The 144179-nt window shown below is 45.1% G+C and overlaps 2 protein-coding genes across 3 annotated transcripts in view; one reads left to right on the top strand and one right to left on the bottom strand.

The window, feature by feature from the left end:
- The window catches only part of DPY19L1 (dpy-19 like C-mannosyltransferase 1), a 55556-nt gene extending 10778 nt beyond the window's left edge, over positions 1-44778 (top strand). The window contains exons 2-22 of the mRNA XM_070424774.1: positions 3989-4013; positions 4600-4687; positions 7048-7185; positions 10084-10204; positions 10806-10899; positions 14850-14907; positions 18214-18305; positions 19747-19846; positions 21551-21628; positions 22123-22209; positions 24220-24279; positions 24807-24887; positions 28902-29003; positions 30601-30672; positions 32480-32529; positions 35804-35828; positions 36671-36790; positions 36948-37122; positions 38043-38142; positions 39122-39247; positions 44320-44778. Of these exons, the coding sequence (XP_070280875.1) occupies positions 3989-4013; positions 4600-4687; positions 7048-7185; positions 10084-10204; positions 10806-10899; positions 14850-14907; positions 18214-18305; positions 19747-19846; positions 21551-21628; positions 22123-22209; positions 24220-24279; positions 24807-24887; positions 28902-29003; positions 30601-30672; positions 32480-32529; positions 35804-35828; positions 36671-36790; positions 36948-37122; positions 38043-38142; positions 39122-39247; positions 44320-44476 (1949 nt within the window). The 3' untranslated portion in view covers positions 44477-44778. The remainder of the gene's footprint in view (positions 1-3988; positions 4014-4599; positions 4688-7047; positions 7186-10083; positions 10205-10805; positions 10900-14849; positions 14908-18213; positions 18306-19746; positions 19847-21550; positions 21629-22122; positions 22210-24219; positions 24280-24806; positions 24888-28901; positions 29004-30600; positions 30673-32479; positions 32530-35803; positions 35829-36670; positions 36791-36947; positions 37123-38042; positions 38143-39121; positions 39248-44319) is intronic.
- Positions 44779-67901: 23123 nt separating this feature from the next.
- On the bottom strand, positions 67902-130747 carry NPSR1 (neuropeptide S receptor 1). Of its 2 annotated transcripts, XM_070425213.1 has the most exons (9): positions 130604-130747; positions 119429-119561; positions 94742-94845; positions 84801-84894; positions 83006-83207; positions 75030-75106; positions 71185-71271; positions 68723-68903; positions 67902-67992 (listed from the first exon to the last, which is right to left on the bottom strand). In XM_070425213.1, the coding sequence occupies exons 1-9, from the start codon at positions 130745-130747 to the stop codon at positions 67902-67904; spliced, it is 1113 nt and encodes a 370-aa protein (XP_070281314.1). The 2 variants fall into 2 exon arrangements, with proteins under 2 accessions (XP_070281314.1, XP_070281316.1); XM_070425215.1 differs by lacking the exons at positions 84801-84894; positions 94742-94845.
- Between the last annotated feature and the right edge of the window lie 13432 nt (positions 130748-144179).

Raw genomic sequence — 144179 nt, 5'->3', positions numbered from 1 at the left:
AAGAAAACAAAGACAATTTGCTGTACTTACCTCAGTACCTTGGAATGACAAGATATAGCATATGTATTCAAATGGGAAAAATGGATTATCAATTTTGTGACACTTCCAAAAAGAGTATAAACTGCTTTGATAATCACTAGAATAAATTTAGAGAAAATCAATTTTAATCTCTTTTGTAGGCAAGAAGGTAAGAAAGGTTCTTTAGGAGGCCTTCAGAAGTTTTTATCACTTTATGTGTTGATGCTTAAATTACATGCTCACAAGGCCGTATCTACTTGTGCTTTCATCTTGAAATGACATACCTATAATTTATTTCAATTTTTAATAAATGAAAGCATAGCTCTACATTTTTATATAAAAACCAGTGGCCCAGTGCACGAATTCATGCACATTGGAAGGAAATTAATTAGAAGAAATATTTTAATATCACTATTTGCCCTTTCTCTATAATAGAAGTGTCAACCAAATTCACGATCGACAATGACAGATTGAAACACACGTATGCGATTGGCACCAGGAGAGCTTTATATGTATCACGTATGTGCAAATCAACTTAGCCTTCTATAGATATAGAATAAACTTGCTTAATTAGACCTGCTTTCTGATTTAGCTCAACTTTTTCCAGCCCAGTGAAGCACCCCAACTTCTCTTTCAGGTAATTGTCAGCAACACAGCAGTACATATCAACACAAAGCAGATTATTATTGTAGATCACGCAGGGAGAACAAAGGGTAAAATATTTAACTGCAGCAGTGTTTGACTATATTCTGTGCAGTGAAAAAACCTAAAGTCATTTTCAAGGTCCACCATTTCTTCTTTTCAGTCAGGTCAAATTTCTAAGCTTTCTAAATCTCCATTTTCCAGCTAATGAAAAGAAAATAGGATTCCACTGAGCCTCCTATCTACCTACTCCAGGACTTCTGTGAGGATCAAATCTCTGAGGCACAGGAAAACGCTTCACAGACATTTGGTTAAAGTGTAAAATGTTTCCACCTGGCTATAAAGTAAGTTGTGTTCCTGGGCTGAAGAAACTTCAAGGAGGCTAGCCGCTAGGGAGAGGAAACTGGGCGTTGCTTCGTGATATCATTAACCTGGTGCCCATAGCCACCATTTATGGGCTGGGCTGAGTTGTGAGCCTCATATTGCGCCGTGGGGTCTCGGCAACGTTGGCTGTGATTCTGCGATTTGGTGGGCTGTCTCTCTGGGGTGGTGGCGGGGCCTGTGTACCACTTGGGGGAAGCTGAGTGTTGCTTTGTGAGCGCCAGGCCCGAGGTGCCATTTCTCTATAAATGACCAGTGCGCCTCATGGTAGCTCTTGTATCGAGCATCTGCCCCCTGGTGGTCAGTGCACATCATAACAACTGGTGGGACTGTTGGACACTTAGCATATTAGCCTTTTATATATATATATATAGATAGCTTCTATAAAACATACTGCCTATATCTACAGGTGAACTGTAGCTTTTCCCGTTTTATCTTTAATATAAAAAAAAGATAGGGGGGCATGGCTATGAGGTCACAGTCCCTGCCTGCAACTTCTCTTTCTCTGTTTACTTGCTTTCTTTCCTTGGGCAAGTTACTCAGGTTTTCTGGGCCTCAATTTTTCATCTGTAAACTGGGGCAACATTTGTCCCTACCACATAGGATAGCTGTGAGGATTTATTGAGGTAGTTCGAGTAAAGCACTAAAAGTTTCTGGCCTGTAATAAGAATACAAATATTAGCTACTTTATCATGCTTACTACTACATGAAAATGAACAAAGGATTCAAAATGTTGAGCACATTATTAATTGACCCAGAGACTGTGAAAGAGTGCCATTCAGATGCCAAAAACTCCAAGAATTGTTTACTCCACTGCTGTAGGAATTGAATGAAAGGTATTACAGAAGGTACCAAAGGCCACTTTGTACCTTCCACCCTTCTCCTGAGAAAGTAGAGGGATGATGGCCTTGAGAAATCCTGTTCATCACCCGGGAATTGTGGAGGTCAAGGCCAACTTAAAGGTATAGCATGAAATCAATGCTGCTAGTCAGCAAAACACAGGATGCACTCTTTTAGAGAATCGCTTAGTATTCTACAAGTTTATTATTGTCAAATGGGAAGAAGAAACTAACAGTTAAAATATAAAATAGGAGCAACATTATTATTTTCAAATAATATTGTTTAAAATGGAGAATTGAAGATGACAAACCAAAAAATCTCTACGAATTAATTGTTTAGTAAAAAATCCACAAATACATGTATTACAAAATAAATACACTTGAAAAATAAATACATTAACAATATCTAGTATATATAATGAAAACATGATTTTGTGGATATTAGCAGAAAAAAACATTAAATTCCCAGGAAGACTTAATAAGAAATATGAATTGACTGTATTAAATATGTATTAACTCCACTGATAGGATTTTTGTCAAGGGCACTTGAAAAGCAAGATGAATAATGGAGGGTATATATCATGTGTATGGATGTGAACATATGGAATTATACTGTAAACGTGTGGATTCTTCCCAAATTAATTTATAAATGGAATCCCAATTATATTCTCAAGGGGATTATCAAAGTATGACAAGTCTTCAGTACGATAAAGGTGGCTTTACATTCTGTGAGAGAAGAGTGATTTATTCAGAACATTATGGTTAGATCATTGAGAACGTAAAGCCCACATTGTATTATGGTGGGGTGAAGTCTTGAATGAAAAGGAAGCGGATGGTGTTTATCCACAAGAAAAAAGATAAAAATTTCCAAGGGTCTAAGTATCATATACAAACAAATGTCAAGTGACAAGCTTTGTTCAATATTTGCAGGTTCATTGATCTAGAGAGTAACCCTTCGCCTATCTCCTAGGCAAAGTGTATTATTTTAAAGATATAAACACTTCTTTAAGAATAAGGCAAAGACCTGAGCTATTTTCATTGTCCGGTTCCTTCGTAATTATTTAATCAGAAATCTGCAGTTAGGTGAACCTTGAGATATAAAAGAACTGAATGGTATTTTCTAGATTCATCTTAATAGGTTCTTTGTACTTGGACAGAAAGCAAACTATTGATTCTGTTAAACAACAACAATTCAAATGGGTAAATTTTGAAGATCTAATCGGCTTTATTGAATGATTCATGAATTGGGCAGCCTCCCATCCAGCAAGTAGAAAGGAGCTCGGCTGGGCTGTGGAGAGGAAAGGTTTTTAAAGGCAGGGGTGGGATGTGGGGTGGTGGCGTTATTAGCCAAGAGTGCATTGTTTCAGCCAGGGTTGCCCTCCTGAGGGGTTGGGGAAGGGCCTTCCTGCAGCGGTGATTCCAGGTTGACTGGTTACAGGCTGCATTCCTGCACAAGCCGACCTGCAGCTACGTTTGGCATTAAGTCATGGTTTGCTGCTGCGGGCTCAGCTCCACTTTGGTCTGTTTGTTCACAATTCTCATATACTGATTTTAGTATTGGCCTGTGTTCTCGCTCTTACCTTTTCTTTACTCCCTTTCCCTCTCCATCTCTCCTTTCTTTATTTCATTTTAAGTTTGTTTAAAAATAGTAACATGTATCATAAAAATTCAGGTATTACAGCAATATGTAAAAGTTCCAGCTCCCTGTTTTTAGCCGCCCCCCGCCCCCTTCCTGAAGTCAGCATCTTTCTTTCTTCCAGGTCACCCCTCGCCATTGGCTGTTCCTCTCACGGTGCTGTTTGTGGGTGTTTCCCTCAGAGGCCACCTTGTATAGTTTGGGCAAATAATAGGCCTTCATATATTTTGTCGAAAGAGCGAGTGAAAATTGTAGACATATGCTTACTTTGCTTTAATTCCTTTGCAATTCAACCAACTGGTATTTTAAGCAGAGTCCTGGGGCTTCTTTTGAAGAGACAATATTCTTCTCCCAGCCCCTCCAATTCCAACACTTATGCATCCCTACCCGTGCATATCTTTGTAATGGTTTCCGTTAAGTTGAAAACATTTCTTTATGTTAACATAATAATCTAATATTTTTTCCCTTCCAGCTGCCGTTGCCGCTGTGCTGCACTGGTAAGATTGTTTTTCTCCTGTGGTCCTCTTTATGCAGATCGTTATAACTTACCTTCGCTATCTTCCTTCGATAAAAGGGGATCATTTCAGTATGATCAAGGTGAATATATATAATCACATGCAACACAGGAATCTGAAAAAGTAGTTTAATTGATAAATCAGGTCAGAGTAATAGAATTTTTTAATAAAGAGATTCATTATTAAAGAGGTTATATTTGAGATTCTATTTCGCTTAACATTAGTATAGTGTTCATGTTGTGAAGATTAATTTTTTTAATCTTCTGGATAGAGAGAAATATGAATTTCATTAATCAGACATTTCTGAAATGGTAATTCAGTGACATTTATAGTCTAAAAATTTTATTGTACTTGGCTTAAAGTATTTTCTGTTTCATTTTAACTTTAAAATCTAACTTGAATGTGTTTTCTTATAGAGAGAAATTTTAGTACAGACGTAAGACATACTGAGCAGAAAAACAAATATGGGTCCCATTGTATTTGCATGTTGTTATGAAATTATCTGCCGATTGTTAGATAATTATTAGTAAGTTTCAGCATTGTTGCTCTGTCGCTCTTGTTTTTGCAGGAGCCACATAACACACCTCTTTGAAAATGATCGTCATTTTTCTCACCTCTCAACATTGGAAAGGGAGATGGCTTTTCGCACTGAAATGGTTAGTTTTCATGTGGTATTTGATTGTAGTATTTTAGAAATCTAAAAATGTTAAGCTTTTTCTTACGGAGATTTTCAGCGATGTTCCAGAGTAGAAAGAGTGGACACCTTCCATCTCATCCCCCAGGTTAACGCCCAGGACACAGCCATTTCTCGTTTCATCCACACCTCCCACACCCCTCTCCTCAAAGCAAACGTCAGCCTTACATCATGTCATCTGTAAACACTCTCATATGTATCTTTTGGGAAGGACTTTTTTGTTGACGACAGTCCTTTTATCACATTTGAAAACAATAAACAGCAATTTTTAATAACATCGAGTGTCAATCCCTGTTTAGATATCCCGATTGACTTTTTTTTTTTTTTTTTTTTTTTTTACAGTTAATGTATTGGTATGTTTGAATCAGGATCCAAACATTGCATTTAGTTGATGTGTCTCTTATTTCTCTCTTAAGCCTTTCAATCTATAAGTTCCTCTTTCATTTTTGTTTTCCTTGCTATTTATGTTTTGAAGAAGCCTGGTCATTTGTCCTATAGAATTACCCTCAGTAATTCATGTATTTAATATGTTCCACTGTCCCAAATGTCCTGGAAATTGATAGATAAGAGTCTCGATAGCTGAAGGTTTGATTTTTTGGGGGGAGGGGCAGGGATACTTCAGAAGTGGGGCTATGCACTGGCTGTACCATGTGAAGAGGCATGCGTAACTGGGTGTCTCACTTTCTGTGATGTTGAGATGGATCAGTGGCTTTAGGTATTGTCGTAGCTGGCCCTCACCCTAGATCAGTTATTTCATTAGGATTTCCAGATGATGACTATCTATTCTATTACCTTTTCTGCATTATTGACTGTAACTCTTCTATAAAGGACTTTCCCATAATACTTATTTGATATCTCTGGGGTGTACCTCATACAGGTAAGGCGGGATCCTTCTTGATTCTTTCTAGATACCACTTTTCGGAAAAATTAGTAGGTTCTCTGGCATCTTCTCATTATGATCTGATGGGTTGAACGTTGTATAAACTTACCCGTCTGTAGGTGCTGAGAGCCTTGCAGTTGGCTCTCTGTCCCCTTGAAAGGACCTCACCAGTGTCCTGTAGCTTCCTTACTTTCTGGTCCTGTAGACATTTTATCTCCTGACCTGGAGTTGTCCAGTTTTTTAAGGAGCCCTGATTCCTTTCAGTGGCAAATGGTATTTAGAGACCACAGTTTTGGTGCTAGATATGCTCATTGCTGCTATTTTATGTTAGATTGGCCTTTTAAATAAATTAGAATTAGGAAACAGTCTTTTTAAGAGAAAATAAATCGTGAATTTTTCTTCATATTTTTAAATTCAAATTTAGTATTTCATGGTTTTTACTTATTTTATATTAAATTTGTATCTTTTCTGTTAGCCTGAGAATCTTGGTTTGAAATTACTTACTTTTGAAGAATAATAGTGCCAAAGGTATTGTTAAAAATGTGATTAAAATATGATAACTGAAAACAAGTTAGGACTTTCTTGCATTTCAATATGACTTAAAGATACATAGTAGGGATGCACAGTAAAATTGCTATATCTTAAAGTTATTGGAAATCATCTCCCAACTTGATAGTTAATTTCTTTCTTTTTTTTTTTTTAAATATATTTTATTGATTTTTTACAGAGAGGAAGGGAGAGAGATAGAGAGTTGGAAACATCGATGAGAGAGAAACATCGACCAGCTGCCTCCTGCACATCTCCCACTGGGGATGTGCCCGCAACCCAGGTACATGCCCTTGACCGGAATCGAACCCGGGACCCTTCAGTCCGCAGGCCGACGCTCTATCCACTGAGCCAAACCGGTTTCGGCGTTAATTTCTTTCTTTAAAATTTTTTTGACATGTAGGTATTTAAATTTGTAATTTTATGATTAGTAAGATATTTACATGATTCCAAAATCAAACTTACAGAACAAGAATTCAAATAAGCTGTTAGGAGAAACATTTTTGGCCAGGTAAGAATTTGTGGCTCATGGTAAATTTTAAGTTCCATAGCAAACCACTCACCCTATTCATAAGATAGCCTCCTCCAACACTTACATTATATGGGTTTTCTTAAATGAGGTATGCTGAGCTATATTATTATTTTTTTAATGTAGAAACTATTTTTGAAGCTCTTTTGAACCCATTTGTTTTAGTTAAGACAGTTATACTAAAATCTGTAGGTTTTTGCAACCTAAGAATTTATCAGTGGTTAGAAAACTGTGAAGTTGATTGTAGCTATTACTTACTTGATTGCTTTGTTTTTGAAACACAGTGTACTTTACGCTTTTTTAAAGCTAATAAGAGGTACAGTAATTATGTGCTTTTTATTATAACTGTAATATGTGCTTATTTCAGGGATTGTATTATTCCTACTTCAAGACTATTGTGGAAGCACCCTCGTTTTTGAACGGAGTGTGGATGATTATGAATGATAAGCTGACTGAATACCCCCTTGTTATTAATACATTAAAAAGGTTCAATCTTTACCCTGAGGTAAGTTAGTTTTTTCATTGTGATTGTCTTACTTTAAAAAAGAGTGTTATTTGTATTAAATGCTAATTCTAAATCACAGATATGATTCAAAATAAAATTTATTCTATTTTTAAAAAGAATGTATCTCTTCTTGGAAAGGAATGTGAAGAGCATCATTAGTTTGAAGGGCGTTAACAGATGCAGTGGGGACTGTTCTGACTGCGTGGCTTAGGAAATGTGCAGATTGTCTGGGAGGTGTGCTTGAGCGGGGTGTAACAGGGCAGCACCATTCATGTCACATGTCACTGGCCACAGTGCTTCTTCCTTCTCTGGGATGCTTCCTTTAACTGGAGGTATATTCTTCCGGTGGCCCACCCTCCAGGCGAGGGAGGAAGGCAGTGACATCAGTAACTGGTTTTGGCCTCCCCTTTACCATCCCTGCTTCCAGGTGACACATCCCTGAGCTCCTCCAGGGCCCAGCGGAGCCGTGCCTTCCTCAGTGCCGGCCAGTGACCTGATGGGTGGTGCTCCAGTTGTGCCCACTTCCCCTGGGTCCCTTTTTAGCACACCTGCTGCCAGCAGCATGGGCGCTGGCATGGGCCTGATGCCAGCGCCGGAGGCCTCGGTCTCTGCAGGGCCCCGAGCCCTGGCTGGCTCAGTACCAGTACCGAGCGGGGCTCCCGCTCGTCTCCAGTGAGTGAGAGGAGTTGAACTTGCCGGTCAGTGAGTTAGCCCGGCTGATGGATGGGCAGACAGGCTGGTAAACTGCCCCCGGCTCAGTGCTCTCCTGCTTCCTGAGGCCTTTCTATAACCATATGCACATTTGCTTCTGCAGAAGGAGGATCCAAGAAAGATGGGATCACATGGCGCATGTTTTTAAAATAAATGCCTTTTGTCTTTTAAGACTATTTATAACCATTTCCCATGTCATCTTCTCTTCCATAGCATCCTTTTTAATGGCTGTGTGCACAATGTACCATTGTTTATTTAGTTCATCTTTTATGAAAATTCTGCTTGTTTTCAACTGTTTAAAATACCCTAACACTGCAGTAAGCATTTTGAACTCAGTCTTTGCACATATCCTTATTTTTTACACTGTAACCTGTTGATGTGGAGCTGTTGAGTTTAACAGAATACATATTTGAATGGTTGTACATGTCGCCAAAGTGCTTGCCAGCTAGGTTACAGCAGCTGAAATTCCCCTGGCAGTGTTTTTGAGAATTCTTGTTTACTGAGTCCTTGCTACTGTGAGTAATCCTTTGCTCTCTCTCTGTGTGTGTATGAATTTACAGGAAAAAAAATGCATTTACACCTTAAAAAGTGCATTTTCATGCCCTTTGTCTAAATTGCCATTGGAATTTTATAAGAGCTCATTCATTATGTGGAGAACGTTAATACTATGTTATATGGATACAACATTTTCTCCAGCTTTTTGTTAGCCTTTTAGCTTTGTGCATGATGTGTATGTATTATATCTGTGAATTGTTTTAATTATTATTTTCTTTTATTCATATATTTAAAAAATCTTTTTAATTGTGACAATTATGTTTTTAAGATTTACATTTTTAGTTTATCTGGGGTTTGTTTCAGTGTCGTGTGGGGTAGAGTCTAATATTTTTTTCACAGTGGTCGTCTGTGTGACCTACCACCTAGATGTGTGCTCCGTCTTCTCCCCACATTCATTATACACATTGTTGTACATTTATGCTTCTGTTTTTGTTTTTATTTTTTACATATATCTTTATTGGTTTCAGAGAGGAAGGGAGAGGGAAAGAGAGAGAGAAACATCAATGATGAGAGAGAATCATTGGTCGGCTTCCTCCTGCACGCCCTCTACTAGGGATCGAGCCTGCAACCCAGGCATATGCCCTTGACCAGAATCGAACCCGGGACCCTTCAGTCCGCAGGCTGATGCTCTATCCACTGAGTCAAACCAGCTAGGGCACTTGCTTCTGTTTTGGACTTTGTATTTAATATGGCCTTCGGTTGAGGTCCTGAGGCAGACTTTGAGATTGAGATTTCCTGCAGGACGTGTGTGGAAGGGATGCCCTTAGGGTCAGTGCCAGGAGGTGGAAGAAGGAAGCAGGATTAGGCAGGATTAGGAGTTGGGCTGTGATGCAGTCGCTATAAAGACAGCAGCCAATCCCATGGGAGCCCTGGAGCTGGGAGGGCTCTGCACAATTGTCCTACCTGGAGGCAAGGGCTCTGGGACTAGTCAGTCAAAGGATGTAGTTGTCCTTGGGCAGTGAGGGTGACCTTTAGTGAATTTACGCATTAGCAGAGGGTAGTTCTCAGAGAGGGACTCAGCTGAGAGCTGCCAGCTATCATCCTCCCAGCTGCTGGGGCGGGAGGGCCACAGGCCTGGAGGTCTGGGTGGCAGTCCACCCACCCACATGGGGTGCTTTGATCTGTTGGCTATTCTTGTGCCAGGATCACACTATTTTAATTGTAAGAAATACTTTTATGTGTGTTAGGACAGTCTCTTCAGTTCTCTCCTTTTTGTAATTCTTCTAGATTAAAGTTCCTGACAGATACTTGAAATTTGTTTAGTATTGTTTTATGTGTATGAATTAATTTGAGGGAGAATTCACATCTCAAAAAATTAGATCTATTCAGGAAGACATCTCTCTGATTGTTCAACTCTTCTATATTCCTCAGTAGTTCTATAGCTCTTGACCATATAAATCTTGCATGTTTCTGGTTATATTTTATTCTTGCCAGTGGTGAATGTTGAGGACTGACTAGCGAGGAGTCTGTGTTGGGGAGTGTCAGACTCATCTTAGTAGACTTCAGAGATGCCCAGTAGATGGTACCGGAAGGGAAAATTGGACAATGATCAAGTATCTTAAAACTATTCCAGTAATGAAACTTTAGAGGCTAATATCTTTCCTCATAATGTCTCTATTTTTTAAAAATTAGGTCATCTTAGCCAGCTGGTACCGAATTTATACCAAAATAATGGACTTCATTGGCATTCAGACCAAGATCTGCTGGACGGTCACCAGAGGGGAAGGACTCAGTCCCATCGAGAGCTGTGAAGGCAAGTTTCTCTCTACGACCTTGTCCAGTAGGTTGTTGCAGCCCAATAGACTTACCCAAACGTACGGTCTGAACAACCACCATTTTATTCTGCTTACGGATGTGAGGAGTCAGGATGTGGCTGGGGGTGCAGGGCTGGTCCGTTTCCCTGATGTGAGAGGCCTCGGCTAGTCCCCAATGGCTGGGAAGACTGGTGTCACCTGGGGGCTGCTACACTTTCCTTCTGGCTCCTGGGCCGCGGTGACTGCGAGGCTGGGCTCAGCTGGGGCGCCGGCATGTTCCCTTGCCAGGCAGCTGGGCTTTTGTATAGCGTGCACCTCAGGGTGGCCACTTGGGACCTTGCCTCAGCAGTCACATAGTGTGGCTTCTGCGTTCTCTGTTGAAGTAGTCACAAGCCCAGGCAGAGCCGAAAGCTGGGGGGAGACCCCGTACTCCCACACGAGGAGTGTCTGTCCACGGCTGTTCCCCTTCCATCTGAGCTCCGCAGTAATGGTGTGTGTATGGATGGAAACCAAGGCAACCATTTTCAAAATAAGCATGTTTACTATAAACTGCCAGATGCATGAAGTAATTTCTAGAGCATATGTTTTGTTCATTTAAAGGATTGGGAGATCCGGCTTGCTTTTATGTTGCTGTCATTTTTCTTTTAAATGGACTGATGATGGCATTATTCTTCATTTATGGCACATACTTAAGGTAAGACTGTTCATTGGGAATATTTTAGTTTGTGTTTTAATAATGTTTACTAGAATAATCTAAACAGTGAGAGTAGCATTAAAATGTGGTTCAGTTTTATAAAAATGCCATTTCTGATATATCTGCTTATAGATATAAAATTACTTCCCATTTGGATGATTTCACCATTGTCATGGCCAGCCAAACTGAAAATCATTAGAGGTTTAAATACAACCTGGTGGGCTTATGCGATACATTTTAGGTATTCGTAAGCATTTGAGCATAAGCAATATGTGTTATTTACATAAAATGTAATGGGAAGGACCACTCATTACCAGGTGATGTCAGTGGCTCTTCCTTTTCTAATGTTAAACTAGGAATATATTCTGTGCAGGTATTTACCATCCGACCTGATTTACTAGTAATTGAGCAGCATTCCTGCCCTAACCAGTTTGGCTCAGTGGATAGAGCATCGGCCTGCGGACTCAAGGGTCCCAGGTTCGATTCCAGTCAAGGGCATGTACCTTGGTTGCGGGCACATACCCAGTAGGGAGTGTGCAGGAGGCAGCTGATCGATGTTTCTAACTCTCTATCCCTCTCCCTTCTTCTCTGTAAAAAATCATTAAAATATATATTTTTTAAAATTGAGCAGCATTCCTAAAACTGAAAGATTGAGCATTTTCTAAGAGTTTTTCTATTTATCGCTCTCTTTTTTGACCAATCTCCACGCTATTTACTTATTGAACTATTTTACCATGAGAGTATCCTTAGAACATTCTTTTTTCCTGCTTGCTGATTCTTCGTATGACAGAAGTATGAGCATAGTATACGTGTGCTTTTCAGTTTGAGTTCATGGGTTTGAATCCGCTATTCTCCCATTGTCTGCTTTACTTTGCAAGTGTGGCTTTTCATGTTAGTGCCTCTGTTGAGTTCTTAGCTCAGTGTTTGAGGATACAGCAGCTACTCAAAAATTTTTATCAAATGCGGTAGCAGGTAGATCAGTTGAGAATATATTTGCATATAGATTGAAGATACTTTGATGCTAAGATTTCTGACTTAAGTCTCAGAACGTCTTTTTAATGATTTAATTGGGAGAGACTGAAATGAAAATACATGATTTAAATGTGTGAAAAATTTTGTTTTTGAAACGAGACAACTTAACCCAGAGTTAAGTTGACCAGGAGAGCAGGCTGACTTGCGGGGAGCAAAGCCAGCATGCCGTGTGTCCTGGGAGCAAGGAGGGGAGGCTGGGCGTTTGGTGCTCTTGCCGAGCACTGCCCATCTGTCTTACGGATGGCTTTATTACATTTGGGAGATTAGATTTTAAGTAAGAGAAGTTAAAATATGGAAATGACATTATTGCTGAGTCGCTAATCTATAGCCATGCTCTTTTTTCATTGCAAGAAGGATTTCTGTGCATTTATTAAAGTCATCATTCAGTATAATTTCCTTAAGTGCCTGTTATAACCGTTGCTTCAAAGGCTGAAGGTACAGTACCCACTGCAGAGTGTCCTTAGCTGTCCATTGTCCTAGGCTGTTGTGATTAAGGCTGGAGGGCAGCTTTATGGAAGCTCTGAGTCAGGTGGAACCTGTTAACATTGAGTTTTTATGTGATTTGAGTAAATGATGTGGGAAGCAAGAGTTACTGCCAGTTCTTTGGTTTGCCTTTACATTATTATCTATATCTATATCTATATCTATATCTATATCTATATCTATATCTATATCTATATCTATATCTATAGCAACAAGGTCTTTCAGGGCTGTACTGTGGGGGTGAAGTGTTTTATCAGCTTAACTGAAGTGGAAGTTATATATAGAAGAATGTTTCAGAAGGGATTGGGTAGGAAGGAGACCTAGTGAGTTAGAAGACACCGTCTTCTATGTGAGAATAGAACAAGGTAATGTTTGCAAGACACTAGAAGAATGCCTGCCCTCAGAACACATTTTTTAATTGAATGAAGTGAATTAATAAACTGAGCTCAGGGTTGCCATATATCAAAGGCACAATAAGAATATATATCTATCACATAAACTTCATTGGCATTCTAGTTCCGGAAATATTTTTTCAATAGACTCACCTGAAGCTTTCCCTCTGTAGATTCCACTCTTTCCTTAGAGCTAGGTGTTTATTGAAGAAATGCACATATAGCACTTGTGTACCCAGCTCTAGCCGAAGCTCTTCACTGTCATAAACTCATTCATCCTCAGGGTTAGCCTGTGAGGTCGGTTAACCATTTTATAGGTGAGGAAACTGGGGCACAAGGACATTAAGTAACTCTCCGAGGTCACGTAGCTGGTCAGGTGCAGATGGATTGCTTTGGATCCATGCCACCGAAATGTGCAGGAAAAAAGAAAATTATCAAGTTATTAAGCGTCAGAACTGAAGCATCTACATTCTTACCCCCTCATTTTATATCTAATGCACTCAAGGCTCAGAAGGTGAGTGAGACGTGTGAGCAAAAGTGGTAGATGTTTAGCAAGCTTAGAGTGCTTTACAATTTGCACCACAGCAGCTTTTGCATTTTCTGACAGTTGGTGGTCATATTGCAAAAGAAACTTTTTTAACCACTAGGGAATGCTGAAATATCAACTGATCAACTGTAATGGGGGAAAATCAGTTTTAAGTGTTCTGGTTAGACATCTTTCCTATGTAGCAAAATAAAAGGACCCCTGTGGTATGCTCTAAGGATGGAGGGGAGAGAGGAGGTGCTGGGGCACGTTGTGGAATGATTGGGAGTCACGTCGTGTCATGGTGCTGGTAACGCAGCATTTCGTGTAGATAGGCAGGGCGAAAAGTGCACCCGGAAACCCGCCTCCCTGGCCAGCGAAGCAGAGCTGTCTGCACCCATGGGAGGTGCTGCACCATAACCTGCATTATGGTGGAACACTAAAGGATTTCGAGGTGGGGAAGACAGGATGCAGAAGAATTATAGGAAAATATTGACATCTCACTACACAAAATGAACTACATAAAATTCAGGTTTCTGGTAGAATACACCATAAATTATACCAAGAGACTGTCACAGAAATGATAATAAAAGAAAATGATTTCCCTAATCTTTAATGAGGGAAGCAGACCATCCAATAGAAAAAGGACAAGAATGTGAACAGGCATCTTACAGAAGAGAAAATGCACCTTGTCAAGCAAAACCAAACAAAACCAGCCCCACTGCGATGAAGCTGTGTGATAGGCAGGAAGCACAGCTCACAGCACCAGCGAGGAGCGCTCCCACCGTGTGATGGCAAAGTGGGGCAGGCCGGGCCCATCAGCCTGTGTTACAGAGAAGGGGGTGTGGATGGTATGGCGTTTTCTGGAAGTTCACATTCTTTGACTTGGCCGCCTCACAGTTAGGTCTATCCTTTAGAACAGTGGTTCTCAACCTTGGCTGCACATTAGAATCACCTGGGAATCTTTTTAAGATCCTGATTTCTGGGCCTCATCCTCTGGAAATTCTGTTTCTTTGTTATGGGGTGGGGCCACAACATTAGTAACAAAGAAACAGAATTTCTGGAGGATGAGACCCAGAAATCAGGATTTTAAAAAGATTCCCAGGTGATTCTAATGTGCAGCCAAGGTTGAGAACCACTGCTATAGAATGAAAGCACCAGCATTTACGTATAAGGGTGTTTATTTGAACTTTTTAAAATTATTTCAGCAAGGAATTGAAAAATATCTATCTGTCCAGTAACAAAAGGGCGGGACAAGTTGCATTCATATATACTGTGTGATAGTTGTCATCTGTTCAGAAGAGTGCCTTGGGTTACATGTATTGATTAGGAATGATCTTCATGATAAATTAATTAGGAAAGGAGCCAATTCCAGAGGCATGTTAATAGTATGGTCACGTTAAACTACATTGGTAATGGGTCAGAGAAGGATCTGGAAGGAGGGACGCACACATGTGATTGCAGGGTGGGCTGGGCCCGGCCTGGGTTCGGTGACCTGAGCCCGTCTTCTCCTCTTGCAGCGGCAGCCGGTTGGGAGGCCTGGTCACGGTGCTGTGCTTCTTCTTCAATCACGGAGAGGTAGGCCGTCTCCAGGATTATTTTCAAAATCCTTGGGGCATTTTACTTCCAGAAATACAAAGTTTATTCTATGATAGTCAAATATTTTTAAAATTTTAGGAAATTTTACTTATTGAAATGCAGGTTTCTTTTTAAAATTTAATGTCTTTACAATTTATAATAGCATTCTTTAAATGTTCGACCTTATTTTGATTCAAATTTTAAACACTAGCATTTATTGTAAGTTAGCTTTTCATCATCCTGGTAGCTTTTATGTGGTACATCTCTTAGTGGTGAAGAAATCATGGGTCTCTATCGATGCTTTATATAACTTCAAACTGAAAGCTCACGGTGTGAGCCAGCCGTGGACATAGTTAACTTCCTGGTGTGGGGATAACTTATAGGAGCTATATCACACACTTCTGTTTTAATGTATTTATAATAAGCTTTGATAGACTTTAAGTATCCTTTGTATTTTATCTTAGTTATAAATTTTCACGTGCCCAAGGGCTTTCTTAGGAGACAGCTTTGTAGAAAGCATGGACTCTGGATCCTGCCCACTGGTGTTCAGATCCTGGCTCTGCCATTTGGTGGCTGTAGCCTGGACAAGTCATATCCTCTCACTTGCCTGCGTTTCCTCTTCGTACCTGGGCATAATGGTGTTCCCCATTCATGGGATTATTGGGGGCATTAAATGAATTCATATGTGTACAGTGCCTACGACCATCTTTGACACATAGGTAGCTGCTCTATAATTGTTAGTCTATATTATTATTAGTAACTTAGTTTAGATTAAAGTGTAACGTAAATTCAGGGTACCAGTGAAATCCTTTCACTAACTCAGTTGTAATTGAATTCCTAGTAATGTACCTCTGACCAGTTTTCTTTCATGTTAAGTTTTGTGGGAAGGAAAGAGAGAGGTCAGCTTGCTTTTTGAGTTTATACACTAAGTGGCTGCAGTCTTTGAAAATGCATGTTCGAAAACTCAACCAGGAGTCACTCTGAACTTCACAGTGCTGTCAAGGTTGAACTTGTAAAATAGTGGGTGGGTTACTTATGGATATTGAATTAACCCATGGTTAGTATTTAGAATCACAGAGATTTAAAGCTGGAGTGATCTTATGGGGTAGAGCATTTGACTGATGATTACAATACAAACATCCATTAATTGGTTTGGTCTGCGTTTTGAGCAAAAACCAGGAATTATTTGGTTCTTTTTGACGGTGGATGCTGCTCAGTGTCATAGGATGGGCCATGGAACATAAAGCACAGCTTCTGTGCGAATGACCAGGAAACAGGAAGTGACTGCCAGCCACGGGAGCACCGAGAGTTCACGTAGATGCTGCAGGCAGGGATCACGGAAACCCATACAATGTTATTAACAGTGTCACCCAAGAGATTCAATACAATGGGAACATGCGAAACCAAGTTTTGAAGAGTGCTGCCCGTCAGGCTGAAAGGCCTGCTGGTCACCTCAGTGTTAGGGGTTAATTCCGGACCTTCTGTTCTTCATATAATTTTGATACTCGAGACCATGAGCATCATTCCTTACAAGGTCTTCTGGTTTTTAACGATGCAATCCGACTGTTCAGTTCATCTTTCAGGTGGATAGATTTTTCATTTTTCAGCTACTTGCTATATTTATTTAGCTATGCTTAGCTATCACTTTCTTCTTAGGAAAAGGTGACTCAATGTGATTAGAATTGTGGTTTTACTAAAATGGTCAAGGAAATCATTGTACTCACACCAGTAAGTGTAGCTTAGAGTAGAAAAGGACCATTTTGAGTAATGACATATATTAAAATTGAGAGCGTACATTGAAGTTTTGGGTAAAATAATGGTGAGAACTCAAGGAACTGAGGACTATTTTATTATAATTTTATTTTTCAGGTTGTGAGATTTCTCAGACCCTTTTTTTTCTGACTTCTAAATACTTTGCCTAAATTGTAGGATTGCTGTATGGGGAGGGGTGTCAACTCCAGCCGTGCCTGTCCCTGCAGTTAGTGAACTTCCCACAGGGTCACGTGCTCTGCTCCCTGCGATTGCTGGGGGCCTGCTAATTGGTGCCCTTCTTTTTTAGCAGAGCTATTTTAATCATGGAAGCGAGTGGTTTATGTGCCAGAAAATAGTTGTGAATTGTTACTGGCTTTTAAGTTCTATTTCCATTATTTAGTTTGCTTTGAACTTGAGTCTAAGATAGTATATGACATACTTTTAAAAATAATCTTTCTCTCAGATGGTTTTTACAAGGGAAAATTTTTGCCTGCAGAAAAGAACTAGAAAATGTATAATGTGAAAGGATTAACCCAATTATTTAAAACAAATTTAAATCCGAAACATGAAAACTCAATAAAGGATCATTGCTGAGAGTAATGATCGATAATATTGAAGTTATACATTTCATAATAAAATTACGCAGATGACTTCTAGGTTTTTCCAGTGTTGATCCTGTCCCTGTTCAGAGCTATTGCTAAGATGCAAGCTCCCACCTGCTTTAGATGCTTCCTCATGTGCGATACGCTTATGCGGCATGCTTGACCCTTAGCATGATGCGCTTGAACAGCATTGAGATCAGTGTATAAAAAATGAATAAATATTTTTGCCCAATTTTGACTGTTAGGAATTTATTACATGTGAAATAGGTTTGTTTTGTTTTTTTCGTGATGAGATTTAAAAACTTACTCTCAATCGTGACGGATGTTGTTTTATATAAACCATGCTCACAGATGTAAAGATATGCATACATGAAAAGGAAAATCTTTTAAACCAAAGTAATTCAAAGTATATAAAGGGATTACTTTAGAGGCATAGCTAATTACTTTTTTTGTTACCTGTAACATTTTTCTGACCTGCATTAGTTTCTTAAATATTTTTAACTGAACTGAGATGAAAATATTAATATAGATGTACTATTTCTGATTACTTACTGACATAGTTATGTTATTTATATAAGATTTGGAAAGAAATTCTCAGAACACTTTGAAAATAGTCTCATAGTCCTTAGAATATTCTTGTATGGCAGATAAGCAGTAAATGATAACATTCCGATGTACATTAAAATGGAAGCACTGAAAGGTGAAGTGTTCGGCTCTTTGTTGTTGACACTTCACGATGTTAATATTTCACGGGATCTGTGCTGTGTGTCTCCTGCTCACTAACATTTCCCACTTCCCAGTTTTGCTGTTGGTGGAAAGTTGGTAGCGTGTCTGACAACACACTATTTAAATTACGTGTGAACAAACCTCTCTGTGCGTAGAAACAGCAGCTCTCCCCCGGGATGTCTCCACAAGTGTAGCCAGCACGCCTCACGCTGTGCATTCTCTCTAGTGCACCCGCGTGATGTGGACGCCGCCGCTCCGAGAGAGCTTCTCCTACCCGTTCCTCGTGCTTCAGATGTTGCTCGTGACTCACATTCTCAGGTAACTGACTTTCTTTCTTCTGCACTGAGTAACTGCAGCTAGAATTTTTAATCTTTCATAATAAAAACAACCAATATAATAACATAACTAAGAGGATGCCGATGCTAGGTGGAGTTCAGAGGTAGTGGGAAAATGCTTTCATCTTCTGATTATTCTCTACAAACAGAAGAACCACATGGCACCTTGTAACCTGCTACACCCAGACATGAGTGAACACAGACAACGCAAACCAGTTTCATGGAATGGAACCCTTGTTATGTAGGATGCAATCACATCTATTCTTTCCCCTCTACTCCATTATTGCTGGTTCTTACCTAAGTCAATTTGGTAACTCAGGAGTGGCCACCTGGATCCTTCAGTGCTTGTGTGGGGGCAGGCTGGAAAGAAAGAGTTGGACAGCAGAGCACAGAGGCAGGTCCTCTGGGTTAGGGGTGCTTGGGGCATAAGAAAGATGGGCAGGGCACCTCCTGTCCTAAGGGTTCCTCACTCTGTCAGGGGCACACCTTGTGGCCTCAGGATGCTAACATGGACACTTCACTTTGTGAGGATGTTAGGTGTGTTGGAGCTTTGCATTGGCTCACCGTTTCAGGAGGAAAGTGGTTCTTAAAACTAACCTACAAGATAAAAATACTTCACGCTACTAAAAATCCTAAATTACAAGTAGGACCAAAGTGAGGCGTGGACAGGTGGCTTCTGAGCGACCCCGCCTTTGGGTCCTCTTCTCTTGTCCGTGTCCTACCTGAGCAGGGCCTGTTTTTCTCCCACGTCCTCCCCAGTGTCTCCCCCTCCCCACCGCCAGCTGCTCAGCCTGAGTCCCTGCAGGACTTGCCTGCAGACTCCCGAGCACTGAATGTGCTGCTCCTGTGCTCTTTCAGGGCCCTCGGTCTCTCCGAATGGGTCTACTGAGAGCATTACACGTCTTTGATTAAGAATTTGCCAAACATTGCCCTAATCGGTTTGGCTCAGTGGATAGAGCATCAGCCTGCAGACTCAAGAGTCCCAGGTTCGATTCCGGTCAAGGGCATGTACCTTGGTTGCGGGCACATCCCCAGTAGGGGGTGTGCAAGAGGCAGCTGATCGATGTTTCTCTCTCATCGATGTTTCTAACTCTCTATCCCTCTCCCTTCCTCTCTGTAAAAAATCAATAAAAATATATTTTAAAAAAAAAAAGAATTTGCCAAACATAGTTAGGAAAAGTTCAGTGGTTATGCCGACCCAGCTGCCTCCCTCTCCGGCCGGCTTTGTTTTTATAGTAATAATGGGTATTTACTTCTCAAAGGTTGTTGTAATTGAGTGTCAGGAGGCATAATTTCTAACCCATTGGCTCACTTTGCCCACTTTATGCTAGAACCAGATCATGTTTAGAGATTCTAATTTGCAGCAGTTGGGAGCCACGCTTGAATGCTTGTTAAACTCACTGATCCTTATTCATCCTCTCAAGGGCCACGAAACTCTATCGAGGAAGCTTGATTGCTCTGTGCATCTCCAATGTGTTCTTCATGCTCCCGTGGCAGTTCGCTCAGTTCGTACTTCTGACTCAGGTAAGTGCTTAGTTCTCTAAACTGACTTAAGAGTGGCGCGTTTAATCATGCACACTCATTGTATACAATTGTAGAACTGAGACTTATACGATTCTAAGTCTAGGATGATTTTTGTTAATCCTTTTAAACCAAGTTCAGAGTAGGGGACTACATAAGATTTACTAATAATTGGTGTTAATTATTTATCTACTAGTGGAATGCATTGATTGAACTCACATTTGTAGGAATGCGTATCAGTATTATTTATTATTTGTTAGTGTTTAAAAGAGGACAGGGGCTCTAACTTTAGGTATTTCTCTTAGGTGAATGCATTTCTTTATGAATAGTTGTGCATTCTTACACCTGGGGTTGATACACATAGGATAACATAGGATGGGTAGCTGAACAGTTTGTGCTTTATGGAACTCCCCTTCGACCTGTGATCTGTGTATCATCTGTCTTTCCATGTGCTCGTCTCCCTTTCCTTCAAACAGAGGTCTGTACAAGGTCAGGTTCGCTTGTAGAGCGGGTCCCCCACCCACCCACCCCCTCTTCTCCACTGTCACTGGGTCATGTGAGTCACTCAGACAGCACAGTGTTCCAGGGGACAAACCTGGTGAAGGGAACCTTGGTTTTCTTGCTAATAGGCAATTGGTTGTAGATTCTTTGGAGATAAACCACTTGATGAATGGAACTTACGTCATGTGTTTAAGTATTTGGCTGTTTGCAGTCTTTTACCCTGTTTACCTAGTGGGCGGAGCATGGAATTCTATTTGAATTCCTTTCTCCATGAAGGAGGGTGGAGAGGCATCATTTGAATAATAGCTGTACTTTCCTGGAGGTGCTCTTTCCCCCACTCAGTCAGTTCCTCGAAATACCCCAGTACTCTTAGAGTACTTGGTAACTACATACCGTTTTCCTCAAAACTATAAAGAAAGTTAAAATACCTTTGTAGTGAAAGTACTTCTTGCCGAACCAGTTTGGCTCAGTGGATAGAGCATCGGCCTGCGGACTCAAGGGTCCCGGGTTCGATTCCGGTCAAGGGCATGTGCCCTGGTTGCGGGCACATCCCCAGTGGGGGGCGTGCAGGAGGCAGCTGATCGATCTCTCTCATTGATGTTTCTAACTCTCTGTCCCTCTCCCTTCTTCTCTGTAAAAAATCAATAAAATATATTAAAAAAAAAAAAAGTACTTCTTATTTGAAATTTGATAAATTTGATAACTAACACTTGAATATTTATGAAAGAAAACATTAATAGAGATATTTGTAAAGCATGACTAACAAGCAGAACTTAATGTGTTATACACACATGCATTACATAATTATTTTTTGAGTTTAATGTAACTTCTTTAATTATGTACTAATCATAGTGTTTTAATTAAATTTTAATATTTTTTGATTGGGCAAGGCACTTTGTAATTTTACCTGTTGATAATAGAGTAACTCTGACATCAGAGTATTGTTTTGGTTAACCCACAGAGTAGATAATGTAAATGGTTAATTGAGAAAGCTGTGTATGGAAAAGAAAAATCAACCAATGTTTGCTATATTAATATATTCACCATATTCAATAATAAATTGATAGGTAAGAGGGAAAGTAAAGAACTTGCTTTCAAAATAAATAAAAATCAATTTGAAACAATAAAAATGATCCTTTTTTATTCTTACAGCTATTCATTGTATATATAATTTTTATTTTTAACTTAATTTTTATTCAATTTCAGATTGCATCATTATTCACAGTATATGTTGTGGGATACATTGATATATGCAAATTACGGAAGATCATTTATATACATATGGTAATGGTTTTTAAATTTGTTTTTTTCCCCTTGAGTTTGACCTCAAAACAAACTCCTGATTAGTATTTGATTTGTTTATGTTAAAACTGGTCGTTCCATGATTCCATAACTAAAACAAGTGTCCTTCAGAAACTGTGACATAATTAACAGGCCTGTTTTAAATAGGCCACCCAGCAGTTTTAAGTTAGGTCATATTTTCTGATTTGAGGCTGTGCCTGACTTGCATGTTATCTGTAAGAGGGATAATTCATGAAAGAGAAACACAGAACGTCATTATCCGGGGCCTTCTGTTGAAATGACGAAGAGTGTGCATTTGCTGAGCTCTGCCTGTCCGGTGACCTTTCTGGTTTCGAGGTGTGGCCTAGGGCCTGGGCTGTGTTCTCTTTTGAGCAGTTTGAATTTTGTCTATCGTGGGCATGTGCAATTTCCAGGATAATAATAAAACTTTATTTTGTTCTTTGTGCATTAATTATATTTTTCTTGGATTTTTCCAGATTTCTCTTGCACTTTGTTTTGTTTTGATGTTTGGAAACTCAATGTTATTAACTTCTTATTATGCTTCCTCTTTGGTGATTATTTGGGTAAGTGTTCTTTAAGTACATGGCTGTTTTGAAATGAATGGTTTATCCATTTCTTTATCACCGGCTTGGGATTTGTGAGGGATTTTCTGTAAGAAGCATCTCAGTGAAGCACCTAGTGCATAGAACGCCCACGTATTCACTTCCCAGACAGGAGAGAAGCACAGCAGAGGTTGCCATTGGAAAGCATGGCACTTGCCTCATTGTCTAATGTGCCCTTTCTCCTTCCTCATCTCTTCTGTCACCTAAGCGTTGGTCCCAGGGTGAATTTCTTCTTTATCTTGTCGTCCTCTCCCCTTTTTGGTTTTTATCTGATTCTTGCTTCCCTCTCTGACCCCCTTTCCTGCCTGTGGCTTCTCCCAGCAGTCTCTCCTCCTTGCTCCACGGGATCAGAGGCTCGACGCCTTGGGTGTTAGGGTTTTCCCCGTATTGATTTGCATGAAATAGTCAGGTAGTTTAAGTCAGTGGTAATTCAGTTAGAGTTGCTAGATCACCACAGGGTTAGATGATCAGGACACCATGGTAAGGAATTGGAGCAAACAGGGAAAGGCCACCTACCTCCTCTGCCACTTTGGTCAGATGGCTTTCTAAATATAAATTTTCCTGAATTCGAGGACTTCAGAGGGGGTTATGCCTTTTTTTATCAATGGGTTTCCCCATACAAAGTTTTGTAACCCTAAGAAGGAAGAAATTGTTCCTCTGTTTAGTCTAGGTAGGTTTCTGGAAGACCAGCACATATTGTCCTGTCTTAAATGAAACGTGTTCTACTTCTTGAATAATCATTTAAGGTGCAGGGCATTCTGGCTTTCTGGATTTCTAGGACCCATTAGCACATTGGAACCTCCTATCTCTTTGTCCCATTTTACAAGTAACATTTATTTAAGATCTTATTCCCCAAGGTCTGCTTCCCTCCAATCTGGACCAACACCCTTTCAGGTTGTGTGGCCTGAGGATACGTAGTCACAGAAAGTAGCACTTAGCTTGAGGTGATGCTGTGTTTCCAACAAGGACAAAAAACCTCATTAGCTGAGTTTGCTGAGATTAATGATAGTTCTTATGGTTAGTGAATTGTGTTTGTAATTGGGAAATGTGAAAACGTGCTCAGTTCTCTATTTTACATGTGTGCATGGGCAAGTCCTGCTGTCACTGAGGCTAAAGTACATGACTCTTGGCACTTGTGCCCAGGGAAGCAGTTGAACGGAAGATGCATGCCAGTCCCATCTCACCTGAGCACAAGTGCAGGGAACTTCTCTTCGTTCAGTTGAGCACTGCAGTGTGTTGGGTCTCCTACTGGGTGCTCGACATTGAGGGGTGTCGTAGGTATGAATGATGCGTATTTATGTATAGATGTTTCACATTTTTGTTGTATAAAAACACGTAATGCTAACAGTTACAGAATATAGCATGTTTTTGCATATTTAACCATAAACAAACATTTGCCTATTTTTATTTATAGTTATCACTTTGAAACGTGAATCTTAACACATTTTGTGTTTGCAGATATTCTGAAACTTGTTTGCAGATATTCTGAAACTTCTGAAAAGATTTAATTTGGGTTCATGTGTTTATGTTTTGATCTCTAACCATATTTTTGCCAAGTTTGAAGTAGATTTGGATCACGATAGGGTATTATATTTTTGGAGTCTATCATATACTTGGACGTGTTTATCCTAAGAGTTAATAATATTTAACTTAAGAAAAATCTTATTACTGTAAGGCATCTGTCTGAAATTCTGAATTTGTTTTATACTTCTTGATTCTTAGGTGAGTCAGAGATATAAAATCACTCATAAAAATTAATACATGGTGATTCTTCACAAAGTCGCTAACTGACCTAATCTACTTTGGTTAAAATGGGCTAGTTCTTGAAGTCAGTGAGCTTGTGGTGATGTTATATGGAACATTGACAGTGTGCTGGATTTTAGAGTCTTGCAAGTCTTATTATTTAGAAGTATTTTCTGACACTTGGATTTATAAGTATTAACTGTATGCTATCTTACTTTCTCCATGTAGGGTGTGCTGGCAATGAAACCACATTTTCTCAAAATAAATGTATCTGAACTTAGTTTATGGGTAAGAATCAATCTATTTCAATACATATATTTTCCCTCTCTAAAATATGCCATAGGTTTTATGTTTTACTTTTAACAAAATGATCTATGCAATCCAGGCAATCTTACAGTTTTATTACACATTAGGGCTCAATTTCAGGTACCAAATTGCCCTCTCATGACCCAATTTAAGGTTAATATTTGATAGGTAGTTAAAGAATTCCAGTTTTATTTATTGTCCATGTTTTTTCCTAAGGCGTGGTGCATGTGTAAGAAACTGTTAGTAGAGGGGGACTTTAACTACAATTGCTGTGTAAATCTTCTGTATAGTATATTACTTTTTATAATAAGTTATATGTCTATATTTTTAGTGATAGCCCCTGGATTTTAGAGGAACATTAATTTAATGTGCATTTTTTAAAAAATTTTCTCTTGGATGCGGTTATTTATTTAGCATGTGATAAAAGCACTTTTTCTTCCTGGGCTGTCTCTGAAATGGCTATGCAGAGCATCAGCTAGTTTTTGTTTTGTTGTGCTTTTCTTTTGAAGGTCATCCAAGGATGTTTTTGGTTATTTGGAACTGTCATACTCAAGTATTTGACATCTAAAATCTTTGGCATTGCAGATGATGTAAGTGCATTTTCGCTTAAACTTGAAAGACTTGAAAAGAATCAAACAGGCTAAAAACAAATTATTTGGGTTATTAAAATACCACCATTTAAACCAGATTCCAAGATGAAGTCTATTCATCTTTATTTTATCTATTTATTATAGTAGAAGGTAAATATGACTATGTGTAGTCTGTATTCTTTACAATTAATTTCTCGATAGAATTGTTATATTGGTCTTTTCCATATCACAAAGATTATAGTTTTTTTAATTTATCTTTATTGTTGAGAATATTGCAGATGCCCCCATCTCCCCGTCTATTAATCCCCTCCTCCCATCTCCCGCCCAGATGATAAAATGTTAAGGTGCGCAAGCTCTAGAGACCTAAGCGCATGTTCTGAGGCCTGTGAGTCCTGGTTTCTCCCTGGTCTCCCTGTAACCCCCTCTTGTCACAATCAAGGTGCTGTCTTCAGAGCCCCTTCACCTGTTGGTCATATTATATAGCCTTTTCTTTCTTCCCCTCGGTTTTCTGGTCAGTTCTTGTGAAAAGTTTATTTATGAGCCTTTATATGTAATTGATTCCAAGTTAGTTTTATTAAGTGAGTTTTGTTGTTCTGTTTTGGTTTGGGTTTTGGGTGGGAGGGAATATATAAGGAGAATTTTGCTTTATGACATGAATTAAGGACCCTTCCTAGCATAATTTTGCTTTGGCTGTTTTACTGTGCTATTTAGTAAGCATGTTAATTAAATTTAAAAAGAATAAACACAAGAACCAACATGGAAAGAGTAAAAGTAAACCACATGTTTTCTGTAATTTATTTTACTAGCAATTGGCTGTTCTTTGTCCCGCGCTAGCGGATTGATGCCATGGTTCGGGAACTGGGCTCTGAAGTCCTGGGACCTCTGTGGACGCGTCCCTGGGGCCCATCACTTTTCGGTCCCCTTGCCCGCCCCCTTTCACCGGGCAGTTTAGCTTTCATCTCCTATACGTTGCACATGGATACAGGTTCCTATGAACAAGGGAAGTTTCTGCTGAAAAAAGATTGAAAACAATTAGGCTACTAATGGGTGGTCTAGAACCTCTGGAAAGATTTCTAAAAGTATAACCCTGTAGTCTAAATGTGTTCACCATTCAGTGTGTACCTGCTGAGTGGCTGGCAGGAGAGTGCACCCTAGAGACACAAAACTGATAAGACATGGAATGGTGGGAGAGAGGAGCAAGTCCACGCGGCTACGACACAGTGTGGCTGCAGGAGCAGTGCCCGCTGCAGGAGACACAGTGTGGCTGCAGGAGCAGTGCCCGCTGCGGGAGACACAGTGTGGCTGCAGGAGTAGTGCCCGCTGCGGGAGACACAGTGTAGCTGCAGGAGTAGTGCCCACTGCGGGAGACACAGTGTGGCTGCAGGAGCAGTGCCCGCTGCGGGAGACACAGTGTGGCTGCAGGAGCAGTGCCCGCTGCGGGAGACACAGTGTGGCTGCAGGAGTAGTGCCCGCTGCGGGAGACACAGTGTAGCTGCAGGAGTAGTGCCCGCTGCGGGAGACACAGTGTGGCTGCAGGAGTAGTGCCCACTGCGGGAGACACAGTGTGGCTGCAGGAGTAGTGCCCGCTGCGGGAGACACAGTGTGGCTGCAGGAGTAGTGCCCGCTGCGGGAGACACAGTGTGGCTGCACCAGCACTGAGGCACAGCGGGTCAGGGAGGCTCCTAGCAGCCAGCTGGGAGGCGGGAGCAGAGGTGATTGAGTCACCAGGATGTGGACAGTGAGCAGGGAGAAAAGTGAGAGAGCCCACGTCCTAGGTTTGTAGAATTTGTCGCCTCACTGGGGAAGACAGACGAGTTAGGTGTTGATTCAGGCTGAAGTTTTGCATATGTGTGAAATGGGCTTTTCTGTTTTATTTAAATTCCTGTTTGGATTTGGATTGATGTTATATATTCATATTTTCAAGCACCACCTGTTTGGCTTTATTGTGTTTCCCTTTGTCACCAATTCTGTCATCTTCCTTCTCGCTGCTGTGGGCTTGTTCTGTAGCTTTTTCTGATGCTTGAGGGAAAGTGTGTGGCTCCTTTGTTTTCAACCTCTCTTATTTTCCAATAAATACATTAAAGCTATAAATTTCCATACAAGCAGGACTTTTTGTGTGTCTCTTACAATGAACTATTTTATGATTCTCTTTTTAACCTTGAGGTTAAGTTTTATGTTACTTAATTTCTAGCCAGAAGGATTTTTAAAGCCCTTTATAGTTATCATTTTCCGATTTTATTGTATTTGTGATTAAAAACATACAATTAGTACTATATGACTGAAATTTATTGCAGCATAGCATGTGAACTTTTTTGAAACATTTTACTTTTGTTCAAGGATAACATGTATTCTCTCTTTGTGAAGTTTGTATTTTATGTTTGTGTGCCTATTAGTAGTATTATTCAGATTTTATATTAACATTTGTCTGCCTTTTCTATTTTAGTCGTAAATATTTAACATCTCTATTGAACACTGTCCACTTACCTATTTCCTCTACAGTTTTTAGGTTGTTTTCTTTTAAATATATTTTTATTGATGTCAGAGAGGAAGGGAGAGGGAGAGAGAGAGAGAAACATCAATGATGAGAGAGCATTATTGATTGACTGCGTCCTGCAGACCCCCTACTGGGGATCAAGCCTGCAACCTGGGGCGCATATGCCCTCACCGGGCATCGAACTGTGACCTCCTGATTCATAGGTTGATGCTCAACCATTGAGCCACACCAGCCAGGTGGTTGTTTTCTTTTATACAAACTGAATCTATAAAGTTAAATGTAAATATGCTCATGATTGGTATGATCGTGCTTTGCTATTCATTTTGTCAGTGTATGATACTAGCCGTTCTCTTCCATATCATCTTGCTTGAATTCAGTTTTGTGAGACATCATAGTCGCTGACCTTGGCGTCTTTGGTTCAGTCTCTGGTGTATCTTGTTCTCTTCTATTTTCAGCCTTCCTGTAGACTTTGGTTTTAAGTATGTCTTGCATAGACAATATAATATTGGATTATTTTCCCCTTAAACCCAATTTGAGCAGCTGTTCTTTAATTAGTGAAGTAAGCTCTTTATTTATATGGCAGACAATTATCATTACAGTTGGGCCTATTTCTTGCATTTTATTTGAAATTTCCCAACTATTTTTCTTACTCTTTAGATTTTCTCTCCTTTTCATTGGACACAGTTTTCTTAGGCTGTGTTAGGTGCTATTTGTTCTATTGATTTCTTAAAGCCATTGGCACACATTTCTTCTCCAGCAAAAGAAAGTGCTTTGAAATTGTTGAGCATGCCCCCACCACCCTTCAGTTCCTCCTCACCCTGACCCCCTGTCATCTGGATACCACTTGGGATTTTAGTTAGGCTTTGTTTTAGATGTCAGTTCCCCCCTTTTCTTCATTCTCCCTTTTTAAGACAATAAGGAATTGGCAGTTTGGCAAATGTCTCATTTAAGTGAAAATAATCTACCTTTCTCACATGGCTTTGTGGGGAGGTGAGGTGAGGTGAGTGAGAGCACTTGGTAACATAAAGGTTACACAGGTGTCCGAAGAGTGCATCTGTTCCCAGCCTGCCCGTCTCCTGCTTCTTGCAGAAAGTCTCCAGTCCCTTTTCAGAAACCTGAGTTGATGTGTCCTTTCCTTTACTGTGTTGCACGCTGTCCTTTGATGGGTGACAGAGTGTCTGTGTGTCACCAGGCCCCCGTCCCGTGGCCTTGGCAGAGGCAGTGGTGTGCAGTATAGGGCACCAGGGTCAGCTCACTGAGCAAGGAAAACCCGGGGTAAAAGGCTTTGGTTTGCTGATGATTGACTGTGGAAGCCAGGGTGCTGTTGGAGCTTCCTTGTCAGTGAAAGAAGGAACTGGGAAGTTGGAGGCATAGTGCTTTGTTGTTTAACAAAAGCTCACTGTATGGGAACAGGAAGCTCTATCATGTAGTGAAAACTACTTTTAGGTACTTTTAAGAATAAAATGAATTATTACAATCAATGGCCTAACCTAATGGTACCTTGTTTTATTCCTTACTAGGCTCATATTGGCAATTTACTAACATCAAAATTCTTCAGCTACAAGGATTTCGATACTTTACTGTATACGTGTGCAGCGGAGTTTGACTTCATGGAGAAGGAGGTAAGATAGGGTTTCTAGTCTGCCCTTTGGGTTGTGTGTCACTCGTTTTTCAGAAAGGGTGTTCCTGTGATTTATACTCTGCCCGCTGTGCTGTCGTCTGGGTTTGAAGGAAAAGGACAACCTGGCAGCTTAGAGGCAGCTGTCCCAGTGACATTGGTACGGCTCCCTGGACTCTGGGTGCTCTCTCACTTATCAGTGCAGAACCCTGCACTCAGGCGGCGGCCTGAGGAGTAAACACAGAGGCCTTCCTTCCAGCGGCTCTTCCAGGCAAAGCACTCGTCCAGGGAGCTCAGGCTCCTACACTGTACTGCCCTCGCTTTGTGGTGTGTGTGTGTGAATGATCGCGTTGCTTTGAAATACGATTTATACAAGTTCTCATCCCACATCAGTTTTCTGTTAAACCTGTACTCAGATGTTTAGAAGGAAACCAGGGAGTGGTGTAGTGGAGTGAGAGACAAGCCTGCAGTGTCGCCTAATGTTCCCGAACAGATGACTCCCTCCTTGGTACCATAGCTACTGGGCATGAGCAGCATGCTGCAGAGAGACAACGTGCACAGCAAAGCACTTTGCTATCTTAATGGTATTTTATAGAAAATAGAATTTGCAGTACTTTGTGAGCTGGTTTGGTTCAACAAACATACATATATTTGTGTCTTTTTATACCACCCAGGTGGCCCTGATTTATGATATTTTATTATCTACGAAACGTGTTTCTTTTTTTAAATAGTATGGAATTGTCTTGTGAGGGAAAGCATTGGTGACAAGCAAATCAATTGCGATTTAGAAATTTCAAGTTCAGGATTGTTTAAGACTGTGACCTCAAATTATTGAAAGGTGTATAGGATTGCAACGTGCCAGCCTTTGTTAGTGAAGTTTTTTCAGTAGTTTTTAAAATCTGTTATAAAGGAAATGCCAAAATGTCTTATTCTTTTTGTAAATATTGGTCAGTGTGTGTGTGTTTGTGTATGTGTGTGTGAGAGAGAGACAGAGAGAGATGGGATCATGGTTAAGGTGTTATTTCTTAAAATATATTTTTGTCGATTTCAGAAAGAGGAAGGGAGAGGGAGAGAGATAGAAACATCAATGATGAGAGAGAATCATTGATCGGCTGCCTCCTGCACACCCCCTACTGGGGATCAAGCCCGAAACCTGGGCCTGTGCCCTAACCTGGAATCGAACTGTGACCTCCAGGTTCATACATAGGTCCATGTTCAACCACTGAGCCACGCCAGCCAGGCCTGGCTAAGGTTCCCTCACAAAATGCACAGGGAAAGCCCGGGCCGTTTGAAGGAGTCGTGCTGACTGCAGGTGAACGTTAGGCGGCCCTGTAGTTAGGGCAGTTGGTGCAGAGGGTGAACAGTCATCTCTCTCATCACATTTTACACGTTCACATGTGAGGACTGGATCTGTTAGTGTTTTCAGTTCAACACTTTGGGGAAATTTGTTTCTATGGAAACGCGTCTTCATTTGTATAATGGGAGTCCGTGGTTAGATTGGGCCTTGGCTGGGTGCATGCTCGTGTTTCCCTTCACTTAGTTCATTATTTGAAATGAAATTTTGTCTGTTCAAAATAACAAAGCCTCCCTGTGAATTTCAGACTCCACTGAGGTACACGAAGACACTGCTGCTTCCAGTGGTCCTTGTGGTGTTTGCTGCGATCGTCAGAAAGGTATGTTCGCCACTAGGAGCTCTTTCTCACTGTAAAGCCTTTTCCAGTTCCTACCAGGAGGTGAGTGTGCTGGGCTACATGTTAATCCAGCACAACAGTTACTAATAGCCTTGGACGAACATTTATAACCCTTAAAACATCCCTCTGTCTGCCAGCTGGAAATAGACCTGGCGAAAGGGTGGCTCAGGTTTGATAGTCATGTATTTGAAAGACAAGATCAAAGAGACCTTATTGACCCAGATACAATGGTTTCCGCCAGTGTAAATTATTGCTGACTTGCTTTAACTCTTATGTAGTAGCTTCCTAAAATCTTTAACACATGCTTTTGTAAGCCATCTGCGCAGTGTTCACTAACTCCTGGATTGGATTTATTATTAATCAAAAGGAAAAATAGAATATTACCAATATATTATTAAACTCAATAAAATGGTTAGACTCCCAACTTGGCTTTGATATTGAAACTCTAAGCCCAGATACAGATCAGGGCAGGGAAGTTGCAGTCTTTAGCAAAGAGCGGGTGTGATGGTCTCTCTTTTTCTTTAAGAGTTTGTGGAGGTAACCGTAGGCATTTTAAGAGAATGAATTGAGATTAATTTGTAATAGAATAATAGGTGATAGATTCTCATCTGTAGCTAGCGGTGTCTGTTTTAACACAATGTTGCATATTTGTAGAATATTCTGCACTATAATTGTCAATCACATGATGTACTGTACTTCCCCCAAACATGTCACGTGCGTTATTTCAGCTGGTTAATTGACAGCCCCGTGGGGTACGCAGACGTTATTGTCCCCATTTGGACAGATGTGGAATCGGAAGATCAGAGAGGTTGCTCCAGCCTCACCTCATGTCCACGGGAAAGCTAGGGGCAGCGGGGATGGGACCGCGCACCTTCCTCCCCAGCTGCGTGTGCAGGACCCCGCTTGGAGCCTCAGCCCAGTCCACATCCAATCAGTTCGCGGCCGGTCAGTGCTGCTGTCTGCCAGGCTCTGCTTCCTTCGCCTTCTGCGCACTTTATGTGGGTCCGCACCCAGAAGGAAGTAAAAAATACTAGATGTCGGCAACCCAGGAGGCAGGGAAAGACACCATGTGGGTGGCTGCAGGTGACGAAGCCAGGTTGGGCTAAGGAAGTGGGGATGTTTGATTGAAGCAGGAAGATTCCACTGGAAAGAGGATAGGTATTTCACATATTTAAAAGCCTGCCACTTGGAAATAAGATTACATTCATTTGGCTCCTTAGAATTATGGCTAATTCCAGGAGGCAGGACCTTGGACCAGAATTGATCCAAAGTAATTAGGAAAGTGCTGTAGACTCAGGCAGCAGCCGGTGGCTCTTCAAGAGCTGGGTGAACCCCAGTTAGTGGCATAGAGGACATGGTGCCGGGGATGGCTTTTCAGGCCGCACGGCCGCCCAGGGACTGCTCAGTATGAAAAGGCAATTCTCAGTCACATGTGTCTGTGTGAAGGGAAGGCCTGGAGGGTAGAAGCCACTGAGTGTGGATCGGGAGCCAGAGGACCGGTTTGAAGGCCCAGCAAAAGGCTCCATCACCTTCCAGGAGGCCGCTTCATCCATCTGAGTGAGCTGGTTGCTCGTTTACAGAATGAGGACAGTGAAATCTGCCAGGTTGTCGGGTGTTGATATGCTCAAGAACTCTACAGATGCAAGATTGTGTCGTCGTAATGATTACTTTCTGAGTTTTCTCTTCATACTTTTATTTAAGTAAAAGTTTGAAAGTTCAGAAGACACTTTAGTTAAAATTCTGCTTTTCCCCAAACAGCTATTCTAAAGTGTTTAAAATCTTTTTGCAGATCATTAGTGACATGTGGGGTGTCTTAACTAAACCACAGACACATCTAAGGTAAATATACTATTAATAATGTTGCTGCTTCCTCCACTTATTATAAAGTAGATCCTTACAGTGTGTTAACTGCATCGTTCCGTGTTGTATACCCGATATTTGCTAATCATCCTTTCCCCGGTTGTCATTCCTTCTTTGTTTTTCTCGTTATTTCTTACCTGTGCAGAGCCCAGCACATCCCTATCCACATGCCAGGCCCCGCCCGATCCAGCCCAGGCCGACACGACCTGCACATGGTCTGTGCCTGAGGGACACTGTTGTGCTCCGGTTTAGCAGGGAAACTATGATTCTGTCGATGGTTTCAGGACCAGAGAAGAGCAGGGAAATTTAAAACTGGATCCATACCGCACTTTCTATGCAAAATAAATTTCGAATGGAACAAAGATTCAGGGGGAAAAAATGAAACTTCAGAATTAACCGAGAGATTACATTTCTAATTTTAGGATTAGAGAGGCCTTGTTAAGTCTGACATAAAAACCTGTAAGCTAGAAGAAAAGATGACAAGGTTGTCCAGATACATACTTGGGTTTGGTAAGATATTATAAGCATTGTTCAAAGAAAAAGACGAGTTGGGGGAACTATTTGTAATATAAGAACAAGGGACTAAGGGCCATCCTATATAATAAAAGCCCAGCGACCAAACGGCAGAACGACTGGTCGACCAGGCGTTATGACGTGCACTGACCACCAGGGGGCAGATGCTCAATGCAGGAGCTGCCCCCTGGTGGTCAGTGCTCTCCCACAGTGGGAGTGCCGCCCGACTGACCGGGATGAGCAGTGCTCCCACAGTGGGCAGTCCCCATAGGCCACACCCCCTACCAGTGCACACATGCCGTGCACAGGGCCTCTAGTCTCATATAAAGAATTTCAATAAATAAGAAAAATGATAAAAACCTATTACTGGCAACTGAGAGAAGAACGAATTCTCCTTTCCCTTTCTGCCCCTGAGCAGGCAGTGGTTCCCTGCCTCTGCGGTTTGGCAGTGGTCCCGCCCAGCCCATACCTGCCCCTCCCCCGGCCCCATAGCCTGGCTCTTTTGTATGGCCAACGCCTTTAATCCTTACATAATGCCACCTCCTCAGGAAGCCCTCCCTGACCGTCATTCCTGAGTAGATTCCTGTCTCTTGCTTGTTATTCTTCACCATCACCCCTTTCTGATTCTCTGTGTGCATCACCATTTGTGCTTAAATACTGTACCTCTGGAAGTTTGACGGCACAGCGAAACGGACGGTGGGGCTGTGCTCCAGCCAGCACTTCTCTCCATGCCAGCGCATCCTCTCCGTGCTCACAGCAACGCAGAGATAATGCACAGAGATGCGCGTGTGGGGGTGTTCGGTGAACCGTGGGGACAACCCCAGTGTCCACAAGGAAGGGATTGGCTTAATTAGGACCCAGGCATAGATGGGTGCTGGCTGTCTTCATGGACATATTTCCATCACATGTCATTGAATACAAAGTTACAAAACTGTATATAGGATGGTTCTACTTTTGTTTAAAATAGGAAGATTGTGTACACTTATTTGTGCATAGGAAGGATCTGGAAGGATGAAACTAATGACTGAGAGCATGGACTGGAGGACGGAGTAAAGGAAGTTTCAATTCGACATCCACACTTTTGTCGGAGTTTTGGGGCAGGGATAGAGATGGTGAAGTTTATGTGTTTGTATTTTCTTTTATAACTTGAACACATACAGTCTTATTCTCTCACCTGCGAGTTTCTACCAACCAGAGAGAAATGGTCGCACGTACCCCGAGACAGTCCTCGTTCTCATTTAGAAACGGCTGTGGCCGTGGCCGTGGCTGTGGCTGTGGCCGTGTTTATTCCCGGAGCCTTTGGCGGGGGTGGGGGGGTGGGGAGAGGTGGGGGGCAGGAGGGCAGGAAAGGCTTCTGGTATAAATGCCAACATTTCTCTCCATTGGAGACAGAGTTTTTCCCGAAGAGCTTGAAGGTTTGTACAGATGACAAGACACGAAGCCACAGCTGTGAGGCAGCTCTGGAGGAGAAGGGCGGGCCTGTCCAGACGCAGAGCGGCCCTGGGAGAACCGCTGGCTGCGGAAGTAACTGCAGAGCCCACGGGGCTAGCGGGGTCACCGGAGCAGGGCAGGGCTTTGAGGGCTGGCGCACTGACACTTCATTGGGCATGAGTGCCCGAGTCGGACGCCAGTGTAGAAGGGGAGTGGGCGGGAGAGACGATTGAATATGGGATGTGAGTACCGGGTCCCCTTCCTTTGCTTTCCCACTCCTTCCCCTTTTGTGTAAGCTGCATGGGGGCAAAGGGCATTTCCCACCTTGTTCCCCACGCCACGTCCAGGGTCATCTGTGCTCAGTGACATGGAGCGTGTGCATGGATTTGCACCCTGTCCTCCTGAAGGGTTCGTTTCGTAGGGGAGAGATGATAGTCAATAAACCCATGACAGTGTGTCTTGTATGAGGCGGTAAAACAGGGAGATGATGTGGGAGTGATCAAGGACGGGGACCGAATGGGGGGTCAGGGCGCCTCTGGGTTGGCAGGAGCCACATGAGTTGTGTGACTAGAGCTTGGTGATCAAGAGGGGATGTGACCCAAGGATGAGGAGTGGGGCCCGGCTTAGGAAGACGCTGGGCAGCGTGTTAGGGATTTGAGTTTCTTCGTTACTGGAGGACCCAGTGGAGGGTCTGGGCAGGGTGTGGCGTCCCCGGATTCCCATGTTTAAGGTTGCTGTCAGGACTGTGAAGGCATCTGTAGGGCGAGCGCCGGGTGGGGTCGGAGGAGGATGTGTGAGCCTTCATGCACACATCCTCCTCGGGAAGTTCAAGCTGTCAAAGCTAAAGATGGGATTTTGAGGCTATTTGTATTCCAGAGATGCTGCTGAAAAAATCTCCTATGTGGCTTCCTAAATGGTCTCCGTAGCAGCTACAGTTCAGGGGGAGCTGAGGGAGCATGGGGGAGGGAGGCAGGGTTTGGTACCGAAGGCCTCGGAGCTCCTCTCAGTCCGCTCTGCTGGGACGGCCGCAGTGAGGGCTGGCTCCCCGCGTGTCCCGTCGGCCTGATAAACGCCCATGGCATCAAGACTACGGCACGAGCAGCATTGCCATTTCTTTCCCAAGAAACTGTCTTAGAGGGCTGCAGCCACGGCTTGGGCTTATCACTGTTAGTTATTTTGCTTTACATAGATGCGCCCTGAGGGACTGTTATAGGAGCTGTAAAACTCACATTTGTAAGATAAAGATGCAAACAATTGAAGGAAGTGCTTCCGCGGTGATTTAATAGTAGTGTTTCTTTTCCCGTTGCAGGAACCACCAGTGTGAGCACGGAGAGGTAAAGGCTTAATGTTTGTGTATATTTGGACTTTGTTCCTAGTCCCACCTTCTGAGTTTATTAGTAATGTCACTGCTCATCTGTAGACGAGGCCTGCGTGTGTTTGCTGAGAATGCGACCAGCGGGACGGGTCACTGTTAAGTAGGAAACTCACTTGGTCCCCTGTGAGACCTCACGGTGGTGGCGTTCATTTCTGGAGCCATTCAGAGGCGCGGGGATTGGGGTTGCTGTCCCCTCGCTCACCTTGCCCGGGCTTCGGAGCTGTGACTGCTGCTCCTCCCGGCTCCTGGTGATTCAGCCTGGGTTTTCCCCCTTCTTACTCTTCTTATTAAATTGAGATATAATTGACATATAACATATTATAGTTTGAGCTACAACACATGATTTGAATGTACATACATTTCGAAATGATCACAATATGTCTAGTTAACTTCTGCCACCCCACTCAGTTATAAGAATTACCCTTTTTTCCTTCTGATGAGGCCTCTACGATCTGCTCTCTCAGCACAAGCCTGGCGCCTGCAGCTAGTGACGCTGCAGTGCACGTTCCCACCTGATGGCTGGGCCAGGGCAGAGCGCTGGGAGCTTGAACCGTAGCTGTTTCTGGTTGCTACTCCCACCGGGACCTGGTAGCGAGAGGTAGATTCAGAAACGTGCCTCCATGACGGAATTTGAGCCCCCAGACAGAGGGGAGAAGTTGGACAGTGAATGTGAAGGCTTGTTTATTTCAGAAATGAAAGTGTAACTAAGAAGCAGTACCCTTTTCTGTGTGTCCACCGTTTTGACGCTATCGTCTCAAATGTCACAGACAGTAGGAATGAACCTGTCTCCTTTCCTTCCAGCTGGTGTACCATGCCCTGCAGCTGGTCGCTTACACAGCCCTTGGTATTTTAATCATGAGACTGAAACTCTTTCTGACACCACACATGTGTGTCATGGCTTCCCTAATCTGCTCGAGACAGGTAAGGCACTGTTTCTGGAACTTTTCCGTGGGGTAATCCATGCTTTATCGGGGCCTCGCAGAGACTGTGTTGTTCTCTGGGAAGAACGTGTGTGTGTTGGAAACATGCTGCTTCCTACTGACAGTTAACTGCCCGTGTGTCTTTGACTTGGTTGCAGCTCTTTGGATGGCTCTTTTGCAAAGTACACCCGGGTGCTGTTGTTTTTGCTCTGTTAGCAGCAATGTCGATACAAGGTTCTGCAAATCTGCAAACCCAGTGGAATATTGTAGGGGAATTCAGCAATTTGCCACAAGAAGAACTTATAGAATGGATCAAATATAGTACCAAACCAGGTAAAAAGAAAAGTAGTGTTTTTCCCAAATTTTCCATGCACTGCAAAACCCTGAACCCGAGTAACTGCCAATAGCTTTACTCTTTCTTTCTAGTCAGTGCTGCTCATGGATTATCCAGAAGGAAGATGTCAATCTTTTTTTTATATATATATATATTTTTATTGATTTCAGAGAGGAAGGGAGAAGGAGAGGGAGATAGAAACATCGATGATGCGAGAACCATTGATCGGCTGCCTCCTGCATGCCTCATGCTGGGAATTGAGCCCACAACCCTAGCATATGCCCTGACCAGGAATGGGACAATGACTTCCTGGTTCAGACGCCAACTCTCAACCACTGAGCCACGCGGGCCGGGCACGGTGTCAATCTTGCTTAAGTGGTTTGCAAAGGAGATGCGAGGCTTATTTTTTAGTAATTAATTTTGCTATTTTCCATACATTCCAGCTTTTTAAAGTTTTACGTGCCACAATTTAAAATAATTTTTATGCTTGTTTTCTTCATTAATTTTTAATCTTAGCTAAATTCCTTCTTGAAATGAACTCATGGGATCTTTATGTTTAAAGAGGGAGATTTTGTTGTCATCCGAGTATCAAATGACTGAATATGAAATCATCTTCAGAATTTTTTGGTGCTATAAAAGTTTCTTAGTCAGTTTGTTACTTCTTTCCTAGAATCAGGAAAGATACCCAAGATGTTTACAATAAACAAAACACAAAACCCCTCGATAGGAGAAGATGAGGCTCTGTCTCCTGAGGAGAAGGCCTCACGGAGCGGAGTGCCGGCTGCTACTTTCTCAGCCGTCGGACTCCACCCTGGCCCTGCCCTGGTGGTTAAGTGACCGCCTCTCCGGGCTGCAGCTCCTCCAGCTGGGCTCCGCGTCTTTGAGTTGAGTGTCCTCCTAAGTGGCTCCTGCTTTGCAGACGCGGTGTTTGCGGGCGCCATGCCCACGATGGCGAGTGTGAAACTCTCGGCACTTCGGCCCGTTGTCAACCATCCACATTATGAAGATGCAGGACTGAGGTACACAGTTCTCGCCCTGAAAACACATTTTCATACTCACAGTGCGGGGGCCAGCAGAATAAGGTTTCAGGGAGGACGTGGTGAGCTGGGACTTACAGAGGTGGGAGGAATGCTGGTGAGATGCTGCGTTACTTGCAAAACGTGAGGCTCCATAGGGCAGTGCAGCCCACCCTCTGGGCTCATCATCTCACCAGGCGCTGAGGAAGTCCCCGCGTGTCAGCCCAGTCGGGTCACGAATCCCAAACTTTAGGTTATTACTCGTCCTCCTCGGCTCCCGGAGACTCCTTAGCCTATAGCTTCTATGAAGGTTTTCTCATGGCCCATTTTTATGGAATTCCATTCAAAGAGGCTTTTATTCTGGTTTTCACCAGTATAACCTGTTAAAATGATTTTGTGTTTTGTTTTTTACTGTTTTTTTCTTAAAAACATAAAGTATGCTCTCTTTGAAAAGGAAATAGACTCCATTTCCGTGCATTTCCTAGGGTAGGTCAAGTTATTCCTTTCTTAAGGGACTGGGTGAATCCTAGTAATAACAGTGGGATATACATTTTATAAATAAAAAGCTTTTCATGATTAAAAAAAAATTATTCCTGGCAAGCTCATTTCCAGAGCAGTATATTGAATAATTTTAGCTTTTACAAACCTAGGGACGAAATGGAGAGCCACTGCCCACTGACTGTCAGGGTCAGGGCTGGGCCGGTGCAGTGCGAAGGAGCCCATCTTGTGCTTCTGTAGCGCATCCCACCCCCTCTTACTTGTGAGAGTGACGCGTTAGAACAAAGCCAAGCAAACAGCCAGAAAGCCCAAGTGTGGGAACCCCTCTCCCAGGTCCGGTGTCCCCTCCTCCCCTTTCCTTTCGACCTCCCTCCCGATGCCCTGAGTGGGCTCCTGTGGGGCGTCTCCTGGCCCAGCCTCCCTGGCGCCTTCTCCCAGCCCCTTTTAATCTCACAATCTTCTGCTCGATTATTTTTCTTTAAAGAGCCAGAACGAAAATAGTGTACTCGATGTATAGCCGGAAAGCAGCTGAAGAAGTGAAGCGAGAGCTGGTCAAGTTACAAGTGAATTACTACATCCTGGAAGAGTCGTGGTGCGTGAGGAGATCCAAGTGAGTACATGTTTGGTGACCACGAGCCATGAACGTCAGGTCAGCTCCTGGGCAAGTGCTTCATTAAGTCGTGCGGGAGATACAGCATTTAGCAAAGTATAAGGGGAAATATTTGTAAGGTAATGGTTTGAATTGGAGTTTTTTCCTTCTGTCATTACAGATATCTGTTTCTTTATAATGATTGGCCCATGTACACTTCCTTAAAGGCAGTATACAGGCGCTGATTGATAATTTCCCGAATTATTAATATTTGCCTGTGATATTTTTTAAATCTTTTATTTCACATTGGATGTATTTTCTCAAAAGACTTGCAGAGTCTGAGACCACATGGAGAGTCTGGTTGTGATGACGTGGGGAGGCGCTGAGCGTCAAGGCCTCCTTTGTCCCCACCATCCCTGCCACCCTGCAGCTTAGACAAAACCTCTCTGCTGTTTCACGTCGTATTTGAGTGGGAAAATGGCTGACTGTACTCTGACCCATATGCTCTTGGGTTTGTCGTTTTAAAAAATGCCTGTTTTCAAGAGTCGCTCCCTAAGGGTGTAAGCAGCAAGAGTTAGTAAGACCCTCAGAGCTACTGTGAGCTCCACGGTGGACTGTTAGCTGCACTGGGCGGCTGGACAGCCGATGACAGCAGCTTGCTGCTGAAACACCAAAGCATGGGCTCCCGGCGGAGCAAGGACGGGAGCGTCTCACCAGAAACCGGGGATTTTTATGGGATGCTGCTCATTCTCACTGCTCTTTAGCGGAACAGAAGCCTTCAGGAGATTGCTGTGTCAGTGGCTTGGTCCTACTTACTCACCATGTATTTCCGTGGTATACAAGGGTGTTAAGACACACTAATTATATATGGACTCAGGAGGGAAAACAATTCTGGGACAAGGTTGGTCAGCCTTGCCCACCAGGAAACTCGAATAGTTGTTGATTGTTGAACGGTTTTTCTATGAATATGTCCCAAGTGACTTGACTTGAATCAGGGTTTATGGAAAATGTTACTGTTCTTAGAGTCATGTTTTAGAAAATGCTTGAAGTCTTTTTGAACATAAGAATGTATATGAAATTCGTATACCCATCTTAACTAACTTCGTTGGGTAAATTTAGGACAAAAAACTCTTAACTCTTCTCATACTTCTATGAGGACTTTGTAATAACTGGATGGGGCTGACATCTGCCGTCAGAAGTACTCCTTTTAAAAAATATATTTTTATTGATTTCAGGGAGGAAGGGAGAGGGAGAGAGAGATAGAAACATCCATGATGAGACAGAATCTTTGATCTGCATGCCCCACACTGGGCACTGAGCCTGTAACCCTGGCATGTGCCCTGACTGGGAATCCTGGTTCATAGGTCGACACTCAACCACTGAGCCACACCGGGCAGTACTCTATTTTTTGACGGCGATTTCCACCGTGCTGGGGTCTGCTTTGTGCCTTGGCCTCACTCCCAAGGCTCTGCCAGCCTGAGACAGCTATAGGTTCCTGGGACAGAAATGTCATGTTTCATGCTCCTCCCCCCACCCAAGCTAATGACGAGCCTTGGTTCAAGAGTCTTCGTGTTCCCCTGGACCCTTGCAGAATAGTGTGGATCGGTGCTGAGGTGCTGTGGGAGCGCCCGGGATGTGTGTGGGTGTAGTAGTTCACGTACTAATAGCAGAGCACTGCTTTCTGTACATGAGGGGGGAGAAGACAACTTAGGAATTTACTCAGGCAGTTAATCTGCACCCTAAACATCAGCAGTGAATCACCCGTCTAGACAGAGCTTGCTGCTAGCACCAAGACTCAGGTGGATGGTGGGGGTGCTCGAGTCCCATGGGGACCTTGACTTGCCCTTGTGTTTGTTCAGCAGAAATGGGGAGGCAGGAAGTGAAGGAAGTGACTTTCTCTACCCTGTTATCCCCACTCCATTACTAAAACAACACTCGATCTGCTGCAAGATTGCAGCCAGACTGATGCTAAATCTCAGGGCTTAGTCCTTGAAACAAAACGCACGCTGTGCTTCCCGTTCTGATAGGGAAGCAAACAGGCGCTCAGAGAGGAGGCGGGGGAGAAAGACTGATCTCGAGGCCTGCCGTGGCCATAGGATGGACTGAGTTTCTTGGCAGACTTTCCACCTGCATTGGGATCTTCCTTCTCCCCTGCCTGGGCCCTCGCTCCCAGCTCAGCCATGCCGGCCTGAGACACCTGCGTGCCACGGGGACAGAGCAACCTGTCAGAACAGAGGAGCGAATGGGGAACTCACATACGAGAGGAAAGGACAGGGGCTAATACTTATCTAGTGTTTGGTTCATGCCCAGCACTTGGGTGAGCCCTAAATTGTATGATCTCATTTACAAGTGGCTTAATTGTGTGCCTTAATTATTCCTCATTACTTGACACTCCGTGTTCCAATAACTCGTATGAAAATCACTCAAATGCGAGTTATAGATGAGCTTTTAATTAACTACTCTCAGTTCTCTGCTTTCTTTCTCATTAGTCCCAATAATACAGTTGACATGAAATTAAAATACATGAATTCAGAAGAAAATTATTCAGGTTTTCACTGATGCTGTTTGAAGATGTAGCCGGCTGGCCTGGGGAGACTTCGGGAACTTGATAGGGACCCAAGGATGTTACACTTGGGCAGACAGTCTCCCAAAGGCAGCTCTGCCCTCTCTTTTCTCCTGCAAGCAGGGGAGCTCAGGAGCTGGGAGTTTCTGCTTGCTGTGTAGTTCACTCTCTGCTGCCATTGGCCTGCAGTGTGGTAACAGCCTGGCCTCAGCTCCTGGGAGAAAACGAGAAGGTACACAAGCCGAGCCCTGTCATGTGTGTGCTCAGTGTTGTTAGAATCCGCTGTCAGCCACAGTGTGCAAAAATGTGCACCAAACATTCTGCACACAAACACTCATTGTGGAAACCTCCTGTGGAGACCCTTTGACGGAGGCAACGTGAAAGTTGTGTAGCCTTTTGTCAGGGTGATAGTGCTGCTTCTAGAAGCTTAGCTTGCAGAAGGATAGAGGCACAGAAATGTTTATGCAAGCACCACTTTATTATGGTAACATGGGAAACAGTTAAACATCCACCCGTAAGAGTGTGGTTACGTAATGCACAGGAGTACCAGCAACAATTAAAAAGAGTAAAGCAGGTCTTTATGTAATGAGATGGAAAAGGGCCACATTTTATTGGCAGGGAGGAGTCCCAGAACAATCTCATTTGTGTAAAAGCAGCCCGGGGGCATCAGCCCACGTAAATGCCCGGGCCTCCGTGTGCCTGTGTCTGAACCAGAAGAAAAAGGCCTGGCAGAGTGTGTGCTGGGCTCTTTGCAGAAGTCACCTCTGAGGATGGCCTGGAGGGGACGCTGACGTCCATGTTTTGTTTTGATAGGTCTGTTCTGACACTTTGTGGATGATTGATTACCTCTAGGTAAAGATGCTATGAAAAGAGAAAGGATTGCATTCCGCCACTGTGCCCGCCTCCTGGTGGAGAGTAGGGAGTGGGGTTGCCATTGGGAATAAAGGGACTTGCTGGGAATGGCTTTTTCCCTTAGAAAAAAGTGAAGCAACTATGACAAAACATGAGCAGTTGTCAACGCTCTATAATTTCTCCTGGTACTTTCTGTCGTTTTTATTTTTTAAATTTCTCAAAGCGAATAGAAGGTTGTGAACTTGCGTTCACCTTTTCTGTTTTATGAATGGGGCCAGCGTCTTGTAAGCACGTCCCACATGTGACTTGCCCTGCGATCCTCTGGACTAGGCTCAGTTTGGCAGAGAAGTGGTTGCGCTTCCCATTCCGTGTCCCCTCGGAGTGCACATCCCTCTGTTCTGTCATCTGTGAAGCTAAGTGCCTTCACGTGATTGAAGCATGTCCCACTCTCTAGTTTAAGGAGACAGCTTTCCTTTATTATTAATGAGAAATCTATAGAGTGGTACGTAGAGGCCATTTGTTCATCCTCTTTCTCAACAGCGTTTCACCAGATACCTTACATCCAGTTTTTATTCCTTGATGAATCAATGATTACTTAGTGATTATAAATATTAGGCAATATAGATTGGAAAGTAATGTGTCACTTACTGAACAGTGGGTATGTGAGGATGGATTTGATAAGCAATAATTGGACCAAGAGCTACTGGGCTTTCTGTATGGAAAAATTTAAAATCAAATCTCTACCTCACACCATACAGGAAATTAATTACAGATGAGTTCTAGGTCTAAATGTACACAGCAAACTTAAAACTTTTATGGGAGAATACACAATGTATGTGTTCACGATAGTGTGGTATGGAAGAATTCTTTAAACAAGACAAAAGTCATAAGCTCTAAAAGAAAAGACTGATATTTTGGAGTATAATATAAAAATCTTCAATATACAAAAGCCAAAAAAAAAAAAAAGGAAATTGTGAACCGTAACAAAAGCCAACAATTTTAGATTTAAAATAAAATTTCCAGTTATCGCGAAGATCTTAATCTTATTTGGGCAAATATCACATAATACCAATTTTACTTATACTGTTCTTTAAAAAAAATATGTTGTTTTCAAGATTGAATTATGGGTTCAGTTAAGATGTGAGTTTAACACTACTGCATTTTCTTGAAGTTGGCTCATTCTGGAATACAGTTTATGGAAAGTTGCATAAATATGAACTAAGTATACTTGCCAATTAAAATTTGTAAAATTAATATAATAGATTACCTCTTCCTACATGCTGGGTACCATGCCAGATACAGTGTCTGTATTAATCCTTATACACAGCCAAGCCAGGGGTATTTCCCATTTTAGAAATGTGGGGGTGAGGCTGAGCGAACTGTCCAAATGCACATTTTGGTAAGGAGCTGAGGCAGAAGGTAACCAAGCTCTTTCCCCATCACTGCATTCACATACTTTGTAGGTCTGTTTCTTTAGCGTTAGCTTTGCTGTGTGCCTCCTTGTTCTAAGGAGGACTTAGGGCGGCTCACACAAGTGTAAATTACTCTGATTGGATTGTTTAAACTCAGTTAGTTGGTGTGGAGCAGGTGAAAGGAGGGAGGGCAGGATAGACAGTGTGTGCCCTGCTTCACCTGCGCCTCCTGACACCCCTTGGTTCCCTGTGTGTGAATCTTTCAGGCCCGGCTGCAGCATGCCCGAGATTTGGGATGTGGAGGACCCCGCCAACGCTGGGAAGCCGCCCTTATGTAACCTCCTGGTGAAGGACTCCGAGCCGCACTTCACCACCGTGTTCCAGAACAGTGTTTACAAAGTCTTAGAAGTGATAGAAGAATGACCGCGGCCGACAGAGAAGGGCATCACTCATGGTTTTAACGTTTTGCTAATAACTCATGCCTTGTTTTTAAGCGGATCCCAAAAACTTTTATAGCTAACTGTTTTCAAATAGGACAGTGTTTTATTTGGTCGATTCGAATGTCATTCTGATTGTAAAAGTACGGATACCACTACGAATTGGGTGCTATTCAATGCACCCCTTAAAATTTGCTATGCAAATGAGTATATGCTTGTATTTGACTTAAACATTTGTGCTAAAAGGAGCAAAGCTACCTGCCTACAAAATAAATAGGTGATGACAAAGATGGTATGAAAATATGGTCAATTCTGAACTCCGTGGGGGCTGATTTCACAGTTTATGGACCATTAATGCCCTTGCTTTTGCATCTGCCTCTCGCTCTTGTCTTTGGGACATGCCAGTGATCATTGGCGCTCCTCAGCCCTGCTGGTCCCTGTCATAAGGGTAGACAGGGCTGCCAGGGGTGGTTGCTGGGTGGAATTACCTGTTTACTTCCCTTCTCCGTGTGCTTTTATTCTTTCTTGCTCTTGTTAACGAAGCATTTCCTGCCCATTAATAATCCAGACTCTAAGACCGAATGGCCAGGTCCATTGCTGTGCCAGCCAACAGTGTGGTGTTAGCGTTTCTTCTCCCTCCTCCCTCTCCCCTAGCCCAACATTCTTTGTCAAATCAGTGGTATTTACTCAGTTAGTTCCTTATCAAGTACTTATTCTTGGTTTAAAAATATTTAATGGCGAGTGTATATTTTCTCATTTTTAGTATTATTCAAATGTGTATATTTTAATACCTTTAAACCACTTTTAAAATTTTTCATGTTTAATTGTAGTTTTAAGAAAAACTATTTTGAACAACCTCAAATGTAATACATCCAGAAACTAATGTATATTTCTGTAGACATAATTTACAGTGGAACAATAGACTGTAGTGTGTGGTAGCTTTTCTGTTACTATTAAGATCTACTACAACATGACTAATTTTTCTGTCAGAAAGTAAATGAATAATAATATTGAATGGAGTTTTTATATTTTACTTTTAAAATTGCCTGTCTTTAATAAGACAAAGCCTTAAGCCTTAACATTTTGGTTCTAAAAACCATTTCAGTGTGAGGAATGAATATATTCAGCTTTCCTCTTTATATTTTTCTTCCTATTTATTTTTATTTTTAAAAATTTCCAAACCTCCTTTGAGTTCCTCCTATGAATTTTTGTTTTCTAGAAGTTGTGTGAAATGAGATTTTTCAGAACAGTGAATCCTTGTAGTTCTGAGAAACGGTTTTAAGATTTTAAATTCTAAGCAAACCGTGCCTCTGGCAGACTACACGTTGAATCATGCAGCGTCCTCTAACCACAGGCAGGTGAGCCTCACTGGAGCGCCCTGATCCCAGTCTCAGCGGGGGGCGCCGGTGCCCTCCTGGGAGCCACGCATCGCTCTTGTCTCTGCCTCCTCACAGACCAGGGACCTGCCGGGTCAGCTTAGAGCCGACCTGAGTGTGCAGCCCAGGCCTGAGTCCCGGGAACGTCCTTCCAGCCCCCCCCCCCGCCTGCCCCCCCCCCCCCCCATTCTGTCCCTGTCTTTAGGTGCTTGTCCCCCACCCCTTTGCCATTTGCTGGGTGACTTTTACTTCTTGGGAAGTAGCCAGGGGAGTTGTGGCTGAGGAGGGGAATTGGTCCAGAAAAATGGGAAGAGGGACCTGAGCCCCGAGGATGGGCGTGTGGGGCAGCGGAGGGAAGCGCCTCCTCCGTCTGCAGCCGTTTCCCACCCACATGTGGCTCTTCTGTATATTCAGCGGGTACAAGACTTTTAAGAAACGGTACTTTTAAAGTTATTCTCTGTTCCTCCACCCTCCAGTGATTTCCTTCCTGATAAGTTCCCATGTCATGATTGGACATTAAATACAGTGGCCACTGCTTCCTGTGCTGGGGGAGGGTAAAGTGGTCATGTTGGTGTCATTCCAGGTCACGTGTATCAGTATTTGTAACACGGCTCCCAGCAAGCTCTGGTTCTGCTTTTCGGCCGACGGTGTGGGCAGGCCTCGGGCTGCACGGCCCGCTCTGTCTCCGTTACCGTCACGGTCACGGTCATGGTCATGTCCGGGGGCAGCCGCTGCTGCAGATTCTAAATCTCTTTTTATGGCAACACAGCGTAGTAGTAGGTTTCATAAATGTGACAAAACAGTATTGAAGTTCAGTATTTTACACATTTTTTTAGCATTTAAAGATATTTTTGCTTTAGTGTAAGGAAGGTAAGGATGGGCAAGGAGCAATAAAGACAGCTATGCTCTGACGGGAGCAAACGAAGCCGGGGCAGTATTTCTAGAAGATAAGCCCCTGGCAGCGCATGTTAGAGTGAGGCGGGGTGAGGAGAAGAGGGCAGGGTGCGTCAGGACACAGCGATGTGACAGAGGAGCGTTGTATTTTTATGACTTTTATGCCGGTTGTTTACATGTACTATGTATGTTAAATAAAAAAGATCATGAAAATACGAGGAGTACTTTGTTGTCTATTGTTATTTTCGCTTCCTCCCTGACCGGGGTGTCCAGCCTCCTGGTGCCGTTGGATAACCGAGGGCGGGGCCGGCAGAGCGGAGCTGCTTCGTCCTGGGAGGGGCGCTGGGCTTGCCCACGCTCTTGTACCTGTGGCATCACACACTGAGATGGCTTATCATTTTCATCAAGGGACACAGTCGTTCTTTAAAGCCTTATTTTGGGGATAATTCCAGAGCCGCTGAAAGCTTTTGCTCGTACATTAAACCACAGTGTGGGCGCGTGACATTCCTCAGTCGCAGCGCCATGTTTCTGCTTGATGCGAGCGTCAGCTGTACTTGTCTGCCTAGAGGAAAGACAGGCGAGGTAGTTCACGCCTCTGTAATTATTTCTTTGCACGGTGACACCTGCCATCTCGGGGTGAAGTTATAATACAGTGGCTCTCAGATGTAGTGTGTGGAGTTCGCATCCCTGGAGGCTTGTTGAACCCAGATTGCTGCCCCCCCTGCAGAGGTTCCGATTCAACGGGCCTACGATGGGGCTGCTGTGGCCTGACTGTGTCTCCCCCAAATTCATTGGTTGAAATAATCCTAACCCCTAAGGTGATTGCGTTAGGAGGTGGGGCCTTTGGAAGGTGGTTAGGTTATGAGGATGGAGCCCACATGAAAGGGAACGCTCCCTTGCCCCTTCCACTGTGTGGTCACAGCTGCAAGGTGCCGTCTGTGCGCCAGGAACCAGGCTCTCACCGGACACGGACTCAGCCAGCGCCTGGGTCTCGGATTCCCAGCCTCCAGGACTGCAGGAAATGGATTTCTGTTTGGAAGGTATCCAGTCTGTGGCATTTCGATGTAGTTGCCCCAGGGCCTAAGACGGATGCAGCCCCCGCATGTGCATTTTTAACCTGTTCCAGAGAATGCTGATAGTGTTCATCCAGGGACCATGTTTAAGAACCACACTCTAATGAATGGGAAAGACTGGAAGAATTGCCTCTAGGGGGCGCCCTATTCCTGACAGCACTTACCCCACCCACCAGGACAGAGGGTCGCAATCGTGGGAACTGGATTTTGTGGAGTCCCTTTGCTCCAATGGAACTTGCAAGGAGCAAAGAACAGATCTGGTCATTTTTAACCAGAGCATCAGTACAGCTTATTTGCACTGTATTTACTGAATAGAGAGTTCTGGACCATAAACATTTTAAAACAAGACTGGGTCCAGGTCCCTCTATGCCAGCGGTTCTCAACGTGTGGGTCGCGACCCCTTTGGCGGTCGAATGACCCGTTCACAGGGGTCGCCTAAGACCATCCTGCATATCAGTTATTTACATGACGATTCCTAACAGTAGCAACATTATAGTTATGAAGTAGCAACAAAAATAATTTTATGGTTGGGGGTCACAACATGAGGAACTGTATTTAAAGGGCCAGAAGGTTGAGAACCACTGCTATGAGATTAGCAGGATCTCAAAGGGTAAGAGATCCTTTTTTACGGCTGCATAGTATTCCCTGGTGTAAATCAAGCCTGTCAAACAAAGGCTAACACAGACCAAATAAACGAGGCCCGCAGGCCGTGGGTTTGACATCTTGGTGTAGACGGACCGCAGTGTTTCTTTGACTTTAGAGGTGGAACTAGAGTGAAACCCTTTGAAACTGGACTTCCTTTTGTAAACTTACTTTGCTTAGAAGGAAGTAGATAATTTAGTGATCTGTGTGGATTTTAAAACTTCATTTTTCACTTTTCTGCTTCTGTTTGATCCCAGAAACCCTCTGTCTTCTTCCTCACTCTGTTAGAGGGCAGGTAAGGGTCAGCTCTGGGCCTCAGATCACCTGTTTCTTGTCTGACCCCCTTCCCCTTCCTCCAACCAAAAGGTCCTCATTTAACTCAGGGAAGTTGTTCCTGACGCAAAAACCCAAAAACAGCCGAGCTGCTTTCAGACTTCATTACATGCTCCCATTGTCTTTACCTCACAGCGCTGTGTCAGTACAAACACATTTTTACAATTGAAGTCCACAAGGACATTAGGGTATGCGCTTCCCTTTTAGCCTTCCTCCCGCGAGGGAGATCTAAACATTCTGAGTGAGTGGGAGACTGGACGACTTTCCCTTAAGATTCCTCGTCGCTGTGGTATAATTAAAAGGTAGATTTGTCTTTTTTTGCAAAGATATTGGGTTGGTATTGATACTGGCTCTGTTTTCAAAGCCATGTTTTCTGTGCTCAATGGGCTGTGACCTCAAATTCTAATTAAATAAGCAGCGTGTTCTCAGAATGACTTTCACATGAGTGGCAGTGCGCCGAGTATTCTGTTGAAGCAAACGTGTTCCTTTTAACTCGGCGTGATACGGTTCCACTGATGTTTATGTACCTGCACATTTTTTTCTGTATGCAAATTTAATATCTTGAGAGAAGGTGGAATGTAGCAAAATCAGGCTCATTGAGTTGTTAACGCTGATTGCCCTTAACGCTTTAGTACTTACCCATTTCTAAAATACAGAAATGAAAGTACGAAATGGCCGATTCTAAGTAGATTTGGCATCTGTCCTTCAAAACTGATTTAAAACAACAACAACAACAACAGAGTAGCCTGAAGGCCAGATCCTCAGCTCAGCTTTCTGACCAGCCCAGGTCTCTGGTTCTGCCCCCTGGGCAGCGGTGCCTGGCTCAGGTCTCCCCTCTGAGCAGCGGTGCCCGGCTCAGGTCTGCCCTCTGGGCAGCAGTGCCTGGCTCAGGTCTCCCCTCTGAGCAGCGGTGCCTGGCTCAGGTCTGCCCCCTGGGCAGTGAGTGGTACCTGGCTCAGGTCTGCCCTCTGAGCAGCGGTGCCTGGCTCAGGTCTCCCCTCTGGGCAGCGGTGCCTGGCTCAGGTCTGCCCCCTGGGCAGTGGTGCCTGGCTCAGGTCTGCCCTCTGAGCAGCGGTGCCTGGCTCAGGTCTGCCCCCTGGGCAGTGAGTGGTACCTGGCTCAGGTCTGCCCTCTGAGCAGCGCTGCCCGGCTCAGGTCTGCCCTCTGAGCAGCGGTGCCCGGCTCAGGTCTCCTCTCTGGGCAGCGGTGCCTGGCTCAGGTCTGCCCTCTGAGCAGCGGTGCCTGGCTCAGGTCTCCCCTCTGGGCAGTGGTGCCTGGCTCAGGTCTGCCCTCTGGGCATCTGCTTATTGAGCAGAGTCCAGACTCAGAGGCCTGCCTCTTGCCCTAGAGCACCCTCCTTCCAGGAAGAGCGATTGGCAGCCCTGCCAGCCCTTCACATCTGTGACGCGCTTGGCTTTTTCTAGCAAAGGTCATTCTTCATCTTGTCTGCACATTGGAAGTTGTTGGGGAGTTTGGAAAATACTGAAGCCTTTTCCCATCCTGAGAGTTTGGGATTTAGTCGGTCTGGGCTGTGGCTTAAGGTTTGGAACTTCTGAAATTGCCCAGGTGACATCTTGAAACCTGGCCTCTCTGCTCATTTTCAATAGCCACCCTTTCCACGCCTCCACCCAATCAAACAAGAGATGTAAGCGCCCCTCTCCCAACACACACTCTTCTAGTACTGATGGACTAGGTCTGCTTTATTTGTATTAATCATGGAGCCCAGTGTTGAGTAGACTCTAAGGAAGTAGCCCTGTGCCCAGTTGGAGATATCTGCCCAGGGAGGGGGGCACGGTGGAGTGGCAGGATGGGTGCCACTTACTTGCAAACCCTGATTAAAGTGTCAAGAAGAAATGGAAATATAGCCGCGAAAACAATAACAAACAGAAATTAATCACTTTGAACATTTAATCTTGGTGCGGATAATTATGTTTCTTCTCTGTGGGTCTGCTTTTCTCTTTTGTCTGGAATATGCTTTCTTGAGCAGCTTTCACTTCAAGTTACAACTCAATGTCACCTCCTCTGTGAAGCCTTCCCTGACTTCCTACCCCTTGGCTGAGTGAACTGCCCCCACTGCCCATGCTCCTATCAGCCCTTCATTTCACACAGTTAACAGGGCTTTCTCTGCTGCATTGTGTCCTCACAGACTGGATCTATGCCTGTTCTGTTTCAAACCTACAATACCACCTAGCAGTTCCAGCAAGTAGTAATGCTTCATGATTTTTGTAAAATCAGTCTTTCTGCAGCAATGCAGTAAATCCCAGGAGCACTCGATTTCTCTTTTAATGAAAAGAATTGGAGATTATGTGCTCCAGCCGTGGTGTTGAAATAACCAGGAAGTGCAGGACATCTGTTGAGATGAACGTATATAGGAGAACAATGTCCTTAATAAGCAGCTAACAAAAGTTAAGCTCAGATCCTGCCTAGGTACCTTGGGACATTTCAAATATGGCTAGTAACCAAATGACTATTGGAAATCACCACGGCAAAGACAGGCATCTGTCTAGAGCAGTGGTTCTCAACCTTCCTAATGCTGCGACCCTTTAATACAGTTCCTCATGTTGTGGTGACCCCCAACCATAAAATTATTTTCGTTGCTACTTCATAACTGTAATTTTGCTACTGTTATGAATCGTCATGTAAATATCTGGTATGCAGGATGTATTTTCATTGTTACAAATTGAACATAAGCATAGTGGTTAATCACAAAAACTATATGTAATTATATATGGGTTTTCTGATGGTCTTAGGTGACCCCTGTGAAAGGGTCGTTTGACCCCAAAGGGGTCACAACCCACAGGTTGAGAACCGCTGGTCTAGAGGGAGGACTCTCATTGGCCTGCTTAGAGTTGTGTGGCCCAGAGAACTGTGATGGCCAGTCCTGGACCCATCCTCCGCCACCAGGAAGCAGGGAACTAGGGGTAAGAATCTGGTTCAAGTCTGGGAGAGGGGCATTCCCAAAGGACGGGAGAGACTGGCGTGTTGCTAGATGAGGCTGTCAGACACAGGATGGCAGCGGTCATACAATTAAATCGTCAACACGGAGACAACTGCATTGGAATTCTGAATCCATCCTTCACAAGCTTTGTGAGATGAAATGTGTTTCTTAATTTGCGAATCCGTTTTCTTATCTTTCAAAAGGATACGCCTCCTAGGGTGGTAATTAAAAACGAGAGAAATAGACCTGCACAAACACAGCGGGAGATTTTAACATACCTCCCGTGGAAACCAATAGCATAAGCAGGCAAGCAATCAGTAAGGATATGTGTGATTTGAGTAATAAGATAAGCAGCCCTGAGTTAATGGTCATGTACAGAACATCCAACCCTGAATGAAGGGTCACATATAGGAAAGCTGCGCCGAACAACAAAGAAGACTCATTCTATCCTAGCATGTGGGGCATTTCCAAGAGCTGACAATAGAGCATGAACCCCAGGAAGGCATGGTTTTGGCTGTTGTGAATGCCAGGAACATGGGGGTGTGGAAGCGCCCGGAGACCCTGATTTCAGGGCTTTTGTCTAACCTCATCTAGGTTATCCACTTGCAGGGGCTTCCCATTCATAATCAGACATGTCTGCGAGCTTATTTTCCCCACCCGGGGACCGGGACTCGCTCTGAAATGAATTCTCCATCAAACTTAAATAGCCAACAGCTTTACAAAAACAGCGTCTCCCTCCCTTTCCCCTTCCTGAATCCTAGTGCCCAGGCAGATGAGCCAATGAGCATGGATCTGAGCACTAACCATGTCTAATGCTGACAACCTCTGAGGCGTGTGTGTGTGTGTGTGTGTGTGTGTTCCCAGGTGTCTCTCCATCCACTCCGGAATAATTTCTTGCTGTTCCCTGTGGCTCCTCATTGTGAATAGGAATAATTCATCCAAACATAAGGAGAGAAAAAGGCTTTGGGACCAGGAGGGAGAAAACCAGTCCCCTGTCAAAATAGTCTGTCTCCACATCTGTCCCCTTCACTCAGCCTTTGCTTCAGGCGGCGGGCCGGCCGGGCTGGGCGGGGGCTCTGCTCAGCACAGCGTCTGTCTCTCCAGGCAGAGCCAGGGCTCCTTCGGAGCTGAAGGGGAAAGTGACTAAGTGATGACAGAGGAATGACTGCCAATTCCCAGTAGCATCGCCACCTCTATGCACAGCATTGTCTTTTCCGGTGGCGTTTTCACAATGTGCTTTCTCTCCCTGCCCAGGCTCGTGTGTGATCTGCAGGTCTGGTGCCTGTCCAAATGCCCAGGCGTCCACGGGTTCCGAGGGTCTTGGAGTTTTAGCCTAGAACAAACCTTGCGAGTGAAAGGCAGAGTTGTAGGCTGTGAGATGGGTCTGGTAAGGACAGAAAATTCCTAAGGAAGTTTCAAGAATTCCAAGGTTTCTGGGTGAAAGCTCAGGAAAGAACACCGGACTTGTTCCCCAAGACTTAAGTGTTAGTCTCCGCTCTGGCTCACACGCTGTGTGATCTTGGACAAATGACTTGACTTCTCTGGATGTCTCATTCAGCACAACACAGGATAACAGTCACAATGGTTAGCATCTAACCAAACATTATCAGAGAAGCAAAAAAACATGACCCATACTGAGAAGAAAATGGACAATAAAAACTGGGCAGGTAGGGAGTAGCGTGTGGGGCTCTGAGAGAATGGGGTTGTGGGTCAAGCTGTGGGGGAAGCAGAAGCTGTGGGTATCCATGAGGGGCGGGAAGCGGCAATTGCTGAGAGAGAGAATAAGGCAGAGAAACAGCTGGGGAGGCCCAAGTCCTCGAGCCTCTCCCAGGTGCTCAGGTGGCCTGGCAGCTGGAGCCTGTTCCCCCCACCAGCATGGAGTCAGGCCCCCAACCACTGAGCCACAGACCGCACTGCAGAGGGGCCCAGCCTCGGGTCTCAGCGGGACCCTCCCTACTGCTGGGCAGTTCTTTTATTTGCTCCCCCACTATCCTCTGCACCTCCATTCTCCCAACCCCACCCCATCTTTCTCAATACGACCTTCAGTTCTTTAAAATGAATGAATGAACTGAAGATTCCTTGAAGGATCTCCCTCGGCTTCCTGAGCAAATGTATTCCTTCCTTTCCTTCCATCTATTTTGAAGCTTAGCCATAGATATTCTGTTGGCTCTGGGGCTCTGTGTATTTTAATAATTTATTTTGCTTTGATCTTTTACTTTTAATCATATTTTCTGCAGATCCTGATTCTTTTTCATGTTTTTATCATTATTTCAGTGTGTGTGTGCGAGTGTGTGTGTATGTGTGTGAGTGTGTGTGTGTGTGTGTGTATGAGTGTGTGTGTGTGAGTGAGTGTGTGTGTAGTGTGTGTGTGTGTGTGTGTGTATGAGTGAGTGTGTGGCAGTGCTGTGGACTAGGACTAGAGACCTACCTAAGCAGCTTTACTCATTAGGAACTAGGTAACTGCTCTTGATCAGGTGAAACGGCATCCCTGGGTCCCATTTGCCTCACGTGAAACACGAGGTACTGACCAGCATGCCGGTTCTTCCAGCCTCACTGGCTCCCTAATCAGATGGAGACAGGCTCTGAGGAGACAGAGGCAGCACGGGCCCCTGCAGTGCGAGGAGCACCAAACGGGAGGCTGCGTTTGCTTTGGAATGTTCCTCGGGAATCAGTGGAATGCATCTTTCCCCTCTGCATTCACTTCCCGAGGCTGCAGCAACAAATCCCCGGGACTCAGCGCCTTCAGGCAGCAGAAGCTGGTTCTCTCAGGTGCTGGAGGCCCCGTCTGAAGTCGGTATCAGTGGGTGGAGGTCCAGGTGCGGGTACACCTGGGCTCTCTGTGGGGAGAGATGTTAGGGAATGTTCGGTGTCTGGGTGTCCTCGGAGCTGTTGGAAGGAGTGCGGGGCGCGGGCCGAGGGCCACGGCAGCGTGGGTGAGAGCAGGGGAGCCGGGAAGGCCCGGGGCTGAGTTTCTACCCGGCATTCTCCTTGCGAGCACCTCCCAGCCGGCCTCCTGGAGCCACGAGAGAGAACTCTGGGAAAAAGAACGATCTATGGAAACGGCGAGGACCTGTGGCCGCCATGCAGTGATTTGACCCAGAGCCTGCCCACACCTGTTTTTCACCTTCTAACTCAGGGGAGGGGAATGTCCGGCCCTCAGGCCATGTAAGGCCCACGAAATCATTTGGTCTGGCCCTGCCCAGGCACTAGGGGCGAGTTAATTAAATGTGTGACCAAATACAGCAGCTGATTTGTAAGTTGGTAATGTTGTGTGGCTCATGAATGAATGATGTCATAAATACCCAAAAGGCCCTGGGCAGAGAGAAGGCTCCCACCCCTGTTCTGACTGCTAGCCCCCAGATCCACAGGCCTCTTTTGTTAGGTGTAGGCATCTCAGATGATTTCTTTCACCCCCTTCCACTCTTTCCTGAGGGCTGGGCCTCGCTGGGCGCTTCCTCACAGCCTCACACAAGCCCCTCAGGAGGTCAGCTCTGACCCTAGCGGGGGGCTGAGCAAGTCTCAGCCCTTGTTAGTAGGAACGTGGTCCCAGAGCAGCAGCACTGGCCTTGCCTTGGAGCTTTCCAGAAATGCAGCGTCTCCGGCTGAGTCCGGCCGGCGTTCCCAGCCCAGGTGATGCCGATGCTCACTGCAGTGTGAACGCCCGTCTGGGGAGGGTTCCCACCAGCAGGGCTGCCCGGTGCCGGCACTCAGGGCCTGACTCAGGCTGAGAGCAGAGGCCGCTGCAGCAGACAAGCCACTGAGAGGCTCGGGCAGGGGCCCTGGCCTGCAGCCCCATCACCCCGTCCTCCACCCCACTGGCCTGGAGACCCCCGAGGTTAAGGTAAGAGATCAAGCCCCAGCACTTCCTGGGGCCTCCAGCTGTGCCGACTCCTGCTCTTGGCAGGCCCGGCTGCTATTGTTGGGGAAGAATGAGGACTATGGGGACAGTGGGGACAGTGGCACTGCCCATGCTGACTGCAAGGACCAGGCCCCATCTGACCTTAGGATCCTGGGGAAAGGAGCACAGTGGCTCTTTATTCAGGGGGGCGGGGGGGGGTGGAGGATGTTGTAGGATTTCAATGGCAGGAGCCCGCGGATAGGCCAGGGGCTGATTGAGAGACAGAATGCTAGGCTTTGTGTGCACACATCCACTCTGGCCCAGACTGTCCTGCCATCACAGCCACTGTCCACACAGCCCCGGCTGCCCCGCCACCTTCCTCAGAAATGCTGTGGGCCTCCGGCACGTCCCGTCCCATCTTCTCTCCTCAAGGAAAAGGAAGGGAAGCTCTAACAGACTCCGCAGGGCCTGGGAGGGCCGCAGGGGACAGGGAGGTGAAGGGGCAAAGGACAGGTGGGACTGAAGGTGACAGTGAGGGTGAGTTAGGTCAGAGACCACGGCGGATCAAGAAGGGATGTGGTGCCGGGCTTTGAGGCGAGGAGAGAAGGAAGAGGGCAGGGGAGGGCAGAAAAATGTCGCCCCTGGCCCACCCCTGAGATGGGATGTCAGGAAGGCCGATTCAAACCCCTCCCCTCTTAGGACACGTGGCTTAGGCATGCTGCCTGCCCTTCCAGAGTCTCATCCTCCTGACAGCTCTGAGTCTCAGATTCTGACATTTGCCTAGGGGGGCATGTGACAATGAACTTAAATGAAACAGCACAAGAAAGCACCTGGCAACATGCGGCACATGAAAACACGACTTCCAGTTCAGAAAGACTTGGCCTTCTGTTACCTGTCGCCTAACACACCGCTTTCCCAGCCCTGAGAGCCTCACCCCACGCCCCAAGAGGGGTTCCTGGTGTGATTCCCAGAGCAGTAAGGGGAGGGGTGAGGAGAGGCTGTGGCAGTTGGAGGGTTACTGCAATCACCCCGGCAGCACCTCATGAATTATGGTCTGGCCAAGGTGGGGTGGAAATGGAGAGAAGGCAGCGAAGCTAAACAGGATCTGATGTCACCCAATCTGCATTTTAGAATCATCACTGTGAATGCATGAATGGGCCTGTGTTTTCTGCCCTTGAGTTATTTTATTGTTGCACTTGAATTGCTTTATTGTCCAGGCCCTGTGTCACTGATTTTGCCTTCACCTGGTAATGAAGGACACTTTCTCCCGAGGGTTCTAGAGGGTGTCCCTCAGGGGCAGTTCCGCCTGCTACCACATTGTCAGGCTTGTGTCGGGAGGAAGGAAGGATGGAGCATTGTCCTCCCATGGTCATAATACAGTGGTTCTCAACCTTCCTAATGCCTCGACCCTTTAATACAGTTCCTCGTGTTGTGGTGACCCCCAATTTCATTATTACAAATTGAACATAATTAAAGCATAGTGATTAATCACAAAAACTATGTAATTATATATGTGTTTTCTGATGGTCTTAGGTGACCCCTGTGAAAGGGTCGTTCGACCCCCAAAGGGGACGCGACTCACAGGTTGAGAACCGCTGGTCATAATAGGATTCATTTCCTCAGAACCCGGACCCTAAATGCTAAGCAGAGTGGGCTAAGTGTGTGCCACCTTTCTAGTTCATTGGGAGACGCTGGTCTCAACCCCAGGTGGAGCCACAGCTTCCCACGAGCAGGCTTGATGTTGTGACTGATACACAAGGTGGAAATGGAGCCTTCCTCAGACAGGCTCAGGGATGCCCGCAGGCGGGGCAAGGGGAAGGGAGTGATTGTGAGGGTAGACAGACATGGAAAGAAGTGAGCAACTGTCCGGACCCACGATACCTCTGTGAGTGGTCCTCCACTGTGTTCTCTCCCCCTTGTCTCTCCCTCTTCCCATTTGCATTTCTCTGCACAGCTGCACCATGGTTCTTTCTCTGTTGGTCAACTTCCTCTGCTTAGTCATGGGTCCTGCTGCCTCATGGGCTTGAGATCGTCCACTGGGACCTCTCCTGTTGGAATTCTGTGTCATGAACTTTGGGTTTCTATTCCCGCTAACTCTGGGCTATAGTTTTCTGACCAATGTGTGGATGAGCCCCCATGGGTTGGAGGGTTGACCGTGGTCTCATCTGCTTTGGCCAGGAGGTGCTAGACCACATGGAACCCAACCTTGGCCAAAGCAATAAGAGCCGTGCCGGACAGTGCCCCTCAGGAGGGACTGTGGGCGTGGCAGGCACACTAATGCGGGCCCACCCAGCTTTGTTCTTGCTCTGGTGAGGTTCTGAGCTTTTCTCTGTCCACTTCAAGTAAAGGCAAGAAAAGGAAGTGTTCTTCTTGGCAGGCAGACTCTGGGAGAGGCTGGGGACACACATGTCCCTCAGAAGCAGCCTACGGATTCATAAGCAAATGCCACTCTTCTTTAAAAACAAAACAGAACATGCCAAGAATCTCCTGAGAATGAGCCTTCGTGAACCCTGGCATCCAGAGCGAGTGGGGAGGAGGTCAAGAAGAGTTGCTGCTCCTTTAAGTTTTGCCCACTTTTACCCAAAGAGGACTATTCAGCTGGGATCCACAGGCTAGCCACAAAAGAGAGGCAAGGGTTGCTCCCTCTGTCTGGCCCCCATTGAGGAAGCGAGGAGGGTTGCGTCTTGGGAAAGAGCCACTACATCTTGATGGGGATCAAAGGAAAGACGTTAGAGAGCAAACAAGGGCTGCACAAGAAGAAAACACATTTTTGGTGGTGAGATATTTTCTTCCAGGTGGAGGTGTGATCACCTAGTCCAGTGATGGCGAACCTATGACACTCCTGTCAGAGGTGACACGCGAACTCATTTTTTTGGTTGATTTTTCTTTGTTAAATGGCATTTAAATATATAAAATAAATATAAAAAATATACATCTTTGTTTTACTATGGTTGCAGATATCAAAAAATTTCTATATGTGACATGGCACCAGAGTTAAGTTAGGGTTTTTCAAAATGCCGACACGCTGAGCTCAAAAGGTTCGCCATCGCTGAATCCTAGTCTCTGGAAAGAGAATCCCTCACTCCTACAGGGTGGGGCTTCGTCTGTTCGGTTTGAAGGTGGGAAGACTGTTTGGAGCATGCTCAACGCAGCCTCACCCTCTCTCTCTTGGGCCTGAGCTGTCCATCGGATGAAGAACTTTTCTGCTTTTCATTGTCTCACTGGAGCAGCTAACTCCCTGCACAGGAACACCTGTCCTGGGATGGTGCTTCCAAGAACTCGATGGGCAGGCTACCTGCTGCAGAAGCAATTTCCAGGAAATTAGTAGCCTCACCTGTTTCTAAACCTTCAGAGCCCTCCCCATTCAGCTTGCAGATGGGCTGGGGGGAAGGGTGTCATGAGGAACACTCATGAGAAGTTGTTATGGATCGTGCTAGGAGGGGGCACAGAACGTATCTCACAGTCCATTGTCCAAAACTATGTGACCAGAGTTAACTGTCAGAGAGGCTGAGAAATACGTAGAGCAGCTGTGCCAGGGGAAGAGGTGAATTCAGATATTGGTGAGTAGCAGGCGTCCTAATTCCAGAGCTCATTATTAGTAAGCTCTCTTGTCTATAAGTACAAGCCACATTTATTAGTAATAAGGGTGTTATTTCTCTCTTCTGTCATTTTTTGTTTTATTTTATAACTAGGGGCCCAGTGCATGAATTCATGCACCTTGAAAGGAATTGTGGGCCTCGAGGCTGTGGTGGGCACAGGGGTGGGTCTCAGCACCCCTGCACCCCTGCCTGGTCCCTCCCACTGTGGCCTCTGGTCCCCTGTCTGCTGACAGTGTGGAGTGATTGGGGCCAGCACCGTCAGCGGTGTGAGTGGTGGCTGCTGCCCTGATCACCCCGCAGGAGCAGGGGGAGGTGGAGAAGCCCTCAGGGGCGATCGGAGCTGGTAGCCATTGCTCAGACCTGCTGACAGTGCCAAATGATCAGGACCGGTGCCAGGCACCAGCAGCGGGTACAAGCAGCAGTTCCGGCGTCAGCTGCAGATACAAGCGGGGCCGGCACCGGCAGAGGGTGCAAGTGGCGGCTGCTTGCCCCGGTTGCCCCTCAGGAGCAGGGGGAGGTGGAGAAGACCTGAGGGGCAATTGGGGCCAGCAGCCACTGCTTGCACCTGCTGACAGTGCCGAGCGATCAGGGCTGGTGCTGGGCACCGGCAGCAGGTGTGAGCACTGGGCGGGACCGTGGCATGCGGGAGCAAAGAATTTTCAGTAACTACCAATAACAGCGACTAGCGCTCCGCCTTGGTTTGGCACCCTCACTCACCTGCTCCACCATCCCTCGCCCACCATGTTCCGCATGTGCCCCCTGGTGGTCAGCGCACGTCATAGTGACCAGTTTTTCAGTTGTTTGGTTGTTCTGCCATTCGGTCTATTTTCATACTAGGGTTTTATATATATAGATCTGTTCAAAGCTCTCATGGGAAAGAGAAAGGCTATTTTGGACTCCAGCAATTTTGATGCATGGCCTTGGAAGAGTGAGAAGTAAAACACAGGAGTTGAATAACAAATTGGGAGGAGATTTGGACTCCAATTTTCTTTGAACTCTAAATCACAAGGGAAAAAGAATACAATCTTGTACTTTAAATCCTTTGGACTTGAGTAATCTTTGGACTTTAACTTAATTGTTGACTTTAATCATTAAACTGAATTTCTTCCCAGAAAATTAATGATGAGAAGGGGTTTATATTCAAATTTGGAACATTTTGTAATTTGTATTTTATTGCTGGAGTATCTTAACATCATTTAATTCTATTGTAGAACATATAATGGTCTATATTTAGAGTGGCCATATAATTTATTGTCCAAACTAGGATAGTTTGAGAGAGAAAGGAGTCTGTATTAATAATGCCGGGACAACAGACATAAACCTGGTCTATTTTGGGTGAATTGGAATGCATGGTTGTCTAGCTTTATTGGGCAATGTGGAAGGACATAATTAGAAAAAATAAATGGAATAAATGAATTTCCAGTAATGAATGTAATTAACGAAAAATTGCTGACCCACATAAAAGCCCTTTGGGCAACAATTCCAACTTGTCTACCAGTGGTCCCAGGTGGATCCACAAAGAAGCTGTACCAGTAAAGGGCCATCCAGTCAGGGAAAGAGGAACCATAGTAGGTATTTCAGACAGAGGGGACTCAATGAATGCAGGGAATCGGGTACAATTCAGTACAGGTGTTGGAGGGCTGAGAGAGCAAGAAGGAAGAGTAGCATACAGATGAATGACAACAGGAAGCTATTAGCATTGATATGACTGGGGGAGAGGGGGCAAATGGAAAGAGGTGGAGTTATCCCAGGAGTTCAGAGGAAAGCCCCAGGGTGGATGTTGGGATTCCCAGGGCAGGCTCCATTCAATTGAGGAGAGGTGAGGCCCAGCCGCTGCTTGTAACTCTGAGTAGATGGCAAGGCTGGTGCTTGGAGAACAGGAAGGAAGCCCCCCATACTCTTCAAGTTGTGTCTGTCCTTCCAATCTCCTGTTTGTCTCCCTTTGGCAGACCCTACCCAGTAGAAACCAACAGTCAAGGAGTCTGGGGGATGTGGTTGGCAGAGTTCCCAGCCCCAGTGTCAAGAGTGGAGTCTAAGGGTGGGCTCTGAGCTGGAAACAGTGGGGATCTGAAAAACCAAGATGCAGTGGATGGCATTGGGGGAGTACCTGGTGAAGAAGGAGTGTAAGATCTTGATAGAACTGCTCTCCTCCTCCGAGGACCACTCTGTTGACCACAAGCACCAATGGGTTGAGAACAAACAATGGGGGAGTCATGGTGGGTGATTCTTCTCCATTCCTGATGTTTCTTTCCATGTGGAGATGTCCATGCTCAACTTCTATTTGTGTCATGAGTTTGGGGAGCATAAATCAGGCATGCTCCCTTCCCGGGAGGGTTGGCTGCCTGCAGGAAGCTGATGTTCTCCTCTGCCCCTCCGTGCATCAATCTTACCCTTTCATTCAGAAAACTAACATTTATTGGCATTCATCTATATTCCAGGCATTGTGTTGGTCCTGGAGCTACAACCATGAACAAAACAGACAGAGGTCCTTGTCTGATGAGATATATGAGCAATAAATAAATAATACAACCAATAAATATATTGTATACCACATTGGAAGATGATAAATGCTAGTGCTGAGGGGATTGGGACTGCTGGGTTGCCAGCTGCAGGGCTGAGCAGTGTGGTCTGGTCTGGGAGCCTCACTTAGCAAGTGCATTGGAGCAAATGAGGGGCGCTACTCAGAACCTTAGTAGACCCCTTTGCTTACCTCCATCCAGTTGCCCTGGGTCCAGCGGAGGTGAATGTTGATCGTTCTGTTCATAAGTCCAGTCACTGGACATGCCCGAGTGGCTTGTCTGAGTAGGACCATGGGCTCTGGTCCCGATGGAGGCAGGTGTCATACCAGGGTCACCTGAAGAGGGGCTGTCTTGGAGCAAAGCCTCAATCAGAATTGTCTGTAGTTATTGCTGCAACCAGCTTTGCAAATAGGTGCAAAGGGTGCCTTAGCCTGCCCACCTTGCCCTGCCTGAGCTTGCATCCAAGAGGGCCGCGTTCCAGCAATGGCCAATGCTATTGGCAAACAAATGAGCAGTTTTGCCTTAAGGCGGCAGCCCTGTGGCCCTGAACCTGGTGGGTGGAGGGCTGTGACTTTGAGAGGGGGAGTCTGTGAGGTCAAAGCTATTTTCACAGCAGCATGAGGATTTATTTGCCTTTTTCTTTTTCATTCTCTCATACGTACGGTGGAATTTTCCAGAGGTTACATGCTCAACAGATTGACTGCAGAATCAGATTAAAATACTCCTTTTCTTCTAACTACGTATTTGCATGAAGCCTGATTTTCTTTATATATTTCCATCAAAACAACATATTGCAACAGATTGCATGCAGAAGACAGGAAAATCCAGCTGTCTGTGAAGCTGAACTTAAAGAGGTTTGCAAAAAAGTTCAAACCGTTTCTCTTCTTGCCAGATTATTTTTAGAGAAGTAGAGTTATTTTCCATGGAAAAGATATTTATGTTAATATGCAATGAGTTCATTGTTGTGATTCATAAATAACTTCATAAATATTACACATTTTTCCAGTTTTTATTTTAATGTAGTAAATATCAATGGATATGATCCACATTAACAAACAGAAAGGGTCCTGAGACCGAAAGGTTTAAGCAAGGCTGCTCTCGAGGGCTTTGACATCATGTCACCTCCACATGTTGTTACAGGCACCAAACACCTGCTTGGGGCATCCTTCCTTGTTCCCAGACATCACAGACACACGTGGCCAGATTTCCCCACCTGGCTCTCTCTTGGGTACCTACAGACATGCGGAACTACTTTAGATTAAAGTCTATTTTAATGGAGAAAGAGATGCATTTAATCCAGAGTGGGAAGAAGATGAAATTAGAGTTGTCCTGGGTGTACCTGACAGATATCTGGACAGCTGTAAGGCGGCCAAGCAGGCTCTTAGGAGAACACATTTGTCCTCAGGTTGGACCCAGGACACTTGGGTGGAAGTGAGCATAGGGAGCCTGCCCATCGCTGGCCCTGAGAAATTTGGGCTTTAACCACCGGCATGCTGCTGGTCACTGGCTCTGACACACGAGCCCATGGAAGAGCTGCCTCAGAATCACCTGAGTGGCTTATATACGTACAGGTTTCCATGCTCTGCTCAGAACCCAACTAGTCACATCTCTGGGGCTGGGGAGCTAGAAATTTTAAAAAACTCCTTGGGTGATCTGCAGTGCAGCTAGGTTTGAAACTGTTTGGTCAACCTGCTTGAAATCTGTCAGGTAGTTACGGGGATGTGTGAGTTGCATGCTGTTGGCCTGAAGTATTTCTCCCAGCTGCCTACCACAGCCCCAAAGTCCCTACCTTTGGTGATTAGTTCTTTGGGGTGTAGGCAGCACCATCTCCAGTGTTCCCTACTTACATGTAGACCTTCTCCCAAAGATTGCTGTGTTTAGGTGGGTTCTGGAAGTGACATCTTAGCAGGTGTATTATATTCTTGCTCCACCCTGAGTCATGAAGAAGGGCAGAAAGGATGGGGACAAGGATGGGGAGAGCTTTTGGAAGGATATGAAAGTGGGGGGGGGGGTGGTAGCAAGAACTTAAGGACCCCAGGTCTCCTAGACAAGCAAAAGAACAGGACGATATTGATTTCTGCTGACCTGACTCTCAAGGCAAGGAGTCAGCCAAGATGTGTCTGCAGATTTTGAAAAATGTTGGCATCACCATCCCTGGCGCTGGATGCTAATGATCCAGAGGCGGGACCCAGAGGACCTGTCAGCCGTCACTGCTGTTTCGTGTTTGTAACTGAGACCCTGCTCATGACCTTCCTGTTTCCAGTCTGGCTTCCTTTTCTACACTCCTTCCAGAGTAATCGTTCCAAAAGGCTTTAGAAAAAGTTATAGAAATACTTTTCATTGTGACATAGAACACATTCATCAAATGCACAAAACATAAGTATATAGAGATTAACAAGAAATTAGAGAGCGAGCACCCTTGTAACTGCCACCCAGAGCAAGGACTACAACCTGCCTGCCCCCTGCCAAACCACTCTCTTCCTCCGCACAGAGGACCCTGGTCCTGGAGGCATAAAGAGGAATTTCATTGCTGTGATTTAGAATTTTATCACCTATGTGTGCATCCCCCAACACAACCATTTAATTTGGGCTGATTTTGAAGTTATATAAATGAAGCCATGTAGTATCTTTTGATATCTATCTTCTTTTACCGTATGTTGTTAAAGATATCTTGCATGTTGTGGCAAGTAGCTGTGTTGTTTTTTTCATTTTTGTTGGTGTAAAGTAGTCCATTGTATGAAATATACCATAATCTGTTTATCTATTCTATAGTTGGTGGGCATTTGTTTTGCCTCTAGTTGGGGGTCTTCTAACCAATGCTGTTATGAATATTCTTTCACATATATACACACAATTGTACTCTTCTTCTGTAGTATGCCCATTCAGGAACAGAATTTCAAGGTCAGGTGGTATACGTAGCCTTAATTTTACTAGTTAAAAGACCATAATCTTCCAGAATCGTGGTACTAATTATTTACCCACTATAACAGAATGAGAATTTCTGATGAGCTACATCCTCATAATCAATTGATATTGTTAACACATCATTTTGGGCAATCTAGTGGGTGCAAATTAGTATCTTATTGTGGTTTAATCTACTTTTCCCTGACTTTTAATGAGATTAAACACCTTTTCATATGTTTATTGGCCATTTGGATAACCTCTTTTCTGATCTAAAGTTTTGCCCACGTTTCTATTTGTCTGCTATTGTGGTTTCTTATTGATTTGCTTGAATTTCTAGATATTCTAAATACTGAATCTTGGACAATTATATGAGCTGCAAATGTTTTCCATTCTATAGCTTAGTTGCCAGCAGCTCTGTGGCTCACCTGCGATGATCCTACACGAGTAGAATGACTTTATTTCCTGCTGTGCTTCCTCAGCAGACACGGGCGTGTGGTCCCTCCACACTGTGGATGCGGAAGGAGGAGGCAAAGCCATTCTCTATGTGTGGACAGAGTTGCCTGACTCAAGTGAGGAAGGCAGTTTAAACCGCATGTTCGTTCCATTTAAAAGGGTTACCTTTTCCAGCCCTCATGATTAATCACAAGTTAAAGCCATTAAAAAGGTGGGGGAAAATAGGTGAAGATGTTGCTTGGTGAGATTAAACTTAAATTATGCTTTCCACAAGCCCCAAAAGCAGAGAAGTTGTAACCATTCATCTTTAACTTAGTCCAGTAGAATGGAAACACTTCTTTTCTACCGGGTGGCTGTGCCTGAGGCCACGTGTTAATGTGATGGAGATTTCTCCCTTATCTCGGTGTGGGAAGTAAGCCTCTTTATTTTACACCCTCTGACCCGGACCTCACTTGGTCCCCAAGGCTACAAATAGTGACATAGCAGCATAAGCTTCCCATGGTTTCCATGTCTCTCTGACATCATCGTGATGATAGATGATAGGAAGTTACATGTTCCAAAGGGCAAATGAGTCAGGGCCGAGTCATCCAGTCACTGAATTCCAGAAGCTCTCGCAGGATATGATGTAACTCACTGTAACTCATTTCAGTCTCAGAACCCGTGTCTGTAAAGGACACACTCTACCCTCTGCTCCAGCCTTATTCTGTTCTCATCTTGTTACCGGAAAGGGGCTGGCCCTGCGCGGTCTGCCTGGGGCAGCCTATAGTGTGTGGGCTCTTGCTTTCATGCGGGAAAGATTTCACAAGCAAGTCCAAGTGATTTTGAGAGCACATTTATTAAAGCGGGGCCAGGGAAACAAGGACGGGCCTCGGATAGAAGAAGCAACAGGAGAGCGTAGGCGGGGCTGCGTAGCTCCCTGGAGAGTCAGAGGAAAGGGGGCCTTGGAGACAGGTTCAGGGGCTATGCCGGGGATGAGCTGCTGCTGCCCACGGCTCCCTGGTTGCACGTCTTGTGGGGTCCCTTAGAGTTTAGGAGATGCACACCTGTGGGGGAAGGAGAGCGAAGGGAAAGGGATGGGCATGCTCCCAGGAGGGAGTGTGTGAGCTGGGTCCTTGAGTGTTTTAAAGTCTGGGGGTTCAGGGATGTCTTAGGGGAGGATGGGTTTTGGTCTCTAGTGATTGGTTGGCACCAGGGGGTCATTAGTCATTGCAGCTGGTTCTGGGGTCCCCCGCCTGGTTTTCCTGCTTTTCTGGGCCTGGAGCTGAAAAACACCTGGGGCCTAGATGCTGTCTCTAAGGAGGAAAGGTCTACATTTCATCACTAGTGATATGGAAGGTCAGGGGTCTAACCCACATGGCCAGGGACATGCCAGGGGAGGAAAGGCCACCTGGGGGTGAGGCCTGGCACCTGATTTATCCGTGGTTAGACACCTGGGGCTGTCCACCCTGGTGGCCTTCTGCATCTGCTGTACATTCCTTGGCCAGTTTGCTCAGCTGCCTGCCTCAGTTTCCCCATCCCACTTGCCAAGGAATCTCCCCAGTTTCTTACTATTCTGCCTCCGTCTGACAGATAAGACCATTGATGCCCAGAAACATTCGGTGATGGATGTGTGTGAAGTCGTAAAGACTGGCCATGACCACGTTCTCGTCACGTTTAAATCATGCTTCGCCCAGCTCAGCAAATCCACGGACGTGAGGATTCCAGGGTCCACCCGGACATGAAGCAGGCTTCATTGGAACAGCAGCTTATTCCGCACCACCCGCACCATGGTCTGCCTGAGCTGCAGTCTTCGGGGGGGCGGCGGGGGGGGCAGATGGGAGAGGCAGCACGACAACCACAGCGTCACGTTCAGGGCCTCCAAAGAGCACAAAGCCCTGCCCACACCCTTTCACTTTCAGAACTGACTGGTGGAGGAGGTAGGCAGACCCGGGCTTGACGGAGATGAAAACTGTCAGGAGACCCCAGGCCTCCTGTTTCGCTCTGTTAATTGGCGCCCAGGCAGGCAGCTAGTTTAGCAGTGATTCCGCGGGTCTTCTGGGGCTCATCCTGATGGAAAGTGAAATGTTGAAAAGTACTTCTCGGCCTCTCCAAGCTTCCCGGGCTGCTCACAGGGAGGTCAGTGGAGAGGGAGGCGGCCTTCATGACTCTATATTAGATGAGTTATTCAGGCTCTCAGATTCAGAAAATAATTCTCAGGAAGATAGTGATGGAGGAATCCTATTTCCGCCTAAAGAGAGATTTTCCCTGAGGCCACATGGAACTGAGAAGAGAAATGTATGGAAAAAATGCCACTGTGACCTTAAACACGCCATCTCAGGGTGCACCCCATAATGAGGAATGGAGTGCTATTAGCATATACCGCACATGTTAATGACTCCACCAGCAGAAGGAAAAAAAAAAAGTAAAAAAGTTGAGCCCAGAGTCATTCTGGGAAGGAGGATTCTGCCAAGGAGATTTTAATGTCAAGAATGTATGAGAGGCTAAAAATAAGAGGCTCACGCGCATCCCAGAGCTGTGGGCGGGGATGTATATATAATCAAATTAAATTCTTCCTTTTCCACTTATGGAAAAATTCAATGGTAAAAATCGACTAGAAAACATTTAGTCATATTTCACTTGGATGATGCTTATAAATACCAGTCTCCAGACTTGTCAAAATAAACCCACCAGCGCTTCCTGGCCGAGGTGCTAGGTAGACAATAGAAGCCAGCGACATGCAGAAACGATGAAGAGCTTGCAGACACATTGCGCCTGGAATCAGCCCAGGCTCCATGCACACGCCCGGGGGGTGACGGGGACCCAGGAGAGCTAGTGGGGCGCAGCCCTGCCGCCGCCCTGGGGTCTAGATGAATTCTGGCTTGGACACAGCCTGCATTTCGTGCCTCTCAACCCTCTCCCGACAGGTGGTTCTGGAATCCCGTGATCTCTGCTCTCTAGAGAAAGGATAAAGCAGAAAGGGAAAATAATTGGACTTAATGGACAGGGGAGTGGGGGCTTTAAGAGAGAATAGCTATGAAGAATGTATTAGGGATCAGGCACTGTGCTAAGCACGTTCCCTGTCATACCCCTGCTCTTCCTTCCCCACCAATCATAGCCCTCCTTCCCTCAGGCCAACACCAGAGCCCATGAGCAGACATCACTGGCCAAGAGGTAGGCACTGTTGTTAGCCCCATTTTACAGGTGAGCAACCTGAGGTTTATGGACGTTACATAACTTGTCCAAGGTCACAGGTAGCTATGAATCCACAATGGCAGGATTTGAACCTCAGCCACTGGGATCCAACCCAGCCTTAAAGCATCCTGTTATTCTATTTCCTAAGAATGTCCCCTCCTATCCCCTGTAGTTTGTGCAAAAAAACAGCTGAAAAACAGCAAAATGAATGGAGTTGTGGGAGCTCTGCTACTAGTCACTCTGCTAAGCTCAGCAATGCCACTTGACTGGGCAGGCCTCTGTGTGCTTATCTGTGAAGTGGTCGTCGTGCTCCATGTCCTTCCGCGTCTGGGGGCGCTTCCTGTGGACATGCTTGGCACAAGGAAGGGTCGACTCTGTGACCCGGGGCAGGTTCACTATAGAGGGTTTGTGGTCTAAGACAAAGAGCACGGGCCATGGCCTGGGCCTGCGTTTCACTCTGTCCCACTAGTGAAGTGGCCGGGCACCCCTTACCGGAGGGGGAAGCAGACGGAGCTGCTGAAGGTGAAGTAGACCAGGGGGTTGATGGCGCTGTTCAAGGCCGGCAGGTTCTGGATGATCACAGACGCGTAGAAGCGCTGCTCGGTGTCGGGAAGGAGGTTGAAGTTGTCCAGCATGTCGAAGAGGAAGTATGGGCTCCAGCAGCAGATGAAGGCTGGGGAGGAGCGAGCCGTTAGCACCCCTCGAGGCTCCAGCCCAGGGACGGTCCTTAGCGTCTGGGGTCTCTCAGAAACATGCAAAACCATTGTGTGCGTGAACCTTAATGTCATGTTCCCTTCAACACACACACACACACACACACACGTACACACACTCTCTCTCACATGCACACACATGCACACACACGCACACACTCTCTCTCACGCACACATACACATACACACGCACGCACACAAGTACACACATGAGCACTCGCATGCATGCACACACATGTACACACACTCTTTCACACTCACACACACATGCACACACACACACACACACTCTCTCTCTCACACACACACACATATACACCCCCCCCCCCCCACCCCCGCAGATATGCCTGGAGCTTCTCTTTCTGTAAAGAGCATCTGGTTGGACCGCTGTCGGGACTTCTTGCTGAAAGCCTGGGAACTCTGGGCATGCAGGGGTGAGACTGCCTTCCAGAGCACTTTGCCCATGTGCGTGCTGTTGTGTGTAAGGGGGTGGGTGTTGGGTGTCTGGTTCTGGCTTCCCAGGGATGCCAACCCTGCTGCCTGGAGCAGGGCAGGCCCACCATGTCCCTTACATCCTTTGAGTACCCAGCTGGACCCTCACATAGCAGAGAACCCTGCTTATAATCAGCCCAGTGGAGAAACCTATCTTTTGACCTACCTGCAGGGCAGGACAAACCTCCATTTCCTGAAGGTCTTCTCTTCCCATCCTGCAATGACCTTGGGAAGCCCCAGGGCACCTGGCTTCATCCCTAGCTCAGGATGTCTGACACACACGTGTCCCCTTTCTGTCTCAGAACCTCTCTGCACGCAGCCTCTGTCTCACATATGCGGGAGTTCCTTACATATGTATGTGTTAAATTTGGTTCTTGTCTCTTGCTAATCTTCTCATGTCTATTTGTCTATGGGACCAGCCAGAAGAACCTTGAGGGTAGAGGAAAGTTTGTTCCTCCCCCACAAGAACACCAGGGGGAAAAATTACTTTGCAGGGGGTAGGAGAGCACGCCAAGACTTCCCGCTTGCCATGTTGCCTATGATAAGCTTATTCAAAATACAAATAGAGCGCTGAAGTAGAAATAATAGATATAACTTCCAGGCAAAGGAAGTGGAGGAGAAACTAATCAAATGTTGCTTAGCAGTCAAGTAAGATGAAGATTGACAACGGACATTGGCATTTGGAGTTTGTGGTGACCTTGATAAGGGTGGTTTTCTGGAGAAATAGAAAAGAAAGCCAACAGAAATATGCTCCGGGGAACGAGAGGTAAGGAGTGGAGAAGTGGTGCTGGCAGGAGCGTGGTGGAGTGGGGCTGTTCCTACAGAGGCCATCCAGGCAGCTATCAGCGTATGTTTATGTGCCTGCGACCCAGTGGAGGGAAGTGTGTGGGGAGGAGGAGGTAATGGGAGACACACATTCCTGAGTGGGCAGGAAGGGGCAGGCTGCAGGCTCAAGAGGACGTGTTGGGCACGGCAGGAAGCAGTGCCAGTTTATCCACAGCAATGGAGAGAAGACAGAGGCACATGATAGAGGTTCTTCCCCCCAGTGCATGCAAGGGCAGGGGAGGGAGGAAGTTCCATTCTGCTTGGTAGTATTTCTCAGGGAAATAGGAATCAAGGTCATTAGTAGAGAGGGCCTCAGGAAGAGGACGTTTTGAAGGTTTGAGGATCACAAAGAGCACAGACCAATCTGACACAGATTAGGTGCTCCAGAAATACCCCCTTTTTCCCTGAGGTGAGGTGGCTTTATGGGTCTTCAGAGTAGAGGACGAGGGAAAGAAGAGGGAAGAAGACAGGAGAGTGAGATAGAAGATGCACATCCATTAGGGAGGACTTTATAGTGACCTTGAAATTAATCATCCAGAAGAAACCAACTGCCTCATCTGTCTTCCTCTTGCTCATCAACCTCAGCCCCGGGGCGAGTATGCATTCAAGAAAGCAACTGGGTCAGGTGGGTGCTGGTGAGCGTCCGCTTCAGCTAGCGGTCAGATTTTCTCCAAACTGTGCACCCCAGGGCCTCAGTGCACAGCCAGATTAATGAAGAGAGAGAACAGGAACCCAAGGTCCTCCTTTGGAGGAGCTACAGGTAGACTGATCAGTTTCACACATTCCTCGCCCAACCAGACAGAGGTGGGCGTGTCTGCGGACAAACCCTTCTCTCCCGTGGACTCGCCACCACCGCGTCCCAGGTACCAGCTTGCTCTTGGAAAGTCCACGCAGAGCTGCAGCACAATCAGGAACGTTGCTTACCAAGAATGATGACCATGCTGTACTTGATGGCCTTGATTTTTGCCTTTGAGAAGAGCCCTCGGTTGTACCTGGTGCACAGCTTTCCATCTGCAGATTCAAAGAGGGAGTGGTCAAATGAAGTGCTGTTCCTGCCAATAGGAACATGGCCAGTTAGTCCCACCGCTGTCACCGGGCCACGATTATCCTGCTCTCCCATACCCAGGGGGACCTCTTGGACATTTTTAGAATAGAGATGGCTTTGGGCTAGATGTTGGAAACGGCTCAGCTTACAGCTTACCATAAGATACAAACGTACTGGGACATCCAGGCTCTCTTAGGAGGCTTGGCTGGAGGCCTGGAGTCAGCTGAAGAAGCTGGAATGAGCGATGTGACCACAAGGGGCGATGCTGAGACACCCATCATCTGATTGCCTTGGCAATCCAGGGCAAAGCCATTTTCTTAGAATGGATACCCCAGGTGAACTCATTCATCTAACTCAGAAACTCCACTCTCGACAAAGGCTCAAACCAGGGATATTAAAAAACAAAAACAAAACAACCCTGAAGGGTATGAGAATCCACTGGAATGTCAGCTTGATGGAGACAGGAACTTCGTATTTTCCACTCCTATGTCCTCGGAACTTAGTGATTAGTATTTGTTGAACAAATTAATACAAGCCTCTCTCTCTCTCATTGAACAGTGGTAAAATAAAGGCTGGTGATGGGCAGAATGCAGCACAATAGCTCTTAGCTGGCAAATTTGGGGATGGAGATGTTGGGTATGAGGTCTCTGGATGTTCTGGAAGAGCTTTTACTGTGGGGCTCCAGTCAGCCCACATGCACCTTTGTGAGAATTGGGAAGGATGCCCTTCCTCTGGTCAGGGGTCCTCCCAGGGCAACTACATCATACAGGGCAGGGCAGTCCGTTAGAGGCCAACCCCTGTCCTCACTACCTTGTTCAGATTTATTTTCATCTCCTTGGGAGCTGGCACGGTTACCTTTGCACTGTTGGTTCTGACCCTTCTCCAGTCCCATCCAGCCAAACCCAGCAAGCCTAGCACATCTGCTAAGGGACAAGAACGGAACAAAAAAGGCTAAAAGGCAGAGTTCCCGGTCTCCAGGAGCTTTCAGTCCAGCCTGAAGGATTGCACACACCCCACAGAGCTGGACAATGTGAGAGACCAGAACCAGGTCTGGATGAGAAGACAGCCGCCTCCCATCAGGAATGACAGGAACAAGGGGCTTTATATGTGCGATGAGCTGAAATGCTAATTATAATGGATGTTTTATTTCTTGATGTGTACCCCATGAGACCACTCTTAGGCCTTCAAGTCATTCTGTGCCTTTCACAGAACCAACCATATTTCAGTGGGATAAGCAGGCAAATACTTCACTAGCATTTACAGTGGTTTCCAATTGGGGCAACATCTGGACACATTTTTGGTTGTCACACGGGTGGGAGGTTACTCCTAGCACCTCGTGGGTCAGAGCCAGGGGTGCCGCTAAACACCCTTCAATACACAGAACTCCTCCCCTCCCCACAGAGTTACCCAAACACTGTCGACGCCAACAAACCCTGGTTGCTAAGGAGGCCTCTTGGGAAGATACAGGCTTCAGAGTCAGACCTCGGCTGTACCGATGACCAGCTGTGTAACCAGAGGCAAATTGCCTACTGCTCCCAGCCTCCATTTCCCAATTTTAAAAATTAGACGGGAAACACCAAATTCTGTTATGTTGAGGATTCAAGTAAAATAATGAAGTCAAGGTGCCAAGCCCTATGCTGAGCATGTCAATTTTAATAGTATTTCAGGAGGACTGTGAGCTGCCTTTATGGAAGCGAGCAGAGGTATTACTGCATTTAGACAGTTTCTTATAGTATTGTTACCTGTGTATAGGAAGTCTGTACACCCAAAGATTACCGGGGGGATTAGATCCATGGGAGGCAGGTCAAAAAGCCAGCAGACCCAATTGCCTCCTTTCCAAGTATCCTGTTTGCTGGGAAAGCAGCAGACTCTCAGGCTGATCGAGTTGGTTTTTCAGAAAAGTTCCCAGAATGACACTTGCGCTCTGAAATCTGCTTAAACTGGAAACGTGCCCTCATTTGCACAGAGCAGCTGGGCGACAGTGTCAGCAGCTACCTGCCCTTCACTCTCCCAGGGAGACCAGCAAGAAGCACCTTTAGTTCCGCCGCCCTGGGAAATGCAAAGCCTCCAGCACCTAAGGCCGGCTCTTCAAACACCACCAGGCTACAAAGCGCCGTAATTCTCCTTTATTGGGAGATAAAAGGATTAATTCTACCAGCCCTGGCCCTGAACGGGAGTGAAAAGCAGTTACACTCAGCTGTCACTGTGCATTAATAGCTGGGGAAGGCTCAAGGCAGCAGGCTCATTAGATTCTGCAAACCGCCGTAGGCTGTTTCAGCTCAAGCATGAGTCCCTGGGGGGGCCCACGCTGGGAATTAGTCTCCAAGTGGCCAGTTCCTGCTCCTCACCTTCCCCGCATGTCATGCCCGTTTGGAGCCACTGGGAATCCATTCCTGTGGGTTGAACACCGGAAGTGGGGAGGGGAGAGGAGAGGCCAGGGGCCCTTGTTCTCCTGGGATTTTAAAATGAGGCAGAATTTATTCGTGGCCGGGAGGGGGAGCTATCTGTGGACCTATAATGAGTGCAGGTGATTTGTTAACAAGGGATCCACCTAGTAATATTTTAGAATAAATATTTTTCACATGTTAGGAAGTTTATATACTTCAGGTTCATTTAAATAATTAAACATGTTAAGAAGGTATGTCTGATTTCTACAATTTTTAAAAGTTGAAATTTGTTTTTGATTTCTGACCACTGATGGCCTCTTTATCTACAAATATAACCCAATCCGCATGTTACATATTTTTAGTGCATTATGTCTCACCTGCTTAACTGTGAAACTATGGCCACTTGTGAGGGTTTTTTCTTTTTCTTTTTTTGACCTTCTGGCAAACCAGAGGTCATGGTTAGCTAGGAGGAGGTATGACCTAGCTCACCTAACTCACAGCCTTTTCTGTTCCTCAGCTCCTTAGCTCAGGCAGACCCAGGACCCCTGACAGGCCTGAAATCATTGTGGCAGAAACAAATTAGCTTTCATCAGATCCTTTCCTCCGGGGCCCACAGCTAGACTACATTTCCCAGCCTCCCTTTCAGCAGGGTGTAGTCATGTGACTAAGTTCTGCCTATGGGAACATGGGAAGAATCCTTGTACACTAGAACCAGGCCTGGATCATATAAACCACCTCAGTGCATGCCCTGTGGGTGTTCTGAGTGAAGTTTTACTGAAAGGGAATTGGGGGAGGTTACAGTGGCCATCTCAGGCTCAGTCTGCTGGGGGCTGGTGTGTTGGGACAGGGGGAAAGCATGGGCCCTGTTCCACTGGCTTAGGGTCCAGGATTGTTCTGAGGATCAAAGGCAGCTTTCTCAGTCTGTGAACTCAGCTCAATAGAAATGTCTGCTCTGGTGTTTGGTGAATGGATGGTGTTTTCTTGGACAGTCCTCTCTTTTCACCCCAGTGTCCTCCTCCTGACCAGGCCCGAGAGACTGGGATCACCCCGAATTCTGGCTCAAAGGCTGCTTAGCAGGTCCTTCGGCTGGTATAGCTTGCCCAGGCTCGCAGTACCCCCACTTCCTCCCCATTTCCAGGGAGGCCAGGTGGAGGAGGCAGGGCCTGCCTGGGACAGGGAAAAGAAGGGGAGACTTCGAAGGGGGTCTGATCTGCCCGCTGGGCCCTGGCACAACAGTGCAGGCTTGCTGTATCCAGAGCCCAAGCTCCTATTTGCTAGAGAAAACCTCGGCGAGGCAAAGTTTGCCAAGAGTTGGGCACTTCAGATTAGAGGCTTACCTGAGCAGTTGGAAATCACCGTCTCCTGGGCTTTGCTTTTAATCCAAATGGTTCGGATCACAATGGTGTAGATGACGCTGTGGAAAGGAGCAAAGGTAATAAATGGCTGCTGGGTGCCCACCAGAAGGACACAGGAGGGCGGCTTCCACTTCCTGAGTGTGTGGTATGGAGGAAGGGGTGCTCTGTATTTGCTGATTATAGACTCAGAGCCGATTGCAGCTGAAAGCCACCAGAAAGATCAGCTGGACGCAGCTACTTTTTGAAGTGAGGAGGCTAAGGATGGTGACTTAAATTTCTCTAAGATCACCCCAGTGGTTAGAGGTATAGTTGAGATCAGAATTCAGACACAGGGCTTAGGGTGAGAAAGATTTAGATTTGTAATCGGCTCTGCTGCTTGCTGGTTGCATGACCCGGACGTTAGTCTTTACTATGGCCCCATGGTTCCTGCCTCCAGTGTTCAGGCCTCTGTGTGATCCTCTCCATTGGGTGTGACGGGACCTGTGACTTGCTTCTAATCAATGCATGGGCTGAAGGTGATGGGCTGAAGGTGATGGGATGCTCATGGTTACATGGGAGTGTAGCATCTGTCTTGCTAGTATCTGCCTCCATTGGCTGGCATTGAAGAATCATCCTGCGGCTGCAGAATCATGAGTCCTCCCACCCCAGGGAATTAGTTCTGCCAAGAACTTGTGAGAGGTGGGGAAAGATCCTTCTCTGATGGGCAGCCCAGACCTGGCTGACACCTTGGTGGATGCCTTGCCTCAGCAGATGACCCAGATAAGCCATGAACAGACTCCTAACTCACAGGAACTATGAGATAATAAAGTGTGCTGTTTTAAGTCATCACGTTTATGATCATTTGTTATCAAACAACAGATAACATAGCAATTAGAGTAATACAGCCTGAATGTGTATGTCCCTCCAAAACTCAAATGTGGACATGTTAATGCCCGATGTGATGGTGTCTGAAGGCGGGGTCTTTGGGAGATGCTTAGGTCATGAGGGTGGAGCCCTCATGAATGAGATTAGTGCCCTTCTAGAAAGAGACCCTCGCCATTCCACCACGTGCAGACAGAGAGAAGTCTGCAGCCCGGAAGAGGAACCTCGCTGAACTCCGCTGGTCCCCGACCTCAGACTCGCAGCCTCCAGGACTGTGAGAAGTGCACTTCTGTTGTGTACAGTCTGTGGTATTTTGCTGTAGCCCAAACAAACAAAGACAGTGAGCCCCGGTTGAAACTGGAAAATGGAGTTAACAATACAAACCTCTCCGGAGATTTCTGGGATCAAATGTGACAATGTTTAAAGGGCCAGCCACAGTGCTGGAAAATTAGCCAAGGCTCAATAAATGTCTTTTTCTGTCCTTCTCTCTTCCCCATTTTTCACATAATATCACAGCTCCTCTTATGCGATATACTATGTGCCTAACAGGAAATCAACATGTTAATGACTCAAAAGCCGCGGCAAAATTTCTATCCCATGTCCCTTTTGGTAAATATAACCATCAATAGCCTTCTTTCGTGTCATTTGACATTTCCAATATATGAAGTATCTCCACTGAAAACTTGGGGGAAAGCACTGCTTTATTTTAAAACCCCACCAGCTTCCCTCTTGAGAACCACTGGGTAAGAGAGAAATCGGAGCTCTAGTCTGCAGCGGCTGAGAAGGCACTAATTGCTTTTAATGATCTTTAGAATATAACTTAATTAATGACTTGTTAAAATGCTCTGCTTCTTAATGCTTCTGCTGTCTTGTTCAGCCAACCCCTCTGAGCGCTCTAAGAAAGCTAGCGGCCTTTTTGGAGCATCCCCCCTTCTCCTCAGATAGCTGCCCAGGGATTTTTCTGGAATTTGCATGTCTACATTAAAGAAACAAATGAGAACAAAAATTACTAGTGAGTCTATTCTCTACTCTAACTCGAACATTTGTTAGAGCAGGGAAACTTTTCCCCAAGGAAATGAAATCCAAGGAAAGCTTACAGCCACAGGAGGTGCTGTATATTATAATTGCAAGTCTGGTACTTAATTGATCACTAATTCAAATATTTATTAACAATTGAGCAATAATTCAAATATTTATTGACCACCAACCACATACACGGTGGGAATGAATAAAGGTCTTACGTGTTAGGGGTGTGGGCCTAAGTCACCCCCACCTCATCTTTGTTTTTTTAAAATATATTTTTATTGATTTCAGAGAAAAAGGGAGAGGGAGCGAGAAATAGAAACATCAGTGATGAGAGAGAATCATCTATCAGCTGCCTCCTACACACTCCACACTGGGGAATGAGCCTGCAACCTGGGCCTGTGCCCTGACCAGGAATTGAACCGTGACCTCCTGGTTCATAGGTTGATGCTCAACCACTGAGCCACGCTAGCCAGGCCCCACCTCATCTCTAAAGGACCAATGAGGCAAGTAGAAAGCCAGCACCAGCTTTACTGTTAGCCGGGAAAATGCCTAGTAAGGAGGGCACCCCTTTAATTTATTACCCAAACCAGGCCACTTCTCGGGGTGTAACAGTCACGCATCAGAGAGACCTCGGAATGATCTCTGTCTCCTCTTTCTCCCTCATTTCTTTCTTTGAAGTCATCAGCTAGTTGTGTGGTTTGTCCCTGTAAAGTGTCCCCATTACCTGCCCCTGCCTCGCCATCCCCGCTCTTCAGAACACTTACCATCTCTGTTGATGTGTGTTGGTGGGTTTTCACTGTGATCAAATACACAGAACACAGCATGTATCATTTTTACCATTTTTAGGTGTGCAGTTCAGTGACATTAAGTACATTTCCATTGCGGTGCAACCGTCACCACCGTCCATTTCCAGAACATTTTCATCTTCTCAAACGGCAGCTCTGTCTCCATTAACCACAGAAACATGGAAAGCTTCGTGAATTGATGTGCTATTCCTACCCAGAGGCCACACTATCTGCCCTGCATCACTCCAATCTTAGTGTGCATGCTGCCGAGGTGAGCACCCCTTCTAGTCTCCTGCTGATGATTGCCTCAGTCTTCTAAGATCTCCACTCCGCTACCATGTCGGATGCTCACCCCACCATGGGAGCTGGTGCTCCCGGGCAGAGAACCGTCCCCTGGCTCCAAAGCCCTCCAGCGCCCCCTCTTTCCTACAAGATGATACCCAGTGTCTTACGTGGAGCACCCGAAGCCTCCCCTCGTCTTCCTCAGCCTTCCTCACCTTGATCATTACCATCCTCCACATAAGCATAAGTGACACACATAGTCTATCATACAGCAATAAATATTATTTAATACATTGTATATGAGTATGAAGGAGCAAAATGCTGTGAAGATATAACATACGGTAATGTACGCGTATATAATAGGGGCTCTGACTTGCCCTGGGGGTCAGGGACACCTTCCCAGAGGAGGTGACCACTCAGCTAAGATCTGGAGAAAAAATGGTGTTTTAAATGCAGAGGGGGATGATCCCTCAGGCAGAGGGAACAGTATGTGCAAAGGCTCAGAGACAGGAGGGAGCATCGCACAATTGAAGAACAGTGTTGCCGCAGCGTGTGTGTGTGTGTGTGTGTGTGTGTGTGTGGCCTAAGATGACGGGGACCTTGTACACAGGGTTAGAGGTCTTGAGCATTATCATGAAACAATGGCTGCTTGACAGTTTTTTGAAGATCATACCTTTTATTAGTATGGATGTGTTGTTTCTATACAGATGCAGAGGCTGGTGTCTAAACTGAACAGCCCTGGAAAGGTATACCAGATGTTCCTAACAGCGCTGCCTCAGGAGTAGGACAAGGGGGATATGGGGGGAACATTTTTCTCTTTCATTTCATACTCTATTGCATGCTTAGCAATTTTCCACACAAAATAATGGCTCTGACTGTCATAAGGAATAGGGACGTAAAAGGGGTAAGGATAGATAGGAAGCTATTGCACTAGACAGAATGAAAGATTATAATAACCCTGGGAGTGTATACCGCCTCAATTGTCCTTGAATTTTATTCCAAGTCTTGGTGAAATGAATACACAGTGTGGCCTAAAGTTAGGGGGGTGAGAATATGCCAGCCTCCGCTTGGGCTTCCCAGCTTGATCCCCATGCCCCATGCAAAACCAAGGGATTTGTTTCATAGACCACGAATCAGTGCTCCACGACAAACGTGCTTTTACCCACTTACTCCTTCACAGTTGTCGGCCGTGGGTCTTTTCTGCCTCTACCCTGATCTCACGGAGATGAAAATGAAAGGAGAATGAGGTATCAATTAGGTGCAAGCAAATAACCACAGCCAATGCAAAGCACTGCAGCAGGGCTGACAACCTCCCCAGTGGCAGTTAGACAGGTATGACACGTGAATTTGAAAATAACAGAAGTTGTGTTGACCCAGAAAAACACTGTATTGCCTTTAATGTCACTCACTAGGATTTCAAGTCCTAGGAGCCTGATTGAACTAATGACAGAATGGCTACATCTTTATTCAGACACAGCTCTCTCATGAGCTTGCCACAGACAGTACGACTCCTCTCTTCCTCTCTCTTTTCTCCCTTCCTTCTTTCCATAACAGATATTTATGGAGGATTGGCCGTATGCCAGAAATGGATCTAGGCACTAAATACCCAGAAATGTCGAAGTTGTGTGTGTGTGTGTGTGTGTGTGTGTGTGCGCGTGTGTGCGCACACACACACACAAGCAGGGGGTATGCTATTTCCAAGGACAACACAAAAACACCCAAGTTGGGTTGTAGGGAAGTTTGATGAGAAGCCCTGGTGGAAAGAAGCAGCTCAAATGAATGGGGGACACTTCAGACAGTGAAAGACCCACATGGCAGATCTGGCTAGACAGCACAGGGGGAGCCCCTGGTTCACGCAGGCATCCGCCCTGCTGAGCAAGGGTTTTGACTGATTTCATGAGCTGATTGGAAATCAATCAGGAGAGAAGCCAGGACCTGCGGCTGTCACTGAATTGATCAGTCAGTTGCCCATGACAGCCTAGCCGCTTCCTCCCAAATACTTTCCTGGGGCTGGGGCTGGGGCAGGCCTCTCTCCTCACCCACGTGCCCCTGCTAATGTTGCTATGACTTCCCTTTCATTGGTTGTCTAAATAACCTACATCTCTCCTTCAAGATTCCTCCCAAATTCAACTTGGTGGGGAGGAGCATAGTAAGTTGAAATGAACTGCAGAGGCTAATGTATCAATTGAACAGAATGACGGGACAATCTATAATCTCAGCCAGGCTACTGGGCTGGCTTGTGGGGATCACTCTGCCCAGTTTGACCTCTGATGGGGAGCAAGCCATTTCGTTCCTTTTAGCCCTAAGTCTGTTTTTGTACAAAATTCAGCTTTAGTTATTTTTTTCTGAGACTAAATGTGAGCAAAGAGGAAGAACAAGTGATTCCCATAATATCAGAAAACACTTGGAAAATACCTAACCACTTAATGATCAAAGAAATGCATTGAAACAATGAGATAGCTTTTCTTTAAACTCTATGACTGGCAATCTATATATATATATATATATATATATATATATATATATATATATATATATATATATATATATATATATATATAATATGGCTAATATGCTAAGTGTCCGACCATCTGGGTAATGATGTCATGTAGCAATGCCTGGCTTCCTCTCCCTAGCGACGACTAGCCTCCTTGCAGTTTCTTCAGCCCAGGAACATGACTTGCTTCATAGCCAGGTGCAAACATTTCACACTTTAACAAAATGACTATGAAGCGTTTTCTCATGCCTCATCTCATTTGATCCTCACAGAGTCCTGGAATAGGTAGACAGGAGACTCGGTAGAATCCTATTTTCTTTTTATTAGCTGGAAAATGGAGATTTAGAAAGCTTAGAAACTTGACCCAACTGAAAAGAACAAATGGTGGACCTTGAAAATGACTTCAGGTTTTCTCACTGCACAGAATATAGTCAAACACTGCTGCAGTTAAATATTTTACCCTCTGTTCTCCCTGCATGATCTACAATAATAATCTGCTTCGTGTTGGTATTTACTGCTGTGTTGCTGACAATTACCTGAAAGAGAAGTTGGGGTGCTTCACTGGGCTGGAAAAAGTTTAGCTAAATCAGAAAGCAGGTCTAATTAAGCAAGTTTATTCTAGATCTATAAAAGGCTAAGTTGACTCATGCATGCGCAATACATATAAGCTCTCACTGGCGCCAAATGCATGCCTGTGTTTCCATCAGTCATTGTTGATTATGAATTTGGTTGACACTTATAGAGAGAGGGCGAATAGCAATATAAAAATATTTCTTCTAATTAATTTCTTTCTACTGTGCACGAATCCATGCACCGGGACACTAGTGATTTAATAAAAAAAATGGTACCACCTCCCATTGGGTCTGGGGGAGAAAAACCAGAGTTCTTATTTGCTGTTGGCAGGAACCCTTTTTCCCAGAGGACAGTTGATAACTATGCATCAGTCTTAAAGTGAGCATCATCTTTGATCTAGCAATTCCACAAGAAGGACTTTGGAGGTACTGATCAGAGACTCAAGTGATTTTTTTTAAGGACAAGGGTTTTTATCATAGCACTAGAGGCCTGGTGCATGAATTTGTGCATGGATGAGGTCTGGCTGGCCCACCCTGATCCCGGCCGATTGGGGGCAGGGAGGTTGGCCAGCTGGCCCCGCCCCCATCAGGCGGGTTGGCTGGCTGCAGTGTGCGTCATAGCAACCAGTTGTTCTGGTCGTTCTGGTCGTTCCAGTCGCTTGGTATATATATATATATATATATATATATATATATATATATATATATATATATTATGTATGCTACCAAAGGCTGATTACCTTTGCCAAGGACAAAGTATGTGAAACTCCATGGCAGGCTTGGGGACACTCAAAGGGTGCAGGATCGCAGGATTGGCATGCCCTGTATCCACACTGAACACCCAGATAGCTCCCTGCAGCCCCACCCATGCACTCACCCTTCCAGAGGTGGCCCTACCACATGACCAGGTGGGGCCTGTCCTGTCCAGGTGGCTGTGGTCTTCTCTGCTGAAAGACCAGCTCTGGCCCACCATTGGCCACAGGACAAAGGGTGGTTTCTAAGGCCCTTCCCAGTCGAGCCTCGCCCCAACCAGAAAGAGCTTACTGCCAACTTCTCTCCCACTGGCTCTGCCTGCCTGTCCTTTCCTGTTGCCACACTCACTCTGACCTCCGGTCACCAGGGAGCCAACTGCCCCTCTGCTTTCCCCTTCTCCTATCTGAGTTCTTCTATCCTTCAACGTGGGTTCCGGGAAATGCTCCCTGCCATTACCTGACCTCCTGTGCACACACTCGACTTATGTTTTGTGTTGTTGTTGTTTTTTCTCAGTTTTGTTTCAACTATCTCTTCAGTGATAAGATTTCTGGAACTGGTACTATGTCTTATACTTGAAAGGCTGGACAAAGAGCAAGGTGTGAAATCAGACCTGGGTTCAAATCCTGTGTGATGTTGGGTAAGTTATTTAACCTCTCTGAGCTTGAGTATCATCATTTATTAAATGGGGACAGCAGTAGTTCTTTCATAGAGTTGAAGCATGAGTAATGGGGTAACTGTTAGCCACTTAGCCCAGTGCCTGTCTCATGGCACACACTCAGCAAATGTTAGTGCCCTGCCCCTTGCTCTACTTCAGTGGTTCTCAACCTGTGGGTCGTGACCCCTTTGGCGGTTGAACGACCCTTTCACAGGGGTTGCCTAAGACCACCCTGCATATCAGATATTTACATTGCGATTCATAACAGTAGCAACATTATATGAAGTAGCAACGAAAATAATGTTATGGTTGGGTCACAACATGAGGAACTGTAGTTAAAGAGCCAGAGGTTGAGAACCACTGTGTCTACTTGGAGGAGTTGGGCTTAGCACAAGCTTTAGGTAAAAGCGTGTGTCCCAGCCACTTCCCCTAAGAACATGAGGAACAGTGAGTGGGCTGTAGGAGAGGAGAGAGGCAGTTGACAAACCAGGAAACCTCCCTTGGGGTCTGGCCTGCGGGCCTCTCACCTGATGATGGCCAGAGGGATGAAGTACACCAGGAAGGCCACGATGGTCATGTACGGGGTCCAGTAGGAGTCATCGGGCCACAGGGCCCAGCACTGCACCTCGCCGTTGGAGAGCTTCCTTTTCCCGAATATGATGAGGGTGGGGATGGCAAACAGGAAGGAGAGGCCCCAGGCAGTGGCGATGAGCACCTTGGCTTGCTTTTCTGCTCAGAGAAAACAGAGGAAGGGCTGGGCCTCATTGATTTCATAGTGAGGAAATAAATGGCTCTACATATTTAAAAGAACACTATGATATTCATCGCTGCCTTTCCTGTAATTTAGGATGCTGTTCAGAATACTGCACAGTATCTCCCAGAACTCATCATATTTGCTCTGAGCTAAACAGTGGGGTTTTTTAACCCGGTGAATATGGGGAGACATGTAACTGACCATGCTTCCCTCTTGGCTATAGACCCCAGGCCCTCCACCTCCAGCAGGTGTCCTGAGACACCCCCACATGCTTCCTGATACGTACTTTCCCTTCTCTTCTATTTCTTCAACTTAAAATACACTGGTGGAGGTGTCTTTTTATAGACCACATTCACTCCTTCCTGGAGCCCGCTGGGCATAAGCAAATGGATGAATAAGTGTATCACACCTTTGTATACATGTATCATAGACTGTCTCTCCCATTTCCCCTCATCCTATTCCCTGCTTTCTTCTCTACCATAATCACCATAATCCCCGGGACATGGCAGTGCTTAAAAGCTTGGTGTTGGACACACACACACACACACACACACACACACCTTAGATAAAGCCTATGAAATAGGTAAATTAAATTACTTTGAATTGCACACAATAAATTGATATGTTTCAGGTTAAAATTACCTTTTTGCATGTGGTCACTCTGGCTTGCCCAGCTCTCATTCCCAGAAGTGAGGACTAGGTGGTGGGCGTCCTTGCAGGCAACTGTATATTATTCAGGGATCTCCCTTTTTCTTGCATTCTCTCCTCTGCCTCTCTCAACAATATATAGCATTGCTTTGACTTTTTCTTTATGTTAATCTTATCATACTGCATGGGTTTCTCTGTATGCTGTTGTATCACTGAACATTTTTATGTCAATGCACGTTACTGCCCGTGGCTCTACCACATCCTCATTGAGAGAGACAGGGTATGTCACAGGCAGCTGAGCTAGACCCACACCATCTGAGTTCAAATCCAGCCCCTGCACCTACTAGCTGCATGACCTTGGGCAAGTTACTTTTACTTTCTGAATTGTAATTGCCTAGACTGGCAGATGCAGATGATACTAGAGCCTACCTCACAGAGCTGTTGTGAGGATTAGAGTCATGGGTGTCACATAGCATGCAATCAATGCACCTAAGCTACTAAAACTTCTACAGGACAGCTAGCCATTCCTCCATTGAGGGACACCAAGGGTAGCACTGAATTCCTGCTATTCTAAGCAATGCTACAAGACACAGCACATGTATACATGCACCCAGAGAAGATGCCAAGAAGTAGAATTTCTATGTCAAGGGCTACAATTCATTAGATATGATCAAGTTGCCAAAGTATCTGCTCCAATAGTATGTATTCAGTAGTATCTGATGACATTAATTCTATTTAGTCTAAAGTTCTGCTTGCTCTATTAATTTTGCTACCTTGGGTGTAAATTTTGCAGAATGGTATTTTAAAGACATTATCTATTTTCCACAAGTTGGGCTTTTGTCACATTTTTAATGACATTTGACCATACCTTGTAGTCAAGATTTTATAGCAGGCCTACAAAATAGGCTGAGACAGCTCACCTCCTTGTAGGAACTTCATGGGGTAGACGATGGCATGGTATCTGTCTATGCTGAGGGACACCAGGACGTAGCTGGAGGCGTAGAGCAGCACAACCTGGAGGCAGAAACGAGAGGAGCTGTGTGACATCACAGAGGTGAGAGAAGGTGCCCAGTGGAAAGAGGAGTGCTTTGTGCTGTTTGGAAACCGGGGCACTGAACCCTGGGGAGGTGGGGTTGGGGTAGGGAGGGGAAGGCTGACTCCCATCCTAGGAAGCAGATTGCTGTTCTTGATGCCGGAACTGGCGTTGCTAGTGGTGACAGTTGAGATGGTCCCAGCTCTCTCGGGCTCACTCACTCGCTTGGTTTCCTGGAGACTCTGCATTTCAGAATCAGTCTCTCTCCGGACATTTTCAGGGTACATTTGTTGGTGCTTGACTTTTAAAGCTAAATCTAATTTTCTCTGTCATTATGGACATCCCAGAATAATTAGAAACAAAACGTCCACTTGCCTTTTATCTGCGCAAGTTGTTGAGAGATGATGAAAGAAGGGTTTGGGTTGAAACAGGCTGGTTTAAGTCATTTGTCATCCTGGGAGCAGACACTCAGAGCTCCCCTTCCTATACTTCCCCAGTAGAACTCCTCCCTACAGTAGGTCCTTGGGTCTCCCCTCCTGCTCCCCACCCTCTCTTTTATTAACCTTGTCCAGCCCTGTAATTACCCTGTGTGCAGTGCTATTTGCATACTTTTCGAGAAGGAAATTGGGATATGAGACCTTAGTATCCCTCATGTGAAGAGCACACTCAAACTGTAATGACAGGAAATAGCTCTGAAGGGATGAGCAAGGAGAAAAATCCTCAGCTAACTCTGAGCCTCTTTCTACTCGGAATGTAGCATCCCTCTGCTCTCGAACCTTCAGGTCAAATCCAGAGCACGTAGAGGAGGAATGCAAAGACTGGAGTTGAAGGGTGACTATCTGAATTTTTCTAAAATGAAAAGGAAATAACATGACTTTGGCAATGACCTTTGTCTGAATTTGTGCCTTTTTGTCTTTTTCCCTGGCTCAGCCAAATCCCAAGCAACTACATTGCTGCCCTTTATTATCTTTATTTTTGTAACACGACCACAAGACAGCCCAGCACTAATATTTCGAAAGGTGTCAGCAGGTGGGGGTTCTGAGGACTGATCAGAGATTGAGGGCTCCATGAGGAATTTAAGGGGAAATTCTCCTCTTGCTAAAAAGGTGATATAGGGACAGGAAGAAAAATGATGGCCAATTTTAACCAAAACATCAGACAATCGACTCCCTAGAGAAAGTTGGGATTTCTATGTGTGGTCCATGAATTCATAATTGTTAGGGCTGTTGAGGGGGTGACCTCAGAGAGGGATGGGAAAGAGAGCTCCCCGGGGCAAAACCCTGGGAGGTGGAATGGTGCACCGTGAAAAGGTCATAAGAATCTGCGCCATCGGAGACTGTGCTGAGTGAGGTGGCTGACACCAGCTCCGAATCAGAGCAGGAAGAAAGGTCACGGAAGAAAGGTCATGGTGAAGTGCGCCCGGAGAAACAGGCAACGTTAATAAAAGCCATCTATTTGGAGACACAGTCAAAGAGAGTATTTAATTTCAGGGCTCTTGGAACATCTAGGCAGGGGTAAAAAAAATATTAAAGGTTACCTTAATCTCAAATGGTCATGCTTTTCTTCACAAAGATAAATGGAAAAGAGTATAAAAACATGTTCATAGTTTTGAAAGAAAAAGTATGATCCAAGGACTTTATAAATATATTTTTATGCCAAGGCACAGAATTATTCATATATATGGAGAAAATATAACAGCACTTCTCCTTCCTGAAAAAATCTTCCTTGAGGAAATATTTCTGTCGATTGGGAATTGTTTCAAAATGAAGAACTCAAGAAGAGGGAAGGGGATTGAATAATAATAGCTAAGGTAAGCAATGAGTCAGAAAAACACAAAATGTTTACAAACAGCTATGAGTATAGTTATGATGTATTTCAGAAAAAAATGTGGGAAGTTGAGAAGAGAGGGTAGAAGGAAAGAAGTCATGTTACATTTCCATTTAGGCATCCAGGCGTCTCTTTTGCTTTTTACTTTGATATTAAATTTAAAATTAAAGATAAGCTATCATAGAGTGAAATAAAAATGGAGAAAATTATCTTATTAGTTTCCTATGGCTACTGGAACAAATTACCACAAACGTTGTGGATTAAACCAGCATGAATGTATTTTTTCATTTTTGGAGACCAGAGGCCCGAAATCAGTTATAGAGGCTCAAAATCAAGGTGTTCCAGGACCCCCCTTGCATTGGAGGTGCTGAGGAGCATCAGGACCTCCTCTCCAGCTGCAGGCGGCCGCCAGCATCCTCTGACCACACCCATCCCACCTCCAAGTCTGTGGTTCCCATGCCTCCTCTGTCTCTGAGTCAGCTCCCCCCTTATAAGGATAGAGATGATTGTAGCAGACCCACCAGGATAATGCAGAGTCATCTCCCCACTTCAAGATCCTTAGTTTAATCACATCTGCAAAGTTTTCTATGGTTTCTTTTTCTTTTTCTTTTTCTTTTCCTTTTTCTTTTCTTTTGCCACATAAGGTAAACATGCATTGGCTTTGGAGATTAGGAACTGGATATTTTTTGAGGGCCACTCTTAGCCTATCATAATTAGTAACCAAATAGGAAGGGAAACACAAGCAAATAGGAAGAAAGTATAAGACGGAAACATTAAATGAGGTGCCTGAAATAACACCAAACACGACTTGTCACGATCAGTAGAAATGGCTTGAGCCCCTTCACTGAAACAAACAAGGACTGGTTACAAAACTCTCCCCGAATCCAACTGTGTCCTGTTTAGAAGAGAAACCTCTAAAACCAAATGGTTATTAAAGTTTACAAATGGAATGATAGATAGGAATGTCAAGCAACTAAAAATGAGAAGGAGGCATTCATTACAATACTACTACTCGACAAATTAAATTTAAGGCAAATAGCAGTTCATGTGACAAAGGGGTTATTTCTATTAGTAAAAGATACAAAACATCATGGCAAGAAAATATTAATAAACTTACTAATAACATAACACTAAATATAAACTACTAAAATGCTCAAAGCTTTACAGAGGAACAAATACTATTATACATAGATAGGAAAAAAACAAAATTTAAGAATAATACACATTATTGTAAAATATCAGGGCAATATTTCAAAAATTGGTCATAAATGAAACTATGAAAAAAAAACCCTCAATAGATTCCAAAAAGTGGCAGTTGTGCCGATTTACAAGCAATAAAAGCTGACGTTAGTATTATGTTTTTTAATACCACTTGGAAATGTAAACGCCCTTATAATTAACTCGAGTCAAGAAGGAAATTGAAGTACAATTATAGTCAATTCATAAATGTCAACAATGAAAATTCTACACATCAACAACATATGGGATACCATTTGGAGAACAGACGGCAGTTTGAGGACATATGTTTGAATTCTCACTACCCCACCCCTCAATTCTGACAAAAATGACCTAGGAAATACGAAACCAAATAAAATCTTGTGGAGATGTGAGACTTCAATAGAGGAAATTTAGAGAAATTTTATTTTTAAAGATCCAGACCAGATTCGTTTAAAGGAGGATTCCTAGACGGACTTAAAAAATATTTAGTGTACTTTATTTCTATAGAACAATTTTAGATTTACAGAAAAAATTAAAAAGGTGGTACAGGTTGACTGTGGGAATATGTTTCTGGCCTCTCTTCTGTTCCATTGATCTACTTGTTGATTCTTTCACCAATTCCATGCTGCCTTAATTACTGTAGCTTTATTTTAAGTCTTGAAATCAGATTTCTCTTCTAAACTTGTTCTTCTTCAGTATTGTGCTGGCTATTCTGTGCCTCGTGCCTGTCCATATAAACTTTAGTTTGTCTGTATCTATAAAATACTGTGGCGGGATTTTGATTGGGAATGCATTCAATTTGTACATTACATTGGGCAGAATTGACATCTGAACAGTAGTGAGTTTTCCTATCTATGAACATGGAATATCTATCCACTTACTTAGATATTCTTTGATTACTCTCATTAGACTTTTGTGGTTTTAAAATATTTATCTTGCATGTATTTTATTAAATTTACACCTTAGTATTTCATAGTTTGGTGCTACATAAATGCTATTGTGGTTTTAATTTTAAATTCAAAATCTTTATTGCTGATATATGAAAAAACACAATTGCCTTTATGTATTAACTTTGTATTCTGGAACCTTAATATTTCCATTTAATAGTCCTATAGGGTTTTCCTCCAATTCTTTTGGATTGCTTATATAAACAGTCTTGTTTGTGAACAAAGTTATTTTTATTCCAATCTGTTTCCTTTTATTTGCTTTCCTTGTCCCGTTGAATTAGTTGGCACTTTCAGTGCAGTGCTGAGTAGGAATGGCAAGAGGGAGCATCCTTGCCTTGTTCTTGGTCTTAAGAGGAAAATTTCTGGTTTCTCACCATTAAGTATGAGGTTATTTTATAAGTATTTTTGTAGGTATTCTTTATCAAGTTGAGGAAGTTTCCAACTATGCAGTTTTCTGAGTTTTTAAAAAAATCATAAACGCGTGTTGAATTTTGTCAAGTACTGTTCTGTTTCTATTGATAAGACCATATACATTTTCTTTACCTTTTTGATGTAATGGATTACATTAATTTTTTTGCACATTTTTGTAATTGTCCCACAGTTCTTGGATATTTCATTCCATTTTTTAAAAAATACACATCGCCCTGACCAGTTTGGCTCAGTGGATAGAGCGTCAGCCTGCGGACTGAAGGGTCCCAGGTTCGATTCCGGTCAAGGGCATGTACCTTGGTTTCGGGTACATCCCCAGTAGTGGGTGTGCAGGAGGCAGCTGATCGATGTTTCTCTCTCATCGATGTTTCTAACTCTCTATCCCTCTCCCTTCCTCTCTGTAAAAACTCAATAAAATATATTTAAAAATACACATCTTTTAGAATTGTTTTAAGATCACAGCCAAACTGAGTGGCAGGTACGGATACTTCCCATAAACTCATAGCCCTCACTTGGCTCAGCCTCCCTCATTCCCAAAATCCCTCATAGGAGTGTCGCAATCAATGGACGGATGCCTGGAGCCGGTGTGTCTTCCATTCATCGCTGAGAGTCTCTGTGTGAATGTCGGGCATAGTTTTGACACAGCCAGACAATGGCGGCTCTGCCTTTGCCCCCACTTCCTGCTTGCACAGAGCTTTAAGGTCAGCCAAAGGCGAGAGGTCATGGCCTTCTCTCTTTCTTCCTTAGCACGGGCACCGTCCTGAGCGTGCCCTTGGTCTTCTAGATTCTCAGGGCTCTGTCAGAGGTTTTCTAAACCCCTATGAATATCTCATTACTCAGCTTATTTTTAAAAAATATAATTTATATTTCTTTTTTACATTTTATTAAGTTTATTGAGGTAACCTTGGTTAATAAAATTACAAAGGCTTCAGGTGTACAATTCTATAACACATCATCTGCATATTGCACTGTGTGTTCACCACCCAAAGTCAAGTAAGCTTATGCTTATTTTTTAAATATATTTTTACTAGAGATGTGGTGCATGAAATTTGTGCATGGGTGGGTGGGGGTGCCGGGCCTCTCAGCTCAGCCTGTACTCTCTCACAATCTGGGACATCCCTCTCACAATTAGGGACCCCTCGCTCCTAAACGCCCACCTGCTAGTTCCTAACTGCCCGCCTGCTCACTCCTTACTGCCTGGCTCACAGCTCCTTAGCCCTGCCACAGAAGCAGGAGAGGCTCCCGCCACCGCTGCACTTGCCACCCGTAAGCCTGGCTTCTGACTGAGCAGCACTCCCACTGCTGGGAGTGCACTGACCACCAGGGGGCAGCTGCTGTGTTGAGCGTCTGCCCCCTGGTGGTCAGTGAGCATCATAGTGACCAGTCGTTCTGGTCATTCCGCCATAAGGGTCACTGGGATTTTATTATATAGGATACTATTAGAAGGAATATTATTGACATGAATATCTAAGGGTCAAAAGGACATTTTCAGTTAGCGATTAGAAAAGACATAGGTTACCATGTATTTGAAAAATGTGAAGGAAAGAGTGGCAGCAAGTCTCCAAGGTATCCCCAATGATCCTTGCCTCCTGGTTGGCTCCTTTGTGGGTCTTTTATTTCCATTCTGAATCAGGGCTGACCGTGTGACCCATGGAATAATGTGGAGGTGATGATGTATAATTTCTGAGACGAGTTCATAAAACATGTGCCTCTACCAGGCTCCCTTGGGTAGCTGATTCTCAGGAAAGCTGGCTGCTAGATCGTGAGGCCACTAAGGAATATTGTGGAGAGGACCTGAATCTTCTGTCAAAAGCTAGCACCAACTTGCCGGCCACGTGAATGAGCCACCTTGAAAGTTAACTGTGTAATACAGATCAGACCTCCCAGTGATGGCAGTCCTGGGCAAGAGCTGATGGAGCTCTGTGATAAGCCTTTAGCTGGGTCTGCCAGGCCAAGCTATTCCCGAATTCTCCACTAATGGAAACTGTGAGATATTAAATGTTTGTTGTTTTAGGCTACTAAGTATTGATGTGGTTTGTTTCTCAGCAATTGATAGAGTAAGCAGTTGAAAATATTTATCTGCTTACTCTATCAATCCTCAAGAAGAAATATGGAAACAAAAATCCTTAAGAAGAACTATGTTTTAAATATTTCCCCTGAGAAAATACCAGCCTCAGAGAGTAATAGGGGCTCTTTCACATCTAAACTCTCAAGGTTAGGCGCAGAACACAAAAGGAGATTTTTAATTGTAATGACTTTCTATTTTATGAAGATGGAATAATTCCATTACCAAGATCTGAAAATGATAGAACAACTGAAAATCATAATCTCACTTATGAATATAGATGCAAAGATTCTTAAAAAAAAGTCATACTAACAAATGGAATCTAACAGGATTAACATTTCCCAGAAATGTCTTATACCTCTGTAAAGCTACAATAATTTAGACCTGAAGTACTGGCAACAAAAATAAAATACATTAATGGGAAATCATTTTAAGAACTCAGGAATAGAACACATCAATCCTAACACCAGTTATAAAATGGTCCATTCTTTCCATACAAAGTTCAATTGCGTTTATTGCTGTGTCTCGATCTATGTTACATACATGGATGATGTATTAATAATGAAATATATATGGTACATAGGTAATATTTCACACCCAATATATATTTTTTTACAATTATATTTTATATTGAAGCATATTTGACAGGCAAAGTGTAAATGTCTTTAATCTAAAAATAGATACTAGCAATAACTGAGAAACTAAGTATGCTGGTTATAAAAAGAATTAAAAAAAGGATAATAAGCAATTTAGAGAAGAAATTCAAATGCCAATAGATATTGTAAAAGGTTGAATTTGGGTAGTAATACAAGAAATACAAGTTAAAACAACTGGAGAGAATATCTATTTTCTAACAAACTGCCAACATTTTTCAAAAACAACAGTAGCCAGTGTTGGGTCAGTTTGAGGAGAAAAAAAAGCAAAAAGAAATTGAAAACATTTCTCGAGATTATTTAACTAGTGCTATGTATAGTCTGAATATTTGCATCTTCCCCAAATTCACAAGTTGGAATCCTAAAGCCCAACTTGATGGTATTAGTAGGTGGGGCTTTTGAGATGTGATTAGGTTATGAGGGTGGAGCCCTTATGAATGGGATTAGTGCCCTTATAAAACAGAACTTAGAGCTCCCCTGCCCTTTCCACCACATGAAGACATAATGAGAGGTCTGCAGCCTGAAAGAGGGCCCTCACTGGGCCATGCTGGCACACTGACCTCAGACTTCTAGCCTCCAGAACTGTGAGAAATAAATGTTTGTTGTTTGTCCAGGCGGGTGTGGCTCAGTTAGCTGAGCTTCATCCAGTGCACCCAAAGGTCATTGGTTTCATTTCCATCAGGGCTCATACTCAGGTTGTGGGTTCCATCCCCAGACGGGGTACATATGGGGGCAACTGATTGATATTTCCCTCTCATCGGTGTTTCTCTCTCTCTCTCCGTCTCTCTCTAAAATCAATAATAACATATTAAAATTTTTTTTAATGTTTGCTTATAAGCCACCTGCTCTGTAATATTTTTGTTACAACACCTTGAATGGATGGAGACAGCCAGACTATGTCAAAAGCTTTACCACTGACCTGGAAATTTTATTTAATGCTTTAAATATGAATGTTGATAGTATTATTATTGCTTATTTGGGTTTTATTTCATTAGCATAATGCTCTCCATGTCCATCCATGCTGTTGCGAATGGTAAGAGTTCCTTCCTTTTTACAGCAGCATAATATTCCATTGTGTAGATGTACCAGTTTTTTAATCCACTCATCTGCTGATGGGCACTTAGGCTGTTTCCAAATCTTAGTTATTGTAAATTGTGCTGCTATGAACATAGGGGTGCATATGCCCTTTCTGATTTCTTGGGATATATTCCTAGAAGTGGTATTACTGGTTCAAATGGGAGTTCCATTTTTAATTTTTTGAGGAAACTCCATACTGATTTCCACAGTGGCTGCACCAGTCTGCATTCCCACCACCAGTGCACGAGGGTTCCTTTTTTTTCGCATCCTCACAAGCACTTGTCGTTTGTTGATTTGTTGATGATAGCCATTCTGACAGGTGTGAGATGGTATCTCATTACCATTTTGATTTGCATCTTTAGGATAGTTAGTGACTTTGAGCATGTTTTCATATGTCTCTTGGCCTTCTGTAGGTCCTCTTTCAAAAAGTGTCTATTGAAGTCCTTTGCCCATTTTTTGATTGGATTGTTTATCTTCCTTTTGTTAAGTTATATGAGTTTCCTATAAATTTTGGAGATTAAACCCTTATAAAATATTTCACAGACCTAGAACAAACTCTCCAAAAATTCATAGGGAATAAAAAAAGACCCCGAATAGCCACAGCAATCCTGAGAAAGAAGAACGAAGTTTGAGGGATCACAATACCAGATATCAAGCCTTATTATAAAGCCACTGTCCTCAAAACTGCTTGGTACTGGCACAAGAACAGACATATAGACCAATGGAACAGAACAGAGAACCCTGAAATGGACCCAAGCCATTATGCTCAATTAATATTTGACAAAGGAGGCAAGAGCATACAATGGAGTCAAGACAGTCTCTTCAATAAATGGTGTTGGGAAGATTGGACAGATACATGCAAAAAAATGAAACTAGACCACCAACTCACACCATCCACAAAAATAAACTCAAAATGGATAAAGGACTTAAGCATAAGACGGGAAACCATAAGAATCTTAGAAGACTCTATAGGCAGCAAAATATCAGATATACGTCATAGCAATATCTTTACCGATACAGCTCCTAGGACCATGGAAAGAAACTAAGGAGAAAATAAACAAATGGACCTACATCAAAATAAAAAGCTTCTGCACAGCAAAAGAAACCATCAACAAAACAACAAGAAAGGCCACTGCCTGGGAGAACATATTTGCCAGTGTTATCACTGATAAGGGTTTAATCTCCATCATTTTTTTAAAAAAATATATTTTATTGATTTTTTACAGAGAGGAAGGGAGAGAGATAGAGAGTTAGAAACATGGATCAGCTGCCTCCTGCACATCTCCTACTGGGGATGTGCCCGCAACCCAGATACATGCCCTTGACCGGAATCGAACCTGGGACCCTTCAGTCCGCAGGCCGACGCTCTATCCACTGAGCCAAACCGGTTTCGGCATAATCTCCAACATTTATTTGGTTTTCTTTCTATAGGTCTTATTCTAAGCAAAAGAAATACGTTTTAAACATCTCACCAATGTGGCCTGTCCTGGCAACTAGCAGGAGGTGCGCAGTGTGCTGTGTGGGAGCGGGAGTTTGCGTGATTCCCCAGGAAGACTCCCAGAGCTGATTTTGGTGTCAGTTTGACTCATCCGGCCGGGAAGGTGCTACATACCTGCAGGTAGCGGACCACGCGGCACACCAGATCCGGCGCCATGAAGTCCCCAGTGAAGCGCCAGATAATGTCTGTCAAGATGTTCACCAGTCCTGCGAAAGAGTCTAACAAAAACACGGTGATTAATTTCCGTGTCTTTCACATTTGCAGCCAGGTGCCGCCGCAGACATGAATTCCTGGGAGGTTTGTTGTTTTCCTGATTCATCAGGAGGCTATTGAGGAAAAAGGAAGGCGACACAGGAGTCCCCGGACTCTTATTACTAGACCTTGTTGCCACTCGAATGTAGCCTCCTCGGGAGGGCTAGGTAATGACTGAAGAGGAATCGTGCTAATCATACAGCTGACCTTTTAAGACACAGAAGAGAAGTTTTAAGGGGGTTTAGACCTGCGCTAAAACAAGGACTGCATGAGGATTAATCAAAGGCAAAATTGAGAACAGGAAGAGATTTGTCTTTGGAAGCCGCTCAATATTCTCTTTTCTGCACCCACTATTTTACAGCTTGGGCCTGGTGACCTCCTGTGAGTGATGTAATCAATATCCAAATGGCCCTTGGCAGGAAAAAGATTCCCCACCCCTGCCCTAGAGTAAAGTGCAGGCATAAGTCTTCCTCCCACCCCTTATGCCTCCCTGGCTGCCCGGATTTCTCTTTTGGTCTATTGAGAGGGCTACTCTACCCACAAAAGTTGCTGTTATTCCTTTAGAGAACTGGAGAGGTAAGTCTTCCCCTTCTTAATCTTCACTGTGAACAGGATAAAGTCCGAGCCTCTCCCCACCCAGGTTAGTATAACAGCCTTCTCTACCATAGGACCTTCCCAAATCTCCACCTGGCATTTTCAGATGGGACACCATGTTGATCACAGATTTGTGTATTCAGATACCCATCCCCTCTGCTTGGAATGGGCTCCGTCCATGGAGTAGTTGATGGAATTCTCATTTACCTGTCAATATCTACTGTCACGTCCCCTCTGCAGAGCGTCCCTTGACCATTCACATAGCATGGTCTCCCCACAAGGGCACGTGGGCCTCCCAGTCTTATGCCTGCGTGTTTCTTCCTCTTTGTTTCTCTGTGGTGCCCATGGGGACTACAGAGAAATGTCAACGTTTGGTGAAGAAACCCAGGGCAGTTCTGGGGAGTCAGAGTTCTCCGGAGAAGCTCAGACCTGCGCAGGGTCTGAGAGTTCTGGGTTGTGACTGGATCGCGTGGGAACTTCATGAAGCTTTTCCTGCAGGACTGGACTGGGCGAATGAGTAGAATGGACACTGGAATGACCCGGATATTCTCTCTGGGTTTACTTTGTACTTAATGTAAAATAATGGGGGGGGGGGGGGTGTGCTAAACTCACGTTTCTCTGGCTACATGAACAATTGTCATGCGCTCCAGTAACATTTCTTTTTCTCCCTGGAGCTCAACCTGAAATAAACCCACACCTGGGAGGAGACTCGAAGTAGAAATAAGCATTTTTTGTTATTTGCTTTTAAGCAAATGCTGCTCTACCTGATCAATGGAAGCTGTTTAGTTACCTAGGTAATTAAGCATGTTGCAAATAACCCTTTCCTAAAAGGTAATTAACGGGATCTGGGAACAAAGGGAACACTCTAAAGGCTTAACCACTTCTGTGTTATTACTCCTGCGTTTGAGAATGTATTCAGTGGAAGATCCTAGGAAGCTGTCAGAGTCAGAGAAGCCCAAACAGGCTGGCAGCAGGCTTCATTGTTCCTTTGATACAATTTCTGGGAAGCTTGCATGTGGGTGCCCAGGTGAGCAGGAATATGGGTGGGGTGGGGGAAGTGAAGAGAGAAGTGGCTCCCCAGGGGAACCCTAAAGGGTCAGTAAGGCCAGGTCAGGGGAACAGGAGCGAAGGACATTGATTCTAGGCACAGGCGACCGCATGAGCAAAGCTCGGGATGAGAAAAGGTGAGACGAGAACCTTGTGGACATGAAGCAACCTCAGGGTGTTGCTGCTGAAGCCTCACATAGGAGTGTGGAGCGGTGAGAAACGGGGCTGGAGAGACGAGGACCTCAGCCTTTTAGGGTCTCGTGTGCCAATGAAAGGCGCCTGCATTTTCCCTGTGCGCTGTGGGGGCTGTGGAATGTCTGTGTGTTCAAACACGTGCTTTGAAGGGATTCATTTAGTTATGGGCTGTGTGTGTCCGTTTGGTAGGTCCAATAATGACATTGCCATTGGGCTAGTTAGGAAAACTACAGACATTCCAGAACGAGAGAATTCCTACCGAGTGAATCAAACAGGATAGAGAGATAGAGAGAAGGGTGCAGCTTTGAGATATACGTTATAAAGTAAAAGGAGGAGGATTTGATGCCTGAGGTGTTAATTTCCCCCAAGTTTTGCATGGCTAGGTCTGCTTCAGCATCTGTGTCCCCAAAAGCCCACCACGCCATTGGAAGTAAGGTGGAAAGGGACACAGATCAGTCACTGTCTGAGGATGGGCTGAAGGCTGCCTCTGCCTAATCGAAGATCTTAGCAAAAATCCCATTTGCTCAAAAATAAAGGCACGGTGAACGCTACCAGGATGCGGAAGCTACTTCGGATAAAGGCTTCTAGGCTCAGAGCCCATCCGTCACACAGCCAACCTGCCTGTACTTGGGCACTGTCAGATTGGCTCCTAGTGTAGGTCTGTGAGAATCTCTGACTCGCTCATTGTAGGGATGGGGATATCAAAGGCCTATATAGAAAGCTCCACAGAACCGATGCTCTTGATCAGGAAACCTCTTGCTGGGCATCTTCCTCCAGGCCAGAATGAATCGTATCTGGTGAGTTTTGCCCTTAGTCTCGGCCAGTGGGAAGCACAGAGTGAAACGTACTCAGCTGCGGTCACTTGGTAGCGCCTCAGAGCCTCACTGTGGGTCTCTGCAGTTAGAGTTGAATATTTTCTATGACCCTCTTACCTTGTGTTTTTCATTTTGCTGGGTGTGATCTCCCACGTCCAAACAGCGAGGGCAGCATGCATCTTGGGGCCCGACTACAGGGTGCTGGTTCTGCCACAGAATCACTGTGCAATCCTGGGCATGTTACTAACCACGTGGAGTCAGGCTCTTTGTAAAAATGTGGTGGTAAGAGTACCTGCTCTGTAGGGCCATTGTGAAGGTTAAATGAGATAGCGCATGTGAAGTTCTTAGTGAAACGCTTGGCACATAAGCCCTTGGTACATCTTGGTGCTGATGTCAGGAACAGAGCTGAACGAACAGAGAGCCATAGGGACTGGGATGAGAGGGTGAGTCTCACCGTGAGTCCTGAGCTCTTAGCCAATGTGCTGGAAGATAGTTTTCTGAACAAAAAAATTATAAATGAAAAGTCGAGGCTTTGTTTAAATCAGATCGGCAGTAAAGACGGCTTATTTTATCTGCTATAATGCATGCTAGTTAACTTAACAGGTTTGACATGGACTAAGAAGATGGTGGTGGTTCCATGAACTGATTGGCTGTCAGGGTGAAGAGAACCCAGCCAGAACTTGAGTGAACAGAACACAAGGAGGACGGGCTGTGCTGAGTGGTCCAGGGATTGGACCACTGTTTGCTGGCAGGGATGCTGTTTGTGGGGCGATTCTTAGGCGGGACTGCCCTGTGTGTCGCGGGAAAGTCAGCGTCCTTGGGCTGTGGGATAACTCCAAAGGCCCCAGGACTGAGTCCACAAGAATCACCGAAGTATGGAAGGACAGTTGGGGTTAGATTGAGAATATAGGCTGGCACCCCCAGAACAGTCCTACCTCACACCTTGTCATGATTATGCCTGTGGCCCTTTCACACAGATGTGTCCTGGGACACTCCACAAAATACCTAGCCTGTACTATTTCTATAATGTCGTAAAACACAAAGAAAGACTGAGAAACTATTCCAGATAAGACTGAAGATACATGAGGACAGAGCACAATACATGACCCAGGGTTTCTTTTGCTCTGAAAGATGTTCTCAGGGCGACTGGTGAAAAAGCTGAAGGGGTTAAGAAAACAACACTCATAGACATGGACAACAGTGTGGTGATTGCCAGAGGGAAAGGGGGTCGGGGAGGGAGGAGAGGGTGCAGGGGGAATGAATGGGGATGGAGGGAGACTTGACCTGTAGATGTAGATATAATTTCTACATCTTGGGGGTGACGATGAGGATTACATTAAGCGAAGCATATAAGCCAGAAGCAGGCCCCGGTGCACGGCCCCTGCTCTGGTCACTTCCCCAGGAGAGAAACGGAGCTGGAAAAATATGAGTAATGTGCCAAAAGCCACAGACGTGGTAGTAGAGCCCAGATTCAAACCCTGGTCGCCAGACTCCACCACTTGTTTTTGTGCAGTTTTAAAATGAAGAATGGTTTTTATAATGTTGTAATGATTGAAAGAAATCAAAAGGAGAAAAACACTTCGTGGCACATGGAAAGTGTATGAAATTCAAATTTCAGGATCGACAAATGAAGTGCTGCTGGGACACAGCCATGCCACTTGCTCAGTTTTGTCCATGCTGCCTTCATGCTCCAGTGGCAGAGCTGGCAACCAGATGTCCCTCAAAGCCTAAAATGTTTAATATCTGGCCCTTTGCAGAAAAGCTGGCTGCCCCCTGCTCGGGACCTCAGACCCTGACCTTTCCATTATGCCCGCGTGCTGGTGGGTCCAGACTCCTGGTGACCTCGCCCAAGCCTCTGGCGCTCCTAAGAAATCATTAAATCCCACGCAGGTTGCGCCGATGTCCTCCCTACTGGCTCACACAGGAGAGCTTTGAAGGGACCAGATGGGAACAGATTCCCCCTCTCATCTTAACAAAAATGCAATCTCTCTCTCCTTCACGTTCAGGATTTGATTAATTAGGACATGAAGGGAGGAAAGAACAATCCAGGCTCCTGGGCTGGGCTGAGCTGGCAGTCTGAGCTGCTGTGGGTCCAGCTCCTCCTCCCATTCTGACAAGCTCCCCTATACACGCCCTCCCCCCAGCCCCCACCACTCCCCGTCTAGTGGAGGCTGTGATGTGGGGGGGGGGGGGGGGGGTGCAGTTTGAACGCAACTATAGAGTCAGGGACCTGTGGTTGCACCATGGCTCTCCACTTGCTGTTGGATTTTGGGCAAGTGATTTCAACTTCTCTCCAGCTCAGTGTCCATAGATCTAAATGGGAGGAGTGGATGAATCTATTGCTTGGGTAATTTGTAGGATTAAATGAGAAGATATATGTGAAAATATTTTTGTTTGTTTTTCAAAGGATTGGCCAAGTGAGCATTCAGTAAATGTTAAGTATTATTACTTTTTCTGCCTAATTGTCATCAGGGAAGGAGCTAAATCTTAGATCCCAATTAAAAAGCTCTGGAAGGTGTTTTAAAAACAGTTTTTTGTTTATTTTTTTAAAAAGTGATACTAGCACAAAATTCAAGTTGTGCAAACAATTCAAATACGTGTCTCATGAAACAATGTGTCCCGAAAGTTCAGTGCAACACTGCTCGTAATGGCTTTAAACTAGAAATTACCCACATGCCCATGACCAGCAGAAGGGGGAAATCAGCTGTGGTATGTTCATACAATGGAAGACCCTTCAGTAAAGAGAGTGGCAGCCTTATAAACTTGAGGTACGTATACTTACTATGTCAAGATTACAAGTCATTTGGCCTGGCCAGTGTGGCTCAGTGGTTGAGCATAGACCTGTGAACCAGGAGGTCATGGTTTGATTCCTGGTCAGGGCTCATGCCCTGGTTGTGGGCTCAATCCCCAGTGTGGGGCATGCAAGAGGCAGCTGATCAATGATTCTCATCACTGATGCTTCTATCTCTCTCTCCCTCTTCTTTCCTCTCTGAAATCAGTAAAAATATATATTAAAAAAAAAGAGATTACATGTCATTTAAGTGTTTGGAACATAACAGGCTCTCAACAATGTAAGCTTTCTTCCCTCTGTTCTCCTCACTTCCCTTTCCACCCCTTCCCTCTTTCCTTAGAAGGTTTAAGAAGAATTTTTTGGGAAGAGAGCCTATGAGACAGAGAACTGGAGAGATTTTGAGCATCCCTTGGAGACTCAGGGAGAAGTAAAGGAATAGATAGAGAGTAATTTTAAGACATTGTGCTGTGTTTTATGCAGTTTATCCCCACTAATAAATGCCATGGCCTCTGAGAGATTTTGTTGAGGCTGAAGCTGGATATTTGGGGCACAACATCAGGCCAAGACTGGCCACAAGGGGGCTCAGCTTTGTTGAGGTTGCCCATGTGACAGAGAAATGATAGGACATATTTATCTGGAAGAAGAATCAAGGTCACACTCTTGACCTTAGCGTATACTCCCTTAAGAGCTGTCACTTGGGAGAAATATTAGACACCAGACTAAGATGGGACTGGGCTCAGGGTCTTTTCTCAGTAATATCTTGGTGCCTCCAAGTGGCTTGCTTTAGCAGGGGTGGGGAACGTCCAGCCCGCAGGCTGTATAAGGCCTGCAAGATCATTTGGTCTGGCCCGCCAAGGCATTAGGGGTGAGTGAATTAAATGATCAAATATAGCAGGTTGATTTTTAAATTGATAATTTTGTATGGCTCAAATCCTATATAATAAAAGGCTAATATGCACATCGACTGAACAATGGAACAACCAGTCGCTATGACAAGCACTGACCACCAAGGGGCAGATGCTCAATGCAGGAGCTGCCCCCTGGTGGTCAGTGCACTCCCATAGGGGGAGCACCACTCAGTCAGAACCCCTGAGCTGGGCTAACGGCTGGCGAGTGCAGTGGTGGTGGCAGCCTAAGCCGTCAGTCATACATCCCCCGAGGGCTCCTGGGCTGAGAGACCCTTCCCCCAAGTATACAAATTTCATGCACCAGGCCTCTAGTGATGTTACAAATATCCAAATGGCCCTTGGAAAAAAAAAAAAAGGTTCCCACCCCTGCTTTAGGGTGAGGCAATTATCCCCATTCCTAGAAGGAATTCTATAAAAATCCTTAGTCTATTTGTTAGGGATTCAGGCACGGGGGGGGGGGGGGGGGGGGGGGATGGATGCAGTGACCCAAGCTAAGTCTCACAGATTCTTCCTCCAGGATTCGATAACGGAGATTCAGTAGGTTCCTTTCCTGGGTCACCACCCCACTGCCAGGCAGAAGATCCCAACACTCCACCTGTGCCCACCCCCAGGTCAACCCTCCAAAACCAAAGATCTCTCATTGTAAATAAATGTAAATTAGTGACTGAAAATTAGTCCTAATTCTCCAGGGCTAATGGCTAAAGCCACTTATTCTCTTAACAGCATTTTTATTTTAATGAGGGCATCAAACCTTGGCCTGGAGAGCCTCTCTAATGGAAAAATTCCAGGAAGTGTGAAATGCAGAGAGAGAGGAACAGAATGGGTTGGCAACTCGCCCAAGGTCACACAGCAAGGTGGTGGCAGAGCTGTGAATAAAGCCCAGCTGCCCCAACTGCCATCTCACACAATTGCCTGGCCTGAGGCTGCTGCTTGTTTGCTAGCACTGGTGACTGTCTGCCTCACTCTCAGCTGTGTTAGTGACTGTGGCCCAGCCTGCGTGTGAAGAGGCTGTGATGCGAGACCTGAACAGTCCTCCCTTACCGCCAGAACTGAGCATGAAAAGTAGTAGGAAGCCTGATCAATAGATATTATGCAAATGCCTAGAGCAATAACATTCCCTTCCATTACTGAGCTAACAGTCCCGGTAAAGAACATGCCTGGATGCTGACAGTTTTATTTTTCCTGATTTGTCAAACTGAAATCAGGGTCTAACTGATGGCCATATGAAAGCATAAAAGGCACATGACTGGCAGAGGCCCAATTCCTTTTTCTCTGAATTAGAGGCCCTTGCTCCAGGAGCTGGCAAGGGTCCAGGTTCTGTGCACATCAATTATGCTCTCTGGCTGAGAGCCTTGCTAAGCAGAACTGAGCAGTAAAATGCCTACAGCCACAGTGGTCCCCAAAGAGAGAAAGCAGTGAGGTGGTGGAACCCAGATCCCTTTCCTTCACCCTTCTTCACCGTCGCACCAGCTAAGGGATCCTAGACTGTAAGCATGCGTTACACTTTTGTTTGCAGTTGTGCAAGAAAAATATGTTTCATCTCCTAAAACTGAAATTAATTGCTAGTATAAACTCCTACTCTGCTGGATGTCAAAACAGTAATTGCAGACAAAAAAAAGCTATAAACAGAAAAAAAATAGCAAAATGGCAAACATAAATCTTTCCTTGTCAGTAATTACTTTAAATGTAAATGGATTAAACTCTCCAATTAAAAGACAAAGAATTGATCAGAGTATTATCCAACTATATCCTGTTTAAAGAGACTAATTTTATTTTATTTTAAAAAATCTTTGTTGTTGAAAGTATTACATATGTTCTCTTCCCCGCGCCCTCATTGACCTCTTCTAGCCCACCCCGCCCCAGGCCTTCAACACTCTATTGTCTCTGTTCATGGGTTATGCATATACAAGTACGCATATAAGTTATTTGGTTGATCTCTCCCCACCCACCCACCCTACCCTCCCTTTTCTCTGAGATTCCACAGTCTGTTCTATGCTTCTATGTCAAAAAGACTCACTTTAGATTCAAAGACACAAATAGAATTAAACTAAGGGGAAGTAAAAATTAATCCATGCAAAAGAGAGTTAGTGTGACATTACTAATTCATTCACTCAACAAATATTTATTAAATGCCTACCATGTGCCAGGAATTCTTCTAGGTGTAGCAAATAAAATAGATAAAAATGTTCTTCTGATGACGTTTACACTCCAGTGCTGGGGTATAGACAATAAACATAGCATGTGAGGAACTCATTAGGAAACTTGAGCTCCAGAGAGAACTCCTTGGGCATCATCGGCATAGAGATGTTTTCAAAGCCATGAGACAGGATGATGCCACCAAATGCAGTTCAAATCATTGACCTCAGAGCTGAAGACATTCTATGGAAGTGAGGTCAGAAATAAGAGATGAACCAACACAAGAGACTGAGAAGGAGCAGGCTGTAGGACAGATACAGAACCAGGAGATATGGGTGGCTAGAAGCCAAGCACAAAAGTATTTTCAGGAAATGGGAATGGTCAGTTGTGTCAAATACTACTGTAAGTTCAAATAAGTTGAAGCTTGATAACTGGCCCCTAGGTTTAGAATATGTCATTGAAGAGACTTAACCTAAGCAGTTTTATGGGATGGTAGGGGCAAAAGCCTGACTGGCATGGGTTTGAGTGGGAAGGGGAGGAGAGGAATTGGTTACAATGAGTACAGACAACGACTTCAAGAACTATTCCTATAAAGGGATATTTATGGAAACAGAGTGGTAGCTGGAAGAACACATGAGATGAATAAAACTTTTTGTCTGTGTGTGTGTGAGAGAGAGAGAGAGAGAGAGAGAGAGAGAGAGAGAGAGAAACAACAGCATGCTAAATGTTGATGGTACTATCTAGCAGAGAGGGGAAAACAATCAGGGTGGAAGAGATTTTCTGGACGAATGAACTGGAGTCGTGAAGTGATGTCTAAAGCAGGAGCAGATGGGCTAGTCTTGGGTGCACGGAGAATTTACCCACATTCCCAGGTGGGAAGACAGCAGCTATGGAGGGTGATGTTGGAGGAAGGGTATGGGCTGCAGGAGAACAAGGAGGAAGTGTCCTGCCGCTGCTTCAGTTTTCTGAGTGGAGCAGGAAGCAAAGTCATTTGGTGGGAGGGGAGATGGGAGAGAAGGTGCTGGAAGTTAGAGGAGAGAGAAGGTAAGGGATCGTTTAGGAGACTGAGAGATGTAGCTAGTATGAGATACAGCTTTCTTATCATATGAAAAAGTGCAAATATTTTATTAAATCCCACTGCAGTCTTAGTAGATACATGACATTTTTATTTGGAGAATTCAGGGAACCATAGGGGAATGGGCATACGGTTGGGGCAGGATTAATGGCTCGTGTGAGTTCTGAGTTACTAAACTAAGGAGAGTCCTCACCGTGTGGTTTGTTTTTCCAGCATGCTTTACCTAGAGATGGCAAAGGAATGGAAAAGGAGATTTTGCCACGGCTGTGGTTTTGCTGATAAAGAGAGGCAGGGGAGAGGGAATTGAGGAGGTAAGAAAGATTAATTAGAAGTGGCTATGGCATTTACATTTTTATTTAGCTGGAGTCCATTGTGCACATATACCTTTCTATCTGGCTTTTCATTTCCTTTATGATATTGTTTTCTATATTATTACAAGTTTATTATTAACATTATTTTTAATGGTACATTATATGCTTTGAGGGGATGTAGCATATGTCATTGAACTGTTCAGTCAATGTGGGCTGTTTAAATTGTTTACAATTTTCTGCTGTTATAAATAGCCCTGTGATGAAAATCTTTGCAAAAAAGCTTTACCAGCAGTTTTAGATGACGTCCTCAGGGTAGATTATAAAAATCTTAACTACTATTTCAAAGAAATGAACATTTTTAAAGCTCTGTCTGTGCTTTCGGAAATCAGCTCATTAAGCAGCACTTTTCACAGCCCATTCTGTTTTCTCTGGATCCTAGGTTGAGAGCTGTCACTTTTTCAGCTCTTATGTCCCATAAACATTCACTTTATATTTTAGAGAAAGAATGAAAGCTGGCGTGGGGTTTGCAGGGAACATATTTGTTCATTCATTCACTTATTCATTTATCAAAGTCAGCAAAACAGAGGTGAGGAACAGGGCTCTGGATAAGAAGAGGAATGGCCCTGCCATGAACGGCATCAGTTGGCCTTCTTTTTAGATTTTACTTCCTGGGTGGTCTTTTCTCTGCAACCCCCAGAGCCTCCCCATGAAGCAGGGCCATCTCTGCCTCCACAAGTGGCTGTACAAGGAGACTGGGAAGGGACCACCACTCCATGGATCACTGCTGGTGTGCACACAGCCATGGTGAGTCTCAGGGGAATGGACAATTGAAGACCCACTGAAGTTTTACTGGTCACCTGTTGTTTCTGCTTCTCCCACATATACTTCTTCTCGACAGTATCTCAATTATCCTTCTCTAACCAGGTCCTAATCTACCCCCACCTAGAGTGAACTCATGACCCAGGCCTTGACAATCAGAATTGTCTCCCCCATGGCCATAGTGACTGCTTACTAGCTCTAAGGACAATGGAAGCCTAGTGCTGCTGGGGTCCCTGTGGAGAGATCATGCCATCTCAGAGAAAAATACAACCACTAAACGGCAGAGAGCGGCCTGAGAGAAGCAAATGAGGCCAACAGGAGATGACAGAGAGCACACTGCCGGTGGACATGAGTTTTCAAGAAGATGTACTGCCCTAGCCGGTTTGGCTCACTGGATAGAGCATCGGCCTGGGGACTAAATGTCAGGACCTCTGGTGTGAGTACCAGAAGAGTTCTAAAGCGACCCTGGGGTTCTGCTATGAATAGACAGAACAGTCCAAAAGCTACCCTGGTGCCCGAGCAGTCCTCTTCTTGTCGCCACCACTTCCTTCCCGGCCACTGAGAAACCTGCCTATTCCTTAGTGGATAAGAAAGGTGAGCAGCAGGAGGATACACTCCTGCCCTGTCTCAAGGTGACAGACTGGAGAAGTGAGTTCCTTTCACTGACCCTTGCTTTGCAAATTTCACCAAAAACTAACCAGGGAGGTAAACTGAACCCTGTTACAGGACAAACTTTTAGAGTCTGTTGTGGATTCTGGAAAGTGAGAATTCAAGGTGTCGCTTGTTTTGTTAGGACACTACCCTGCCCCATGCCGTCCTCTTTCTGCATGTTCTCCTCTTCTGCCTACAACCACTTCCTCCTTTGCCCACATGGAAAACCTCTGCTGGGACTTCACGATCCATCTGTGCCGTGGTACCTCACTCCCTGCCCCATTGATGGTAGCAGCTCTTGAAAAGTGTTACCATACATGATATTGGGGTGTCCCTTTTTGGCCTTAGGGTCTTAATTAGTAACTTTTTAGTCTTACAAATATTTTCTCTCTTTAGAATACGAGTGATTTCGGGAATGGTTATGAAAATTGTATCTGCCCTCACCTTGCGGCAGGCCAGGGGGCAGTCGACTGTTCTGAGATCTCTGTTCTTTGTGCTGAAGAGGTTTTGGCGGTCCCTTCCCCACCCTTCCCTTCCCTTTATCACTCCTTTCTGAAGTGGAGTTTACATGGCTCATCCATTTGGGTGGCTTGGTACCACGTGTTGTCAATACTGTCAGATGGCTCTCATCTGACCCCATGGACAACAGACAGTTGGGGATCAGTGTTTAGTCACTTCTGTCCCCTAAAATGAGGGCTTTGCTGCATACTGCATATAGCACTCTCTGATTTGTGCTTTGCATATAATCTAATAATGATGATAATTACTTTCATTTATTGATTGCCTTCTGTAATCCAGACACTATGCTAAGTAAGCACGTTGCATCTACACATCATCTCATTACTTTTTATATATTATCATCCCCACTTAGTAAATGGAAAATCGAGACTTAGTTAATTGACTTGTCATAGTCCCCTCATTGGTGAGACCTAGAGCTGGGGTTTGAGCCCAAACCCCATGACCCCATGTTCATAGCTGCCATGTGCTCTCGGGTCCCGAATCCTCCACTCCAGAGTCTAAACCATTGTCCCAAACCACCTGAGTGAGAATAACGTTGAGGGGGTGGTTAAAAACATCCAGCGTTCTGGGTCCCCCTTTCTGAACACACCTTATCCCACAAGCGTTTTACACTTTATCAGAAGAAAGAAACCTCCCAGGTCTGGGAGGAGAGAACAGAGGCGGGGAAATGTGGTTGCGTGGGCTTCATGGTAGAGCTGAATGAGTTATAGCCAATTGTAAACAGAGGCTGCAAATGGTAGGGGAGAAGCTTGTATAATAGCCTTTGTTCTGTAGTGTTTCCAGTCTTATTTTTCTGAATCTGTTTCTGTGGTAACATAGCTCTGCTTGTTTAGAGATTTTACTTTATGCTCGCTATACCATTTTCCCAGCTCTGGAAAAGAAAGTCCACATTCATTATATTTTTTGGATAAACCAGCTAGTAATTCAGATTGGAAAACTGTGAGGGCAAAGGTCAATGTGAAAGTATAATGGCTCTTTCTGGATAAGAGCATATTCTTTAAAATAAAAGCCTGACTCCTCAGTGTGGGAAGTAGATGGGTTTTTGTTCAACCAAATGGATAACTTCTCTCTCTGACATCTGGGGAAATTGGATTACTTTCTTAGTGGGATGTAAAGATAAAATGAGATATGTTCATAACAGGGTCTGGCAAACTAACAAATGTTCATATTATTTTATCGTTATTATTCCTATAAATTATCACTGGTGAGAAATGTTGAGTAGATCAAGTGAAACGGAAGTCTTTTGATAAAGAAATTCAATGAAGATTTGAAATGGAAATCCCAATGACTATTCCTACTTCAAACTTCTGCTAAAAGTAGGTCGTCATAGGCCACCTCATTCTGTGCCTTTGAGAAACGTTTGCCCCTTCGTCCTTCATATACAAGGATGCTGTGATCAAATCCTCAGGGAGAACCTGTCAGTGTGATGAATCTCCACGTTCGGACAGGAGCTCAACCTGCTAGATAGTGGTTTGGAGCAGGTCCTTGGGGCAGGGACACTCGTTCCCAATGAAGGTCACAGAGATTACGGCTGGGCCATGGGACACTGCTCTGCTGTTGTAAGTCATTGGAATCAAATGGTAATTTCCTAGAAACAGTCACTGTGCCATGCTTGGCTGCTCCGGGATTCCAGGAGTTCTCCACTGGGGAGTTAACGAGGCACTCAGCGGAGAATACCCCTCTGCAAGGCTGCCTTGGGCCGTGTTGTCTGGGGACTGACAGCTATGGCCAGGATGGATGGATCGCTCTGACTAACATGCTCAGAGCTCCCAGAGGGAATGGTAATTGCCTCTCCCTCTGAAAATGATGATTTAAATGTGGTGAGCGTGCTTGCAGTTTGGCTGGGAAAAGCCACCGTGAGACAGGCCAAGTAACACACCTGGTTGAAACAGCCTTCCCCTCTCTCCACCTGGCTGGCTCTTCCTTATGGTTTACAGCTCAGTAATTAGCTGCAGCCTCACTCCCTCACCTCCAGCCTCATCAGTTCCTGTCTTTGGACTCACTCGTCGGCCCACTTGCACCCATCCACAGCCACCGTCTGCCACCACCCTTCACCTGATTTGCTTCAATTACCATGTCTCTCCTGACCCTGCAGTCCTGTCTCTACCCTTGAAAATCGAATTATGGTCACAGCGTTGTTTACATTTCTTCCATGTAACTTGCAGAAAATCTAGGAAATCCAGAGGAGCCAAAAACAAACCAACATACAAAACAGAAAATAACAAACATGCCAAATCTTGCCATCCAGATATAACAACTATTAACATTAAACTGTAGAAATGTCCAGACTTTATTGTCTATTTACATGCATATATATTTTCCCCAAAGTAGAATTGTACTGTAAATACTGGTTTTAACTTCACTGTTTTTTAATGGCAAAATATCATAAATATTACCCTACAAATGGATTTTATCTACACTCTTCTATTGTATTGCATTATAGGTATAAATTATTGTTTATATAACCAATGCCACCACTCCTATTCTTATTTTAACTTTTTCAATTTTATAACCAACATTGTAAATTATATCCTTATTTAAAAACCACTATACTCATCCTTAAATAATCTGTTGGGAAATTTTTCTACTAATAGTATTGTTAAGAGTATGCACATTTACATCTATCCTTTTTCTAGTACAATATTTGATGTTTATATTTCTAGTTTACAACCACATGTGCCAATTACATATGCTGGTCTGTATTTTAATTATTTTAGGACTTCTATACAATTACTTCTTCCATCTTAGGCCTTTAATTCTGCTTGAGCTTGTAGAACACATGTAAATATATATTTAAACTTTCACCATCAATGCCATGGTTTTTAAACCCCGGCCTATCTGCATAGGCCATTTTGTTACCTTCATGCACAGAAGGCCCCTTGGCAGCCTGTGGAATCCTGGGCCACGAACGATCCCCTTAAGACTACAGGTGACTTCTCACAATGTTCCCATACTTGGTTTTGCAAAGAAACCTCAAGTCGCTGCGGGTATTGTGAGTAAACAATTTTGTTTTGCCTAAAACTTTGGGACTTTTCCTTTAACCTCTATAACGGCAGGGCCTGGCACATCAAATAAATATGAGTAAATAAAAAGGCTTCGCTAAGAAGTGACTAGAGGGTGGGGGAGGTGGGGCTGAAGCATCTTTTCAATGATTTTGCCTAAAAACAAAGACTTGGAATCTAATCTGGGCGCGGCATAGACGGGCTCCTTGGCGGCTCAGTGTAACTCCATCTGCCTTACAGGGAGTGTTAATTCCTCCCTGGTTCTGACTGTCTGTCAGGGGTGGTTTTCAATAGTAACAGGAGTTGCCATTTCCCCCCATATTTTTAAAGTGAGAACACGGGGCAGGTGGCACTGAGGGCTGCGAGCCAGGCACAGGCTCGAACTGGAAGTCCAGCGAGATTTGTTGCATAAGAGACGGAAACGATCTGTGATTGAGGAACATTTGGTGGCAGCAGGCTGAGGATACGTGTTTAATCCTCATTAAAGAATCAGGCATGAAACAGACATTTATTAGGTCATAATACTGTTTCCCATAACATTTCCGAAATGTCTTCTCTGCACATAGAGACCGGATGTCACCCTTATCCAGGGACAGCGTGTTATCGGTTTTTCTTCGGGCGGATCTTTTCTGGGTCACCTGCTGCTTCAAGGGCTCTGAACAACCTAACACACTAACCATGTGATTCCATTCTCCTAACTCTGTCCTGACAGAGAAACCGCTTTGCCGAGAATTCTGGCAGCATCGATGCAGGGGTGGGGGTTTGCATACGGGGGCCATTTCCTCCCCCGCCCCAGCCCTCTGTAACCAGCCACTCATTGCATAGACCTCCCCATGCAATGCAGTTCTTAGGCTCACACACTCCTGGCAGTTACCACATGCCTTGGGCTCTGGATAAACTTCCAGAACACACTCCATCCTCCACCTCTCTGACCCCTGTGACCCTGGTGCCTTCTTGACAAGCCAACAGGGCTGGGAAAGCTTGGTCTTTGAGGTCAAGCAAACCTAGGTTCAAATATGGGCATTGCTTTGTGTCTCCCGGTACTCTCTCTGGGCAGAGGACTCATCGATTGCATTTATTCCTGTCCTCCTACCCATCCAGCCCTGACCCCACTCTGCTTCATGACTGGGTCTTGGATGGGGAGCCCCATGCACCCCCACTTGGTCAGCCTTTGCGTTCACATCCCAGTTCTGCTAAGTGGGTGCCTAACTTCCCTCTGAGTTCATCTTCCAGGGACCTATGATCGTTGGGAACTCTGAGGGAGTCCTGTGGGCACTCCAATGCCTGGATGTCCTTCTAGGGAACAGCTCTGTGGTTGCTTCTGAAGGGCACCATCAGCTTGTCATGCTCTGAACCCGTGTTTCCATTCATACTGGGATTTCTACAACCACAGCCAAGTACTGGCAGGTGGCCCCAGTCCAGCAGTGTGGTCACTAGTCTCCAAAGATACCCTCCCCATCCATGAGCCATGTTTCATGTTGTTATGTTTCATGGGTGGTCTCCTCCTCTTGAATCCCGGCTGGGCTCTAACTCATACTTGACCAATGGAAAGGGGCAGAAGTGATGCTGCGTAATTTCTAACCCTGGGCCATGGAACCCTGGAAGCTTCTGCCTCATGCTCTTGAATCCCAGCTGCCACCCTCCCAGGAAGCCCTGGGAAGACCCACGTGAAGAGGAACTGAGGAACCTTAGTCCTTGCTAAGCTCCCAGCAGTCACCAGCGTCAACACGCCAGCCATGCCACTCAGGCCATTCCCTGCTGAGTCCCCGACATCATGGTACAAAGAGGAGCTGCCTCCTTGTACACTGTTTGATTTCCAGATCCTCAGAAACATGAGGGGAAATCGACCAATGTTTTAAGTCCCTAGCATCTGGGACTGTTACATAGCAATCAATGACCAGAAGAGGGAGACTTGTTTATGTGAATAATGTTCCTCCGAGTTGTCCATGGATGCGGGGACTGGCACGTGTGCGCAGTGAGTTTGCGATCCTATTTCTTGGGGTTCCTCTATGTAGAGGGACTTGGGACAAGGCCTGGGGCAGATGGCTGGCTTCTAGCCAGTGGGGAGATTTTCAATTTTCCAGTCATGGACTGTGCAGCCCCCCAGTTCCAGCTGTTTTCCCGAGAGCAGTTCCCTGCTCTAGTCCTGATGCATGGACCTCCCCACAGATATATGAAAACACAGCCCCTAAATGTTGCCCCACTATGTTCTGCGCCCACAGCCTGCCTAAGTGTTTGCTCTTTATTTCTGGCAGCTGGAGGTTCAGCTTTCTCCCTTTGAGCTAAGCTGTTCATTATTATTGTTTTATTTTTATTTAAAATATTTTTATTGATTTCAGAGAGGAAGGGATAAGGAGAGAGAGATAGAAACATCAATGATGAGAGAGCATCATTGATCGGCTACCTCCTGCATACTCCCTTACTGGGGACCAAGCTGCAACCTGGGCATGTGCCCTGACCGGGAATAGAACCATGACCTCCTGGTTCATAGGTCAACACTCAACCCCTGAGCCACACCAGCCGGGCAATTATTGTTTTAAATTTGTCTTTTTCTTCTAGAAATTATAATGTGGAGTGCAGGTGAGGGTGACATGCAAAGAGGGTTGGGGGATTCCGGAGGTTGCTCCACTGCACTTTTTAACTTAAATTCCCCACTTTCTTTCTAGACTGTTTTTGGGTATTTGACCCCCTACATCACAAGACTGTGCTAGCAAAACCATGAACATGCTCACTCCATGAAAAGATGCAAATTCAGGCAGATAAATGAAATCCTGTTGTAGATTACTAAATTCACAGTTGAGTCCCATTGTTCTACCAGAATGGATCTGCATGTTGGCATGCTGTTGCTATGGGGACTGGCAATGGTAACTACTGATGAGGCGGGACCTTCACACCCTTTGCTTCTCTCTGATAACCTCCGAAAGGCTGTGTCCTTTGGATCAGACCCTCTCAGCATCCACCTCCACCTCAGCCTACAGCTAATGGGGCCAGACTGCTCACATGGCTCACCCAGACAACGTAGAGGGATTTTTTTTCCCCTCTTGGATTTTAACAAAACTGGCAGATGGGAATTCAAGCTGTAACATTCAGCAAGAGAATTAATATACTGAAATGTGACCTTTGACAGATACTAAAATGAGTCTAAGGCTATCGGGACAAATGCACGGAGGAAAAATAATTATGGAAGGAAGGAAATTGGAAACAGAATGAAGATAATTATGTAAGTCTTCTGAGAAATGAATAAATACTCTCTCATAAGTAATTAAGTCTCCTCATATCCACACACTGTATTTGGCTTAGGCATTCAAACACATCTGTGTGAATTGTGCCTCAGCTCCAAGACTTCAGTGATGACCCAGTGCCCTAGTTTATTACACTCCAACTCCTGGTTCTGGGAGGCTTCTATAGCCTGGCCTCAACCTACCCCTAGAGCACTGGTTCTTAAGCTTGGGTGGACTTCCGAATCCCTGGGACATTTACAAGTTCTGGCCAGCTTCTCACATACACAAAATAGATAGAGGGTTATGATCAGCATGTGTGTTAATTTTCTATGGACTATGGTACCTACCACCAGCTTCAATGATGGATTTGAGTTCTGAAAAGATCACTTTGGCTACAGTGTAAAGAAAGGACATAAAATCGAAGCAACAGCTATAAAAAATATGGCAAGGAATGTAAGTGGAAAAGTATACTGGGGGAATTGGAGAGTTTCAGACAGGTACCTGTGGTCTCAGACACTTAATTAATATTTTTGAAATATATACATTCCTCTTGGCATTCTGTTTCCTAGGCCCATCTTTTTTTTTGGAAATCCACCCATCATTGAAGATCCATCTTTTTTTTTAGAATGGCCTGAGTTCTCTATGAGAATATAGTCTAGAATAGCCTTTCTGACTTCTCTATGAGAATATAATCTAGAATGGCCTAAGTTCTCTATGAGAATATAATCTAGAATGGCCTTTCTGAGTTATCTATGAGGATATAAATTAGGATGGCCTTTTGGACTTCTCTAGAGAATATAATTTCACCTTCTTTGAAACTCTCTTAGCTCTTGCCTTGATGAATTTTTTTTTTCCTGACATTTTCCTCTGTCTTATGTCAGTTCAATGAATAACTTTGACTTCTCTCTGCTACAGGGAAGTCCCCAGGTGAAAGATTATTTTCTACTGCGACTCTTCCCTGCTGGGCCTAGAAGAGGGCCTTGTGTGCAGTAGACCCCAAATGAATGTTTCCCCATTGAATCTGTTCACAGACCAAGGAGAGCTTCTCAGTGACCCATTATCAGGCCAAATAGAAAGTTCCTTGTCTTATTGGGTGGAGGTTCTGACTGTTCTCGGCCATTGAGACTTTGGTATAGGAAGCACGAAGGGCCGTTGAGTCATGACCAGTGGAATCTAGAAACAGCTAATTCACTAACAGAGGATTTCTTTCCCACTTCCTTGGCTCTCTCTCCTCTCCTGGAAGGGAGGACATTGTATAATTAGTCCAGGATCTTGAGGAGAGGGCCAAAAGGACTAGGAGTAGTCCTTCGCCCACAAACCTATTGCACTTGTCAGAAAGTGGCCTTTCTAGGTCCTCCAAGTAGCAAGGGTTTTGAATACAGGGAATTAGAGACTTAGGACAGCTCAGGGAAGAGGGTGGGGAGAGGGTGCAGGGCATGATCCAGAGAGAGAGCCTCCCACACCTTCATTTTAGAGATAAGAAAACAAAGGCTTAGTGAAAAGGTAAGTGCCTTTCCCCGGTCACACTGTTACTAATGGAGGATCAAGGCAGAGAACAAAATGAAATCCAATTTCTCTCCAAAAGGAAAAGCTTTCCTGGGAGACTAGTTCATTCCTTTCTGTTAAGTTATTCCGACAGTGATGGGACAATACCGTTTTTTCCTGCTGGAGAACAATGGGTTTCCTTTCTGAACACATACATCTCTCCTTGGAGCTGGGGACAATGACGGCAGTGTGCAGCCACCGTGATGATATAAATGAAAGGCGTGTGCATGAACTCAGGCGTTAGCCAATTAAACAATGTTTGGTGGAAAGAATGAGTCATGTGGTAGAGGATTTTATAGCATTAAGTAAGTAGAAGAGAGCACACAAAAATCAGAAAAAGAATATACACCCCACATGCTCAAATTTTAACAAGTATGTTTTCTGTTCTTTTTACATTTTATGGAATAAAAAGTGAAAGATGAGATAATAAGACATTAGACAGTTGTGAAAAGACATACTGAGAAACTGACAGAATGAAAAAGGTGCTAGATAATATAAAGAATGAATGTTTTGAAATGATTACAGGAAAAGCAACTTTGAAGATATTTTAGAAATAATAAGAGCAGGGTTAATATGGCTGATAATAATGGAACTAAAATAAAATAAACGATTAGGAAAAGCTTAAATAATTCTTACAAGTATCGAGCAATAAGACCAAGATATTCAAATAATGACAGAGAAACACCAGCATTACTGATGTGCGAATAGTTAGTGCCCCTGAATACAAGATCAGAACAAATGGAAGATAATAAATATTCAGACACAAATAAAATGAGCTAAGAAATCACTTTAATCTGCAGATTAAAAGAGCTCACTTGGCAAATAGCAGAACCAATAGAACAGACCAGTAAATAGATACAACCAGGTAACAGTATAAATCCTCAAAGAAAAAAAAAATCAAGAAACAAAAGACAAAACTTGATAGCCTATAAAGAAAGAAATCCCAGGCTGACTTTAGACCTCCCCTTTGTAACATAAAATTCCAGAGCCACGGCAGCAACATCAATGGAGGTTTGAGTTGTGAGTTCAATAAACCTATGCACATATAACCAACCAATATGTGACAAGAGATCAAAGAATACTCAATGGATAAAGACTATTTGGTATATTCAGTAAATGGTGCTGGGAAAACTGGATATTCACATGCAAAAGAAGGAAACTGGACCCCTATCTTACACCGCACTAAAAATTAACTCAAAATAGATTAAAGACAAAGGTAAGACCTGAAACTATAAGACTCCTAGGAGAATACATAGGGGAAAATCTCCTTGACATTGGTTTTGGCAAAACTTTTATGGATATGACACCCAAAGCACAAATAACAAAAACGAAAGCCAACAAGTGAGACTGCATCAAACTACAAAGCTTCTGCAGAGCCAAAGAAATGACCAACAAAATGAAGAGGCAACTATGAAATAGAAGAAAATATTTACAAACCACCTATTTGATAAGGAATCGATATCCAAAAAATATTAAAAAACCACACAACTCAATAGCCAAAAATAAATAACCCATTTAAACTGTCCTAGAACCCGAATAGGCATTTTTCCAAGAAGATATTCAAATGGCCAATAGGTACATGAAAAGGTGGTCAACATCACTAACACCAGGAAATGCACATCAAAACCATAATGAGATATCATTTCACATATGACAGAATGACTATTAACAAAAAGATGAGAGGAAACAATGTTAGGAAGGAAGCCTTATACATTGTTGGTGGGATTGTAAATTGGTGCAGCCACTATGGAAAAATAGCATGGAAGTTCCTCAAAAGATTGAAAATAGAACTACCATATGATCCAACAATTTCACATTTTGGTATATATCTGAAGAAAATGAAATCTCCATTTTCAGGAGAAATCTGCACCCCCATGTCCGGCAGCATTATATACAGTAGCCAAGACATGAAAACAACCTACGTGGCCATCGACAGATGAATGGATAAAGACTAGTTGGTATATATGTACAGTGGAATATTACTCAGTCATAAAAAAAGACTCTCCCAGTTATGACAACACAGATAAATCTTGAGTGCAATATATCAAGTAAAATCAGAGGAAGACAAATATTGTGTGATTTCAACTTGTATATGAAATGTTAAAAACAAAACACCTCCGAACTCATAGAAACACAGAATAGATTAGTGGTTGCCAGAGGTGGGGGTTAGGGAAAATGGATGAAGCTGGTCAAAGGGTACAGACTTCTATTTATAAGATCAATAAGTTATAAAGTATAACACAGTGACTACAGTAAACAATACTATGTTGTATATTTAAAAGTTGCTCAGAGAGTTTTAAAAAGTTCTTAACACACGTAAATTACAACTGTGTGAGGGGATGGATACTAACTAAAATTGTTATGGTAATCATTTTTCAATATAATACATAGTGCTTTGGACACCTTAAGCCTACACATGTTCTGTCAGCTTTATCTCCAGGAAGGTAAAAAAAATAGAAAAATGAAAAACTGAATGAGCAAAATTAAAATAAATAAAAGGATTAAGTATGCAATTCAAAAACTCAAGGAAAGAGTGAAATCAGCAGAGAAAAGCCGTATTGAACTCCACACAGGGCCTTGGACACCCGGACGCTCCGGCCTCACCTCCCTGGCTGAGCCTCTCCACTCTGTTTTCGCATCATTAACAGGAGGGCTGAGGGTGAAGAATTCCTAAGTTCATTAGTCAATTCATCTCCAGAAAGTGCTCCAAGGCAAAGCTGATTTCTTTTACTAATAGGAGAAGATTGGCCCTTTCAGAAGAAGGAAGTTGTCTGGATGTGTGCCCAAAAATATGTATCCTGTCTTTCAATGCTCAGTGGGAGTTACTCTCATTAGCTCCCCTTCTTTATTGCATTTGGGTAAAACAGAGAAGCCGTCTTGAAGATGATAAATGACTAATAAATTTTAATCGGCTCTTTAGCTCATACATACAAACAGTCATTAAATTCATCCAGAAAACTGTTAGAATCAAAAGTGCTAAAGTTGCAGAAATAACCAAGATCTTCTGGTTTCCTTCTATTCTTAAGAGTAATCCTACAACTAAAATCCCTAATGGATGTAGAGAATCAGTTATGGGGTGTGTGTGTGTGTGTGTGTGTGTGTGTGTGTGTGTATGTGTGTTTTGAATGGGTCAGAAATGTGAAGAGGAACTGAGTTAAAACAGGTGCAAAATTGAAACACTCCTCCACTCAAATGTTCTGGTAGGTGATGTGGTCTTTGTTTTCACAAGCACGTGAGCACCGCTATAATCACTGTGAGACAAAAAAAAGACAAATTAGGTTTGGACTCTTCTCTGGTGCCCTGGCAGCCATGGGAGAGGATGCTCCTTTTAAAATGAGCAACTTGTACTTGAGTATGTGTGCAAGTATCACTCATGGATAAGCAGAGAGAATCCCTGCCTGAAGCAACTGGCTAGGATTCCATAGGTTTTAAAACAAGACCCAGTGTGGAGCTCTGTTGGTGGCTTCTAGAGCATTTGTCATGACGGTTTCCACCATCTGTTAGTCCTGGGGGACCTGAAAGGACATGGGCCAATTTGAAAGTCACAAAAGTGTCTTTCTTTGATGCAGCAAGTCCACTTCTATAAACTTTCCTAAATAAAAAATAATGCTCGCAAGATTTAACTATGAGAGAATATTCATTGTAGATTTGTGTATAATAGACGATTTTATTTTGGAAAAGTATAAACGGCCAACAATATAAAGTATAACACAGTGACTATAGTAACAACACTATATTGTATATTTGAAAGTTACTCAGAGAGAAGTTTATTTTGGAAATTGTTTTGGGAAAAGATAAATAGCCAACAATAATTTACCCACATAAAGAGGCAATCACCTAGGGGCTACTCCGTGTACGGGGAGTGGGTAGGTGCCAGCCTTCCGAGATAAGGGGCCAGGGGAAGAGAGCCCAGCTCTCTGGAGGGAGCACCCTCAGAGCTGGGCGATGGGTGGTCAGATAGACACGCTTCGTCTAAACGTCTTTCTCAGTGGGAGTATGAAGGACACACTGCCAGAGGCTGCTACTTACCTCTGCTCCCTCATTCTTCCCTAGGACTGTATTCTGACCAATGGGCTCAGGTCAAAAACAAACAAACAAGCATGCAGGCGAACAAACAGCTTTTCCTTCTGTTAGCGATGACAAGTGAAATGCAAGCAAACATGAATGGGTTGGAGTCCCAGGAATGCCAGCTCAGAGGAGGACAGGTAGCTGGTATGGGCCTCTTTTATTCTTCCTCCCCTCTTCCTTCCCTGGAGTTTGGCTGGAATTTGGGCCTGATGGCCAGAGTTCCAGCAGCCGCCTTGACCCAAGAGCCGTCTTTACCAAGAGCTGAACTTGAGGCATGACGCGTTCGCACGTCAGCTGCACTGGCCTGTCCCCAAACCCACATTTAAATGTCCGGATCCGGTTATTATCTTAGGACCTTCTACCGCACCCAGCAGTGGTGTTGCATGTCCCTTACATTTCAAAGGCAATGCCCTCGGACTTACGTCTGCAAAGTACTTGAGATTTCACATGAGTTATTAAATAGAGATAATTCTGGTCCATTTTCTGGGCTCTCTTCTTTAAGTTCATGATATGGTATGATATGATATTACCACCTTAGTGAACTGTGGAGGCTGCTGTGTGTAGAGGAAGTGCAACCCTCTAGAATCCTTTGGTGGCACTGATATTGGCATTTTCCACTTCGTTGTATAGTGAGTTATTTTTAGAGTGGAATCTTATGGATATTTCAATGTGTTAAATTTGCTGGAAGAAATATTCAAATATGGGTTTTATATTCCCATAGCAATTACTCCCAAATTGGCCAATGCCTTTGGATAGAGAGCCTACCATTTCTATTGGCAAAATAACTGAAAGGAAGAAGCCTTAGGAACTTTGCACACAGCTTATTCCTCTCCCACCTGCATAGTCACTTACCTGTGATGGCCAGTTGGGTCACAAAGAAGGTCATTCTTGACTTCCTCTTCCGCCTCCACGTGGAGAACAGCACCGCGGAGTTCCCCACAATGGTGAAAACGAAGAGGACCCACAGCGTTATCAGCTGCTCGGTCTGTGGAAAGCAAGCAACACAGATTGGCATCTGAGGACCAGGCTGCCCTGCAGAGCACGAGGCTCAGGCTTCCTGCTGGAAGGTCTTCCTTCTGCTCTCATGTCCCCACCGCCAAAGCTCTACTCGCCAGAGGCCAAAGACCAAGACCGTTTACTCCCCAGGGAAGAGGATGGTACCGGGGGTGGGGGGCCTCGTCTCTGGTCCAGGACAGGGTGAAGGAGCTGTGGTGTGGCAGGTGCAGGCCTGCAAAGTCCTGCGAAAATGCAAGTGAGGGGTTTTCCAAGCTTCCCCCCGTTCCTTTCAGGGAACCTGTTCCATAGGAAGAAGCATTTCGATGCTTTACATCCATTTATTTTTTCAAATCACAGAGCACTGTGTCACGTCCACACATTTTCTCTGCCGGGGCAGTGGTGCAGGAGTGGTTTGCTTCCACACTGCCAAGCACTGGGCCAATCTCTGTGTGACTCTTTGCGCCTCAGAGGAAGAAGGAACGAAGTTAGACAGTTTTCCTTCCTGACTCCGTCTTCTCCAGCACCGTCCCTGGCCTTGCCCAGCGCTCACATCCCTACGTCGGGAGAAAGCAGCCGGCCCTGGTGCACCTGCAGCAGAAATCTGCTCCCTGGGCTGTATAGTGGGGCCCCTGCGCCAGCCTCCCCTCGATGATGCTCAGGGATATGCTTCACATTAATACTTTACAGCAAGCGTGTCTGTCTGCCCTGCACTCAGACCCTTCGTACCCGCACCTTCTATGGTCCTCCCATTTTCCAGCAGGTGCCGGGGGGGAGGGAGGTCCGATCTCACCTATTTTCTATTTCTCACAGAAAATTGTTTTCAACTAAAATGGCTCTGAAGTCCTTTTGGATGAGAATTGGAAAGAGAAGGAGACATGATCAAATAAACTCAGGTACTTTTGAACGAGAAGCTACGTTTTTTTCCCCCAGATTGTTCTCTCTTCATGCTGTTCTTTCACTAACTGCCTGTGGTTTGGTTTTAGGCCACATTTCCAGAAAATAACACCGTAGAAGGTAACTACTTTGTAGAGAGAGAGAGAGAGAGAGAGAGAGAGAGAGAGAGTCCCGCATGCTGCATTGGTGACTATGCAGGTACCAACATTCAGATTCCCAGAAATCAGGGTTCTCTCTCTCGAATGGATGAGCCCTGTGGCCCCCAGTGGGCATGGAATGGCTGCCATCTCTAATCCCGTGGACTGAGCAATCCCTACCCAGGCCTCCAGTCTCTCCAAAGGAGACTCAGGGCTCGGGTGGGCTCTGCTGGGCACATAGTGGCAGACACTGCCAATCTAACCAGCCTGGTGGCTGTGTCGGTGAATGGGAAGCCAGGCCTTAGGAGGCCTGACATGCTCTGTGCTGGCCTGACCCAGCCTTTTCCTCAGGAGCCGACGGTGACTCTGTAAGAAGCTCTGTTCTTGAAGCGGAGCCATGTCCACAGGGCAGGCTGAGCAAGCCCTGTGAATTCGGCCTAGCATTCTTACCCACGCACACATGCGCATACACACACACACACAAAGCCCACGGTAATATGAGGATTGGAAAACTATGGGAATTGAGGAAACAAGTTCAGCAGCGTTTATGCACTACGGTCAGGTGAGCGATTTGCTATACAAGTGGGGAGGCTTTGTCACCATGCTGACTTGGATCAGATGCTCTGCTACTTGTGAGATGTGTGATGCACGGGGGTAGCCTCTCCCAGCCTACTTTCTCATTTACAAGGCAGAGATCAAAATAAAATCTGCCTCAGGACACTTTGATGGATAGACACCATGATGGCAATGAGGTTTCTAGATGGTGCCTGAAGCGTAGCATACACACAATAAAAGGTGGTTCATCTCCTTCCTTTGGTTCCTGGGCTGCATATAGGTTTGAGAAGATATTTATAAAGAACTCACAACCTTTTCAGAGCGAAGCTCAAATTCACCCTGTTTGTCCTGTTTTCTATCGGAATTTCCCCTAAGCCTAATAGGCATCCCCCCTCCACCCAGGCACTGATGGTGCCCCAACATGGGTTTCAGAACGATTGCAGAAGCTAGTTGAGGATGAAGTGCTCCCTAGTGGTCACAGGAGGAAAAGTTCCAGCCAGGTGCTCAGGACTGAGTAGAACAGGGGAAACTGGGAAATTTGCAATGACGAAAGACTCGAGTGTTTTTGACTCAGTTACATGGTTGTGGTTTCATGGCTAATTCGTTTCAACCTCAAGTTATTGAGGCCTTGCAGTGACGTCAGCTCTCTACAGACCAGAGAATTCCCGAGTGGGACTTAGAGGAATGAACTGAAGTGTTCCCTGGGGGACGCTGGGGCTGTCACAGGGCAGATACCACGGAATAGCTCTAAGGATTATGAGTCCAAGGCCCAAAGGATGCCCATGAGGGAAGGCCTTAGGTCTGGGTCGCCACTTCCTGTAGCAGGTGCTAAGTAAACATCTGCAGGAAGGCTACATGGTCAATGACAAGTGCAAGGGTACTTAGAAGTATCCTAGACAAGGTTATTTCAAATGGGAATGATCTCAGGAAACACAGGACATTTAGTCAGGTGACTCTAGTTGGAACTGGATAGTTAGACTTGTCTGGAGAGGAAGATATGATTTCCCCAAGCCCGAGGAATAATGATCTTCTTTCCCAGCAGAGTCCTGGAAACTGGGAGGAAAAAAGGTCTGAAGGATCTTTAACAATCGTACGGTGGATGGGAACCAACATTATTTGAGCGAGTCCATGAATCTAGCACCCGAGTTACTCAGTTCGCACTGTATAGCAGGTGATCAATACATGTGTGTTGCTGACTGACTGTCCTGTGCTGCGCATTGTTTGAGACGCCTTACCTACTGCTCACTTCGTCCTCACAACCCGGCCGGTGAGACGTCACGGTCCTCAATCATACGGAGAGGGACTGGGGCTCAGAGAGGTTCCTAAGCTGGTCAGTACACATGGTTTATAAGGGATGCAGCTGAAATTGGAATATTATTTTGCTTAACTGGGAAGTCCATGCCCTGCTTACAATTTGGGGCCGGAGATGGTGAAGTTGCCTTATTTGCTTTCAATTATCATCATTGTTATTCTGACTCCAAACTTGTCTGAAGCTGGGCCTCTGGAACTAGGTCAGTTTTGTGACTGTTCCCGACTTCTCCCCCCCACCCCACTGGCTGAGCAAGAGGGCGATGCTCCATGTGTATTTGAAGGGACTGACCCTGGAGCCGAGTGTGGCTTCCACACCACAGCATCCTGCATGTCACACGAGATGCAGCGACGCCATCTGGCCTAGGGAATCATAGCGCCTTCCGTACGCCTTACACTTCCATGGTTCCTTTAACAATTAGTGTTATTCCTGTGAGGCTGAAGATGAGTATCTCAAACACAGGAGAGAGCAAATGTATCTTCCTTCCCAAGAGAGGAAATGAAGTCTCAGAAAGGTTACAATTCAGCCTCCGTCCTCAGCGAGCGGGCAGAGCAGCTGTGCTGCCTTGGCACTGGGACCCAGTGCCACCTGTCACTCACAGCACCGGCCTCTGAGGCGGCTCAAAGCCTCATTGATTCGCGGAGGTGGGTTGGAAATACCAAGAGCAAAGGTCTGAAAGCATCTGATTCCACTGAAGATGAGTCACCGGGTAGCACAGGCAGCCACGGTGTAAAGCGAGCCCGGCAGGAGCGGATGCAGAGCTTTGGTTCCGTGATTAGACCCGGGGGTGTGATCCAGGCAGAGGCCCGGAGCTCCCTGGGAGGTGATGTGTCTGAGCAGGTGGGCACTCTGACGGCTCTGTGTCTCGCCCACCTGCTGCTTCAGAAGGCGCGGCCCAGTGGCAACAACCGGGGACAGTCAAGCAGGCGGCCAGGGGAGGACTGGGCTTGCTCGGAGGGCTCACCTGGCTTCTTCCCAGGGCCACCTCCTCCCAGGGAGGCCCCTTTCGAACATCTGCATCTTCCCTACCCTCCCCAGGAACCCAGCTGGGAGACACCCTTGCGGATACAGTTGAATGACTGTCCTCACACCCTCCTCTCGGCATTCACCTTTTCTAACAGTTTTACTGAGAGCTGTGGGAATTCTATCTTGAATTACCCAGGGTAGTCTTTATTTCTAATATTCAAGTGTAAAAAATAGATAACAAGACATTTTGATGGATTACTATTACAAAAAAAAAATGATGTAAAGCAACATTATGTGGGATGTGAATGCAAGTTTTCTATGTTGGTAAGGCTTTTCCTATCGTTACAGGCATGCAGAACAGGGGTGTAGGTGGCAGGCTCTGGCCGGGGCTGGTGGGACAAGCGGACTGGGGCTCCTGCGTGAAGAACAGAGATCATGAATGGGGTGGAGGTACAGTACTGTCAGAGCCTGGCTCTGTCGAGGTGGACAGCAGGGCTGTGGACCAAGATGGTTCCAGATAGTCATGGACCAAGTCATTCTGTGAATTCCCATGAAGTGCTGGGGGAGGGGGGGAGAGACTCAGCCTGAGCAGAGCGCCTTGGCATATATCCGTGGAGCAGAGGTGATACTAAGGCAGGGGGGCGGGAGGGGGGGAACTGTTCTGGAAACCATGTCCTGTGAACATGATTATACTGTTTGGCATTCTGCATAATTCAACAAGCATTTGTTGAGAATCTAGTAGCAAATTCAAGATACTTTGGGGATGGAAGGAAGGCTAAGACAGGAGCTCACAGTCTGATGGTGGAGGCATATGTGGAGACAAAAGTTTTCAATGTGACCTGTTATAATGGAGAATTTGAGAAGAGGCTGGTTATGGCTGGTCCAAAGGTAGATTCTGGAGGAATTAATATGTGAGTTGAGTCAGAAAGAGTAGAAGTAGCCAAGCAGAGAAGCAGGGCACCTGGCAAAGGTGTGAGTGAAGGCAGAGGACAGAGGAGCTGTCCCTGATCCTTAGGTGTGGTCACGGAGCTGGGCAAGTCTGGTATGTAAGTGAGAACTTGGGCCAGTGTCCTGGAGACCAGCTATTTCAAAAACGGGGCAAAGTCCACCCTGGCTCTTTGTCCTGAGCTAAAAGAACTTGCTACCAAGAGGAAAAATTCTTTGCCATCTGGAATTTTCTTCAATTGTCTTCATGGCCAGAGTGGCCTTTGCCCTACTTGTCAACGCCATGGTCACAGGTGACAGGAGGCAACAGATTTACCTCCTTCAGACTGGGGCTGAACTGGGAAGTCGTTAGCCGCCTAGCAATTCTCTCCCAGGTTCGCCTCCAGGACATATGAAGCGACTGACTTCATCAGTTCTTTCTATTCTGAGCAGAAAGGGTTAGGAGCATCAGGTCTGGAGTATTTCAGCATTGCCACCACGGGTCCCGTTCATGTTCAATGGGCAATGTTAATTTCCATTGCCTAACTGCCCCTTTCAACCCGAGTCCAGTGCCTGGGACTCCGTTTGCATAGCTGTCTGAGTTTACGCCTGGAGATGACTGGGCTACATTTTCTACAGTCAGGGAGACTGAGAGGCCCAGAGAGAAGCCAAAATCAGTTCCGAAAAATAAAGTTACAATCTTGTCCACTCGAGTTCATGGCCGGAAACATTCTGAGAACGTCAGGGTGATGTTTTGAAGCGTTCATGGATGCCCTCTCTCCCGCTCCCTAGAGAAAGCCTCCCCCAGCCAGGCAGCCAGAGAGCTGAACCCCATGTGCCCTCAGGGAGAAAGCCCCCCACTCAGTGCAGGAGAGAAAGGAGTCAGCTCAGGCTTTCCAATGCCCCTCGGAGGACGTCCTAACAGCAGGAAGAGAATCGGCTTTCTCCCTCGAAAGGTCGTGTCCTTGCCCATTCAGAACAGACAGCCTGGAGTCAGAAGTGTGGGAGAGCAGTGTGTCAGTTTCCCCATGAGAGAAAGAAGCTAAGGGACACAGGAGTGTGGGAGGGCACAGTGGTGGGGCAGATGTCAGGAGAAGAGGCACCGGTGGGAGGACTTTATATTGCCACCTCCAAGGTTAGCACAACTGAGAGAGGAAGAGACGACACCTGCTGCATTTGGGGTTCAGGACGAGAAGGGGTTTGATGAATAGATACCAGGGAATGGCAGCCCCGGGGGTTTTCCCAGCTGTCTGGTGTGAGAGTTGTCCGGCTACGACAGCCACATGGGTAGAGAAGGAACCAGAAGACAACCCACTTGGTTTCCTGCCGCCCAGAATCAGGAGTGAAGAAGTGAAATTTCACATTCCCAGTAAGGACACAACAATGTAGCCACGATTGAGACAGGGCAGGAAGGAGCTGTGACCACCTGTGTCCCTGGAGGGGGAATGACAGGGATGCTGTAGGAGAAGGCAGTGCAAGCCAGGCCTGGGCCAGATGGGGACCCACACATGGTGGGGACTGGGATGCCCACTTCTGAGGCCAGTGGCACTCTTCCTCTCAGTTGATGCCCACGTGCTCTTACCCCTCCCTCACCCCTGCCTCACACGGGCCCACACTGCAGAGGTGCACCCCCTACAACTTCCACGCCTCCCCTAGAGTCAGACAACGGGGAACCCACGCCGCCCCCATACACACTCACACACACACAGGCCGAAAAACTGTGTAAAGACCGATGTGCTGTGGATTCACTAAGATTATGTGTCTTGCCACCAGATGCGTTAGTCACGCAAAGAGAAACATAGTTGATAAAGTTTTCCTTTCTCACGACTGGAGTGTACGACGTGGTAACCGCATGGCATCTTAGGGGGCCAGCCAGCACCTCTGTGCCTTTCTCAGTGACACGGAGTGAAAGTGGACAGGGTGGAGCTTGCTGAGCGTAGAGGATTCGGAGGGGAGTGTCAGGTCTGTGTAGCAGGAACAGGCAGTAAAGAGCAGACCTTGAATAATGATTTCACTGAGCGCGGAGAGTAGTAATTTCCTTATGAACAGCTGCAGGATTCAGCGGGAGAAACTCAGAATGAACAGACCGAGGGGAACTAATTAGAAGAGGGTAAAAGCGCATGATGTGCATGCAAGACCCCTGGTTATAACCGGCAGCAGGTACACGGGAAGCCAAGGGGACCAAGGGCTCCTGGGCTCCAGGCAGGCATCACTGACATCGTCCTGTGTCCAGCGCAGGAAGGGAGACAAGCAAGTCATGGAGAAGGGTTCCGGGAAGCAGGAAGTGGGCAGGGAGGAGCTGTAGTGGCCGTCCCTGAAGGTGAAACCACTGGCACTCAGTAGGGAGAGTGAGTTCTTACAAATAAGTCGGAAACCTACTAGTAAATACAATGACAACAAACAGCACAGTATCCTTAAGCTTCTTAAATTGAGCTCTTGCTGTAAGCCCAGTGTGAGATAATTGGTGCATGGGTTGAACTGGAATTTGCTTTGGTGACATTAATGGAGGAAGAACATGTTAGGAAAGTGGACAGTAGGACCACAGGCCCGGAGAACAAGCAAAGGAGGGGAAGGCACTGTGGCCAATCACTGTCAAGCACTTGGGAGCCGTCATTTGCATACAAACGATAGTTGGACTAATTGTGTGCCATTTGTAACTACTCACTAAAGGAGACTCATGAGAGATGGCCATCAGGTAATATCTGGAGATTCAGCAGCCTTGGTTCAGGCTTCTCCCCTCAGCTAAGAACCAGCCATAAAACTGAGCTCATTTGTATTATTTTATAACTTCGGCAATTTACTAACCGCGTCGAGTTTCCCTCCCAGTTGCTTTGAGTTAATTTTCTCATCATTAAGAATCAGAGATTTGGGAAGCAGTGCTGGCGGGTTCCCCGCAAAGTTAAAGGCTGTTATGAAGAGGCCACTATTCCACCTCTGTCTTCCTCTCTGACGGCTTTCTATTCAGGTCCCCGGTTTCCTTTCTCACAAGACAGGTCCATCCTCCTTGCAAACGTCTGGCAGATTCTTGAAGCCCCGATAATCCCTAACGCTGGGGCTTGGGGCTTGAGGAAGTGAGCTGGAAGGGACCTTGAAAGTAGGAGAAACTGGAAGATGGGAAGGAACCCAGGGCCACACAGTGTTAGTTACTTTAAGTTCACGAGCAGGGGTGGGCAACCTTTTTTCTGCCAAGGGCTCTTCGGATATTTATAACATCATTCACGGGCCATACGAAATGACCAGCTTACACAGTAGCTCCTCTGCTTGGTCAAACATTTAGTGAACTCACCCTTAATGCCTTGGCAGGGCCAGACCAAATGATTCCGTGGGATGGACATTCCCCACCCCTGCGATAGAGGAAGAGGGTGGTGAGCTCACTCCTGGAGTGGTGAGTAGGTTAGAGCAGTGTGGGGAGCAGGGCAAGAACTTGGAGGTGGTGATGGGAAAGGGGAAAAGGCAAGGGCCAGTAAGATCTCGATAGGGAAATCCTGTCTTCTGCCAAGAGGGCTGAGGGGTGCAGAGAAGAACTAGAGTGCTCGGTAGGAGACTAAGTTAGAAGACCAGGAATGTAGCTGAGGCAAGACAGCTGAGTCTAGGAACGGCTGCAAGGCAGTGGGTACGGTTCCCTGGCTCACCTGGGGAGCAGGGTCCCAGTCCATGATGCCACAACGAATTTCATACTCCACCCGCTGGAATCTATAATGTACTTTGGTCACGTTGGCTTAGAAATGGGATAAATATGCACGGAATGTACCTGCAGAGAAGGCCCTCGGTGCGTAAGTCTGGCAGAGGCCAGGCAGGGCAGGGCTGACACGTGGAGTCATGTTTAACAGACCCCCACCGCCATCATGGAGAAAGCAAGTTTTCTGCTGCCCAGCCTGACAACACGTAGGCAACTGACAGAAACAGAACCTCACACTTCATTTCTGCAGGAAATGTTCATTGTGTATTCCCAGGACACCACTGGAATTCAGAGGAAGAATAAGTCAAGGGGGCTTCATGGAGGAAGCAACCCAACAGGAGCCTTTAACAAAGATGAAGATGGAGAGCAATTCCAGATGGGAGGATACCCCATGAACTGTGAGAATTAAATGAGATGCTTCACAGAAGTCACTCAGAAGGAGTCCCGTCATCAAGGGAGCCCACAGCAAATGAGGTAGATGGGTATGGATGTTGTTATTCTGCTGATTTTTTTTTTATTTTTATGACATTTTTACTGCTTTTGGTAAAGGCAACGGGGTTTAAAAGCGCACGCTTGGAAGATAGTAAGCAAGCACAATTCTGACTTCCTTCTTGAGATGCCTGTGGGATCAAAGCAACCCAGTGATCGAGGGTTTTTTAATTTTATTTGATCAGAACTCTTTCTGCATCAGCAGTGCCTCCAAACTGCTCATGCTCCACGGGGGCCATGAAAGAAAATTACGCTGAGCTGGGCTCCCAGAAACACCACCATGGACCACGTCGAACTGAAAATCACTGCCTTTAGTCAGTGCCTGCGTCTCTCAGAAGTTGACGTGGAAAGTGGTGAGCTCTGGGCCTGCGCTCTCTCTGCTGCTCCCCTCGTCCGATAGTCTAGCTATGTGAGGGCAAACATGTCAATAGGAATGAGACAAAAACCAGGACAGTCCTATTAGCGCTCAGGGACGAGGCTGCACAAACACTAGTGGAGAGCGAGCAGCGATGTGTTTGTCCTTGTCGCCAACATACCCCTCCAGGAGCTGTGTTTACTCACCTGGCACGCAGGCTTTCAGCCGAGAGTGACTGTGAGGGAGAAACGTCACTCTGCGGTCCACTTACTTATGCATTCCCTGGTTGATTCTTGTGTGAGCCCTGATCAACCCTGCAACCTTGGCCTACAGGACGATGCTCTAACCCGCTGAGCTAGCCGGCCAGGGCGGACTGAGAGCGCTGATTACCTGTCTCAGAACGGCTGCCTCACTGCTATTATCCCTTTTGCAAAGGCCAGTCTCTCTCCGCTGTTGGCTGTCACGCTCTGTAACTATCAAAGCGGCGGTGGAGGCGGCGTCTGAAGCAGCCCTGGGCTTCAGGGGCACAGCGCCTGCCTCTCCCAGCAGCAGCTCTGGGTCAGCGCAGATTTCACGGAGGGAGGGGCCTGCTCGGTCCTCGGTCACTGGCAACACAGCCCGTTTCAGGGAGCATTGCTTTCTGTTGTGGAGCCGGGCAGCCTGCTGTGCGTGCACCTGCTCTGGGGTGGTTGCAGGGCCTGGGCCCCGGGCAGCCTGCCTCGGTGACTGATCGGCTCTGCTGTGCCTCGTAGCACGGTCCCCGAGGAGCGGGGCTGGCTCTAGGGACAGCTCCTGCTGAAGGTTTTATTCTGAGTGTCGGTGCAGAAGCAAAGCTCCCGGGGGAGAGGGGGGTGCTCCAGTCATGCTACCTGGTTGTGTAAAAACCACCTCATTTCCAGAACACCAAGGGGGTTTTCCAATAAACTGCTAAACTTTTCGTGGAGTATTTTCCTTTGGGGGACAAAGGACCAGTTCGAGACCCGGGAATTAGTGTAGTGGCCGAATGGGCAGCAGGTGAAATAACCTGACACCCCAGGCATCCTGCCCAGGAAGCAGGAGACTGGTTTTCCAGACGCCCCAGGCGGCCCGGACCACAGCGTGTTGTCGAAGAGGGACCAGGGTTAGCTTCATGAGAATCACGTCCTCCACGGCCCCTGGGTACTTTCAACAGGAAACTCACCGAACTCGCATTCCTTTGCTCGTTCTGAGGACACCTGTTGCTCAGAGTTCCAGCACCCGCCGCAGGCAGGCATCTATTCTTCCTGCTGCTCAGGGCAAAGGCTCAGTCAAGTGCGGGCCTGCCTTCCCTCCTGCACTTCCTGTCCCGGGGGGAAGGTGTGGTCACCCCTCTGCTGTTCCCAGCAAAACGCTCACGGCACTGACCCTTATAAGACACACATTTCAAGCACCACTAAAGGATTCATTAAACGGGCTTTCCCCCGAGGAAAGAAGAGAAAACTTTTAAAAATCATCCACTCAAATCCCACATTTTCAGCAGCAGCAGGGAAAAGAAAGACCCCTATTCATAAAAAACCGACAATACAGGTCCTCGCAGCGTCTATAGAAACTGTTGCTGTAGCTCATCAGTTTGGTTTCTCTCATTCTTTTAAGTAAAGAGAAGAAACTGCCCCCCTCACAACACTGGCTATTTCCACGGGGGTCTCCTAAACTCCGCGTGTCCCTTCTTCACAATCAGCGTGGAGGGTGGAGGGAGGACACTCACCTTGAAGGAGGAGTAGAAGGAGCCCCACTCCTCTTCTTCCATCACTTCCGTGGGAGTTGTGGGGAAGCAGACGACCGTGTGAGAATCCGGGGTCTGCGGGGTCCCGCTGGAGTTGGGGCTGCCCTCTGTGAGGTTGGCTGGCATGGCTCCGGGGGCCCAGAGCCAAGGAAGAGAGTCTAGGTCCTCCTGAGAGCCGGCAGCAGCCGCACCTCCGCGGCCTCCCAGGCTCTGGCGGGAGCTGCGCTGAGCAGAGGCGCAGAGCCCTCCGAGCCCACTTCATTGAAGAGCTGGCTGACGGCAGGGCGCATCCACGTGCTGCTCTCTCCTCAGCAGCCACGATCGGGGAGCTGCAAGCCTCAGCTCCTACAGCCCACCCAGGGCCGGGCCTGGCCCCTGGAACGGCTCCCCTGACAGGCCTCCCTGCCCAGGTGTGCTTTCCTCCCAGAAGGGACCCCTCCCACACACCCTTTTGCAACAATTTTAGCCACAGAGGAAGTTAGACTGATTACAGGTTGATTAATTCAGATCATGTTTGCCCTTCTGAAATCCAATCGTAATTATGCATTTGCTTCAGCTGAGGTTGCCTTCTGACTTACAATCGTCACCCAGCCATTCCCTCCGTAGCCTGCACGTCATTCCAGTAAACAAGCGCACGTTTGTCTCTCGCACCCACCCTTCCCCCCCAGCTTGCACAGGGCAGCTCTCTGGAAAGCCGGGGTCTGTGTTTGTCAATAAGCCACGTCCCTCGTGATGACAGGGATTGGTGCCTGGGAAGTCCTTTCAACGCCTCAGTGTTCTTTCATTGATATGCAACCGCTCTGTGAGGTAGGCAGCACGTGCGTCTGTCCCTTGTCATTTTACCCCAGGAAAGTCTGAGAGGTGGAGTGACTTGTCCAGGACCCCACAGCTGGGGATGGAAATGAGATGCTAGCCCATGTCTTCCAAAATTCCTAGACAGGGGTGCTTTTACTGTAACACACACTGAGTTGCACCAAATCCCACATGCCTATCCTGGCATGAAGTTACCCTGAGTAAGGGTGGCAGGCCAGCTGGGAAACAATAGGACATATGATAGAACCAAGCATCATCCTGGCCACTTACACAGGAAACATGGGGGGAGCCAAATGCCCACAACCAGAGGCTAATGCCACCGGGTAAGAGGCAGCAGGTGTGACGATCATAAGAGACTGTAGCCCTCATGCGGGCTCCTGGGGAAGCTTTGGCATAACCCAGGAGCCCAGGACGCATACGGTGTGTTAGAGATGAGATGTTAAGTCTATAAAAAGGGGAAGCAAAGAGGAGGAAGTTGTGCAGCAAAACGTGTGAGCTGTAGGCTCTTAAGAGAAAGGGTCAAAGCAGCAGATACGGAAATGAGCAAAAAATAGTCCCACTGGCAAGTGAACGTGAAAAGATGCCTAATAATATTAAAAACTGAGGGAAAGCAACTTAAAACAATAGGGCAGAATTCCTACCTATCCGTGTAGCAAAACAAGGGTGTGACCCCACCGAGGTTGACAAGGATGACAAGAAATGGGCACACTTTTTCAATTCTGGTGTGAGAGTTAGTTCCATGGTCCCTTTGCAGATTAGTAAAATGAAATTACCTGTTCTATAGGAATGCATCATTCCATTCTCGATGATGGTAATTCCCATCTCTTTACCTGGGTTACTTATGTACAATTTAGAAAGATGCATTGCACTGCACACTGAAAATGCGAGTGCTTTTTTTGTAGGTATGATTTACTTCCATACAAATTTGTAAACAATATCTGTGAGTCACTTCTAGGAGAGGAAAGACGCTGGTTAAGTCATATTGTGACAAGGATGGAGAGAGAGGACCTGGTAGATGCCATGGACGGGGAATAGGTGAAGAGAGAGCTTTCTGAATGTGTGGTTTTTTTTCCAACCCATGGTTCAGATGGTCACTTCTTAATGTGTGGCTGCCCAGGGGAAACATGTATGTCTATGTACAAGGAGACACACACACAGTTGCCTTTGCAACATCCATCATTCAGAAACAAATCAGAAGCAACTCAAATATTTATGGTGACAGTACCAACAAGACGCTCCCAGCTGGAAACTGCCCACATGCCCATCAACAGTAGGCTGGATGAAGACATTTCCATGTGGTCACACAATGAAATAGTGTGAGAAGAATGATCTGCAGCAAATATAACATGATAGCTAAAACTCATAAATGTAATATTAAAATAATCCATATTTTTCATTGATATAAAGTATCACTATATACGTGTGTATATATATGTATATACACACAAACATCTATACTAATAAAAGCCTAGGTGGCCTTCGTGTGCGATGTCATCACAAGATGGCCACCACAAGATGACTGCCACAAGATGGCCTTGCACACGGTGAGACCTGGGGGTCCCGTGGCTCTGTGTGGTGCAGAGGAAGCCATTCCCGGTGTCTCACTGCCTCACGTGGAGGAGGCAGGGGAAGGCAGTTGTGGGTGATCAGGCCGGCAGGGGAGGGCAGTTGGGGGCAATCAGGCAGGCAGGCAGGTGAGTGGTTAGGAGCCAGCAGTCACGGATTGTGAGGGGGATGTTCGACTGCCGGGCAGTTGGACATCCCCCAAGGGGTCCCAGATTGGAGAGGGTGCAGGCTGGGCTGAGGGATACCCCTGCCCCCCATGTACAAATTTTGTGCACTGGGCCACTAGTACATATATATTTTCATACCTATTCACTGTGGAATACTATACAGCAGTTAAAAGGAAGGGTTGCAGACAAGATGGCAAACTAACATAATGTGGCAGTTACTTTATGGATCAACTTGACTGGGCAGCAAGGTGCCTGAACATCTGCTCAGAGATTATTCTCCGTGTGTCCCTGAGGATGTTTCTGGGTGAGGATGTTTCTGGGTGAGATCTATCATCTATCTGTCTATCGTCTATCCATCCATCCATCCATCCATCCATCCATCCATCCACCCATTCATCCACCCATCCTGTTGGTTATGTTTTTCTGGAGAACCACAAATAATGCACGTGGCATCTAGCTCCTCACCTGAATTTATCCCTAGAAATTCCACAGAAATGAGAGGGGCATTGATGTATCACAGGACATAGAGTGAAGCCATGAGAGATGCCGGGAAGACACGGTGTGCTGGTGAGGACATGTAGGAGGAGGCCTGTCATACACGGCTGCAGTGATGTCAGTTGGCACGCATGCTTTGGAGAATGTCTTGGCAGCATTATCTAAGGCTGAGCATACACATATTCCACGATACAGCAGCTTCGCTGCCAGATGAACAGAGCACTTCTGCTTGGAAATGCCCCCAGCTGGACACTCCGAAGTGCTCATTCACAGTGAAGCAAGTAAAGAGCGTGTGGCATGTCCAAATGATGCAAAACATACCCTGATGAGGATGAATGGTCTAGAAATCTCACAGTCATAAATTTTGAATGATAAAAGAGTTAGACACAAAAGAATGTGGTGTTTGATTTCATTTATATAAAATGAAAGCTAAGAAACCCTTAGGTGAGTAGTGCCTGGAATGGGCTTACACTTTACTGTTACTTGTGCAGGTTTTGCTTGTCTGCTCTGATTTCACACTTGTTAAAGTCATTCACTTCAAGGTCTCTGATCTCTGCATTCCCTCTAGAAACTGGGGGCTCTCAGAGTCCTGCGTAGGACAGGCTACTGCTCGCCAGGTCCAGCCTTCTTGTCTTGTCTGTGCCTAGAATACCCTGCTGCGCTTCTAGAGAATACTGGTGCTAGGGTCTCAGCCCCAAAGGTTTGGACTAGGGTCTGCTGGGAGGCAGCCTGGCCACGGAGTTTTTGAAGCTCCCCAGGTGATTCTAATGAACATCGGGGACGAGAACCCCTGTCCTGGAGAACAGCAATCTCGAGGTCGCTACTCCCAGGCTGCCATGTCTGCTGCCTGCCTGCAGCCTTCCTTCTGGGGCCACTGCCAGCCCCGAGGGCTGCTCCTGGTCCTCCAGGACCCACACGGAGCCCCGCATCGTCCTGGGCATTCCTTGCTCAGGGCCCAGTTTGAGTCACTGGGCATGCGTAGTCTCAGCAAGCAGAGTGGGAGGGAACTTTCCCATTTCTTTATTTTGGGGCCAATAGGCTTGCTGCTCTCTCTCAGCATCAGGACGCCGTAGTTAACCTCGGGCTTGGAGACTTCCAGACAACCCATTGGATCACCTTTCAGGATGCTGCCTTCCTCAAACACCATCCATCCGCCAGAGCCTGGAGGGAGGTTTCCAGGTAAGGGAGGGAGTGTGGGTGACGAGGGCCCAGTACTCGTCGGACAGGCTCTGCTCTTGGGGTGGTTCCGGAGCTCATTCTGCCTTCCTGGCCTGGTGGTGGGGGCGGGCATGATGACCTGATGAATGCCTGCCCATTACTGTCAAAGCCCTCTCTTCCCTTCTCCTTAGAGTGATGACTGTGTTAGGAACATGTGTCGATTGTTCTGGGCTCTTCCTCGAGTCTCCAAATTCCTGATGGGCAGGAGCTTCCCCTTTTCTTGTGTGTGTCCTCTGACAACATGGACCCTCAGCCCTGTGGTCCTGGAGCACAGAGCGGTGAACCATTTCTTTGTGTTGGGAACAGCTCACTGCAACAAGCCATGGTTCCCCATGTGGCTCAGATCAGACTCATGGATGCCCCTCTCCGTGCTGTGACAGTGCCTTTCCTCCCCTCGCAACGACTCTTCCAAACTGCCCAGAGGCCCAAGTGGTTTATAGACACCGCCACCCTGTTCACAGATTCCTGTTGTACTGAACTGAAAAGTGGTGTTGGTGGTTGTAAAAAAAACACCTATTTAAGCAGGTGCTGTGGAGGAATAGATGATATTAGGTGGTTTGGAGAGAACAGACAGACATGTTCCAGGTTAAATTGTTCCAGGTTAAATCACAAAAGCCACAGGTGGCTCCGGCTGCTGAGTGTGATTCATCTCTGAGTGAGTCGCCGAGAGAATTCACATTCTCAGATCAGAGGAGGCACAGATCGTAGTTGTTTTGAAGTTCAAGTGTAGGTTTGGTGCTTTGGATACCTTTGAACGAAGCATGCCACGTGGAGAATGGTGAGGGAGGGTGGGTTTAGGACACAGGAAGCCAAACTTCTCTGGGCGATTTGCCCTTCAGACCCAGGCGTCGCCATTGCCTGTAGAGATGAACTCTCAGGTGGTAATCGACACTCCACCCATGAGTTCTCGCTCAAAGGAACCAGCTGGCAGCCTAGGCTCCTGCTAGCCATCGCATCTCCTGTGGTGCCTGAGTCAGATACATCGCAGCTGCCGCACCTGGACCGCTCTGTGTCGCTTTGAGAATCAATGTAGATATGAGTTGGTTAGAGGAGCGTTAATTATGCAGGTGGGAGTAGGAAGGGATATGGGAGAGAGGGAAGGGGTGCTTGACAGCAGTCACCGCATTTAATTCCAAGAATATTCGTTTAAAGTGGAAGCAGGATTCCCTGTGTTAAAGGTGCAGAGAGCTGTTGGTAAAGGAGAACTTCTCAATTAGAGAAACACCATTAGAAACAATCATTGACTTCCACGCCCGTTAACTTTCCGTGGTCCCTTTATTGTTGCCCTGCTTTCTGATGTGGTGGGAGGACACTAAATCATTAGTGTGAAATAACAGTAGCCTGCGAGAGAACATGGCTTCGAAGGCAGAGAGAAATCCTTGGAACCCTGGAGAAAAGCTAAGTGCAGTATTACATCTGGTAATTGCTTGCTCTACTAGGTACAAGGGGTTACACGTGTTTCGGTGATATATGAGGTCTATTCCCGAAAGAAATGAAATTCAGTGTTCCATTTTAGAGAGGACACAAGAAGAAATATGATTTAGCGGTCCGTGCTTTTAGAATTGCATTGTTCTAACTTTAACAGTAAAACTTGCCTACTCTAAGTAACCACCAGAACATGCAAAGACTGAAGGTATATTAACTGCTAACTTACTCCTCAGTCCCCGAATGAGATAGATTATGCACTCGGTTTTGCATTCTGTTTTTTAAGTTCATATATTGTAGGTTTTTACATCAAGAAATAGAATGGTTATTTCTCGTGTCTCTCTATAATGCTCTTAGGTAATGTTGCCACGCTTTATTCAATCATCCCCATGTAACTGAGATTTAAGTTGTCTGGTTTTTCAAACACCAAGCATTGAACGTTCATCTCTGAGCACTGATCTGGTCATTTCCTCAGAAGATTTTCTTGAGGTATGGTTGCTGCTGCTGTTGCTTATCTATTCCTTTTTTCCCCCCCTTGCCTTAGTTTTGCTGTCCTTTATATGACCTCTTAGATTAAATGCTTAATGTATACTTCCATTCGTTCATGGTTAAGGCAGTGAATTTTCCTCTGAATATATTTTTAGCAATGTCATCTAGATTCTGATACATAGTATTCTTTTTTTCATTATGTCCTTCAATATATTGTAATGTGTGTTTTGATTTCTTCTTGGACCAAAGAAGTCCTTGTGGATGGTTTCCAAATGTTGATATTTGTGTTCAATCCAGTGCAATTTCATATTCGTATTTATTTCTTGAATTATGTTTTGAAGACAAGATCTGTATTTTGAAATATTTTTAAATTTTTCATATAATTATTTTAGAAAACCATGGAATTCCCTTTACAAGATGATTAACTAATCACACACACAAATGCTTTCATATGCCAAGGTGTCAGGCACCCTTATTAATTTTACTGTAGTCTATAGAACCTCAATTTCCTGACCTACCAGTTGTTGTCCACATGCTTTTTTCAAAGACTCAGACAAGTTTGTTTATGTTTCATATTATCATTGGAATCCTATGAGTTTCACCTTGTATTTCCTACAGGGGCTCAGATCTTTTTAAAGGAGCTTACCTAGAAACCCCCTCCAGTACCTTCCACTTCTGTCTTCTGTTTCATTGGTTATATGGCCTCTCCTATTGAATGACATTTGAGTCAATAAAATAGAAGGTTTCATCATCATCACCATCATCATCATCATTGATAAATAGGGAGTAAATTGGAAATTTCAGGAGAAAGTGGGAGTCATGGGTGAGCCTCATTTCTCAGCTCCATAGTTTTCTTTAGAAAATTAAAAAATAGAGGAATTGATGTATAACACAGATCAGGACATATAAGGAGTTCTATGGAAAGTAAGACAGGCAAGACTTTTGAAAGAAATAAACCAACTGCCCTAAAAGGATATTTATTCATATTTGATTATTCACATCAGTTAAATCTCCAAGTAAAAAAATATATATATATATTGAAACAAAAGATGGAATGTGTTTTAATAATAACACATGTCAAACATTTGAGCTGCTTAGAACATTTTGAAGAACTACAAATTATTAAACATAGGACACAATCATATATCTGTTGTAGTTAAATACCATATGTTACTTGGATAAGAATTCAATAATCTCCTCATTGTTTTTTAGTGATTTACTCTAATGGAACTCCCCACTCCCCATTTTTTATCTATTTAATGGGACTTTAATTGTTAACCATGTGTGACCAATCTCTAGATCCATATTGCCTCAATTTTCTCCTTACAATAAAAATATTTTTTGGAAGAGAAGTCAAATGGTACATATGTACTTAGCACCTATTTTAAGACATTTAGGAATTGGAAGGGCAACATATGCTCTCAGAATCCTATTGGAACATAGAGTCCACTTTATCGTGCATTTGTAGTCTGGTGTCTAGGATCCTTCCTGGAACAGAGAGGGCGGGGAGGGAGCAGGGTGGAGCTTTCACACACATGGAAATACTTCTGGTCATACATTCACTATGCTAACACATAAATAGAAGATACGAATAGAAAGATTTTTTTTTTCCAATTCATAATTCCAGTGTTTTGGGATTCTCAGGACTGAGCCAGATGGCAGAAGAATTCTCTAATCAGGTCTAGAACTGAAAAGGAAAAGAGACCATAACTACATTTTTGGAGATAGACTATCCACTTTGTTTCTGAGAAGTTTGTGTGCCAAGAAAACTTCAACAGGGAAATAATTTACGTCTTTTAAAAGGAACAATTGTAGTTGTGTTTTCTTTGTCTATATAAGACTTTTTGAAATGGAAACAATGCCTCATCAAGGCTTTAAATACACAGCCAGGAAGATGACCAGGCCACAGGCACGTAAATTCTGTTAGAACAGCGATTGTGATAACAGCTTCACAAAGTGCCTTATTATGAACATCATCAGCGTCCTGGCTTCAGGACTATGACGTGCTTCACATGGAAATCCACGGCTGGATGGGAGACGGCTGTTAAGAGACTCACACAGAGCTGAGTAAAGAGAGGCGGCTCCTGGATGGAGCCAACTTAGTCCTTCCTTTCGCTTCTTTCTGTCTGCTTAGATGTTTGCAATAATTCCCGCACCGTCTTTCCGCGTCTTCGAGCCCATGCTCTGATCACTGTCCTTCCATTTTTATCTCTACCCAACAGAGGGAGTGACACATAATAACCATCTCCTTTATCCAATTGGATATTTGTATGGAGATCTTAGAGTTAGGAGGAAAAACAGGATGTCAACCGACTGTCCAATTATGAGAAGACAAATAGTTGTGTTAGTACAGTTTAATATGTGTAGCATATTTAGGATAAGGGTTGGACTCTGAATATGAAGAAGATGAAGAAATTCTTTCACCAATTAATTTCATGTTTAGAGGCGTCGCCCCAGTACTAGTCAGGCAGCGCCCCCTCCTCACCTGTAATCCTGGGATAACAGTGTTTCCCCTTCACTGTCATTGGGAAGATTGCCTTTGATAATCAATGGAAGGGGGGGTGCCCAGTAGACTTTGTACCCATGTGGTCTCCACGGAAGACATTCTATTGATGTTTTCTCCACTCTAAGACTCTGTTTCTGTTTTTCTGTTACCTCTACCCTCGTAGATGAATATAGGAGTTCCTGGGCTATTTTCTTCAAGGATTTTTTTCCTAACGTAAGCATTTATTTTTCTTACAAATATTTACCTTGCTTTCCCTGCCACTAATACATAAATTGATTTCCAAATTTATCTTAAAGAGTTTGCATTTGTGCTATGATTTGCATAGAATGTGCTCACTTAGCTCCTTTTTAATGAGACGGAAATGGACATCAGAGTTCTAAGGACATCAGAGACATAACCGAAGGGAAATAATGAATGGATGCAAATTAACTTTCAAAACAATTTCCCACATAGCAGGTTTTTCCCAGCTATACCTTTTCACTCTTTGGGGATAGATAATATTTTGAAAGTTTTTGTCTTAGAGCATTTTTCTCTGTTGCCTTTCTCTCTTCCCTCAGGAGCAAGCAACCTCATTGAGAGTTGCCTAATTTAATTCTTAGAAATAGAGGGGAAATTTGGGGTCTCAGCAGCAGAGACGGACAGCAGGGAGGGTGATTGGAATGCTTATCAGCCAGCCTCTCTCTTACTTGACAAGTTAAGTTAGGACAGGCAGGGTGGCTAGTTTCCATTATTTGAATACAAAGGACAGGATGAATTAGGATATTGGGCTAAGATGGTGGCAGTGCTGGCTCATGGGTGGCAGTGTGGCACATGCTCTAGTAACAAAAATTATATCGCTAATAAAACAATAATAATGCTTATTCCATGCACTCAGCATTGTAGGTACTGTGCTCAGCGCTTTTTGTGGGATTGTGTCATTTACACATTACTCGGCCTTTGAAGGAGTCATGATAATTATCTTTAGTTGGCAGATGAGGCTAATGGGGTTTAGAAAAATGAAAAATTTGCTCAAGATCCCAGGGCCAGTAAGTTAGAGAAACAGGACGGTCTCAACCTTGGTTTCTCATTAATCTTAGAGATAGTTGGAAAAAGAAAACAACAGCAAAACATCTGTCTGAGCTCCTTTTTAATAGATTGATTAAAGAAATGGGGTGAAACCTCAGAATGCAAATTCTAAAAACTCAGTGAATTTTGAACTGCCATAGTTTACCTTAGGAGCAAGGCAGCAATTGCTGATGTATTAGGTTGGTGAAACATTCTACTTACAAGATGCTACCTTAGTTTTGGTTAAATTATACTATTTATCTTTAGTTTCCCTTTAATTTTGATTCATTGTATTATTTATCTGATTCAAGAAAGATTGGTTTACTCTATATGGTAATAAGTTATTATGTTAAAAAGAAACCAGTTTGCAAGTTCACCCTTTGATTTACTCCATAAATGATTATTAAACACCTACTGTGTACTTGGCTATTCTAGAGCTACAGAGATTTAAAAAACAAGCCCTGTGGGGTGAGCTTGAAAGAAGCTGAGAATATAATAAACTGGCTTGCTGAACAGATTTACTGTTTTGCCCTAACCGGTTTGGCTCAGAGGGTAGAGCGTCTGCCTGCTGACTGCAGGGTACCAGGTTCGATTTTGGTCAAGAGCATGTACCTTGGTTGCGGGCAGATCCCCAGTAGGAGGTGTGCACGAGGCAGCTGATTGATGTTTCTCTCTCATCGATGTTTCTAACTCTCTATCCCTCTCCCTTCCTCTCTGTAAAAAGTCAATAAATTATTTTTTAAACAAAAGGTTTACAGTTTTTAGGTTAACAGATGTATTAGACACATACTTTGTGGTGGCTACAGGAAAGCTTTGAGGAAGCAGGGATGAATGGAACAGTCATCACCCTAGAGCAGCGGTTCTCAACCTGTGGGTCGCAACCCCTTTGGCGGTCAAACGACCCTTTTACAGGGGTCACCTAAGACCATCCTGCATATCAGACATTTACATTACGATTCATAACAGTAGCAACATTACAGTTATGAAGTAGCAATGAAAATAATTTTATGGTTGAATCACAACATGAGGAACTATATTTAAAGGGCCAGATGGTTGAGAACCACTGCCCTAGAGCTTCCTTTCTATTTGGAAAGACGTCACATGATAACCAAGTAGTCAAATGCCACATGGTAAGTCCTAGAATAGTTACAAACAAGAGCTGTGCCACCCAGAGGAGGGAACGTCAGCTCTCCCTGTGAGAGTTATTGCGCAGGTAACTCATGGCTGGGTCTTGGGGAAGCAGGCCAGTGGATGAGACGAGGCCAGGAAAGGCGTGCCTTACAGGAGTCTCGCGTGCAGTGTCCCAGAGCATGAGTCCTTCACAACTGTCCAGAGTATTTAAAGGTGTGATGGGAAGTTCACAGTTACTGAGGCTTAGGGAGGATTGCCATTGCCAGCGGGAGGACCCATGAGCTACCGGTTGGCAGGAGAGGCCCAAATAGCCACCGAGAATCAGCCCAAGCAAGCTGCCTTTGTTGGTTCCCAATCCAGCTATAGGACTCGGGGTGGGAGGGTAGAAATGGTTCTTTCCCCAGCTGAATAGTACACACTGACAGCTAATATGTGTGAGGTCTGTGTTCTAAGCATTTTGTGATTAGACCATTTACTGTTCATAGCGATCCTGTAAATAGGTGCTATTTTTATCTCCATTTTACAGACATGAAAACAGAGCCACGGACAATTAAGTAACCTGTTTAATGTCACATAAAAAACAAACAAACCCTAAATCCAGGATATGGACCCAATTTGACTTCATGGTCCACACACCTTGCCACCATTGTTTTCACTTTTGTTAATAGTTAGGTATCAAGTGACCTAAGGTGAGTGCCTCTTGCATGTCAGGTACCGTGCTAATCAGTTTAGGTACAGTAGCATCTCTTTTTACAAATTCAGTGCAGTACTATTATCACTCCTACTTAGCAGATGAGAAAACTGAGGCCCAACAGGACACAGGTGGTGAGCAGCGTGGCCATGATGTGAACCTTGTCAGGCCTGTGCTAAAGCCTTTGTATTTAATCACTGCACAATTCTGCCTCTACTTGGAAAATAACCAAGGGACCAGGGAGGTACAAGTCCCCAATTTTCTGGGTTATGTGTTGGACTGAGCATTGTATGCAAAGAAGAACCTGGTCCTTGGTTTCTAGCTGCGGGGCGCGGTTATGGTTTTTTGACCAGGTTCAAGCCTCCGACTAATGAAAGGACAGGGTTCTCTCATTGCCACGTGCAAGTCCCAGCTGGAGGGCAGGGCCCTCCCAGCACAATCATAGCCAACGGCTGTGGTTGTAAGCTTGAACCTATGGTCCGAACACGTGGCCCCACGTGCCTTGTGATAGAGTTCGGGTGCATGTAGTTAAGTGAGGTTGAAACTCACGAGAATGCTGTAAACAACGTGATCACGCCCCTACTTTGCCTCGTGGCATTTGCTATAAAATAAAGACACGGCTTGTGGGCATCGTTGTTGTCTCCTCATCAGGGAGCAGCGTCCCACTGAGACCCAGCTTTCATTCTTTTATCTGTCTTTTCTCAATCCTTTCACCCCCCCCCCCCCCGCCCCCACTCAGGATCACCCTTGGCTGAGCTGGCGTGGCACATAAGGCACCCTGGGGCTGAGTATGCCAGGGCCGTGCCGGCTCCCCACATCTAGCAAAGCTTGTAGGAAAGAAAACAAGATTGTGCTTTTGTCACATGCTAATTGGACTCATCTGTAATAATCTCAGGCCACTCACAGACCGTCCTCTCCTCTGTGAGGTGACAGAGTGAAAAAGAAAGGAAGGAAGGAAGAAAGAAAGAAAAGAAAGAAAAGCAAGAAAGAGACAGAAAGAGGCTCCTCAGCTTTCCTTCTCTGTGATGGTATCTCTCCCTCTGGGCTCCTGTCACCCCCCTCTTCCTATTCCTGGATTAAGGTCTTGTCTTTTCTTGGATGTTTAGGGACAGTGGGACATGAATGAAGAGGCGGCACTCTGGATGCGAGAATGTGTCCACCTGAGAGAAAGCTTTCATTTAGGGAGTTTTCAGAAGAGTCTATAAGCTTCCAGAACCCCCTATTACCCACACTTGTCGGCTCTGTGGCTGCTGTGATGAATGAAGGGGGATTGCTGCTCCTCCAGAATTAAAGTGTGCAAATCCTTTAATTTCACCAGCAATTAGAGATAATAACATAGATGAGAGATCAGTCTGTCATTAGCACTTGGACTCTGAGTGAGAGAGAGGGTGTCTGAGCTATTACAATTGGAATTGTAAGTCTTCCATTTACTCTATCTCAGCCGAGCCCACAGGCAGCAAACACTACTCTTTAAAAAAACAAAAAAAACCCCAGAAAGTTTTAAAAAATGAGGCTGGCTATGTTTATTGTCATTTCATTTCAAGGGACAATTTTTTGAGATAAGTGCCTAATTTTATTGTTTTCATAATTTGAAATGCTAAAAAAAAGTCATGCCAAATAATTGGGTGCCCATTATGTTTGTCAAGGGTGAGTTACACCCATGGGTTTGGGTTGGGCAAGTGAACATCGGCCAACACACGTGGCCCAAGCGAGAAACGTGGAGAACAGCTGCCTTAGAAGAACCCATCACATGATATCTTTGGTGCTCCCATTGGCCTCCCTGGGTCCTGGCCTTATGGTGGCCGGATCTTGTCACCCTTCTTCTCAGGGAGATGGATGGTGGTGAGTGGTGATTGGACTAATCTGTAACAATCTCACGCAGTTCTTAGTCCTCTCCTCTGTGAGGTGATAGAGTGATGAAGAAAGAAAGGAGGGAGGGAGGGAGGGAAGGAAGGAAGGAAGGAAGGAAGGAAGGAAGGAAGGAAGGAAGGAAGGAAGGAAGGGAGGGAGGGA

The sequence above is a fragment of the Myotis yumanensis genome, unplaced genomic scaffold (genome assembly GCF_028538775.1).
Source record: "Myotis yumanensis isolate MYYU_CA2020_CCGP unplaced genomic scaffold, mMyoYum1.0.hap1 SCAF_9, whole genome shotgun sequence".
In the NCBI taxonomy this organism is placed as follows: Eukaryota; Metazoa; Chordata; class Mammalia; order Chiroptera; family Vespertilionidae; genus Myotis; species Myotis yumanensis.
The sequence above is the reverse complement of the archived record's forward strand: the minus strand, read 5'-3'. Positions and strand labels throughout refer to the sequence as shown.

What these genes read in the sequence shown, in the direction of transcription:
- NPSR1 (XM_070425213.1), bottom strand. Translation starts at nt 130,747, where the DNA reads ATGCCAGCCAACCTCACAGAGGGCAGCCCCAACTCCAGCGGGACCCCG. An exon ending in GACCCAACTGGCCATCACAG is followed by an intron (nt 94,846 to 119,428) that starts GTAAGTGACTAT and finishes TGTTTTTGTTAG; the next exon opens with ACTCTTTCGCAGGACTGGTG. An exon ending in GCGTGGTCCGCTACCTGCAG is followed by an intron (nt 84,895 to 94,741) that starts GTATGTAGCACC and finishes TTCTGCCTCCAG; the next exon opens with GTTGTGCTGCTCTACGCCTC.